This window comes from Telopea speciosissima, chromosome 11 (genome assembly GCF_018873765.1).
Source record: "Telopea speciosissima isolate NSW1024214 ecotype Mountain lineage chromosome 11, Tspe_v1, whole genome shotgun sequence".
NCBI classification, from domain to species: domain Eukaryota; kingdom Viridiplantae; phylum Streptophyta; class Magnoliopsida; order Proteales; family Proteaceae; genus Telopea; species Telopea speciosissima.
Window position 1 is genome coordinate 4,331,345 of NC_057926.1, and position 121,896 is coordinate 4,453,240.

A 121,896-nucleotide genomic window follows, 5' to 3' on the forward strand; every position below is an offset into this window, starting at 1 on the left:
CATGGTTGTTCGTTTCAGATTTATCGATTGAATTGGCCGTGATGCCCCGATGCGGGTAAAAACTTGCAAATCAACATAAAATGGAAGACAATCTTCTAACTCCTCGATCTCCTACATTTCAATTCTGATACCTTGATATTTGGTTCCCCCACCACTTATTATACGTGTATGCATGATTACATGCATATGCAGTGATGGGATGGATAATGTAAGTATGATGATGACCGAACTTGAATATCTTGGTCAGACTGCCCACATACCCTAGATATGGATCAGGTCAACCATAGTTCCCAGTAGATAACTGGGAGCGGATCCTTATCGAAAATTTGACAGCTTAACATCGTATTGTAGGAATATTTTGGAGAAATTCAGTATCATAACAGCGTAACGAGGTTTCAGGAGCACATATATATATAATATATAATATTATGCTAATATAACATGGCAATAGCATTAACAATAATCGATATGGCATGTTTCATTATACAAAAAAAGGACCTAGATTATGGCAAAAACCCTAACTTGGGTGCATAAATGGAAAAGTAACTATATATCTTCGAACTATATGCAAAACTTAGTAAATATACATAAATAAATAAAAAGGAGATATAAAAATACCTATTTGGGGCCCCAAAAGGGTTTACCAAGTGATTTCTAGAGAATTCTGGCTTTTTCACAATAATTTAAGTGAAATTTGGAGTTTTCGGGATACTTTGGGAATTTTTAGGTTTTTTGAGAAATTTTTGTTGTCACCGGATTTTTCGGGATTCCTTATGGATTTCAAACTACAAGGGTTCGGGCATCGAGAGACTATTGAGGGACTACCCGTGACAGGAGAGAATTCAAAGCTTGAAAAAATAGAGCTCTAAGGGTGTTTTGAGGTTGTAGAGACAATGCATAATGTCCTCAAGCTAGAGATGGATGGGCTACGATTGTACCGCATGGTCATACACGGTGTAAAAGGAATTTCCTATGAGATGGGCTATTCCAATGCCATAAGAGAGCCCATCGAGCCAAATATGAAGAAGTCTCCACCTAGGTTAGAGGGCTTAGGGCCCCAAAGAATGATAAGACACTTGGACTATTCCCAGAACTCTAGGTGGGTGTCAAGTTACAGGTTGGGATGGTATTAAGCACCCAACCTATCCGACCAGAAGGTCAGTCTCTCTGTCATTGCTAGACCCTAAACAATTCTCTAAAATTTATTTTTCCTAAGCTATGTATATTTTACGACATGTGCTGTCCTAAGCCAAGTTGCTATGTTTATTTCTATCATAACATTTGGGAATAATAAAACAATAAAGTAATGATACAAAAATATGTTATTGTAAAATTTTCAGGCAATTTTGAAGATGTTTGGGAGCCCAATTCATCATAGGGATAAAATAATCATCTTTTATAGGAAAACTTTGAGGGACAGTTTTAGACTCTTTTATTGCTGCCTAATTTCTACATTTGTCCGCGTTTGACATTATAAGCTAACAATATTTTTTTGACCAGTAGACAACCCAAGAGGGAGTTGATTGGGTAATACATAATTAAAAACTTTGCTAACAAAATATTTTACCAGACAATGAAATCAAAAGGATGTTGATAAGAACCACAATATCATAAGATAACGAGGAAGGAGAGATGGAAAGAGATGGCACCACAAGATTTAAAGTGGTTCGAAATACTTGCCTACATCCACTATTAAGAGATACTCATATTTTTGGGCTTTCTACTAGCTCAATCACTTCCCAATGGTAGTGATCAAATATTTTTAGGAGCCAATTGGTACCGATTAAACCTTCTTAATTACTTTTCATTGGTAGTAATCACACCTACAATTGTTCTTGTGACTCCTTTTGGAGATACCCTATCTCCTATAAACTCTTTTATTGAAGAGTTTACAACAAGGCTCAATAGTCAAAATGTGTAAGTTAAAGACTAATGGCAATTTGATTCTCAATAAGCTTTAAAACCCCAAGACTATTGATTGTGGAACTCCCCCTTAAGCAACCAAATATATGGTTGTTGGAGCTCATAATGCCTCTTGTCATAGCAAAGTTGGTCGATCACTTGAGAGGACTAATTGACCCAGTTGAAGGAACTTGTCATTAAAAAATGACATTTGGAGTAATTGGGAAGAAGTTAAATCAGCCTGGTTGATCGCTTGTTTGAGCTACTCGACTGACTATGTTAAGAGTATCAAAACCAACCTTACAGGAAACTTCATTCGGCTACCAGCTTGTTGACCGAGTGGTCACCGCCTTGACAATCAGGTCAATCGGTTGGTTGTTCGAAAGTCTGTTTTGGCTAAGCAATTTTTTTTGGCTGTTTGACCACCACAATGTGTTGGTTATAAATCCATGATTAATATACCAATTTAAATCTATGTTTTTTCTATGGTTATAAGTAAAATCCTTAATTTCTAAAGGTCAAACTTTTTCGTCATTGTTGAGTGACTTAAGACTAAGTCCTTACGATCTAAGAGCCAAAAAATAAATTACCTTTAGGAATAATAAAGAATTACAAGTTGAAATATGTTTTCAAGTCTTGCGCCAATGTATAACACATTTTGGCAATGTCCTTTACCATTCTTGCATATGAGGCACTAGGTCTTCATGAAGTAATCTCTAGAAGATTTAATCTTCAATTGATGGTGCTTCAGCCATAGTTCAAAATCTCGCGAAATCTCGATCGAGATTTCGACCCCCTCGAAACGAAATGGGCCCTCGAAATAAAAAAAATACAAAATTTCGAGATTTTTTCAAAATCTCGTGAGATTTCAAAAATCTTGAGAAATTACTTTATATAAAATACCATGTTTCGTGAGTCTCGATCGAAATTTCGACCGAGACTGAGAAACAGAGAGCATTTTTCCTCCTTTGGCACTTTTGCTTGGTTTTTGAAGGTTTTTTCTCATTTCTTCTTCAATCTTCCACTTCCCACTTAAATCCTTGCCGCATCTACGCCGGAATCACTTGGAGAACAAACTTCTTAGCACATCTGTGAAGCCTTTCCACTTTTCCAGGTAAAATCATATTCTCAAAATTGGTTTTTTTTAGGGAAATGCATGATCAACATGTTTTTTTGTGATGAAATAAATATTTGTTAGACACCGAAAGCCGATCTACGACTTCACGGTGTCGAATTTTTTTTTTGGTATATATATTATTTATTTATTTTTCTGCTTCAAAAATTAGATTTATTTACAACAAAAATAAAAAAATAATAGGGGTTATGTATATTGTATGGTGATGAATTAAATATATGTTAGACACCATTGGCCGATCTATGGCCTCATAGTGTCAAAAATATTTTTCTGCCAATAATTTTTTAAAATTATAAAAAATATTAAAATATTAAAAAAAAAAGAAAAAATATGAGGTTTTTGTTTTAAAATTACTGAAAAAATATAAAAGTAAATTGTACATACTTCTTATTTGCTGTCCATTTACATATCTTTTCGATTTTGTTGTGCTAGGCCAATATTTATTTGAAAAATATTTTTAAAATTTGTTTTTAAATATGAGAAAAATATGAGGGGTTAGGGGAAAAATACTAAATAGTTATATAATTATATACTTGTGTTAATGCTCTTAAATCTTAATTCTTAAACATTTAAACTAAAAGAATTGATGTGCTTCAGTGATTAATGAATTGTCTGTTATACATGCAACAGTAAACTAGTCCGATTATGGCGGACCGTGGTAAACGACAGAGCCAGAGGCAAGAGGGGCAGAGGCAGCTGGCCCAGACCCAGGAGGAGGGGAGCACACCCAGGCGTACTAGGGATGACATTGTGTGGTTGCATGGCACTCCAATTGATGGGGATAAAAGAAAATCCCAAAGCAACTATTGTCACATGCAGTTTTTGGGAGGTGGTGCCACTAGACTCAAACAACATCTAGCTGGGAATTCTCCTGAAGTGGTCGCATGTCATATGGTCCCTGTGGAGGTATCTAGGGCTGTCATTGATTACATGAAGAGAGGGAGTAAGAGGAAGGCTCAGAGGGAGAAGGCAAAAGTAGATCTTGAGGAAGCAGTGAGGTGTACAGCGGGAGGCCAATCAGGCCATCGTGATGATGATGATGATAACAGTGATGATGTCTATGTTCCTGATGATATAGAGATTGAGCGAGAGGCTGGGGATTGGAGACGAGCATAGATGATGAGTAGAGCCAGTTATCATGAGGATCAGGAGAGGCAGAGAGTAGGTGGTAGTGGAGGAGCTGGTACCTCTAGAGCTGGTGTTAGTGGTAGTGGAGGAGCAGGTACAAGTGGAGGAGGTGGGTTGCCTAATCCCTTTAGGAGATCACAGAGTACAAGGGCAGCTCCCCCTCCGCCTTCACCACCACAAGATGACCCAGCACTTCACCAAGCACCTGGTGTTTATAGAAAGAAAGGCAACAAACAATTAAAAATCAAGGGAGTATGGAAAAATTTGAAGGGGATGGTGAAGGAATCTATAGCTAAGCGGATGTTATACCATACCATCCCAGCAAACACAGCATAATGCCCCTTTTATCAGACTATGATAGATTCCATTGCTGAGGCTGGCCCAGGGTATAAGGGGCCCACCCCATATGAGATTATGAATGTGTATTTGCCCTAGCAGAAGAGAGAGCTTGAAGACTACATCAATGAAATGAGGGGACTGTGGGAGAACTATGGGGTGACCATAATGTATGATGGTTGGACTGGTCCTACAAGAAAGTCCATCATCAACTTTATGGTGTATTGTGATGGGAGGACAGTCTTTATGAAGTCTGTTGATGCATTCAAGGAGAAAAAGGATGCAAAGTATATCTACAAATTGCTGAAGGAAGTGGTAGAAGATGTAGGAGTGGGGAACGTTGTCCAAATTATAACGAACAACGGAAGCAACTACAAGAGTGCCGGTGAGAGGTTGATGCAAAATAGTAAGTACTGGTTGTTTTGGACTCCAAGTGCTGCCCATTGTATAGACCTCATGTTGAAGGACATGGACAAGATCAAATTGGTACAATATATTGTGGAAAAGGCAAGGCAAATGACCAACTTTGTCTACAACCATAGGTTTGAATTAAACCTCTTGAGGGAGAAGTGTGGGGGTGACTTAGTGAGGCCAGGCATAACTAGATTCGCCACCAACTACATTCCACTCAAGAGTATAGAGACCAAGAAGTCTGGACTGAGATCAATGTTTGCTTCTGAAGACTGGTTCAACTGGATGAATCCAATACCTATGGTGGTAGGGAAGCACAAGCTACTATTTCATCAGATGACTTTTGGTCTAAGTTGCATAAAGTGGTACAACTTCTGGACCCAGTGGTCAAGGTTTTGCATATAGTTGATTTTGCTCTCAAGGGATCAACCATGTCACATCTATATGCTGCCATAGACTTGATGAATGAAGGTGTTTACAATGCAAATCCACGAGGTAGCAAACACTTTCTCAAAATTCTCAAGGAGCGCTGGAAAAATCAACTTATGCATCCACTGCATAAGGCTGGCGAGTGTACACTCTTTATTTTTTATGCAATTACATCTTTTAAAGTTAATTTCAAGGATATATTATTAACTAGTCAATATATAATGTCAATTTTAGCATATTATTTGAACACCAAGTACCAATATAGTCATAGGTTTGGGTTGAATAATAGTCTTATTGACGCAGTCAAAGAAGTAGTTGCCAAGTTAAAGCCGAATAGTAAATTACAGGCGATATGCAACAATGAGGTGAGTCTTATAAGTTATAATTCATTTGGAATTACTCAATTCAATACTAAATAGTAATGAGTCATTACTAATTTTAAATATTTTTCAAATGATTATAGTTGAAGACTTTTAGGGATGCATTGGGAAGTTTTGGAACCGATGATGCCGGTACTCATTAGTCATTACTTCATTAGTCATTAACTTATTACTCAATTCAATATATTATTCTTTTGAAATGAAGGTGACATGTTTCTTTTGTTGTAATGCAGCTGAATGGTGGGTGTTGTATAGGAGTTCGACAAACAATTTAAGAAAAATAGCAATCAAGGTTCTCTCTCAGACATGTTCAGCATCTAGCTGTGAACGAAATTGGAGTACATTTTCTCTCATCCACTCCAAGAGGAGAAATAGATTGGGTTCTGAACGTCTCTCTGATTTAGTGTATGTGCATTATAATTTGAGGTTGAAGATGTAACATATACGCATGGGACAAGAGGGTATCAGGGAAAATATCGATCTCACCGACATTTTCCAGGTGGAGTCAGATGATGAAGATCCTATTGTTGATTGGGTGAGGGATAGAGGTAAGCCAGTGTTAGATCAGCCTGGAGGTAGACTTGATAGCTGAACACATAGAAGCTAATGTGGATGACTTCATGGCTACAGAGGGTGAGGTACACGCACGGGATGCGTTACCCAAATCGTTCCAGCCTACTGGTGGTGTTGATGAGGAGGATGAAGATTGGTCTATGTCAACTGGTGGAGATGGTGGTGGTGGTCCTGGGGGAGATGGTGATGATGGAGGTGATGATGAAGGTAATGATGGACGTGATGATGATGGTGATGGTGGTCAAGCATATGAGGGAACTCGAGTCCCGTTTGTAGTACAAGAGCAGCAAGAGGCAATCCGTGCCCCCCACCAGCCACACAGCCTACATCGTCCACCTCGACCTACTCGAGAAAGCAACGTGGCTAGTCCCGTCCTGGTGGTGGTGGTAGTGGTACTAGTAGGCAGGCTGAGCTTATGGACATTGATGCCCTATCTGGCTCTGTTGGTGGATTGAGTATTGGCGATAGAGACAGTAGATCGAGTGGGCATTTTCGTGCCCCATCTTTTCATGTAGACAGCAAGTCCATCTCCAACACAATCAGAGCATGGTTCATCTCATTCACATCCATATAGCGAAGGGCATTCTGGGCAGTACCCTTGGGGGCAACAACCTATATCTTATCCATCCATTCCCAGTTTTGAGTATGACTCCCACTCACAGGGATATAGTGGATCGTCTTTGTTGGATGACTTCTTTTCCTACCCTGGTTACCTAACCCACTAACCGCAGTTGTACAACCCATACATGCTCCCAGAGCCGTCATATGACTCATATCATAGTGGATCAGTGAGTAGTACTTCTTCATAGTTTGGTGACCTATATCCTAGGATAGGTTACCTTAGGCATGTTGATGACGCAGTTTATATGGTCACTGTGGATGACTACACTCGCTTCTTCTCCTAGATTATGACGTGGCATGCATTTGTCCTACAGTTGGAGAGCAATACACGTCGGCTCTAGCGGACCATGAGTGTGGTTGATCCTGGACGGCGGAGTAGTGATTATTAACAAATTTGTAAACATTTGAGATGAATGATGACTAGTTGACTACGTGACTTTTAGCCTTGTAGGGGACAATTGGGGATATTGACATATTGTGATTTGGAATGTTTAATATCATCTTCTTAAATCTTAACTCTTAAGTTGTTATTTGTTAACTTGTTATTGATTTGATGTCTTATGTACTTAATATTATGATTTATGACTTAATTTATGAGTCATTATGTTTCCAACTTAGTTCCAAGTCAATTTACTTGTTTAATGTACAATGTGTATATGTAAATGTGTAATTAAATAAGTTATACATTAGGATTCGACCGTACATTGTCAATCAATGGTGCACATCCAAAACACCATTTTCGATGACTATTTTTGTAATTTGAACATTTAAATGAGTCTATATAGCCTAAAATAGGATTTTCATGAAGTTCCAGGCCTTAACTTGGCCTAAAACCCACCGAAATGACCTATCGAAACATACCAAAAAAAATACAATATTTCGACCGAATTACCGAAATGAAACGAGTTCTCGAACTATGGCTTCAACGCATCACGACACTTGTCATTTGAGCTTATCCATAAGTTCTTCTATTTGAGGAGTTTGCTCGACGACTCTTTCCAATTGTTTGGGTTTGCCTTCTTGCAAATCATTGATGATTGGGAGGATATCGATTTGGCACAATAGTTTTTTCACTATACAAATATAAGTTAGTAATCACCAAAAACGTTCTACTAAATATAATGTCTTAATAGATTTCTTCCATGCCCGAGAAAGTATATCACATCACCATTCTTCAAAGATGCCAAAGGGTAAACAAAATCATATAAATGCACACACACACACACACATCTCTTACTGTGAAATGATGATATTGTCTTGTCCATTTGGGAGTCCTTCAAAATCAATACTTCAACCTGACCAGGGTATGAATTGTGAACAAGTGCGAGAGCTTCCATATTTGGAACGTTGGCAACCCTTATAGTAATATCAGGGAAAAGTATTAAATGAAACTTTACATAACTAACATATAAGGAACCAAAATATATCATTACTTCTTGTTGCGTTTTATGATATGCCACCTGCAAATCTGCAACTTTAATAGAGGGTTTACAAACCAAAGTGAACAATATTGATTGGGTGTGGATTGAGAAAAAGTAGCAGCTAGAGAGAAGCTAAAAGGTATTGGCGAAGCCTTCAATGCCAACAAATTGTATATTCATGTCTCTGTGAAAGCCCATATTACTTAACCAAGAGTGAAGGCAACAATGGATAGTCCCTTCGCTTTACTCATCTATTGATGTAAAAGAGTGAACTTCTTTATGTCCTTCTTTTGCTAGAGGAAGTCAGTATATATATATATACAGAGAGAGAGAGAGAGAGAGAGAGAGAGAGAGAGAGAGAGAGAGAGAGAGAGAGAGAGAGAGAGGGTTTTCAACCAGGGATTTGTGGAAGATGGAGAGAGCATGGGAATGTAATAAGGGATAGTATTCATCTAAGTGGGTATGAGAAAGGGAGCGACAAAAGAAAAAATAACAAGACTCGACAAGTCTCATGTGTTTCAGGAGAAAACTCTAAGTCAAGTGAGAATCGGGGTGAGAGTTGTATTGAGTCTTGTGTCCTAGGCAAGTTTATATGACTCTTGGTTAGGTTTTCAATATTTGTTGACTCGACTGCCGAATTAGAGGCTGGTTTTTGAATAATATCATTTAAGAGGAGAGGGTTCTCTAAGCAAGTGACATACACCAATGAGGTGCGATAGAATGGTTTCATACATAGGAAGGCAAACAAGGTCATTTTATATGAGGAGGTAAGAGATTAAGTCAGAGGGTAGAAGAGAACCCTCCACAAGAAGTTTGGAGAACCTTTTCCCATATAGAAGTAAGAGGAAAAGTCTCTCTAAGTAAGCTATATAGCCTGAAACCCTTATCCTCTCAAGTTCCCTGCCCGGTACAATTGTCCAGTTCCTCTCATAGGGGGCGGAAATGACGACCTAACTCCTTGCCTGGGTGTGGTTAAGTCGTCATTTCCGCCCCCTATGAGAGGAACCAGACAACCGTACCGGGTAGGGAGCCTGAGAGAAAAAAAATTCATGTAGCCTGTGTCTCTTCACATATGTTTTTTAGGAGAAGAGTTCCTTGTCTAGGAGTGTGGCCCCTATGCAATGGGAGCGCATGTGGAAGCATCAATAGGGGCATGGTTTTCGCCTTTTATGGGGAGCGGGGCGATTATTTCTTCTTATCTTGTGTCTGAGCCTTGGTTAATAAATACACGTATAATTCATGTATTATACACGTTTCCAAACATTTAAATAAAAAAACGTATTATATCATATATTTCAGTATTTTTATTTTGAAATGTGTTTTTTATGTATTAGAGTATTAAACGCGTTTAAACTTTAAATACGTATTAAACGACTTTAATACTTTTAAACCTAATGTTTAAAAAAAAAAAAAAACAAAAACAAAAACAAAAACAGAAGTAAATCAGAAGTGGAAAAACGCAAAAGTTCTGCGTTTCCATTCTCTTCGAACCCAATCCCCAATCATCTTCTCCATCTCCGTTCAACGGCCGCCGGCGAATCTTCCTACAAGGATCAAATCCTCAACGGCGACGGCTCTGCTTCTCTTCTCAATCTTCAAGGCCGACGGCTCTGTTCCTCCTCTTCTTCTCCGTCTTCGTTCGGTTGCAACGGCGATTGCAGGTCTCCCTCCATCTCTGTTGTAAGTTGTTTCTCAAATCTCAACCTATATGATATCTACATAGATTTTGTTCTACAAAATATCTTAGGACACACTTTGATTATAAATGGATGAAATGATTTCTAGAAATTTTCTGACAATGGCTTTTGTTCAAGGATTTCAATACTAATAAGTTAATCTATAATCTGAGTTGTACTCAGTGATGAGTAGTGAGAATTTATGGACCCATTATTAGGACAGGGGTATGTTCAAATCGATTGAAACTAATTACTTGATGGAATCAACCTATAGATTTTGAAGTCTCCTCATATTCCTACAAATCCTGATAGAGCTTCAGGGGGGGTAATGGATAAAGTATCTCTCTTCTCGGGTTACTCACAGAAAAGGCTGTGGAAGAATCCATGCTTGATTTTTTTAGACAATCAGAAATTAGAGACCGTTACAGGGTCATGATTTTGCAGATCTGGCGGAGGGAGGCCAGAAGTTGAAGAAGCTTCTTTAGGTTGGGAAAAAGTTCCTTCTGCATTGTGGGAAGAAAATGTTTTATCTGCATTTACTGGTTTTGCTTTCCTAGTTTCCTATTTGCACCCTCGTTCTCAACTCATTCAATAGCATATGCCTCTTGGTCAATAGCAGATGCTGCCTCAAACACAAGTCCCATGTACTCAATAATTGTACCCTGGTTATTGGTTTTGATTCCTAGTTTGTGATTTAAGACTTGCGACCTTTGAACCCAATTCAACAGGTAGAGCTTTACACTTGCAGAAATTGGTTCAAAGTCATTTTGGTTAACAATTTAGACTGAACTATAGGCTTCAGATTTGTGATGAATTCTTCCACCATTGCAATAATTCCTGGACTAACTATTGTTATAGTAAAAAGAATTACAGATCTAAGGGGAGTATGGCTTAGTCATTTGATATGATTTTCTAACCTAAACCAACTTGAAATTTCTGAAACATATACCCATATTTTAGCTTATAGAGTGGCCGTATTAAACGCGTATCGTATTAATACCGTATGCGTTTTATTACGCCGAATTTTTGAAAAGTATTATTGCCGTCTAGTCCGTTTAATTGCCATACTATCCATTTGCCGTACGTATCCGTTCCCGGACTTGGGTGTATTTATAGACTTAAACAGGACCTTCCTATTCCTATTTCCTACTTGAAATTGGAACCAAAAACTACAAAATGAAAACACAAAATAAAGTAGACAATAGGCCTTATCTGAGTTCCTAGTAGCCTAGGATTCTAAAATCGATAACATCTACTAACAAGAAAAGAAAACTGCTAACTGTTTACTCCTACTGATCCAAAGACTCGGCTTAAAACTCACATAAAAAAATGGAAAAATACAAAGACTAACTTCTAAGACCACAACTTGGACTAAATTGTACTAGAACTAGGGCTAGACTCATACGCCAACCCCTTCTCTTCCTTCTCTTTGCTGCAGCATCACCAAACCTAATTCTGAATATGCTGGCAGATTGTTAACCTAATGAAAGTACATTGGAAAGAGATCTGGAAACATCTGTTCACTCAAAACCAGTCTCTTACTGTGGAAATATTGAAACAACACCCTCCAACTAGATCTTAATTCGAGACATAATGACAATGTATCTTTCTCTATCTGTGGTTCCGATGAAGAAATTTTTTGGGAATCAAGAAAAAGGTAAGAATTGTCAACTGAAATTGTAATAAAGGCACAAGGAATCTGCTTGGCTAGAAATTTAGTTTCTCTGCAAGTTAATCCAAGACGAGTTACCAAATACCAATTCCATCTTGATAGGATAAAGTGCTAGTCCCATAAAATATAGATGATCTCAATTGTTTCAAGACTCTAGCTTTGAGGAAGCTACCAATCTTCACACCTCCCCTCCCCTCCCCTCTAATAAATTATTTCAAAATGAAATTTGGTGGTAGTTTCTTAAAGGACACCCAAGAATTGGAGGCATTCTTATCGCCCTAAGGGACTATAGTGGCACATTTCTTGCAGCTAGAGCAAAGCAATGTCTTGCCAGGGTCCAGAGAAGCTGAAGTTTGGGCAATCAAAGGAGGGCATGAGTCGTTAGATTAAAAAACAAAACCTTCGCCAATGCAAAATGAATACCTTGAAGCAAGGTCCCTGGAATCTCTCCTTTGCTATTGGACTTAAAATCAGTTTTATAGTCTTTAAGCAACATAACAATTTGGTATATTCCTACATTAGCACACTCACCTACTCATGAAGTGTATGGTGTAGTATAGTGCATTTCCAGATTGGTTAGATAATTGCTTAGCTATTCACAACCTTTGCCTTCTCCTCTTTGGGGGAGGGGATTTTTAATGTATTATTGCACGGCTTCTCTAGTTTGCAAATCTAAAATTGCAGCAATCAAAACTAAGCAGAGAGAAAAATCACAGAAAGAAACCATTATAGAATTGCAGGATAAAAGGAACAATTTAAGACAACCCCATGTTTCCAATCGCCATAAACATAATCAGCGGATATAGAGGAAAACTTACCCGATAATCCTGTTGTCCTACGTTATGGACTAGGGTTTTCTCGACATAGAGATCAAAGCCCGTGAACAACCTCCTTACTCTCCTCCTTCCTTGCCTTTCCGAATCATCTTCTTCGTTTTCCCTGATCGACACTATCGATTAGATGAAGTTCTCGTGGTAGCTTCAGAATCAGAGCGAGAAGTCAAATCTAACAGCGAAATCCCTAGAATCCCCTGCTTCTGCTGCTCCTTCTTCCTTCAATCATTCTTCGTTAGATTTCCTATTCTAAACAGCGGGGATGGTGGAACAATAGAAAGAGAGAATCCAAAAGGATGGCATAAGGTTTGGGTGTAACGATCGAATAGTTTAGGACTTGAGGAGAAGAAAAAATGGCCGTTTAATAACTAACTTGTTGGGGAGCGTTGTCTGCGCAAGCAGGGTAGCCTACGCCCCTTATAAATAATTTTTAATTTATTTTTTTTGGGATCCTATTCATGTCACTACAATTTGTGAATTTTTTAGATATCACAAATTGATCTGACCATCCATTTCCAAGATTCTTACTCTGTTTTACAAAGCTGCACCGGGCTTTGATGATAGCACCACTACTAAGGTTTTAAAACTAGGAATCGATCAGAGAGGATTCTGATCCAAATTGGCCAGAATCGGTTCGAAAATAAAAAATTCTAAACCGTAAAAATTGAATATGTTCAAGAATCGAGATTCAAACCATCAATTGATCCAATTCAAGATGGATTATAAAGAAAATGACTAGAAATTGCCCGATTTGGATCTGATTTGGCTGATCCAATTCCGATTCAGGAAACAACGATGAGGAACAGTGGAAATCGGGATTGGTGTCAACCAATTCCGATTCCAATCGGCTGATTCACCGATCCGATTCTCAATTTTTAAAACCATGACAACTAGGCCTCTTGTTCCCCTTCTTACCTCATCTACATCGACAATGGAGAGCAATCACCGGTGAAGATAGAGAATGTGAAACATTGTTTCATAGTGAGATTTATACCATAAAAAAGAGATCATTATTTTTGTTGATTCTTGCCGTTCCCGAACTTACGTATTGTACGCGTATCCGAACGTTTAAATAAGAAAAGGTTCTCTGGGCGCAAGAATCATACTCCCAAGCTGAGTTCTTTTGCACCATTTTTTAAGGGAAATGGTTCTCTGAGCCTCTTGGGTACGGTACGCTAGCACCTTTGTGTCTATCTATTGTCTCCTCACATGAAATGACCTTGTTGCCCTTTAGTGTAGGATACTGTTTTATCGCACCTCATTGGTGCACTTCTCTATGTCATTTTCTCAGAGAACCATCCCTTATTTTTTTAATGGGCAAGCGATCGCTGCTTGGTCGTGTAGCCCTTACACCAGGGCATAACATTGATGACATTTTTTGATTTCAGAAGGGGTTGAGCGGTAATATCACGCGCTTCTGTGTCTGGGTGCAAGAGCCATGCAGAGTACATGATGCAGGAGAATCTTCGACTGGGCCGATCCAACTAGTGCACTACTTTGGACCGACCCAAATCCAGTTGAACGGAGATGAACCGGATCCAAATATGGTTTATTCTGGGTTTTATTTTGGTAGATATTTAGGATTTTATTATTTATTTTATTTGGATAATTATGTAAGGAGATCTTTTAATTTGGGTAGGATTCATAGGATGAATTTTAGTATGTTTTAAATTGTCTTTTTTTGTTAAGGGTCCTAGAAATAGTTTTTCCTTGTTTAAGTCACGTATTGAGAAAATGAAGAATTGAATTTGAGTGGTGTGCGTGTGCACTCCTTCCCCCCCGCTTCTTCTTCTTCTTCTTCTTCTTCTCATGGTTTCTTCTCTTTCTCCCCTGCAATTCTGATTTCTTCCTAACTTCTCTTTTCTCCTTTCCGGTCCCCCATTAGTACAAAGGACAGAACTACCCCTGTACCCCAGGACACTGTTAATGTCACTGTTTGCGTGAACAGTGTCACAGCCCATAAGACCAATTTACCCCTGGAAACTCAAATAAAAAAGAAAAAAAGAAGGGAAACAGAATTGTAGAAGAAGAGAAAGTGTAGAGAAATCGTTGTGACAAAGAAACTGAGAAGTGAGAACCCTATCTGTGAAGAGAAACGTGAACCTGAACTGAACTACTGAAGGCTGAAATTCCTTTCTCCGGTGGCTTTTTCTTCCCCCCCTCTTTTTTTTTTCTCTCTTCCTCCTCCTCTTCTTTTACTCAGTTTTTCTCACCCTTTTTTTTCTTCTTCCTCCTCTCCTTTTACTCAGTTCTTCCCAACCCTCCCTTTTTTTTCTTCCCTCATCCTTTTCTTCTTTTTCTTCTCTGGTTTTCCCGCTGGTATACAAGAAGCTGTTCTTCTTCTTCTTCTTCCCTGGTTTTCTGATGCTTCCTTTTTTATGATCAATTTCCCCCCTTGCAGATTAGTTCATTAATGAATCTTTGAAATCCACCCTTGTATTCTGCTATAGTATACTTTTTCTGTACAGAAATCAAAATGTTTTGGCATCATAGAGGTAAGAAACTAAGAATAATATATTATATACTTAAATATTTATATGCTTTATAATTTTGCTTCTTAATTATATGTTATTATGCTTTTTTAGGTTATTGCTTTTTTTTTTTAAAAATTTTTATGATTATGCTTCTCTATATCTTATATTTTTTTCATTATTTGTTGATTTTCTCATTTTAGGTCATTACCAGCAATTTAGCATAATTATATCATTTTGCATTGATGTGGCTTTATGTTGATTCTTGACTCTTGATGTGGTTTAAAGTGTTGATTCTTTATGTAGCATATTAATAATTAATTGTAATTATATCATTAGAGGGCGGGCCTTGGTGCAACGGTAAGGTTGCTCCATTGTGACCAAGTGCTCACGGGTTCGAGTCTGGAAACAGCCTCTCCGTGAAAGCAGGTGTAAGGCTGCGTACATTATGACCCTCCCCAAACTCCACAGTGGAGGGAGCCTTGTGCACTAGGTACACCCTTTAATAATAATAATATCATTACTATACTAAATATAATAGATATATTAAAAAATATATATACTGGCGCCTTGTCGCCTAAGCGCTTATGCGGGCAGCCCTCCAGCGCCTTGGGTTGCCTTGGCGCTGTGACAACTATGTTTCTGATATATAGCTCAGATTGGGTTCATGAGTTTGATCCATTTCGAACATCTGTTTTTTTTTAAGTGGTGGAGCAGAGATGCTGGAGTTTTTCGTCTCCCACGGTTGATTTGATTCCACTCACGTTGTTGAGGCACTGTGATTTGAGGTTTCTTCTAGTCATGGATTTCTCTTTATTTTTATTTTTTATTCTTTCAAGATTTCATTTTCCTTCAATAGTCTTCTGATTAAAGCCTTTCCCCGTGGTTCATGCAGTATTGTTTCTTTCATCTGTCTGAATTTTTATTTTTGATTCTTTTGAACATCTGTCTTTTCAAAGAAATAAAAACTACCTAATTAACAATAATTAAGTATGGGACAACACATTAATCATCATAGTTAGTCGGAAAACATAATAACATTACTTTCCCAAATTTTCAACAAAAATGGAACATTTATCCCATTTTTTTTTTTTGTAATTTCTGGAAATTTTAATTTTAATTTTTTTTCTTTTATTAAATTATTTTTGGGCAGTTCATGACACCTACATGAAATATGTAAAAAAATTGAGTCCTAATTAATTTATTTGAACTGGTTTATTTGGAAAATTTGTTTAAAAAAATTCTTCAATTTCAACAAAATAGTAAATCCATTTGAAACACATGATTTCTTGCAAATGGAACATCATTATCATGATTATGGTGCGTTATTCCTCCAGTCCGAGCGACAAAGTGCAAGAAATTAGAAGGATTTCAGATATTTTCCTTCAAAATCTTAATTTGGCAAAAATTGGGCAAAAGATGCTTCAAGAAAACCCAATTTTTGATTTTGATGTTCCACAATTGCATGCAAGGCCTTGGATCATCAGATTCCAGCACTGTATTGAAGGATTTCGAGGGTTTGGGCTTTGGAGCCATTTTCAACAGTTATCGAGGGTCTTGGCTTGTTTCATAGGCGAAATGTTCGAAAGCCTGTTTGAATTGACATTGTATTGTATGGTCATTTCGGCTGAAATGCCCGAAATGATAAGACAGTTCAGTAACTTTGCCGAAACGTTTTGGGGAAATATGGTATATATGTTATTTCTCCTCCTGTTTTGTTTTAGGCCCTACCAAAGTATTTCCCCAAATTTTTACCATTTCGATCTAAATTTGGTACAATGCAAGTGACAACTTACCATAATTGATAATGGCTTGCACACAGTTTGAAAGCCTTCATTCCATCTGTGGAGGTTGTTGTTAACTCCCTCTTGATGAAAAGTTGAGGGTTCTACATCACTAAGTTGAACGTCAACCACGTGCATCATGGCATTCTTCTCAACACAAAAAGAAACCTAAAAAGAGTGGAGATTACCCAAGTGAAAAATTTAAAAGGGGGCAGGGGGGGGGAATTAACCAACTATACCTGAATGAATTGGTTCAGCAAGCATTCTCTCTGACATATTTAAGTTCTCACTCATCTTGTGTCCAACCTTAACCTGAGGAATATTGGAACTCAAACTTAAATCTGCATTAGATCTACTTTTAGATGTGATCAACCTACTCGGTCACATTCTTCACCATTAGTGTTAGGCCTCTCAGTGTGCCTTACATGTGAATCTTCAACAAGGTTTGAGATTTTGCTTGGGAGGTGATTTTGGCATCTAGTAAAAAAGAAATAGTTCACCATTTTTCCCAGAGTAGGCTTAAAAGTTCGCCAATTTTGTCAGGTTTTGCTTGGAATTTCAAAGATTGATTCTCATTTGTATCACAATCAGCGTATTTATCTTTCTGCTCTTGATCTACACCTACACCATCGCTTCCATCATCATCATCTTCAACCTCTTGAACTGAAGTATTCAAGATTCCACAGATTTTCAGAATGTCTAATCTAAGATTCAGGCCTAGATTGAAGCCTTTTCACCTTCCACTGACACCCACACATCATTCTTTTGACCATCAAATTTTTTTTTTTGGATGAATAGAAATTTAAATTACGAGGAAAGGAGAAGGAATATACAAGCCCAAGGGCCAAAAACAGCAGCTAAAAGCTAGCTAGGGCGCAAAATGGAGAGAGGAAGACCCCAGGAGACAACAATGAGCCTGTTTCTTGGGGGACTTAAATATCTCATCTTGTGTAACATTTCACATTCAAGTTTCTCATCTGCTTGACTTGTCTCGGGCTGCGTACCTGGACAAATATCTCAGCTTGTGTAACATTTCACATTCAAGTTTCTGTTACCAGTCTTCACGCATTTACCAAATGCTTTTCCAATGCAGAGAACATCTTTTCCAGATCTTTCTTCTACCCCCAAGTTTTGGCTGGTTGAACAGAGTGTTCTATGGTTGCTAATCGTCTTTTGCTGCTCCCACATCATAATGCCATCACAAAGTCATTTGTAATATGAAAGGCTTGATGATTTCCAGGGAGAACTTTAGCATGGATCCGCCATTCTTATTGTTGGATTCCAGGTACAGACCGACCCGGAGCACGATAGATCCGGATTGATCTGATCCCTTGACCTGTAGAAATGATTTTTACTTGAATCAATTTTATCGGGTTTGATCGAATTTCGTGTGTTTTTGCTTGATCAAGTTTTGAATCCCTGAAGGTCTGTTGCCTAATTTGTTGATGGTCGTGCATGGGCTGCAAGCTTTCACACTAATCCTTACTTAAAAGTTCTATTCTCTCAATGTATGTATTTTATTCCATGATTTTTATTTATTCCTATTTGTATGTATTTTCCAATCTTGACATGTTAAATTTATTAGCCAGTTCAAATGGCACTGTTAGTCGGTTTTGAACAAATTCATGTAGGCTTGTGGTGCACTTGACCACACAGACATACTTACTCTGTGTTTGTTGTGCAGATGATTTCAAGCTGTATGTGTCACATATGACATATTTTTAAAAGTAATTCAAGGACAGATGTGGTATATATCTTAACAATTAGCCTGATGGTTTAGTATTTCAAGGACTTCGATTCTGGAAAGAGTATCTCACTTTTGCAACGTGTTTGAATGAGAGAGGACGCATATTCAGAGGCGTTATGGCTCAACAGTCGTCTCGTCTTCATCGTTTGCTCACTCTATTGGACAGTATCCTTTGCTGCCCCAATATCATTGTATTCCAAACCTCATATAAACTGTTACTGGATTTTTAGACTCAAATGGTTTGACATTCATGAAAGCATGGTTGAATATGTGATTAGCATACATTTTTCCTGTTAATTATGTCTGCGCTGTGTTTCTTAACCAAAATTAAGCTGGTTCAACCCAAGCAACAAGATTTGCAGCTGCGCGTCAGATTGGGGATATTGCAAGGGCACATCCTCAAGACTTGAACTCTCTGCTAAGGAAGGTAACTAACTGATCCAGTTCTCAGTTTGTGCCTGTTTTCTTTTTTCTGTCTTTTTCTTTGTATCATGTTTAATCATGGTTAGCTCAATGATTTCAAATTGTTTGTTTTTTGAAACTTGCAATGTGATTTTTTTTGAACTTGTTGCTGTTATACATAGCCAGAGTAGCACCCATACTATTGATGCATGATTGTATGAATACATTTTGTGTATATTAGAATAGCAGAGAATGGTTTTATACTTCAGGCAACTCTGAACGTGATAAAATTTTAACGATTTAACAATTTAAGGTTTTACCTCTTCTGTTTTGTTGTTAGAGAGAATTTCATAGAAAAAAAGGAAATAGAGACAGGCATATTCATGTGTATAGAAGAGGATACCTGTGAACCCTGAGCTTTATAGCACGAGCATGTAACTGGTACTAGGAGTATTAAATAGTAGTACCTAGTTGTCATACCTGGATTGGTCATCAACCTTGATTTGGGGTCAAGGTTTAAGATCTTGCGATATATCGGTATCTTGGGCTGGTCGAGATATCCGAAATATACTGAAATTTCGCTGAAATATGGTATTTTTTCTGCCATATTTCGGCACTCCATCTCGGTGGGGGGTTTTTTGGCCATATTAAGGCCTGATACCTCATGTACGTCTTTATTTAAGCTAAATAAACACATTAAAACCTTCATATTGAAATAAAATGAACTCAAAGTGGTGTTTTGGGTTTGCACCCTGGATTGACAGTATACGGTCGGACCTTGATATATAAATAGTTAAATACACATTGTTTAAGTACTGAAAGACATAATAAGAAATTTAAACAAAGTAATGAAACAAAAATAAAGTCAAATGTAGCCTTTAGTTTAAACTCATAAAGTCATAAGTGCATAAGTTCATGTGGAATTCCGTGAATACTGGCTTGATCAATGTGATCATAGCCCAGCCTTTATTTATAATATTGAAATCATATGACAAAAGTACAACTAAGCAACGTGGGACTAAAACCCACATACAAGAATACCCCCATGGACAGATTAAACCTTGGACCCACATTACAACACTCCCCCTCAAGTTGGTGCATACATATCAAACATGCCCAATTTGCTAATAATAGGAAAAAACAATTTTGTACTGATTCCTTTGGTAAGGATATCAGCCAACTGTTCACTAGACTGAATAAATGGAATACAAATAATTCCTTGTTCCAGCTTCTCTTTGATGAATGCTGGTCAATCTCAACATGTTTGGTTCGATCATGTTGGACCGGGTTGTGAGCAATGCTGATTGCTGACTTGCTGTCACAGTAGAGTCGCATAGTAAGATCAGTACTCATCCCCAAATCTTGAAGAAGCCCTTTGAGCCAAAGAAGCTCACAAATACCCTGTGCCATAGCTCGAAATTCAGCTTCAGCACTAGATCAAGCCACAACAACTTGTTTTTTGCTTCTCCAAATAGTTAGGTTACCTATAACAAATATGCAATAACCAGATGTGGACTTCCTATCATCAGGACTGCCAGCACAATCTGCATCAGTGTATGCTTCTATTCTGAGATGGCTGTGTGGAGAGAACAATACTCCTTTCCCCGGAGCTGACTTGAGGTAACGGAGAATTCTGTATGCTGCTTCCAAGTGAGAAGAGTGAGGATCATGCATGTATTGGCTGACAAGGCTTACAGCAAATGTGATGTCTGGCCGGGTATGTGAGAGGTAAATCAATCGACACACTAATCTCTGATAGCTGCCTTTGTCCACTGGCTTACCTTCTTTACTCTCAAATGTGTGTTGGGCTCCAGAGGGGTATCTGCTGGTTTACACCGAAGCATCCCTGTTTCTTTCAATAAATCCAAGGTATATTTCCTTTGAGAGAGAGATATGCCCTTAGCTGAATAGGCAACCTCAATCCCTAGGAAGTACCTCAATTTGCCCAAATCTTTGACTTCAAACTCCGTGCCCAAATAAGCTTTCAACTTTTGAATCTCATGTGCATCATTCCTTGTAATTACTATGTCATCAACATAGACAATCAAAAGGGTAACTTGTTGTCCCACTCTCTTAACAAACAATTTGTGGTCTGCATTACTCTGCTTATACCCATATGCGATCATAGCTTTGTGGAATCGGCCAAACCAAGCCCTTGGGGACTGCTTTAGACCATACAGGGCCTTCTTTAACTTGCACACTTTCCCCCGAGTCTCTGAAGAGGTAAAACCCGGGGGTACCTCCATGTAGACATCTTCTTCCAAGTCTCTATGTAGGAAGGCATTCTTCACAGCGAGTTGTTGGAGTTCCCATCCTTGATTTACAGCATAAGAAATGATCACCCGTACAGTATTCATCTTCGCTACAGGAGCAAAAGTCTCTTGATAATCGATTCCTTGGGTTTAAGTGAACCCTTTGGCGACCAATCTTGCCTTGTATCTCTCCACAGAACCATCAGCCTTGTGTTTCACAACAAAGACCCATTTACAACCAACAGGCCTCTTCCCATGTGGAGAACTTACCAAATCCCAGGTCTGATTTTTCGCAAGGGCAAGCGTTTCTTCATTCATTGCCTCCTTCCATTTTGGTTCGGCTATTTCTTCCTGCCAAGTGTTAGGTATAGAGACAGAGAACAAAGAGGATATGAAAGCATGAAAGGCAGGAGTTAGAGAGTTGTAGGACACAAAATTTGAGATAGGATGCTGAGTGCAACTACTTTTTTGTTTGCGAACAACAATGGGTAAATCAAGACTAGGATCAAAAGGGGGCTTACCCGAAGTATGACTAGGAGCAAGATTTGGAGTAGGAACAGGTGCCGATTGCGTAGGTGGTGCAACAGTGGTGGTTTCTTTCTCTTTGTACCGAGGACCATTTGTAGGAAAATCAGTTCCCCGAGTGTATTTCTGCTTCACAAGTCTCTCCCCCTACAACTGTTGCTCAATCTGTCCCACTTCTTGTTCTTGACTTGTAACTCCATCCTCTAGTTCAATAGAAACATCTTCAATGGTTGGTATCTCAACATCTAAAGGAGCAATCAGCAGGACCTCTTCACTACTTTGAGTCTCCCCTTGCAGAGGTACCGACGGTGGAAAGTAAGCCTTCGACTCCCGAAAGACAACATCCATGGTGACCAACACCTTTCTGGTAGGCGGATTGTAGCATTTATAGCCCTTTTGAGTCGGTGAATAACCAAGAAAAATACACCGTAATCCTCTGGGATCAAGCTTACCATGGATGTGGTGATTTCGTGCAAACACAACATAGCCAAACACTCTTGGGGGCACCACAAAGGTGGATTTGCCAACCAACATATCCAAGGGACAGCGGCCACCTAAGACACGAGATGGAAGTCGATTGATGAGGTAAGTAGTTGTAAGCACGACATCACCCCAGAAACGAGGAGGGACAGACATGGTGAGCATAAGGGAACGAGCTACCTCCAGTAGATGTCTGTTCTTGCGTTTAGCCACTCCATTTTGAGCGGGAGTGTCAACACAAGAAGTCTGGTGTATGATCCCATGGCTGTCCAAATAGGAACGGAAAGCACCATCCATATATTCCTTGCCATTATCTGAGCGAAGAATCTTCACCTTGGCATTAAACTGCGTCTGGACCATTTTGTGGAATAACATAAAACAATTGAACACATCACTCTTGCTATGCATCAAATATACCCAAGTCGTCCGGCTAAAACAATCGATAAATGTGACAAACCATCGAAACCCAGAGGTAGAAACACAACGGGCAGGGCGCCAAACATCAGAATGAATTAAACCAAAAGGACTTAAACTTTTGTTATCTGAAATAGGAAAAATACTCCGAGTTTGCTTTGCCAAAGTGCAAGCATCACAAGAAAAATTGTGTTTATTACATTGTTTCACCAGACTTGGAAATAAAGCAGATAAAACCCCAATCGAGGGATGACCCAAACGACGATGCCAATTATTCAATTCAAGCAATGCAGAATCAAAAGTAGAAGATGTCGGCTGTGATGTCAATGCTGCCCGGGGAACTTTCAAGCACATACAGACCACTAACCACCTTACCACATGCAATCGTACTGTCCGTTTCCAAATCTTGAAATAAACAATGAGTTGGAAAAAATATTACTTTGCAGTTTAAATCCTTAGTTAGACTACTAATGGACAGCAAGTTAGTAGTAAACTTAGGAACATGTAAAACAGAGGAAAGAGTGAGAGAGGAGGTGCACTGAACGGATCCCTTCCCAGAAATAGAAGAAAGGGACCCATCAGCAACCCAAACCTTTGACTGGCCTGAAAGAGGATTATATGTGGTAAAAAAGAGGAAGAACTTGTCATATGGTCAGTTGTCCTTGAGTCAATAACCCAAGAGTCAAGCATGACCAAGGTGCAATTCCCACCAAAAGAAATACCTGTGGAAGAAGGTGCATTGGAAGGTGCAGGTAGAGACAAAGCTGAAGCCGCCATGGAAGGAGATACAGATGCCGAGGAAGATGTGTCCAAGCGATTCATCATATCCCACAGATTTTGCAACTCAGCCAGCACAGAGGGTTGAGACTGTTCAGATGGATCTTCAGTAGCAGCTTGATTAGCACGAGAGAAACTGGGCCGATTGGAACCCCCTTTCCACGCCCATGAGTATCCGCAGGACGACCATGAAGCTTCCAACATCGGTCCTTGGTGTGCCAGTCCTTCCCACAATGATCGCATTTAATAGGCGGGCGATCACTAGTTGGCCGATCAGTAGGAGGATGAGAGGAATTTCCACGGGAAGATTGAGAACCAGAAACAAGGGCTGATCGTTTCTGAGAGATAGGATGAACCATGGCAGTGCGCCTCGTGTCCTCAGCAGAAAGTATGGCGTAGCCCTGCTCCAAAGAGGGAAGAGGATCCCGATTCAAAATATTGGACCTGATATTATCAAATTCAATGTTTAGGCCGGCCAAAAAATTAAACAGCCGTAAACCATCCTCCCACTTCCTGAAGGCTGTAACGTCAACATCCATGGTAGCTTTAAATGTGCCCAAAAAATCCAATTCCTACCACAGTGTGCACATGGTATTGTAACTAGAGAGCCCACGAGAACCAATAGCAGATAAACAGGAACGAGACCACAGAAGATAATTGCTGCCATTCAACTTTATGGGATTCACCGGAAAGAGAACAAAGTCCCGCTGGTTGGAATCTTCAGAACCAGTTGAAGCAGTCATGATCTTGGACTCGTCAGGCATGGTGGCTGAAGAAATATTGGCAGAGACAAATCCCCCGAAAAAAAAAAACCAGAACATGTATAGGGGAAAAAACAAACCCTTGGTGGAAGTCAACTCACCACCAAGGGATGAAAAAAAATTCGAACAAGGTGGAAGGCCCCCGGAGGTGTGTAGAGGTGGCGGAAAAAGGAGGGAGAGACCTGCGGAGGTGGCGGGAGGAAGGGAGAGGGCCTGCGGTGGTCGGCGGTAGCTGGCGGAGGCGGTGGAGGGTTGGCGGTGGCTGTTGGTGGTTGACGGAAGTGGTGAAGGGGCTGGCGGAAGTGGTGGAGGGGTGGTTTGTGGCTGGCGGAAGTGGTGGAGGGGCTGGTGGTGGGTGGTTTTAGGGCAGAATGACGAAAAAGAACAAGAAAAAGAGAGAAAAAATCGAAAAAATTTTACTTCCCATATCCCCGGAATATTTTTGGCTCTGATACCATGTGGGAACCGCTTCCTCTAAAAGGCTGACCTTGTAGGAAAGGGAGGAAACAATATGTAGATCATACAGGAGCTCTAACACAGCGGACTATCCAAAGGGGGACACGGGTGGACCCACATTACAACAGTTCATAGGTCATAACTCATAAACTCCATAATAGGCAATAGCTCAATACTCAATATACAAAGTATTCACCGAAATTTACCGAAATATACTACTCAATACATAGTATTTCGATGAAATTTACCGAAATTGAACTTTTTTCATTTCGGAAGCTCATCTTGTCTCGGTAGTGTCGAAATTACCGAAATTTCGGCGATGTATCGCGAAATTTTGAACCATGTTTAGGGTTGACTTGTTCAACCTCAAGGCATAGGTCAAAATATCGTATTTTGGCCTCGTTTCGGTTAAGACCAAAATGACCAACACACCGAAATGGGCGAAAGTTAACCTAAACAGTGCATTTTTCACCACTGTTTCAGTTGACCGGGGGGGCAATGGCCATATTAGGCTACAATACTTTAGGGAAAACTTATTTTAGCCTATTTAAACTTATGTAAACTTTCGTATTGCAAGATAAGTCGCACAAAGTGGTGGTTTGAATTTGCACCCTTGGTTGGCAGTATTCACCAAACCCTATTGTATACCTTGTGTAACATTGGCTATTCTACACATTGTTTTATTACTAGAAGACAAGAAAGGCAAGAAAAACAAGTAAATTATGCACCATGAATGAAGAAACATAATATTGATTAATTATTTATGAAATAGTACAAAGTACATGTAACATAGGCACCTGAGTCCCAACAATACAATGCTGTCTGCAAATACATGAGCACAAACTACAAAGTGGACCCCTTCATGCCATTAGATGGCTAATACCATGAACTATGATGTGGATGATTGAGCCTACTCATGGACCGATGTAGCCGATGAGCATTTTTCGCCGACTGTATGAAAAATAGAGGCTGTGTCTTAGTGTGCTAGAAGAAACGCTCATAGTCCTCCACAACTGCCCTGTAAATGACATCATCGACATATCGAAGGTAACCTGTCCTAGGGTATAAGTGACCATACTGTGAGTATGAAGAACCATCCACTTAGTCATTATGAGTAGATGGTATTACCAGCATGTACGGCTGGTGGGCTGGGTAGGAGAAGCAGCTGTCCTCAAAGGACGATCTAATCTGTGCGTGTGAGTGGGCGTCATGCCGTCATAGTTAAAAGCATTGGGAACGGATGAAGATGTATGCTCCCCCACACTAGTGAAACGATCATAACTGCCACCATATGCTTTGAACTCGGACCAGCTGGTCTCTTCGGTGAAGGATGGGGCACATTAATGCCCACTCGATCTGCTGTCCTCTATACTGAATCCTACAACGGTGGTAGACAAGCTATTGATGTCCATACAATCAGCCTTCTCATTTGGTCAGAACCGGCGACGAGGCCCTCTTGTGCAGTCTGCATGTGAGGATGGACATGCTCCGTGGTTCATATCCTATGTGGTGTGATCAAACTGGGTCTCCCTAGTGAATCGAATCGGCTCTGGCTCCTACTCCTCCTTTTCCTGGTCATACTCCTATCAAAATCCTGCATATCTATCACCACTCCCATCACCACCATCGTCATCGTTGTCGCCATCATCTCCACGAGTAGATGGTGATGGTGTATAAGTTTGACCTCTAGAATGGCCCAGTCAGTCCTCATTGTCCTTGTCACTTGTCAAGTGCGGGCGTGAACGGTCGAGGTGTCTGTGAGTGTATGTGACCCTCTAAAGCCATATATATATATATATATATATATATATATATATCCACATCAGCATCCATCAGACTGGGCTATCTGGGGATTAGCCCTACCCAACCCAAAGCTTATTTTCAATAAAGAAGCCCTCTAAGTGACTTATTTACATCAATTCTCCTCCGCTTGAAACAAATTTGTCCTTGGATTTTGCAAAATGGAGGAATCAACTTTGTATGATGAACATCTATCTTTAACCCATAATAGTACTCAGGCAGCTCATGGATGTTAGGAATGTAATCTTCAAGGCATGGACTTTCTCTTCAAAGAACTCTGGTGGCATGACGAACTCTATGTGCTCAACTTCGAAATCAGCGGTCATGTCCATGGGGTCTTCTACAGTTGTGTTTTCAACCTTCTCTGCTTCTAACTCTTCAATGTACGCCTCGACATTCGAAACATCAAGGACGGGCTCTTCCATGACGATAGAAATTGTTGAAACTTCAACATTAATCTCATAGATGTCAATGTTTTCATGCTGGGTGCCTTCACACTCTTCTCCTTCAAGGGCAGTGTTAACACCCCAATCATCATTAATCTGTGGTTTTGATGCAGTTTTATCACCAAACTGAGATTCTTTTATTAAGAATTAGTCTAGGGTTTGGTTCTATACATGTTGGGCCTTTGATCCCATGGGTTTTCTATGTAAAAGACCACTTTTATGGGCCTAAAATATGGATAATTAGGTTGCATACGGGATTAGCTGTTTTAATTCCTTAGTTTTTATTTTTATGTAATTAATGGTCATGTGATGTAAGTTGGGTTGGATTAGGACTCTATAAGTCCAGCCATGTTTTGAGTCTATTTCCTTTAGTATTTCAGTTTCCTAGTCAGTTTAAGTTACCTAATAGGTCAAGGATTGGGTTAGGCCTTTCCTTTTTAGAGTAGGAGTCTATTTTTGACTCTTTTATATAAGGTTGTAAGGGGGGCAAACATTGGACACGAATTTGATTAATAAAATTAGCATTTGTTTGCTGCCTTGCTCTATTGAGTATTGCCTTGTGAGTAATATCAAGGTGAAGGGATTGGTGGATCTTCAGTTGACTCCTTGCATCTTGTAGACTGGGAGGATCTGTTATAAGGGACTGGTGGATCTCCAGTTGAAAAGCTGCTGCCATTGAAGATCTGCAACTACCAGTAAGCGGTTTACTGTTTTAGTAACCAACCTTCTTCTTCTAATCCTCTAACCTATGCTTCATCCATCCCCATTATTCTCCCCCCCATTAAACCCAATCGATCCTTCAAACCATAGATCCATTAGAACCCCAAAACCTGCAACTATTCTTCTTTGCTTATAGAAGGTCACATACAAGGTGATTTTGTGAGAATTCTGCCCAGCCAAATCTAACCGTTAGAATCATCTCAAGTTTTAACCTAATGTTCTTGAACCTAAATCATGAACTCGATTTCAGTTTGGTGCAATTCTGACATGCAGATCTGCTCCTGCTGTGAATTTCCAATTTTGACATGCAGATTTGCTCTTTCTGTGAATTTCCAATTTTGCCCTTATTGTTATATTGTTCTTCTGAGGTCACAATTAATATACCTATTCTGCTGATCTGTTATTGCTGATTCTTGTAGACTAAATTTATATTCGATTATTGAACATAACCCTAATTTCTGATCTCTGAATTTCCTAGTTAAATAACTGTTTTGCCCTTTTCCTAGTAGTACTAGGATTCCCCCATATTATCTGATATAACCATTGGATCAATTTCAGCTTTTCTGCAATTGTTCCAGTCCCTATTTAGTAAACTCATAGGAATTTGGGATCATTCTAACCATCTGATTTTCTATTATCAAGATTTTCCCTAATCTGAACTATCCTTTGATGAAAAGATCCTGGTTTGGTTCCTAGTTTGATTATTCGAATCTAGGACTACATTAGGTTCACACAGCAACATCTCTGGAATGGATTCAATGGCTGTGATCACTGAGTCTACCTTCCTTCTTTGCGGGCAGAATTTTGCATAGTGACCATCATCTAACTGTGGAGTAAATCTTTTTGCATTAACCTATTGAGATATCGTATTTATTTGTTGATGTAACAGAATATTAATCTATTGCTTTATTATCTTCATATCTTCAGATAACCCTTTCACTGTCTTCATATCTTCAGATAACCCTTTGAATATGTCAGCCAGTTGAAGAATGATTTGGTCACTTGTACTTGGTGTACCCATAGCTCTAATACCAAATAATGTAAGACTAGACCAGCATAGGTCTAATCCCAGGCAGGATCACAAAGAAAATCTCCAAAGAACAAGAAAGATAGAAATGGAAACAAAAATCATAAGAGGGAACCAAAAGAACAATGGGAAGTAAGAATAAAGGAAACAAGAGAACAATGGAAACTCAAATGAGGGATCAATTTCCTTGGTTGAAGTAACAAATAAAAAACCCACAAATTTGTAAAATGTTGAACCTACAATAATCTTAAAAAAATCAATGTGACAATCCGTTGAAAGAAATCTCAGCAGCTTGTAGCTCTCTTGAACTCAATTTGAACAAAATTAAGGTTTGGATTCAATTACTGATGGAAGGGGATGGGGAAGGGAATGGACATCTCACCCAACCTATCTCAGGATTTTAATAGAGGCTAAAGCCAATATTTTATTAATCAAATTCGTGTTCAATGCTGGCCTCCCTTACAAACTTATATAGAAGACTCAAAAATAGACTTAGACGTAACCATAGTTATCAAGACGGGAAGGCGACCATGGAGTTTTAGACTGTCAAAATTCAAGGCGACACCGCCATGGCGGTAAGGCGCCCTCCTAGGCGACTTAGGCGTCCAAGGAGCTTGGACTCCATAGCGAGCCTTGATAACTATGGGCCTAACCCTATCCTAAACTAATAAGGTAACCTAAATTGACTAAGAAAGTGAAATAATAAAGAAAACGGACTCAAAATAGGATTCTAACTAAACTAAGGAAGTAAATCCCGTTTTCCTACTTTCTACCCATATTTTAGGCCCATTAAACTGGCCAATTACAAAATAAACCCATGGGATCAAAAAGCCCAACACATATATAACCCAACCCAAAACTTATTTTCAATAAACTAAGCCCTCTAAGCGACTTATTTACATCACAGACTGTCGGAGGAAGTTTTTTCATGAGAAGAGAGGTCTGATGGAGAGTTTGGCTTCAAGTGCACTAGAAGTGGGTAAGAAGTTTGGCTTGATTGCCCTGGGAAGAGAGGGATAGTGGGATTATTATTTTAGGTTTGCTGAGATTTGTGGTAGATTTGCAGTGGAAGGGGAAATTGAGCTAAATGGTTGGAGGAGGGTTGAGCTAAAAATTTAAAACAATCTTGGCAAGGAGAGAAACTATCCTTTAGTGTTGGGGGGGGGGGTCTATGTGCCTGGCTATTTTCCCCCTTCCACTGCTGTCAGCATTTTTTCTTTTTCTTGGGTCGGCCTTATTTTTTTTGGTTCCAGGGGGTGGGGGGGAGGGGAAGGAGTTGGGGGGTTGATGTTTGAGATGTTTTTTTATTGTTGGCTGATTGTTGTCTTTTGTGTGGTCCCTTGTCTGTTGTTGTTTGCCAGTGATGAGGCATTGTTTTTAGGTTTTGGCATTTTTCGAACTGGTTCTTTTGTACTTATGTGTGGACATGGACTTTGCTTAGATGTGTCACAAAGTTCTTTTTTTTTGGGGGGGGGGATTCATCATCTCCTGAGTGCTTTCTCTTTCACTAAGGGGAAAAGATGGGTTCCCGTAGAGGTGGAGGTGGGAGGAAGAAGAGGGGATTATTCCGGAATGGAAGAGCAGGTGCACAGAGACAGAGGGAGAGAGGGGGTGGGCTGGAGAGGATGGTAGTAGACGAAGGAGCAGGAGAAGGTAAGCGCTGGAGAGGAGAGGAGGAGAAGGGGAAGGATGAGGGGGGTAGAGAGCGTACCTTTTGGTGACGACGATGGTGAGGGCTTTGATGGGTGGCGGTGAGACCATAGTTAGAAAACCACCCCGTTTTTGAGTCTTGTTTTTCTCCTCTCTCATATTCAAGCTGCTTCTATATTTTTGCAGGATAAATGGATAATGAATAGCCATTTTATCTAGCAATGATCAAGCCAATGGTTGGAATCTTGTTGACTATTAAACTTTGACCATGTTGAGTGTTGACTAAAGGCTTATTTAGAAGGGTCACCTAGGAGACTGGACTATGGAGTTGATTTAATTTGGTTTGAATTTTGATTTGATTTTCTTTTGGTTTTAAGCTTCACTTTCTTGATTTTATGTTATTCTATCCCCTCTCTCTCTCTCTCTGGTCATTTATATTTACTAAAGCATATCTTTTGTTTAAAAATATTCTTCAGACACCGAGGAAGTCAGCCATGAAAGAACTTTAGGGTTTTATATGTTTTTGGGTCTTCCTGTATATGGCTTGTTGAGAGGTGTTTTGAATACCACAAGTCTGTTCCCCTTCAGTTCTGTTTGTGCATGATGAGTCAGGCTTGATGACACCTTGTAATTCCAACTTTTTTTTTCCAGGGAGAAAAATTGAAGCAATATGTGTTGGAAGGTTCTTCGGGATCTCTTGAGTTGAGGGCTGTTTTTAAGACCATGGTCTCAAGAGGTCCCATAAAACCTTTCAGCACATAATTGCCTCTGATTTTTTGTTTTCCCTCATTAATATAAAAATAATATCCAAGTAAACAAAAGAAATGTCAAGATGTCATAAATCCCATGGTATGTTCTCCTTGTGTGATGTTTCACATCTAGTAATTCTATTGATTTTTCCTCTCTTGTTTGATTTTTATTGTGTCATTGATCAGGAGAAGAATTTGCTACAATAAGTTGGTTGAAAGGTTCCTGAGGATTTCTTGAGCTTTTACTTCAATAAAAAAAGCTGCTAAATTTTTGCTAACTAGCTTTAACTGAATCACCCTATAGCCTATATATTTTGTACACAAGTTATTCTCAATATTTGCTATTTTCGTCGTTTGTTACACATTCAATTGAAGTTTTGCCATATTGCAACTTGTTTTTAATCCACTTTGTTTGTTGGATGTTAGGTATCTCAGTGTCTTCGTAGCAAGAATTGGGATACCAGGGTTGCTGCTGCTCATGCTATTGGGGCTATTGCAGAGAATGTGAAACATGCAACTATGACAGATCTATTTGAATGTGTTGAAACGGAGATGTCGGACATGGGAATTTCCGCTGTTGTTGACGATCTAATTATGGCGTGGCCAAACTTTCACCCTAAATTTGTGGCAGGGGCCTCTTTCAGAAGGTAACTAACTGTATGCTAATTGGTTGTACTAATTCTGTGTGGTGTCTTTCCTACTTGTATGTATATTTTGCTTTTGTAAAGTTTTTTTGGTTGCTGACTTGTTCCTTTGCTCACTTTTGGATTTTAAGTGCCATCCGTTGTTTTTTAGTCATCTTTATTTTCTTTGTTTTTACAGTTTTGAAATCAGCAAGGTGTTGGAATTTGGTGCTTTGTTAGCATCTGGTGGTCAGGTACTGGGGCTCATGATACCTTCTGATTTTTTAAACTTACTTTTTCCTTTGCCATTTCACGTGTTTCCCCCCTTGGTCAATAAGAAAAACTGAATGCAAAATGAAATGAAAGCCACACAGGAAAAGATTTATTATTGGTCTTGTACTGCTACATCTGGATTAGCTCGTAGCTAGAATTCTATTGGATGTCTTGAGTTGATCTTGTATCTGTAATGATCTTTTCAACTTAATGTATAGTATCGCTAAAAGATTAGGTTCATAGTTTAACTTGTCATTGCACTAAAGCATTTTTCTCACTTAAGCTATACGTTTTTTGTATGTGGAAAATAGGACGTTACTTCAGTTTTATGTCAATGCACTGATTTTCGCATGGCTCACATCACTAATTTCTGGAATTCCTTTTCCTGAGAATTCTCTCTAGGGTTCTAAGTAATTATTATTTTCCTGCTACGATATTGAAGTGTTTGTGTTGAAAATTTTTCCAACATTTTGTTGTGAACAAAATTATTAATAATTCTTATGAGATCATAGTCTTATGCAACTGCATTAATTACTGTTATATTTGAGTACTTGAGTCATTTATTTATATATTTTATTCAGATAATCATTGAGTTCTTTGATTGTATTTACTTTTGAGAGCCCTTTTTGCATGTCATACTACTGTGTACCTTAACAACCCTTTGCGTAGGACTGCTGTTTCATACAAATACTGTAGTCCTTGTTTATTTTTGAGGCTGTTTGGGGTCTTGCTTTCCTATGAATGATTAGGTTATACTTATACCACTGTTTTTCCGACTGTTTGTCATCTTCAATTTGTGATTAGGACCCTCTAACAAATCCTGTTCTTGAACAATAGAATCAGATTTTCATGGAGGTTACTTCTCTCAAACCAAAAATTCATGTATGACCCTGTTACTGCATTTTATGCAGTCCTTAAGGTTTGTGAGGGAATTTTTTGCTTCAGTTTCCCTAGTGTCCAAAGTCAGTATCGTGGACATACTGAGGAAACTTCATGATCTTGCCTTTTTGGGTTCTTTGGGTCCGGAACAGTGCACTGGGCCAAAGGTGGTCTAGTGCTTTCCATTTTTTAATTCATACTCGATGTATGCTATGCAGAGAGCCTCTGTTAGAGCTACTCATTGGGCATTAGCAAATTCACTGTTTAAAGAGGCAACAACAACTTGCCTTTGTTTTTTAGTAGTTGAACAATGACTTTATTGGGAAAGCAAAGGAATACCAAGATAGAAGATTTCAAGAAGCAAGCATGCCAAGATAACTGGAGGCCTGGAAGGCAGAGTACAGGACATGAGAAAGCTTGGAGCAATCCACTATCTACATTGGAAGACTATTCCCAAAACAAAGTTTAGGCCTCTTTGCACTTGCTTGGCAAGATCATCTGCTGCTTCATCCATACATCTAGAATTCCATAAAAAAGTTAAATTGTATTCAATCATTCAAATTGTGCAAGAAGCAAACTGTACACTCGGGCTTTCTTTGGTAATACATTTTTTATTCACCAAAAAAAAAACTTTACACTCGGGATGCTGTACAAAAAGTCCAGGGAGTCTCCACCACCTAAAGCACCTGACATTGCATATGGGTGTCCATCCTCCTGCCAATACAAAATACAGAAAAGAGTCTGCCCTATACATCTTGCTGCAAGGGAATCACATAAATAGGATTATTTTAGTGGAAATAAATGTTGGATTGTGTTCTATACATGTTCGGCTTTTAGTCCAATGAGTTTTCATCGTAATGGATTGTGTTTATGGGCCTAAAATAAAGGTAGGAGTTAGGAATACGGGACTAACTTTATTAGTTAGTTCAAGTTGGAGTCCTAGTTACTATCGGAGTTGTTTTAAGTATGTTATTGGTCAATTAAGTTGCTAGTTAGATTACCATTTGGTTTAGGCTATTTTTAGTTGTATTGGGGTTCAGATTTTGATTATACACACACACACACACACACACACACACATATACTTTTTTGGGTTAGGGCTTTCCTATAAAGTGTCCTTAACTCTTATGAGAGGTGTGGATGAGATTTTGAGGATCTTGACCTTCGAATCGATATGTATTTCGACATATGAGGTCCCTTTTTGGTCATTTGAACTTCAGTTTTTTGCTATCGTAATATAATTTTCTCAAACTATCGTGGAAGATGACTTTTTGTGTGTCATGGCATGGACGAGGGATGGAGATATGCACATATTTTTATTAGATATATTAGACATTTGGCTTCTCTAGCGAACCTCTCATTCAGATGGAGGCCTGGATTGATTGATGCGTTGGTGAACACTTTGGCCATAAATTGGGTTGTGATTAGTTAGATCTAGGATTTTCCATGGGCATAGGTTCCTTTGTAAGACCCAGCTGTATTTTGATTTTGTTTTTTTTTTTTTTAAATTCATCTTGATCTTCTTGTTTTGGGATGGAGGAGGCGTGGGTATTCTCTTGTGAGGGTTTTAGTATAATACTTTTTTTTTTTCTTCATTAATATCATTATGGTTCTTGCCTCAGAGATAATTTTTTTCGAGAACTGGTTTGTGTTACCATCTGTTAGGTTTTATGCAAAGGAAGGAATCATGGGTGTTTGAAAGATAGATCTCCCAAGCTATGTTTGGGTGCTAGGAATCTCTTGGTGGATCGGACCTGTTCAATGGATAAGGTTCTCATTTTGTGAAGAGCTGCTCAATACCTGTACATTGTTTCCTCCTTGACTTAGTTTTGTACTTAAAACTCCCCCAAACTGGCTAGAGACCCCCTTCTGCAAGAAAAAACTCAAATACATATCTTGACAAATGGCCTAACTGATATATGAGAAAGGAAAAATTCAAGAGCCTTTCACGAGTCTAGTTTGCTACGAATTGCAGACAATGGGTTTTGTTGGGTGTTGGTATCAAATTACATTACAGTATCGACTCTCTGACCGACCTTGGCCTGGATGATATTCTCAAACCCTTTCTGTGGTTCTATTCTTTATCTTAAATGTCTATTTAGTTGTATGTTGATCCACTTTTTGTTTAAGAGTGCCAAATATCTTGGACTCAAACTCCTCCCTCCCCAATCTCACATTGGCCAACTTTTTTTGTTTTTTGGAGGGGTGGGGGTTAGGGTTTGGGCTTATATGTAGGAATGTTACCTCCCCCTACTAGGTGCATCTTTTGGGATGGTTGGGCCGGACCGTGACATGTCCCATCAGAGCCGGACCCAGAGGCATTGGGGATGTGGATTGAGGGCATTGTTGGGGTGGTTGGGCTTGACCGTGACACGTCCCATCAGAGCCGGACACAGAGGCATTGGGGATGTGGATTGGGGGCACTGTAGTGTGTGTATCACATGGGGTTTTGGGTCCTCCCTGGCGAGAGCCTTAGGGATTGAGTACAGCATTGTACCTAATAGGTGCATCTTATGGGGTGGTTGGGCCGGACTGTGACACATGGCTTAGTAATTTGAGTTTTAGGTTAATTATGCATATCGTCACTCTTGAACTTATGCTGATATTGTTCACAATTCTTTTATTTGCATGGAATCTTGCAATTGCTTCTATGCCTTTCTGTGTTATTCAAAGTAGATGGCATTGATCCCTTTCTTTTCATTGTTCTTTGTGTACTGCAATGTGTTTCAAATACTTACATCTATCTTGATTTAGGAATATGATATTGGGGGTGACAGTAACAAGAACCCTGGGGAGCGTATAGCCCGTCAAAAACACAATCTCCGACGCCGTTTGGGTGAGCCTATGCCATGCTTTGACACTCCCTAAGTCTGATGCCATGTGATGTTCTCTTTACAAATATTTAGCTTCAATTTTCCTAATTAGTTCATACTAGTGGAATCCCCATCTAACAAAGGGGGAACTTATTAAAAAAAATAAATTTAGAACTAGTTATAAATAAGAGTTATGTTATTTGGCAAATGAAAATAAATAAGAACTGTTATGATATTGAAATATAAAGTTAACATATAAATAAGAATTAGAAAAAAATTAATGTAATATTTCCTGCATGTTTGAGTTTGTGGGTGGCCTCTTTGTGCATAAAACTTGCGGAAGGTCCGGATCGTCTCCAGTTGATCCCTCCTGGGAATTTGTGAAAGCAGGACTTGTACCTGACCTGTTCCTTTCCTGTTTATGGACCTATTCTTTAACTATTGGTTTGATGATTATTATTACAATACCAAATCATGTAGTGGGCATATCTACATAGGGCTGTATATTCGAAGAAGTGGAGAAAAGATAGATATATTTTTCTAGTTTTGACTTATGAAAGAAATATAAATAGAAACCAATCAAACCATAAAGTACATGTGCTTAAGAAAAAGAAAGTCTGCCTACAATTTCTCTGTTAACAAATCCTGGCTCTAATATTACCTTTGCAATTCTTTTGCAAAATTGCATGTTAAAAGGTTAAAAAAGCTGTGGAATACTGGAATATCCATTGAAAAAGAAGTAGCTGTCAAGGTGTTGCCTAGGGTGACACTTTGGGGTCCAGGCGCCTTTGTTACCTTGGTTACCTAAGCACCTTGTTGGTGTCCCCTTGCGTCCAGGCCCCCTCGAACGCCTTTGGTGCAGACCTAAAAGGCTAGCACGCCAAGATCGAAAACTGGTAGAGAATAGGGTTTTGAACTGAGCTTGGTTTGATTAGGATAGGGTTGATTAGGGTGGTTGATTGCTGGTTCTAATGGAAGGTAAGAAAGGCCACGGTTAGAGGGTTATGGAGGGGATTTTATGGGCAGAAAAGGGTTGTAAATGAAAGAAGGGTGCAGGGACAGATTATAGGATAATTTGATGAACTTACTTGAAGATTGTCAGCAGTAATTGATAGTCTAAGACTGAAATAGTAGAAGGATAAATAATTCAGACAACTAGAGTCTCACTAGTGTCCCACCATAGGAGTCCTACCTAGGTCACTTGATAAACTCACAAGCATGTTCTCAAAGAGAAGGAGACTTAAGTCTTTTTTTTTTGAAGAATTCTGGAATGTCAAAGCAGCCTTCCACGATTTGAATTTATAGGGGAGGAAGGAGTTCCAAAAACCCCTTAGATACATGTAAGTAATTAATGGACTGTTGGTATTCCCAACTTAGTGGAGTACCCATTACATAGAAAACATCCCCCCCATGCATCTAGGAACAATAAACAAGAACCTAGGAACTAGAAACAAGAAAAATAATAAATCTGTCTTGGAATATGAAAAGACACTTAACTACCTAGATATATGAAAACAAGCTAGTACTAAGCCTAATCCCGTATGCCTTCCTTGTACCCACATTTTAGGCCCAGTAAAGTGGCCTATTACAAAGAAAACACATAGAATCAAAGGCCCAATGTATACATAACCCCACCCAAGGCTTATTTCCAATAAAATAAGCCCATTATGTGATTTCTCTGCATCAGCCTTGGGTCGCCTAGACGCTGTGACAACTATGGAAAGAACAAACCAAAAGTGTAATAAAAGATTTCAGTAAAATGAATGGATCAATTGAACTAAACTGCAATAAGTATCCTCCTAAAGAAAGTGTACAAGAGAATAAAATGATAGAATCATAGAAAGGAAAAAAAGTAGAAGCTGTAGTAATTAAAATATGGTGTTATCAAAATTATATTTATTTAACACTTGTGAACTGTGTGAATGCAAGATAATACTAAAAATCAAGGTACATGTATATGTATACGCTAAATTTGCATTAAAAATAAAAGTAAATTTAAAGTAGATATTGGCCACCCCATAAGAAAAGTGTGTTATAAAAAATTAAAATATAGAATGATTTATTGCTATATATATAAAAAAATGAGGTAGCCCTCTGTTCTTGGATCAGGATTGTCTCCAGGGAGCAGGGAACTGCCAGGGCGCTGCCAGCCGTTGGGCTGTGCCGCACTCATCTCTAGGCGTGTGCCGAGATGTGTGCGGCACAGCTCAACCGCTGGATGCCCCCTGGCAGCACGCCTCCCTGGAGACGAGCTAAATTCTCTGTTCTTCCATGATTTTCTTTTTGGGTGCACTAGTTTTTGTGAAGAGTATTGCTAATTCATTTATGTTTTGATTACATAATTCTCCTTTGTTTGAGTGGAAGTTGGTTAGCAGTGTCATGCTGGTTACATTATTGGATCAGTTAGCTGGCCCTGCTACTCTGATGACATTAACTTACATGAGGGAAGACAAATGCTCTGAAGTGGTGAAAAATCTTTTTTATCTGATGGTGTAGTGGTTGGTATGGTCTATTGGGTCTGGAGGTTCTGCCTGCTGGTTAGCAGACCACTTTGGTTGGCTATAATTGTCATAAATTTTTGATATCATGTATTCTTTTCTATCTTAATTTAGTAACATACTATGGCATTATATCTGCTGTTTTCTACTTATATTAGAAGATTTAACTGCTTTTAAAACAATGATTTTTCATGTCTGCAGGTTTGGACATGTGTGAGCAGTTCATGGATGTCAATGATATGATCAAAGATGAAGATCTTCTTGTGGAAAAGTATAACTTCCATGGAAATGGGATGGACAGGAGATACTATACATCACAATCTGGAAATCGTATTCAGCAACTAGTGGCAAATATGGTTCCAAGTGTCATTTCTAAAAGACCAAGTGCAAGGGAATTGAATCTCTTGAAACGAAAAGCAAAAATAAATGCAAAGGATCAAACAAAAGGATGGACGGAGGATGGGGATTTTGAGGTGTCATATTCTCAAAATCCAGGGACACCGAAGGGCTCATCTGCAGATCCACTGAGTTCTAGTAAGGTACTACAAACTTTTCACTCCAGCTATATGTTCTGAGAAACTCTCTAGCTTCAGTGATAAACATTGAAGAAGCATAATTTTTAATTCTAGACAGAAGGTATTGATGCTAGCCTGCTAGGTAGTCCTTCATGGTATGGAAGGAAACAATAATTGTAGAAGGGAAGGCTGCAAAACCTGATGATACTAACCCTGGGGTGGAAAATGTACGTATTGTAGGATGAAAATCATAAGGAATCCCGCTTCCACGATGCCAATTGTCGGGTAGGGAATTATGAGTGTCCTAATCCAGGTTTAAATCAATTATTTGGGATGGTTTATTCTTCACATGATACAAGCAACGTGTGCCGCACTTTTCGCTGTTATAAATCAAAATTCATATATGAATTTAACTTTGATTTGATTGGGGCTGAAAATTGGTGGAAATAAGGAAGGGATTTGTTTTAATTGGATCTTGAGCTTGGGCCAAGTTCGAATGTGCCAAATTGTGGTGACCCGACTTTTATTGTTTCTGGCCCTCGGACAAAACCAACAACTGTGAGACTATGGAAATTTGTAAAATACCATAGGGTAGTTGCAGTACTGGAGATGTATAGGGAATTTAAGACGGATCTCTAGGGGCGTAGGCGACTGCTGCCATAGTGCAGGGTGCCTTGCATTGGTTTAATTGGTATCAGACCAGGTTTTGGCACTTATTTATGCCAAATATCATTTAATGTTTCATTTACTTAAGATATTATTCATAAATAAGCAAATACCCCCTATTTGAATCCAATAAAAATATTAAAAAAATCAAATTCCAAAAGGATAAAAAGTCAACCCCCCAGTTCAAGAACAAAAACTGGATTTTTGGTGGTAGGTGAAATTTTCAACTTTCTAATGCTATGTTTTTTCTCAAATCTAGAAATTCCATAAATCTTAATATGATAAAACATTGCTAGAAACCAAAAGTGCAGTAAAATATTCATTTATTTTGATATTTAAAAAAATATTTTTATTCAGAGAGATTTTGACAACATTTGCACATACAAAATAAGGTTTGACCGGAACAGAACTCCTTCAATATCAATCAGATTTAAACAATCTTGGACTTGTTGGAAAGTTGGTTTTGTGTTCTACCTAATACAAAAGTCTCATGAAAAAATAAAATCATTTGATCAGGCAAACTTCTTAGAGAACAAGAACATTTCTCTAAATCGAGAGCAGTTTAATTACTTATTGATAAGATCATATTTTTAAGAACAGTATAAACCAAATGTATGTGTTGATTGTTTCAAACTTCCAATGACTAGCTTCTTCAGTTCTGCTGTGTTCTAGTTCTATGTTGATTTTTGATGACTTTATGTGGCTTAATATTGATTTTTGATTACTTAATGTGACTTAATGTTGATTTTTGATGACTTGATGTTGCTTAATATTGATTTTTATGACTTGATGTGGCTTAATGTTGATTTGTTATGATATAAAGTACATATTGTAGCATATTAAATAATGTTAGAAAAGATGTGAAATAAAAAATAACACTTGGGTGCCTAGGCACCGCCTAGGTGGGCGCCTTGTCCCGCCTTGTCGCCTAAGCGCTTAGACACCCCTCCACTGCCTTAGATCGCTTGCTGCCTTGACAACTATGGTACCGTCACTACTCCGTCAACAACATTTTGAGCTTGCAGTGATGCTTTGCTTGAGACATTTGGGGGACAGCCTATAGTGATTTATTGAGGGCGTGATGTGGGCAGGGATCAAAAGGTCCTAATTTAAGCCTGCAGGTAATTGGCCCAAGGGGAGTCAACAGAGAGAACCCGTAAGACAGAATTTAGATTGAGATTAAAAAAAGGGTTGAGTTCATAAAGATTGAAGAATGGCGAAAAGAAGACCCTGTGAAGATGTGATTAAAGGGGAAAAGAAGAGAAACAATAGTAGTAAAGGGGAATGACAAGAAATAAAATTAAAAAGAAAAAGAAAGCTAGAAACTAGATCCAAACTAGCCAGTAGGAAACTACTTGATGCCGGAACAATTTCTTGGACTGGGTTAAACTTGTTGGAGGACCCATTTGAAGACGAACCGGGTCCATGGGTTTTTAAATTCAGTAGGATATTTAGGAATTATTTTATTTGGGAAATATATGTAATCTTTTAATTTGGGTAGGAATTTTAGTTTTATGTAGTCTATTTTTATTAGTCTAGGTTTTAGGAAGTAATTAGGAAGTAGATTTTAATTCTGTTTTAGACTGCAATTAGGACACATAATTTCTTTTTATATAAATATGCTTGTAACCCAATTCGTTGGGCAGATTGAATAGAATGGAATAGTTGAGTTATGGTTTGAAGCCAGTGTGGCTGTGCGTGTGCACTCTTCTCCCCCCTCCCCCCTTCTTCTTATGCGATTTCTTCTCTCTCCCCCTTCAACTCTCATTTTTCCCAGCTTCCCCTCTTCTCCTTACCGGCCCTCCACCACTACTCTACTAGACCATGACCATAGTTATCAAGGCAGCAAGGCGACCACGGTGTTTGAGGGTCTTCCTAAGTGCCTTTAGAGCGACCGCAAGGCGTCGCCTTGGCGAACAGGGCGTTCTAGTGTTCTGTTTTATTATATAACCATTTTATTTGGCACAAATAGCATATTAAAAAATTATATAATTCTACTTCTTTGCCAAATAAATATTAAAGAGTCAAACAAATGCAAGATATTCATTAAAAAAAGGCAAATTAACAAACTAAGTTCATCATATTATCGTAGCAATAATGCAATATAGCATATGAAATATAAATATGAAAGTTTGAAACAACATTATAAATTATTAAATATAATGAATAAAGGGTTGGTAAATTATTATACTTACCTCTGTGATGCCAAAATGAGTGCCTAGGCAGCAGGCCCTAAGGTTATCCACTATATTTCTACTCATGAGACCCTGTCAATCAATACTCAATAAAAGAAAACATAAAATAACCTGAAATAGTAAAATTCCAAAATTAAGTAATCATTAAAGCTTAAACATTCAAATACTTAAAATGAAGAAAAGTCTAAAAAAAATAAAAATCCAAAATCCAATACAAATTGTTCAATAAGTACTTCATTACTTCAAATTTCAATCCCAATTAAGTATGTTTAAATCTTCTTCCTCATGTTGCTTGCCCGCAACATTACTTTCTATACCAAAATCATCCTCAACATTTTCATCATCACGCAAATCCTGTTCATCCAACTCCAATCCGAACTCCAGTTCTTCATCTGAAGACTCCTCAGCCCTCCCCCAACCACGCCGTGAATAAGAGACAACGGGTGGAACTGCTCCACTGGTTGATGGTCCAGACCTCCTTGCTCTATTGGTGCCATGAAACGATGAAGATGCCCAACTACTGTTGATACAGTTCTCCAAGTGAGATCATCCCCAAGATGAACTAATTCTTCATCTGATGCCCCAGTCATCCACTCACTACTCCAATCTAGCTCATCAAGCACTAATGGATCATAATTTCTGCATTGTTCCTTTCTTTCTTGGAACCTTACTTGAAGACGGCAGTTATACTGGATGTAGACAAGATCATTTAAACGTTGATGCTCTAATCTATTCCTCTTCTTGGTGTGAATCTGAAGAACAAATAACAATAGGAAATATCACTTTTTATTCTTTAATTCATTCTTTCATAAAACCACACAAAAAACAAAAAACAAAAATAAAATTAACTTAGTACTGAAATACTCAGTTACTTACAAACTCAAATATACTCCAATTGCGCTCACAACCAAAAGATGAGCAACAAAGACCAAGTAAGCGCCTTACAAGCTTTGTAAGCTCAGGTGTAGAGCTTCCATGTTTTTCCCACCAAACGACTATAAATATATATAAGAAAAAATGTAGCTTAAATTAAAATCAACATACAATACAAAGTACAAACAAGTGAAACAACTTAACAATATAAATTAAAAAGAAAAATACTTACTTGGATTCAACTGGTCCCTTTGTCTAATCGCCATCTCCTTTGCAAAAGATCCTCTACTTCCAGTATAAGCTGCAGAGTGTTCACTGATCTTGTCTTGCAAAGTTGTATCAGACACCATCCTTGTAAGAATATCATTAAAGGCATCATTTGCTTTATGCATCAAGGAGTTGGCTAAAGATTCATTTGATTCCATCTCAATTGCATTAAAGTACTTGCTTGGATTGAGGAGAAATGCAGCCAAATATATTGGTCGCTCCATCTGACTTGTTCAACGCCTATCAATAATCCTTACAATCTTCTTCCATTTTGTTTCTATGCCCTTAAAATTTGATTTTATGTTCTTCTTTGCCTCTTCCATTGCAATATATACTTCAGGCAGTGCAGGCCTCTCATCTCCATCTACTATCCTCAATACTTGAAGAAGAGGCAATGATGCTCTCAAGCAATCATGCACATCATTCCAGAAAGGTGTGGAAATAACTATTTCAACAATTTGCTTCCCTGCCTTTGTATGTGACAACTTAGAATGCTCCTATTGATCAAAAAGAAATAATCTCCTCAAAGAATCCTTATGCTTCAATAAGCTCTGAAGTGTTAAAAATGAAGATGCAAATCTAGTTACTCCAGCCCTTACTAAGTCTGCTCCTTTTGTTTGTACCCTCATAGCTTCAAGAAGGCGAGTATGCCTATTGCCTATAGATGAAGGTAGTAATTTTTCTCTCCTTCAATATTACAGACTTGTATGTTTTTATATTGCCTTTCTCCTCCATCATAAGGTCTAGGCAATGAGCTGCACATGGAATCCAATACGGCTTTCTTTTCTCCATTAATAAACCTTCTAGCAGCAACATAATTGGAAGCATTATCAGTGACCACTTGAACCATATTCTCCTCTCCAATCTCCTCAATCTTACTATCAAGGAGTTCAAATAACATTTTTGCATCTTGTATTTGACTTGATGCATCCGCAGACTCCAAAAAAAAGTCCCCTCCGTACAGTTGACAAGAAAATTAATTAAGTGCTTTCTTTTCCTATCTGTCCACCCATCAGACATGAGAGTGCCCCCTTTCTTCCAAGAGATTTTATGTTTCTTTTTTATTTCATCAACTTTCTCCTTCTCAGACTTCAATAGAGGAACCCTATAATATGAAATGAAGGGGGCTTGAAACCTCGCCCATATTGTCCAATCGCTTCAACCAACTCCTCAAAGCTCCTTAGCTTCAATGCATTGAATGGAACGGCGCTTTCAAAAGCCCACCTTGCAAAATAAGAACAAAGTTTATCTCTTTCCTCCTCTGATCTCATACGGTTCTCCATTGTAGTCTGTTGGGGACATTTTGTAGAAACAGATTTGAATTAGGTTAATGCTTGGATGATTAGTTCATCCTAAGCACATTGTATTTATAACTATAATGAAATAGTAAAAATAATTACGTAAGCAATGTGGAATTAAACCACATAAGAAATTAACAAATAATAAAGGAAAAAAGTCCAGAATACCCCCATGGTATTCTGGCCCAATATAACTAACACTCCCCCTCAAGTTGGAGCATATATATCATGCATGCCCAACTTGACTAAGATAGGATGAAACAGCTTGCTACTCAATCCCTTAGTGAACACATCTGCTAGTTGATCAGAAGACTTCACCAAGGGAACACAAACGAGGCCAGCTTCAAGCTTCTCCTTGATGAAATGTCGGTCAACCTCCACATGTTTCGTGTGATCATGCTGGACAGGGTTATGAGCAATACTAATGGCCGCTTTATTGTGATCATTGGAAGATAGACAGCAACACCAATATCCTGCAATAACCTTCTAAGCCACAGAAGTTCACAAATTCCTTGTGCCATTGCGCAGAATTCGGCTTCAGCACTAGACCTTGCCACAACATTTTGCTTTTTGCTCTGCCATGTGACAAGGTTTCCACCCACAAAGGAACAGTAGCCAGAGATAGATTTCCTGTCAGGAGAACCAGCCCAATCGGCATCAGTATAGGCTTCAACCTTCAAGTGACCATTGGCAGATAGAAGAATTTCCTTTCCTGGAGTAGACTTCAAGTACCTCAAAATACGACGGACCGCATCCATATGAGAGGAATATGGATCATGCATGAACTGACTCACCAAACTCACAACAACAACAATGTCAGGGTGTGTGTGGGAAAGGTAGATTAGTTTGCCTATTAACCGCTGATAGGCACCCTTGTCAACCGGCTCATCCTCTTTCTCCCTAAGTTTTGTAGTAGCTTCCATAGGAGTATCTGAAGGATGACAACCAAGTAGCCCTGTCTCAGTCAATAGATCAATGACATATTTTTTTTGAGAAAGAAAGATGCCCTTTGAAGATCGAGCAACTTCTATCCCTAGAAAATATTTTAGGGGACCAAGATCTTTGACCTCAAACTCACGGCCAAGAAGAATTTTCAAATCCCTGATTGCAGCATTATCATTACCAGTGATCACAATATCATCCACATAGACTATGAGAAGAGTAACCTTGTCACCAAGTCGTCTGATAAATAAAGTGTGATCAGCATTGCTCTGCTTGTAACCTGCTGAAATCATAGCCTTATGAAATCTGCCAAACCAGGCCCTGGGTGACTGCTTCAAGCCATAAAGGGCACGCTTCAATTTACAAACCTTGCCCTTAGTCCTGTCATCAGAGAAACTAGGTGGAATGTCCATATATACCTCCTCCTCAAGCTCCCCATGGAGAAAGGCATTTTTGACATCTAACTGCTGAAGATCCCACCCAAGATTTGTAGCGCAAGATAATAACACCCTGACAGTGTTGAGCTTTGCCACTGGTGCAAAGGTCTCCTGATAGTCAACTCCATAAGTCTGAGTGAACCCCTTTGCAACCAAACGTGCCTTGTACCTGTCCACCGAACCATCAACCTTCTGTTTAACTACGAAGACCCATCTACAACCCACTGGCTTTTTCCCTGGAGGAAGAGCCACAAGATCCCACGTATTATTTTTGTGTAGTGTTCTCATTTCTTCCAACATTGCTGTCTTCCACTTTCCATCTGTAGATGCTTCCTGCCAATTTCTAGGAACCGAAACAGAGGAAAGAGAAGATACAAATGCACGAAAAGAGGGAGAAAGAGAGTTATACGAAACAAAATGAGATATAGGATGTAAAGTGCAAGTCCTAGTACCTTTGCGAAGTGCAATAGGTAGGTCGGAAGGAGATGGATTACCAGGAGATGTAGGATCTGTGTCTGGAGCCGGCAATTGGATGGGTACTAGTGCTATAGTGGGATGCAACTGCCCTCTTGTAGACCTTCCCCTTGTATAGGTGATCATGTTGGAGTTGTCAATTCTCTTCTGAAATTCACCAATAGTTCTCTGGTCCGGAGTCTGCTCCCCCTGAGTAGGAATATTAACAACACTATTTTCTATGGTCTCCCCCTATAAAGGATTCCCATTAGGTGAGAGTAGGAACAGCCAAGGGTGGATGGGAAGCATCCAAAAGGGGCTGGACAGCAGCCGTGGGTGATAAAGAGGGCTGGGCAGCCAGAGGCTCCTCAGGTACAAGGATCTCGAAAGCCACATCTTCACCAGTACTCTCCCCCTGAAGAGGTGGCGAAGAATAATAAGAAAGGGACTCATGGAAAACAACATCCATGCTGCCCATGGTACGGCGGGAAGGGGGATGGTAACATTTATAGCCTTTCTGGGTTGGAGAATAACCCAAGAAAATACAACGGAGTCCTCGAGGTTCAAGTTTGCTGGGAGATTTAGTATTTCGAGCATAACACACACAACCAAACACCTTGGGAGGCACAGTAAAGGAGGAATTACCAATTAAAACATCAGAGGGGCTACGGGAGTGAAGTACCCGAGCTGGCAGCCTATTGATGAGATAGGCTGCCGTGATAACCGCATCCCCCCAATATTGAGATGGGACATTCCTCGCAAACATTAATGCTCTGGCCATTTCTAACAAGTGACGGTTTTTCCTTTCTACCACACCATTCTGGGCAGGGATATCAACACAACTAGTCTGATGAATGATTCCATGGTCAGCCAAATATTTTTGAATTGTGATTCTTTATACTCTGTTCCATTATCCGTTTATCACTTCTCAATATTTTGAGAGTAGCCTGGAACTAAGTTTGGACCATTTTATGAAAGTGTTGAAAGCATGAAAAAACTTGATTTTTGGTGTGCAAGAGATAGACCTATGTGTTCCTAGAATGACAATCAATGAAAGAGACAAACCACCGATGGCCAGAAATAGAGGGTTTACGATTAGGGCCCCAAACATCAGAATGCACTAACTCAAAACAAGAAGAACTTTTATTTGAAATAGGATAATTTGAACGTGTTTGTTTGGCCCGAACACACGCCTCACAAAAAAAGTCATCCTTAGTATGTAGGGTGACCAAACTAGGAAATAAATGTGCTAAAATTCCTAAAGGGGGTTGACCTAATCTAGAGTGCCACTGGTAGAGTTCAGAAGAGACCATGGAGTTCTGGTGTAGTGGAGAAGGTAATGGTGGTGGAGAGAAGCGACCATCATCAAGCAGGTACAGCCCACCGTGCACTTTTCCCAATCCAATCGTCTTCCCAGAGGCCAAATCCTGAAACACATAATGAGAAGGAAAGAAAGTAACTTTGCAGTTAAGATCACGAGTAATACTACTAATGGAAAGAAGGTTAGTAGTAAAATTAGGATTATGCAAAACAGAAGTTAATGGAAGGGAGGAAGTGCAGTTGATGATTCCCTCTCCAGAGATAGATGAAAGAGAACCATCAGTTACTTTGACCTTGTCCTTCCCAGAAGTAGGAGAGTATCGATGAAACAAACTAGAGGAACCGGTTATATGATCTGTAGCCCCAGAATCTATGATCAAAGGATGGGAGGCTACAGAAGCACAATGACCGCCAAAAGGAATACTTGGCCGGGCAAAGTGTGAACCTGAATGAGCGGAAGAATTGGCAGTAGCTGATGTAGTAGAGGCGGCAGCAGCGGAAGACCTCAGCATACGTCGAAATGCCTATAGCTCATCCTGGGATAGACCAGGGTCAGTAGTAACAGTCTCAGTTTGATGGGCCTTGGGCTTTGTCTTGGTCTTGGTCTTGGTAGCCCGTTTTGCTTCAAAGTCAGCTGGGTTCCCATGAAGTTTCCAGCACCTCTCCTTGGTGTGATATGGTTTGTGACAGTGCTCACAAACAACAGTCCCTGTAGTAGAATCACCAAGAGAAGCAGTGCCAATAGGTGTGGGAGTGATGGGGGCAGCAGCTTTGAGAGCAGATCTGTCAGTAATAGGAGGATGTAACATGGCAGCCCTACGGTTCTCCTCAGAAGAAACCAATGCATAAGATTGTTCAAGTGTGGGAAAAGGTGTATGGCCCAACACTTGAACACGAATGGGATCATACTCCATATTCAAACCAGCTAGAAAATCATAGACTCTGATCTTGTCCACATGTTTCTTATAAGAGGCAATATCAGCAACTGTAGAGGGGTGAAAATCAGAGTAATGATCCAGCTGTTGCCACAGGCTGCGGAGAGAAGCATAGTAGTCCGAAACAGAAAGGTCTCCCTGAGTAGTGTGAAGGACCTTCTTTCGAATTTCATAAACCTGGGCATCATTGCCAAGCTGTCCGTAGGTCTCCTTGCAAGCAGCCCAAATCTAGTCGGCAGTATCCAGAAGAAGAAAATTATGCTGTAAAGCTGAAGTCATAGAGCCTATGAAGTAGGACATGAGAACACCATTATTGGCCAGCCACTTAGTCTGATCAGGGCCTTTATTACTAGGCTTAACAATAGTGCCATCAATATGGTCAGTGAGGCCACGGCCAGCAATGGCAAAGGAGGCTGATCTGGACCACAGAAGGTAATTTGAGCCATCCAGTTTGATGGGGTTAGGTGGAAAGCTGTGATAATCTGTCTTGTGATTGCCATCATGAGCGAAGTAGCGATGAGAGTTGGTAGAGTCACCCATACCGGCAGCAGAGAAGACCAAACAACTTCAAGTAAAGGCCCAAACAAATAGAACCAGCAGCCAAAAAGGAACCTTGATCGATTATGGTTTTTAGGGTTTTGAACAAAACCCTAAAGTGATGGAATCGATGGATGAGCCTAGGCTGCAATAAATAATATCAAAGTGGCTGAAAAAATGAGGTAGAGAAGTCCTTAATAAGAGAAACACATCTGCAGAAAAATCAGATCCAAAATAAACAGGTGCAACAGCCCAATATCGATAGAATTAGGGTTTAAAAAACCATGTAATGATGAGATCGATCTCAAGGTCTTCACACACCAAAAAACAGATCTGTAGAAGCTGATATAGCTGTCGAAGGAGCCCTTATAAGTGAAGAAAACACCTGCAAAAAATCAGCAACAGTGGGCAGCAATAACCCTAAGATCGATAGATGTCAGGGTTTTGAGAAAAACCCAGATAATGGAGGAATCAATCTCAAGGAAGTCTTCAATCTTGAGGAATAATTTCTGAACCAATAAAACAACAATTCTGCAGCAGCTTCTGGTCTTCAAAGAGAGGAGAGGAGCCCTTGTATCTGATGTAGAATCAATCTCCAAGAAGGAACTGAAGAACCAATATCGCAGCAGTGTTGATTGGAGTCTATCGAACAGAATTATAAGTCATAAATGAGGTAATGGGGGCAGCAACTGGATCGCATGATTACCTCATCAGTGCTGCCCTATATGGGAATGAAGAACGTGGGAGAAGAAGGAGAGAACTAGAAGAGAAGAAGATCGAGAGAGAGAAGAAGAACAAAAACCGAGAAAAATTGGTGTCCCTAGTTCGAAATCTGCTTTGATACCATGTAGAAACAGATTTGAATTAGGTTAATGCTTGGATGATTAGTTCATCCCAAGCACATTGTATTTATAACTATAATGAAATAGTAAAAATAATTACATAAGCAATGTGGGATTAAACCACATAAGAAACTAACAAATAATAAAGGAAAAAAGTCCAGAATACCCCCACGGTATTCTGGCCCAATATAACTAACACCTTTACCCCGCCTCTCTGCAACAACCTCTTCAGGAGTCCGCCTTATGAGCATCCATGGGACCCCTTACTTGTTGTTTGACTATCGTCTGAATGACAACTTTTTTTTTTTTGAAGTTGTTCTAGAGTTTGGAATAAGGTTTGAGCGCGCCCCCCCAAATCGGACTCTATATGCCCTTCTTCGGACCCTTCAATAGGTGAATCTCCACCACCAACATCCAAATCATCTAAATTTTCCATCCTCCTCTTCTTGTTTTTCAAGATCGCTTCTCTCATCTCTTTAGCAATTTCTACAGTTGTCTTTGTGCACTTGGCTACATCTACATAGCCACCAATCAAGTGTTGCTTCAATCTTTTTATTCCTCCCTTGGTATCCACCCCACAAAAGGATACACTTGACACAATTCTTGTCTTCTAAATTAGGCCAGTATCCATACTTCCACCCAGGATCATTAGACTTAACCTTACTTTTTGGATCCTTGCTTGGATCAATCCTTGACCCCGCTGTACTTGTATTTTCAGCCCCACTACTACTACCACCAACATTGGCCATTGTACTCTCTTTGTCTGATGTCTAGTTTTCTACAATGACAAAAAATAGAAAAAAAATAAAAAATATAGAAGTAAAGACTAAAGGATTGTATAAGTAAAGAAAAAAACAACATAACAAAAGAAAATGTAATCAAACTATCACAGTAGAGTAAAATCAGCATTCAGCAATGAGCCAATGATAGAATCAATGAATCATAGAAGTTTAAAAAAAAATTGGAAAAAAGAACTGAAGAGGAAGAGGAGAAGAACTGAAGAAGAGAGAATATAAAATAGAGAATTGAAGTGTTTGGCTAGTCCAACCGAAGGCATATAAGAAGCAGTAAATCAGTAACACAGTAATACACTATTGAAATTTGAAGCAGTTTTAAAGGAAATGAAATTCTTATTGTTGAAATTTGAAACTCAAAAAAGTGAAAAAGTAACACTTAATGGTTAGAGTAAGAAGCAGTGAACCACAAAAATGAAAAGAAAATCAGGAAAAAAACTGAATTTGGAAGTGATCACTGATTAGAGTTGACTAATGAAGAAGTGAAGAACTGAGACCGGGAAAAAAAGGAGGACACTTACTGTTGGCTGGAAGATGCTGCCGGAATGCCGGAGTAAAGGAAGACAATTTGTGCCGGAACATGTAAGAGGTCACCGCTGCAAAAGGGAAGAAACACAGAGTCACGGAGAAGGTTAGAAGAAAAGGGTTTAGACTTTAGAAGAAGAAAAGCAAAAAAAATGAACTGGGTGTGGAGGCTGGGGATGGTTAGAGAAAGGGTTTAGACTTTAGAAGATAGAGGTTTAGACTTCAGAAGAAAAAAAGGAAAAAAAAAGCACAAAGAAAAAACACTATTTACTAACCTTGCTGCTTGCTAGGGATGGAGTAGCCAGAGGAAGATGATCGGAGTCAAAGTAGGCGGAGGAAGATGGAATAAATCACCGCTGCCAGTGAGAAGGGGGGGCATGGAGCAGCAGCAGCATAAGAAAAAAAAAAAACCAAAAATAGAGGAGAAGAAGAAGAAAAGTAGAAGATGACTTACCTTCAAGGCTGGAGATGTCGCCAGACGCCGGTGGAAGTTGGAGATGTCGCCGGTGGAGGTTGAGGCTGCTGAAGAGAAGAAGAAGAAGAACAGTAGAGGTTAGAAGGGGTTTAGATTTTAGAAGGAAAAAAGAACAAAAAAAAAGGACAATACTTACAAGGCTGGAGATGTCGCTGCCTCGCCGGACGCCCGTGAAGGATGGGCAGTGAGAGGGAGTGAGGAGTGAGGTTTGAGGGAGTTGGGAAGTCGCTGCTTGCATTTTTCTCCTTCTCTTTTGCAGATCCTCTTTTTTTTTTTTCTTTTTGGTCAAATGGGTTATGGGTGAGACGGTGAGTTGAATCGATCTAGGTTTTGTTTTTTTTAAACATATGATTCCATGCTTCTCAGAGCATGGAACTAAAACCATAACACCAATGAAATTATGTCAATCAGAATACCTTAAACTACATAAAAAAAATTTAAAAACAGAAATCTTAAAAAAAAGGCCCAGAAGCATAGGCGTCCTAAGGCGACCAAGGCGACGCCTTGGAGACCCTGTCGCTTGCTAAGGCGCCCTATCGCCTTGACCTTGTGAAACCGCCTAGATGCCATGGTGTCGCTTTGGCGATGCCTTTATAACTATGGCCATGACCCTGCCAACAACACTAGAAAGCCACTTGTGACCTTACCAATCTATCCATCTCAATCAATTATCAAAATCCATTTATGGTTATGTTTATAAGTGACTGCAAGAGCTCTCTGTCCCAAATTAATTTTCACTTTTGTTATTAAAATTGGCAAAAAGACTCGTTGACGGTTACATTGCAATTTGATATTTTGACTTTTACAAAATTTTAAAAATAAGTAAATCTCTTTTATAAATAAGAATTCTAATATGAATCTAGTTGCAATATTGGAACTTCTTAAAAAAATTCTGATATGAATCTAATTAAAATATTGGAACTTCCTAAAAGAATTCTGATATGAATTTAAGTTCAAGCCTCGTGATTAGGCCTGTTGGATTCTCCTGGATCAGGGTGTCTGGGACACCAGGGAACTTGCCATCATTTAGAGGAAGATCTGGGGACTATAATTTTTGTTCTGCAGGAAATTCTACCTTGCCAGAAATCTGTGGCTGAGAGAACCCTGAATGAGTCTCCCAAAAGTGGCCGTTGACCTATAGCATTGACTGTTTCAGGGGTTGGTACTAATCAAGTAATGAAACATTCAGAAATTGATAGGGCTAGGTTCACTAAATAGCAAACGGACACCCAACCCACAAGTAGGATTAATAGGTACTGAGATACAGCGGTATAAGATAGTTAATAACAGTAATAACAGTGGTTGGATGAGGCCTAAAATTAAGTCGACAGCAAGGCTATGACTGCAGTAAACAGTAATATACCCCAAAAGAATGAACTCAATCCAATGGTTGGATTGGCAACCACAGCAGGCCTACAGTGAAGGCAACTTGCTGTCAAATTTATAAACTATATGTAACTCCTAAGCCATAGGGTAGAGTACCTCAAACTGGCAGCAACAGTAGGTCTCAATTACAATATGATTAATGCAAAAGTCGACCTCGAACCAGGGAAACCAGCGGGAGATCGATTGCAGCCTGGAGCAACACAATAAGGATGAACAAATTGAATATCTGAAACTTTTATTGCTTTTTTTTTCTTCCTGTTCACATATGAAAGAATAATATAGAGAAGGATAAGAAGAAGAAGAGGATATAGAGAAGATAGAAGAAGGAAAGTTGAAAATTAGAAAGTAACGAAGAAGGAAACTACTATAAGCCTCTTACAAGAGAATATTGAGGCTTGTACACCAAGTAATCTAAGACTTGACTTGGTAAACTGAAATAAAATTAGAAAGTAAACAAAAAAATAGAAACTTACGTAAATAGCAACTAACTTAGTCAGCAATAAAACCTGCCTTGTCTTGCTATCTTCAGTGGGCCCACAGAATCTCATATATTTGCTTGCTTATGGACCCACAACACTGTTCACGTGAATAACCACGTGAACAGTAATTTTTTGAAAGTCTGTTTTGTCTTGTTCTTCATGATTCTCTCTGGGCTGGGGCTGCCTTAGGTGATGCTCCATTGAACCAAGAGAAACCTATGGCCTTGGTCAGTCTCTCACTAACCTAATTGCCTTCTCATCTCTCACTCCATCTCACAGCATTAATGGCTATCTAACCAAGCATTTCATTCATCAATAAATCGTGGGTTGGAGCTCCAAGGCTCTTACAATTATATAGAGTGCAGGTAGCAACAACAACAGCTCAGCCTTATCCCAAACTAATCGGGTCAAAATATGGAAAGTACTAAAGGAGTCTCACACATGGCCATGCTTGGTGGAACCTTGTACAATATCATTTTAATAAAAAAACTAAAGAAATAACTGAAATCTATGTTGTATCTAAATAAAACTCAAATTAGAAACTTCATATGGTACTCCCATGATTCTGGTTTTGGGTGAACCAGCTAACACCCAGACCATGGGCTTGGTCCATGGAACTAAATCTCATTGACTTTAAAAAGTCCCATGTTTCGACCCAACTCGACTAGTTTCAACCTGAATACCTATATAAGTGTCACTTATCCCCATCGAAACTTGAGGAAAGCTGGAAACCAGGACAGGCACTTATTTAATACATGATCTAGAAATTCTAGAGTAGTTCTGGGCATATTACCATAGAATATGGTTGAATCAACATCCATAACACTAAGAGGGAAGTTGAACTGGTGTGGGGATGGACCCTGTGCAATCATCAAATTGAACTTCTAAATCTGGTTCTTTTCATGCTTCTCATACCAGGTAGCATGTAACAGGCCTGTTTCTCTTGCTTACTTCGTGTTGATCCAGCAATACTAGAGATAGATGGTTTGATTACTGGCCTTGGCTTTGATTGGGTAAAGAGGCTGGATTTTGGAGGATGGTTCCATATGCCAGTGTATCATGTCCTTTAACCTATATTAGTTACTGTGCACATAATTGAAATATTGACGTCAAATAAGTTGTTCATTCTAATGTCCATGCATTTTTATGTACAAACAAACCCTAAAGTGATCAAGATGTAATTATATGGACGTAACGAAGCCAGTTTGGCCTTTTGTTTTTTTTGGTAAAATGGTTTTTAAGAAAGTTGGGGTTAAGATTGAAGTGAAAATGCTTCCATCTTGCAAAACTCTGACATACTTTTATAGTATAATACTATAATGTGAATCTCATGTAAAAGTACTAAAAAATTTCATTCAAATATTGCTCTAATCTAGATACAAAGTTGAACCAAAATGATCAGTTTTAGGGATCTACCTCTTTATTGAAGTTTCAACCCAAATGTGTGTAAAGATCCTTGAATCTCTTTTCAATTTTGTCATGGGAGTGAAGTTTGGTAGAGGTTTCAATCTCCAAAAAAAAAAAAAAATGTAAGTTCTTGAATAAATTCAAAGCGTCTAGCACTATTTCAAATCATTTCCCCAATTTCAACTTTTTATACTCAAAATTGGTTGTTTTATATGAAGGAATGAAACATTTTGATAATTTTGGCCGAAATTTTGACATTTCAATAATTTTGTTTCACTTGTTTCAACGAAATATTGTAGTCGTTGAATATCCTATGTTCTTCCTTTTGAAGTCTTGGGAAATTAAAATATTTCACAAAATTTTGACCATTTCGATGGTAATTTCAAACATTGAAATTTTGAATAGAGGTAATGTAATGTCAATTGGTATATTGTACTTATGATTACATGTCGTCATGTTGTATGAACTTCATTTCTATGTGGTGATAGATGTATTCCTCTCCTTTTTGTTTCCATGGAGTTTGTTTCTGCATATATGTGCAGTTTTTATTTCTTTTTTTTTTTTGGGGGGGGGGGGGTGTTGAGGGGTTTATCTTATGTACATGTCCGATTCAATGGCATTTGAATCAAAAGTATTTTGTCTAAAGCATCACCCTTTACAGGCATTTATGGATGCTCCTCTAGATGAAGATGGCTTTGAGAATGATGGAGATGGGCGGTGGCCTTTCCATAATTTTGTTGAACAACTTATCCTTGATATGTTTGATCCCAGTAAGTGTCTTCCACATTTATCTTGGTTTTGTAGTTCCTCTGCTTTGTTATCAAACAATGGTATTTTTCTGAAATCAAACTTGCTTTTATTCTTCTAATACTCAGGTTGGGAGGTGCGCCATGGAAGTATCATGGCTCTAAGAGAAATTTTAACACATCAAGGTTCTTCTGCTGGAGTATATTTGCCTGACTTGTGCTCAAAAAATGTGTGGCCAGTTGATTTTGAAGATAAAATAGATTTAAGCAATACAAAGAGAGAACGGGAAATTGATTTGAGTAAAACAAAGAGAGAGCAGGAAATTGATTTGAATATACAAGTGGGATTGGAGGAGTCTGAGCCAAGCCTAAAAAGACAAAAGACTGAACATGTATTATGTGAGACAATCAGCATAATGTCCTCTGTGAACAAGGATATTGACCTTGATGCTTGTGTAAAGGTTGAAGATGGTGTGTGGAGATCCATCCCTGGGCATATAAATGGTGGATTTGACATCGGTCTTGTTAAGATGGAGCAGGAGGCTTGTGTTGATGAGCTTCAATATCAGCACAATGAAAGTGGTGGTGTGGCAGAGAATAGTTCTGTTGAGGATAATAGTTCCATTAAAACATTGAACATACTTAAAGATCTCCCTGAAAATTGCAAATTGATGAAACTTGTCAAACTGACAAGACATTCGTGGATTAAAAATCTGGGATTCCTTCAAGATTGTGCCATTCGTTTCTTGTGTGTATTGTCATTAGACCGGTATGCTTTCTGCTTCTTTTCATACATAGATGATCATTGTTTATCAGTCCAGTGACTATAGATAGACAGGGAGCTAGACAATTCGTAAGAATTTAATATCATTCCACTTATTTGAATCAGTTATCTTTATTATTCTGCATTTTTGCTATTTGGGTGCTTCCATTGTTTTTAATAGAACTTTTGCTTTTGATTGACCCTGGTTCTGTTTTGTTTGTTTCAGTTTTGGTGATTATGTTTCTGACCAGGTTGTTGCACCAGTGCGTGAAACGTGTGCACAAGCACTTGGTGCTGCGCTCAAGTACATGCATCCTTCATTAGTCCATGAGACACTGAACATCTTGCTGCAAATGCAGGTAACTGTTTTGTCGATACGTTCATTCATTTTCCTGTGATACTACTGTTATTTAATTGCAGTGCCTTAATGTTTTAAAAGTTCTGCTGATTCTTTCAGTGTAGACCAGAATGGGAAATACGTCATGGAAGCCTTTTAGGTATCAAGTATCTGGTTGCCGTGCGACGGGTAAGATTTGTCTTATATTCAGTACTTTTTGTTAATTTCACAACTGTTTGTGTACTCAGTTTGACCTATCTTGCATCTTGGGAATGCATGTATTTGTTTGAGAAAAGCGTGGAATGAGATGGGATTGTGTTAATTATTATTTTCCTTTGGTCATTGGGGTATAATTACATTGTGGTCCTTGTGATCTAAGTTCCAAATTCTTGTTTGTTTTTCCTTGTTCAGTATTGAATACTGGACCTATTGGCTTTTGCTTCTTTCTTTTTTCAGTGTGTTATAGAAATGAGATTCTTCTAAGTATGGTTTCTCTTTGTCCTTGTGTATCAATCTAGTTTGTCCTGTAGAATATGGTTTGTTTTTTGGGTTGCAAAATCACTTGAAAGAAATAACATTTACCATGTGTGTTGGGGTTTCATTTCCCTATATTCTGCAAACTTGGGCACCAAACCCAAAAGGGAAAGGGAAAAGGGGAAAACAAATCCTTTGCTTTTATTGCATTTGCCACTCTCCAGGCATTTTCTGCATGATTGTCAATAGTTTGCAATTTATCAAGGCAATATTAACTGCTTGAAGCAATGCCCAGATTTTCCACTCTTGGTGCCTAGAATTTATATGCTAGTACCATTTTAGCTCTGAAAAATTGGTTTACCCTCATCTTATGCATATAGTGAAATCCAACAATGAAATCCAATAAACCCTAACTCTTGTTTAGGATTTGGGTATACCGAACTGCTGAATTTAGGGCAGAATAATGGTTCAAACTGATGTGCTAAATATGTTACAACAAAAAATGATGTTAATATATTAATAGGGTGATGGTATTAACTGGAAAAATCTGGAAAGTAAGGTGCCATTTGACAACACTTTTGTTTCGTGAGTGTTTCTGCGCTAGAAGTTTTGTGTCTTTATTATTTATTTCTTATTTTTTAAATTTCTGTTCTCGGGGAATACTTCTGCGGGGTAGGAATGCGTTTGGTAACATACCATAAGAAGTGTTTTTGAATAAAAAGAGTGGTGGAGGGCCGGTGAGAGAAACGGAAAGCTGTCTGAGATGGAGCTCAGAGTTGCAGGCACATAATCACACACTCCTGTTGAGCAACCCAAGCACTTTTCATATTTTCAAATCTGTCTCTTTCGTTGGTTACATGTAAATATATAAAGAGGAAAACTAAGACTCTTTATATAAACCATTAGCAAACTCTATCTCTATCCTCTATTCCTACGTAACTCATTCAAAACAAAAGACAGACTAAATAAACCACTAGCAAACCTTATTAGACCAAAAACCCGGGTTGGGCCGATTCCGTCTGGACTTGGGTTTCCTAACCCGGTCATACTGGTCCAACCAGTCGAGTCCAACTGCATCAAAGAGAAGCACAAATACTTTTGGAAGGCTCAATAACAGAAGCAGTTCTGGTATTAAATAACTAAAAAAAAAGAGATTCCAATTTGATGGTTCTGTTTACCTAAGATATTCTAATCCTATGATGTTGTGAGGGCAGGGAGTTAAATTGAAAGCCAAGACTTAAAAGATTGAAAAAGAAGCAGATGGAGTTGCAGATACTGAAATCATGGAGTGTTCCCATAACAAAGAGCACTTCCAATTTTGTGTGTGTGTTTTTTTTGGGTTTCTATTCTTTTTTTTTTTTGGTTCCAAATATCCAGTTCATTCCTTGGGAATACAAGAACGAACTGATACTCTATTTGTGTTCCTGCGGAACAAAAGAACAGCAGAAACTCCATGGGAGTTTTACCAAACGACCTAAGGCTATGTATGACAATGTTTCTATTCTAAATTTGTATTTCTGAGTCTGAAATACATTTTTTTTGTGTTTCTATTAATTTGGAATACTCCTGAGCAAAAAAAATGGTGTATGGGAAATTGGAAAAAAGTATTTCTGCCACTAAAAAAGAACAGAAACATGTATGAAATGCAAATTAACAGAAATGGTGGTGGAAGAGGCGGAAGAGGTAGTGGTGACCTGTTTGGTTTTTCTTCCTTTGTCCTGGTGCTTGTATCTCTCCCTTTCATTTTTTAATGAAATTTGTTGGCAATTAAAACAAAAAAGAAGGCAGGCAAAGGTGCATACATGCACAATTCAACACACACGAGAGAGGCTGTTTATTTGTATATTGCTCATCTACTATAGCTTGTCATTCTTATTTTTTTTGTTCTTTTTGTTATTTTCTTTGAATCTGATATATTCTGTAAATTTCTTCTCAAATATGATGTGGAGTGTAAACGACTTCCTTGAGCATCCCTTACTGTTATGTAATTCGGGCTCTATGCTTTCTGCTAAATTGTCCTCCCACCTTCTCCCTCCTGAACAGGAATTGCTTCACGATTTGCTTGGATGTGTTCTCCATGCCTGTAAAGCAGGGCTGGAGGATCCAGATGATGATGTTAGGGCAGTTGCTGCTGAAGCTCTGATACCTGCTGCAACTGCTATAGTTTCTCTAAATGGCGAAATATTGCATTCCATTGTTATGTTGCTTTGGGATATCTTGCTTGATCTGGATGACCTAAGTCCATCCACTAGCAGGTACATGTCTTCACTCATCGGGTTTTATAACCCTCAATTGCCTGGAACTCTCTCTCTCTCTCTCTATATATATATATCAATTTGTTTGAATTGCAAAAGGTCTGACGCATAGCCGACAAAGGAAGGCCTTTGTATATGGCCCACCTATTTTTTGCCACGTGGAAGGATGATGGAAATTCCAGCTGTTGGATAGGTAAGGCCTTGTCAGGATTAGCCATGTGTCACATTTAAGAGTCAAAATACAATCATATACCCTCCCATGTGTAGTCCTGGATTTTCAAAGCATTATTCTGCTATTTGGCCAAATTTTTTAGGTTGAAAAACTTGACTTGTGAATTGGGGACCTTGGGGATTACTGTCCACAAAAATTGGGCCCAATTTGACTTGCCATGTGGCTTAAAATTGGGCCATGCACAAAGGTCTTTTTCTTTGGGTTGTGCAGGAAGCAACTACTAGATTTTATTTAGCCATTTATATAAACTATAATGTATAGTCAGAAGCATAACATATTAGTCTTTCTTTTAGGTATTGCTTTTGATGTACTTTGTTGCAGAGTATGCAGCTGGTATTCATAAATTTACTTTTTTCTTAATTTCTGGTTAAAAAAAGAAACCCTTTGTAATCATGGATCTAGGAATCGTTGCTATCAGCCGTGGCCGATGCTGATACCTTGCCAATACCGGATCGGTAGTACAAAATAGTAAAAAAAAGGTATTGGAATCTTGGGGGGGCTAAATCGTCCGATCTGGCAGATCCGTATTGGTATCAGTTTGGGCGACGACCAATACTGATGCTGATAACTTGAACTAAATCCCTTTTTATGATCATACTGTTTTCTTAGAAATTTAAAAGATTTATTTATGCTTTGGGATAATTATCATAAGCTTGATGGATGATTAGTGTAACTACATGATATAATTAAGGGTAAAGTACACGTACCCCCTATAATGCACTCAATATTCCTCGTACCCCCCGAAGCTTCTGATAAGTCCACGTACCACCCCTCAATAATCCACGTACCACCCCTGCTTTACCCCCCTAATGCCATTTAAGTCCACACCAGGTATTAAATGCTAAAAGATGACCAAACAACCCTTTCTTCTATCTTTTCTAAAATTTGAAAAGACCTAATTGCCCTCACTTATTTGCTAAAATTTGAAAAGACTAAAATGCCCTCATCTTCCCCAAATCATCATCTTCTTTTACATACCCACCACCACCACCACCACCACCACCCACCATTAACACCATCACCATCCCACCGTGAAGCCCCCCACCTCACTGTCTCTCCTCCCCTCCTCTACTTCATCCACCTCTTGCAGCCGCTCATCACTCCAAGTTGCAGCATCTCTGTCCTCTCCTCGCCTCCAGAGTCTCGGCCCTCTTAGCTCCAAATTATCCAGTCCTCTTAGCTCCAAATTATGCTGCATCTCTGTACGCGTATTTAACCCATTAATTAATTAAGAATCCGATGGATAAGAAGAGAGTAAATGGAGAGGGATAGAAGAAGAATTTTTCCAAACCCTAGAATGCAACTTAAGCATCTCCTTGGCCTTCTCCTTGGTCTTGAGGCTACAATCCACCTGAAGCACCAAACACAACTTGGAAACAACACCAACTTGCAGCATCTCCTGAAGAACACTTGAAGTCCCTGAGAACCTGGACACCGAAGACAGTATCCTCACTCCTCTATCAGTAGCCACATGTGAAACCCTAACTATCTTCTTGGACACCACTGCAATTCCAGCCGGGTGCCTTAACAACTCGGCTCTCCCTTCTGCACATCCACATAGCTGATCCAACACCACCAGCACCATCTCAGAATCTCTCTTCTCTGTCGTCTCTAGCAGTATCTCAATCAACACATAAACGGCACCAGCTTTCACGGCTTTGATCCTGTTTCGACTCCATTGACAGAGCTCAACCAATATCATGAAACCGATCCAAAATCTGACGATTCCTCGATTAAAAATTTTACAATTTTAGAATAAAAAACTATCTATTCAAACATCGAAATAACAAAAATTTCAAGCTTGAATCTACAAAGAAATATTAAAAGTGAAATTTTAGACAGGATATATTAAATGTTCAAAGGGATGAAGAGAAAATAAACCAACAGAAATGAAAATGAAAAAATTAATAATAATATAAAACAAATTTTTTTTGAGAAAATATAGAACAGTGATTTGGAGGAAAAAGAGGCAAGGTTAACCTCTGTTTCCCAAGTCCAAGAGTCGAGCAGGAGAAGCAGAGGAAAAGATCACCGCTTGCTAAAATTTGTTTTGTTCAGATCGTCAACGTTTTGCGTGACCAGATCTCACAACAGGCATCCAAGGCTTCATTACAGATCTTGGTTGAGCTCTGTCAATGGAGTCGAAACTGGATCAAAGCCGTGAAAGCTGGGCAGATTTGTAAAAGAAGATGATGATTTGGGGAAGATGAGGGCATTTTGGTCTTTTCAAATTTTAGCAAATAGGTCTTTTCAAATTTTAGAAAAGATAGAAGAAAGGGTAGTTTGGTCATCTTTTAGCATTTAATACCTGGTGTGGACTTAAATGGCATTAGGGGGGTAAAGCAGGGGTGGTACGTGGAATATTGAGAGGTGGTAAGTGGACTTATTAGAAGCTTAGGGGGGTACGAGGAATATTGGGTGCATTACAGGGGGGTACGCGTACTTAACCCTATAGTTAAATGGGAGTGGGTTTTATGGATTAGCCTGTCCATAGGGTATCTATGGATGGTCCACCTAGTTGCGCCACATGGCAAATTAGATGGGGCTGAAATCTTGTGCATAGGTTGATCCATAGGTCCCCTGCTCATATGTCAATTATCTATTTAAACATAGTTGGCCAAGTAGCAAAATAAAGCTTTGAAAAATTGACTGCTACCAATTGAGGATTACAAAGAGGGTGCATGCTAATACGTGGATGGCTTAAAAAATACTATGGAAGATGCCAAGGGTGGGAGGGTATGTGATTGAATTTAGAGCCTGAAACTTGACATGTGGTCGGTTAATCAAGAATGTCAACTAGATATCCAATGGTTGAAACTTGAAAGTACCTCATCACCCTTCCTATGTGGCCAACTAGGAGGTCCATGTAATCATCTACAGATACCCTTAGGGACAAGCCTGTCTTTAAAACCTTAATAATCCGAAAGTATTAACAGTACAATAAGTTATTATTAGTTTAGTAGTAGTGAGAAATTATGGTTACTTCTCGCCCCATTGAGGTTTGATACCCTTCATCAGAATTATCTCAAATTTAACCACAGCTCCTCCAGTACACCTCCTCCACTTGATCCAGACCTCTGCCCCCATACAGCCCTAAAAACCCTAACTTTCCTCATCTCAATTAAATCCCCCAAACCCTAAAATTCTACCTAGACTATTCCAGCCTCTAAAACCCACCTATACTTTTGCTGAGTGACCTTCTCTACCCCTAGAGAACTCGACCTGAAGCCCTTGCCCTAATTCCACCTCTAACCCTAGATTCCATCACTTCCTTCTTTTCAAAAATCCGAAACCCTAACCTGCTGCCTATTAAGTTCTCACACTTCCGCTCATCAAACCATCACTGGACCAATACTGATAGACTTCCCTATACTTGCCTAGCATAACCATTCCCGCAAACCCTAACCCTAATTTTGACTTAAACTCTTATTCTACCCCAATCGGACTGCCTGTTCATAGCAGATCCTGAAGCATTGGTTCCTAGCTGGTCTCCTATCCTCCTAGGACAACATTAGTTTTGGAAATGTGTATCTAACAATATCCACCCACAAAAGTTCCTTAAATAAAGGAGGCATGATATCTAACACATATAACTTCAAGAAATATTAATTGCTTAATATCTTGTTGATATGTACACCTTGAAAATAATTTGGGTGGTTGCTTAACTCATTTGAAGTCTATGAAATCAAGAACCTCTCTCTCTCTCTGCTGCAGTACAAACCCTAGAAGCTAAGGTATCCTGCAATAGGATAGGACCATAGCTTATAACACCCTAATATGGACTTGAAACAAGGGCTGGAATTTGCACAACGCCACATTCGGCATTAGAAATAAATAACAGAATTTACTAATAGCAACTATTACCATAAATCAAATGAATAAACACCATAGGCTTTTGGAAACAATTCTAGCAACAAACATAGTTCAATATCTCGTGATATATCGGTATCTCGGGCCTACCGAGATATCCGAAATATACAGAAATTTTGCCGAAATATGGTATTTTTTCTGCCATATTTCGGCACTCCATCTCGATGGGCTTTTGGCCATATTAAGGCCTGATACTTCATATATACCCTTATTTAAGTTTAATAAACACATTTAAACCTTCATATTGCAAAAAAAATGAACTCAAAGTGGTGTTTTGGGTTTACACCCTTGATTGACTATATATGATGGGACCCTGATGTATAAAATAGTTAAATACATATTGTTTAAGTACTAAAAGACATAATAAGAAATTTAAACAAAGTAATGAAACAAAAATAAAGTCAAATGTAGCCTTTAGTTTAAACTTTAAACTTTAAAGTTTAAACTCATAAAGTCATAAGTGCATAAGTCATAACTCATAAACTTCATAATAGTCAATAGTTCAATACTCAATACACAAAGTATTTCTACGAAATTTACCGAAATATACCCAAATTTACCGAAATATACTGCTTAATGCACAGTATTTGTACGAAATATACCGAAATGTATCAAAATTTCTACGAAATTTGAACTTTTTTCATTTTGGAAGCCCATCTCGTCTCGGTAGTGTCGAAATTACCGAAATTTCGGCGATGTATCGCGAAATTTTGTACCATGGCAACAAGTATGGTTAGTTCCACAAGGCTAGGTAAGAAGATTCAGGGCATTGCATTCAAAGAATCATTAAGCATGCATGACAGTCCACATAGATTAATAAACTGCTAATTAGAAACATTTGGAATATAAACCAGTATCAAGACAATGCAATTAATTCAAAAATAGGTACTGTTTTGGGGCTGAAAGGGGTGGGAAAAATCATGCAAACACAATTATAAAATTCTGTTTTAAGGTTAAAGAAGGGATAGGTTGTGGAGGTTGGTTTAGGGTTAAGGTTTTCAAGATAAAAATCTGGGAATGGGGCTGGGATGGCTAGAGATAGGGTTAGGATGGGGGGACAAGGGGTTTTGTTTGATAGAGATGGAGGGGAATGTCGCTAATGGGGCTGGAGTGCTTCAGCCACAAGGGACAGAGGGAGGGAAAGGATTTCGACAGCAGGGGAATGGGGGAGGGGATTCACGATAGCAGGGGGGAAAGGGAGAAGAGAGAGAAGAATGAAGGAGAAGAAGAGAAATAAAGAGGGAGAGAGAAGAGAGAGGCACGTACCTTGAGAGAGGGAGAGAGAATCGTAGAAAGGGGGAGGGGCGACGCAGCTTTTGGCAGCAATTTTTTTTTCATTCATCAATGTCCAATAAAGTGGCTGATTACAACTTAAATAAAGACAATAAATGGATATCCCTAAATTACCCTTAACCTAATTAAAACAAAAGAAACTAACAAAATGCTTTCACTTAAGTTATAAGGGCTGAAACGATACTGCAGAATTAAACAAATAAAAATACTAAAATGCCCTTCATTTATTTGACATAAGTACTAAAATAAAAATGACAAAATTAACCCTAGGTGTCTAAACAGCCTCGTGCTAGCCTGTAGCCTCTTAAATCATCATCGAACCATTGTAACTGGCTCCGTGGAAGTAGTTTCCTGCGTCTCTGGCAATGGTGCGCAAAGGGCCTCTGGTAATGGTGCGGCATGATGTTCCCATCAATCCTCCCCACCCGCGAAGAATTCACTTCTTGTGAATGAAAACTCTGGTAGAGCTCAAGGAGGTCGGGATCAATGCTCTGGAAGTCATCAAATGGAATCCAAGAATTATCGCTCGCCGGTCTTCCGTGCTACTTTACAAGGAACTCTCGTAATGCAGGATAGAATAGGAGGGGCAATCTGAGAAGAAATCAGGGGGGGGGGGAAGAAGAAGCCGTGAGAAGAAGAAGAGGGGGGGGGGGAGGTGTGCCCACGCACAAAGAAGAAGAGGAGGGGGGGTATGGCACGCACAAACTCACTTTGTTTTCAATTCATTCTTGCATATCCTCCCCTTTACAATCGATGGAGGCTATCTAAATAGCCTTACACTGATTACAAAAGGAAATTCTAAAATAGGAAAATTCTAACTGAAATAAGACTTCTAATTTATCTCCATAACTTGCTAACCAAGAAAGAAGCAAACTAGGAACTAATTAACAAACTCAATCTTTTGTCTAACAAATAACAGAAACCAAAAAGGAAACTAGAATCTACTTAACAATAATCCAAACAAATGAAATAACTTGCTGCCTAAGAAAACAAGTAAATAGAAATTAATATCTAATATCCTAATAGATCCAAACACTCAAACTGGACCCGGTTCAACTGGGTTTGGGTTGGTCCAATGTAGTACACCAATTGGGTCGGCCCAGTCCAAGATTGTCCTACATCATCTCGTCTCCCCCCTTGAGTGGTGGATATAATTCTCTCATCAAGTACATTCTCAATCTCTTTAGGCCTGGTGGCAAAACGAGGTAACGGAGGGGGGAGGGTAGTGGTAGGTAGGGTAGGGCTATGTTGGTTAATGTCAAAAGGGGAGTCATCCAATGCATCTGGGTAAGGTGAAGGTGTGGTATCTGGGCCATGATAGGGAGCAATGTCTTCAACATTGAATAAATTACTAATCCCCATATCAGCTGGTAAATCAATCACATATGCTCTGGCACCAATCCTTTTTGAGTACCTTGAATGGGCCTGCCCCATGAGCATAAAGCTTGCTCGCTTTTCCTCTAACAAACCTAGCCGGATGGATCCAGACCGTTACCATGTCGCCTTCGTTGAACTCCTGCAGCCTACGGTGAACATCTGCATAAGATTTATACTAATCATTGCTAGAAGCAATTCACGTTCTTATCTCTGCATGCAAATCATGTAAGCGTTGTGCAAAAGACTCGGCTGACTCGTTAACTCTAAAACTGACCAGTGCAGGGGTAAGATCTATGGGTGCTTTAGGCTATGTACCTAAGCATATCTCAAAGGGAGTAATGTAGTCCTAGATAGGTAGGAGACCTACTAGGAGCCAGATGACAGGATCAATAGCAAAAGGGGTTGCTGGTTCGAATGGACAGCACTAGGTTTTAGGTTAATTCTAGGGTTTAGGATGGGAATTTGGGAATGGGTCTTATACGACTTTAATATGCAGGTCTAGGGTGCTTTTATGGCATATAAATAATAGGATTTGGGAAGGTTTTAAAATTCTGCAATTTTGGACAGAATTGAGTTGCAGGTTTTGGGCTTTAATGGAGTGGAGGAATGGAGGGGTTAGAGTGGAGACTAAGGGCTAGGGTTAAGGTCGAGTGTGGGGAGTGTAGGCTGGAAGTAGGGTTTGAAAATGAAGGCTAAATCTGGAGTTATGGGCGAATCCTAGTGGAGGTAGGAGTTGCAGGTTTAATGGAGAATTAGGGTTTGATGGAGGGAGGGGGATGTGGATTAGGTTAGAGGATGAAGAGGGGATGGATATATGCAGGAAATTAAAATTACTTACTGGTTTGATCTCCTTCAAAGGCAGCAGCAGCAGCTTGAAGAAGCTCGATTGAAAAAGAAGAAGAACCTCCCGGTACTGGACAGACGCAAGGAGTCGTGAGAGTCCACTCACCCTTCACCTTGATATTACTCACAAGGCAACCTTGATATTACTCACAAGGCACACTCACGATGGAGCAAAGGCAACAACAAAGGCAGCAAGCATAAAGCTGAGTTTTTATTAATCAAAATTCGTCTTCAATGCTGGCTTCCCTTACAAACTTATATAGAAGACTCAAAAATAGAATTAGACACTAAAAAGGAATGGCCTAACCCTATCCCTAACCTATTAGGTAACTTAAACTGACTAGGAAACTAGGATACTAAAGGAAATAGACTCAAAACATGGCTGGACTTATAGAGTCCTAATCCAGCCCAACTTACATCATATGACCAATTAAGTTGTCACATGATCACTTAACCAAGTCACATGATCACTTAAATTGAACCAATTGGATGCAACCAATTTGAACCGGTTCAATTAAAAAACATAAAAATAAACTAAGTATTGGGCTAATCCCGTATGTAACCTATATACCCATATTTTAGGCCCATAAAAGTGGCCTATTACGTTAGAAACCCATGGGATCAAAGGCCCAACATGTATGTAACCCAACCCTAGACTTATTCCCAATGAAACAAGCCCTATTTGGTGTTGAATCTGCATCAGGGAGACAAACCAGTCGACCGGTTCTTGGACATGTTATAGGCAAACTCAGCATGAGACAGGACATAATCCCAAGTACGTAGACTCTCACCCACGAGACATCGAAGAAGGTTACCAAGTCTCCTATTGACAACCTTAGTCTGACCATCAGTATGAGGGTGGATTGCAGACAAAAACCAGAGTTTATTACCTAACATGTGCCACAGAGTTCGCCAAAAGTGGCTAGTGAACTTGACATCTCTGTCAGACATTATAGTGAGAGGGAACCCATGATATTTGAAGACATTATGAAAGAATAATCTAGCCACCGCAGAAGCATCAGATGTCTTCGAGCATGGAATAAAATGGGCCATCTTTGAGAATCGGTCTACGACCACAAAGATCGAGTCATTGCCTCTCGCAGTCTTAGGTAGACCGAGCACGAATTCCATGCTAAGGTCTTGCCATGGGGCATGGGGCACAAGCAAAGGAATGTACAGACCAGTGTTCTGTTTCTGCTGCTTCACAGTCTAACAAGCTCGACACTGGCGAACAACTCTTACCACGTCTCTCTGTAGGCCAGGCCAATATAATTGGTCCTCAACAAGGGGAATGGTCTTGTCTAGACCAAAGTGGCCAACAGCTCCCCCGCTATGCAATTCCCAGGTCAGGTGATCCCTCAATGAGGTCCTGGGAATGCAAAGGCGGCTTACTTTGAACAAGAATCCGTCCCTCATAATATAATCAGGATGAGGCACCGGTGGGTCCCCGCCAAGGGAAGTAAACACTCCTCCAAAATCAGGACAAGTAGGATACTGGTCCTTGATCTGATCAAAACCAACAACTTGCATACTCAGACTGTGCTGGAGAGACTTCACTCTACTAGATGCACTATAAAACTTTAACAAAGCATTGACTCGACTCAGGGCATCGACGGCTTTGTTTTCCACCCCAGGCTTGTGCTTAAGCACAAAACTATACTCTTGCAGAAATTCAACCCACTTGGCATGTCTGGGGTTTAGTTTCTTTTAGGAGCTCAAATATCGTAGGGCATGATGATCAGAAAACAGGACGAATCCCTGCGATAGTGAATAGTATCGCCAATAGCGTAAAGCCTGGACTACCACATAGAATTCCTTATCGTACTTCGAATATCGTTGCTTGGCTTCATTCAGGTTCTCACTGAAGTAAGCAGCAGGGTGTGCTTCTTGAGTAAGGGCACCTCCTATCCCGACCCCTGATGCATCACAGATTACTTCAAAAACCTTGGAGAAATCAGGTAAGCGTAGAATTGGGGATTTTGTCATTGATTTCTTAATCTCCTGGAAGGCCAATGAAGCACTCTTAGTCCACTTGAACTTCCCTTTTCTGATGTAATCCGTAATAGGAGCCATGATGGAACTAAACCTGTAAATGAACCGCCTATAGGAAGTAGCTAAGCCATGGAAACTTCGCACCTCATGAATGTTTGTTGGTTCATGCCACTTTACTATTGCCTTAACTTTCTCGGGGTCGATTGATACTCCTTTTGCTGATACAACAAAACCCAAGAAAATCACCTGCTTGCCCAGAAAGGTACATTTCTTAGATTAGCATAAAGCTTTTCTTTCAGAAGTGTTTGGTAAACCTGACTCAGGTGATCAAGGTGAGCATCCTTGGTTTTGCTGTGGATGAGAATATCATCGAAGTAGACCACAAGGAATTTCCCCATGAATGGTCTCAACACCTCCGTCATGATCCTCATGAAGGTACTGGGGGCGTTTGATAGACCAAATGGCATGACTAGCCATTCATAAAGGCCGTCCTTTGTTGTAAAGGCAGTCTTCCACTCATCCCCCGGTCTAAGCCTTATCTGGTGGTACCCACTCTTCAAGTCAATCTTAGAAAAGATTGTAGCGTCAACCATCATGTCAAGCATGTCGTCAAGCCTAGGTATGGGAAACCTATACTTAACAGTAATTTTATTAATGACCCTACTATCCATACACATTCACCACGTACCATCTTTCTTTGGCGTGAGCAAGGCGGGTACCGTACAGGGGCTAAGACTCTCTCGAATGAAGCCCTTTTGGAGCAGCTCATCTACTTGCCTTTTCAGTTCGGCATGCTCCTTGTGATTTATACGGTAGTGAGGTAAATTTGGCAGGGAGGAGCCTCGCACTAGATCGATAGCGTGTTGAATGTCACACATAGGTGGTGACTCGTCTGGTAACTCCTCAGGAAACAACTGCTCAAATTTTCTCAGCAAATGTTGTACTTCTCTAGGTGCCTCAGTGAGTAGGCGTGATAAATCGGTATTACTCTATATGGCAACCAAAGCATAGACAATCTCGGATTCTCTACACTCATTTTCAAATTGTTTCTGACTTAAGATGTTGAGTGTTTTCTTGGGGGTTTGTTTGGAAGTACTACCTTTATTCTCTGGAGCTTTTACCTCCTTAGGGGTACTAGGGATCAATCGAATTTTCTTCTCGTTGAATTCAAACACACAGGTGTTAGACCTTCTATAATTAGTGACATCTCTATCGTATAGCCAAGGTCTCCCTAGGATGATATGGGCGACATCCATGCCTAGGACATCACACCTTACTTTGTCCTCGTAGCCCGCAAAGTGTAAGGGGACTAAGCACCTTAATGTAACGGGAATAGTGGACTAATCAACCCATGCAACCTTATAAGGCTTTGGGTGAGCCTCAGGTTTAAGCACCATTCTGGCCACAGCATTTTGGGCAACCACATTCATGCAGCTCACACTGTCGATGGCAACATGACAGTTTTTACCCTGGTGGCAAGTATAGGGAATGAAAATATTGGTTCGCCGCCAGTCATCGCTGCCCTTGGGTTGTGATACCATGCAACGCATAACACCCAGACGAGAGATGTCAACTACCTCAAGCTCATCGTCGGGTAGGGTCTGTGGGACCAAGTGTCGCACAACTCCTAACCTGGGGGTATTGATCTCCTCATCGACCTCCTCATCAGAAATGAACTCATTGGGATTATGATCGTCGTAGTCACCATCCTGATCATCGCACTGATAATAATCCTCAGGATTCCCCGCATAGAGATTTCGGTTGGGGCACTCTCTAACAACATGTCCAATACCTTGACACTTCAAACACCGCATTTGACCATCTGCTGATGGTTTTGCTCCCAAGATACCCTTGTCTTTGCTATCAAACTGTCTTGGTGGGTTATTGGGAGGCTTAGAGAGGTTTGTGGAAGACTGTGGAGGTCTTCTGAAGCTCGAGTCTTCAGTCGAGAATCTCTAAAGCTGTTCTAAAGGCTTGGGGAACATCACGCACCAGGTGGGGTGCCATGTGTAACTGGATCTTGGAATTGAGTCCAGTCAAGAACCTAGATAAAGTCTGCTCCCGATCTTCATGGGTACGGCTTCTAATCTTTAACTCATTGAATTTAGCCATGTACTCCATCACAAACAACTTACCTTGCCTCAAGGAATTCATGTCATTTAGGAGTTGCAGCCTATAGGCGATAGGTAAGAACTCCCCTTTGAGCCTTTCCTGCATCCCAACCCAGGTAGACACCGGCTTCTGACCTTGATCATGTTCTTGGTACTCAAGTTCAGTCCAAAAGTCCTGTGCAGCTCCAGTTAGCTTCATCTTAGCAAACCTGAAACAGACCTCTTCGGACATACCATAAAATCAAAGTACCAGTCCATTTTCCTGATCTAGTCAAGTAGGACTTTGGCATCGATCTGGCCATCGTAGGAGGGTGCATCTACCTTTACCAGTCTCCTGGCATCAAATCCCCCATCATATGGGTTAAAGTCTTCATCACCCCTATGTGGGGCATAGTTTCTCTGAGCATGATGCCCATGGGGAGCATGACCTCTACCCCTACCTCTTCCATTACCATTTCCTAGGACGGGAACCTCAATTCTGCCATCAACCTCAGAGTAGGCATCATCATGTTTATTGTGGTTTGGCTGCCTGACGGTGTGTGGGATTGATGTTTCCACAACAGTAAGCCTCTCGGTAAGGGTTTGGAGGTTCTGCTCGAGGGTACGAAGGTTATTGGCTTCTCGAGCCTCTCTGCTCGCACACAGTTCAGCTTGAATTTCCCTAATTAGTGCTTCAAAGTTGGGGGGTGGATCCATAGCTTGATATGACCTACCACTACGAGTGGTCATGCACGGGAATACAACTGGGAGATCCTAAGACACTTTGTCCCTAGCATGAAATAAAAGAAAGCTTGACTTCTAGACCACGTTCTGATACCAGGTTGATGTAGGATAAACCCTAGAAGCTAAGGTATCTCACAATAGGACAGGGCCACAGGTTATAACACCCTAATATGGACTTGAAACAAGGGTTGGAATTTCCACAACGCCACAGTCAGCATTAGAAATAAATAGCAGAATTTACTAATAGCAACCATCACCATAAATCAAATGAATAAACACCATAGTCTTTAGGAAACAATTCTAGCAACAAGTATGGTTAGTTCCACAAAGCTAGGTAAGAAGATTCAGGGCATTGCATTCAAAGAATTTGTTGGATTGTATGGGCCAGAATACCGTGGGGGGGGGGTATTTTGAACTTTTTACTATCTTTTATCTTATGTACAGCCATGTCGGCTCTATTAGGGACAATTCTGTCTGTGTAATTTTGATCTCTTTATTATAAATAAAGGCTTGGGGTCTGTCTAAGATCATTCAAGCATTATTCCCCAAATTGTTTTGTTAACATCGCATCAGAGCCAACTCTTTCTCTGATCTAGGTTTTCAAAAACCCCACCCTCCCATCGATTTTTTCTCCCAACTTTCGCTTTGGTTCTCATCCTTCGCCAAAGGCAGCACTAATGAGGTGATCGTATGATCTAGTTGCTGCCCTCCTCCCTACCTCTTTCTCCTTTTTTCATGTATTAAGCTTTGCTCGATAGCTATTGGACCTACCTTTGCCGTATTGAAGCATTCCAGAATTTTTAGGGATCGGCCCCTACCACTGTTGAAGGCTGTTTTCCCCTTATTGGAGCTTCATCTGCACCCTTCCCAGCATTTATCCAGCCTCTATCACTTGGTTGAAGACCCCTACTCCCAATCGATCTCCTTCTTCAGGGTTTTCCAAAACCCTGACAATTATCGATTTTGGGTTTAGGGCTGCTTATTGCTGCAATTTTTTTTTTGAAGTTTCTACCACCAAGGGAGTCCTCTATTGATTCCTGGCCAGTCCATATCCAGCTCTATATACAGGAATTTTTTTGGAACCACATCCCCAACATCGATCTCAACTTTCAAGGGTTTTTTCAAAACCTTGACACCATCGCTATTTGGGATAGGGTTCTTCATTGTTCCTGTTTTTTCTGGAGGTGTTTTCCCCTTCCAAGAGGGCCACTCGACCTTGCTTTCAGCCATTATATTGGAGTTTTAGTTAGGTTTCTCTTCACAGCAGCCCCTCTCTACAATCATGGGTGACTCTGTTACTTCCATTGCAACTTCTGATCGTGATGGCCTTGGCAAATCAGAATACCACAGTTTTCCTCCAAATCCCATTAAACTAGATGGCACAAACTACCTACTGTGGCCTTGGGCTGCCTCCTTTCCCATTGCTGGACGTGGCCTCACTGGCCATATTGATGGCACCAGTACCATGCCGGATGCACCTGGTGCTGCCCAAACTCGATGGCTTGCCAACACTGGACTATGGAGTTCTCATGTCATATTTCATTGGTTCTATGACTTCGGACCTTGCACATGGGTTTCTTCTCCTTGATACAGCTTCTCAGATTTGGTCGGCTTGTAAGGAAACATACGGGCAGCTTGGTAATGATGCTCAGGTTTATGGACTCAGAAAGAAGGTCCTTCATACTGCTCAGGGAGACTTGTCAGTCTCTAAATATTATGCTACTTTTTTTTTTGGGTGAATAAATAAATTCATTACCAGAAGGGAAAAAGAAAAATAAATACAAGAGACCCCAAAAGGGGAAAAAGAAAGAAGAGGACAGCCAACCCAAGCTTAGCTAGGGGAGTCCAAAGCAACAAAAGAAACATTATGAAGGCCCCAGGAATCAACAATGAGCCTGTTCCTTGGGGTATCTAAACACTGAGAAGGAGGAACAAAAGATAACTTTGCTGAAATTTCAAAGGAAATGGAATCCCAAATCTTCCAGTAAGATCGAGAATTGGAGGTCCATTTCTTGATATTGCGCTCCATCCAAATATGGTTGAGAGCTGCACAAAATGCCATCTTTCCAACGCAATCACATAAGGAGGAGCCAGCAAAGGACTTGTCAATCCACACCCATTCTCTCGAGAAAGGGAGAATTCTTCTTTGGGAAGGCCAACATGTGGAGAGGATACCCTTCCAGATAGCTTTGGTGGTAGGGCACTCAAAGAAGAGGTAATCCAAGTCTTCATCATTGTTCCAACAAAGGCAACATGTAGGGGACACAAGAATCTGCCGGCTGCGAAGAAAAGCTTGAGTTGGAAGGCAGTTGTTGAAGATTCTCCAGGCCGCGAAGCAATGCCGAGGTATGTGGTGCTTGAACCAAATAATCTTGTGCCAAGATACCACAGGGCCTTTTAACCAAATAGAGTTCGAAGCCACTTTGGAAGAGAATATGCAGGGATTGTCTGACGACCAAGTAACACAGTCACCTCTTGCCACTGGCCTTCTGGGAATGGACGTGAGATCATTCCAACTAGGAGCAAGAGCAGGGACATGGGCGGGAGGAGCCTAACCATCAAGATCAAGAATGTCAGTCACCAAGGAAAGCCTATGAAGACCTGAGGCATAAATAGTTCTCGGAGTGACCAAGTGAAGAAGTATTCCCCTTGGATGCCAATTATCCAACCAAAGGTAAGTAGAGAGGCCATCACCAATCTGAGAGCGGATGGCCTGATGGCCTTATACTACTTTGCGCAGCCTTTGGCAACAGTTGGACCACTTTTCTGATTACCACCCTGATACAGCTGCTAACATAGCTGCCTATAAGAAACATGTCGACAAAATCAGGGTCTATGACTTCTTGGCCTGGTTGAATGTTGAGTATGCCTTGATCTCCTCTGAAGAAAACCGCAGGGCTGCTATGTTACACCCTCTTGTTACTGAAAGGTCAGCCCTCCAGACTGCTGCCCCGGCTCATATTGCACCTGTTGGCACTCTCTCTGTTAGTAGTTCTACTCCTGGCACTGTTACTTGTGAGCATTGTCACAACCCTTGCCACACCAAGGACAAATGTTGGAAACTTTATGGGAAACCAGCTGACTTTGAAGCCAAACGGGTTGCCAAGAAGAAGCCAAAAAACAAAGCAAACCATTCTGAATCTGTTACTACAGCCTCGACTACAGACATTGGTCTATCCTAGGATGATCTATAGACCTTCCTACGTGTGCTATGGACTTCCGCTGCTGCTGCCTCTACTACATCTGCTGCTACTGCCAATTCTATTATTCCTTCAGGTTCAAACTTTGCCCGGTCAGGTATCCCATTTGGTGGTCATTGTGCTTCTGTAGCTTCCCATCCTCGGATAATTGATTCTGGAGCTACAGATCACATGACTGGTTCCTCTAGCCTATTCCATAGATATTCTCCAGCTTCTGGGAAAGACAAGGTCAAAGTAGCTGATGGTTCCCTTTCTTCCATATCTAGAAAAGGAATCAGCAACTGCACTTCCTCCCTTCCTTTGTTTTCTATTTTGCACATTCCTAATTTTACTACTAATCTTCTTTCAATTAGTAGTGTTACTCGTGATCTTAACTCTAAAGTAACTTTTTTTCCTTCCCATTGTGTTTTTCAGTATCTGGCATCTGGGAAGACGATTGGATTGGGGAAAGTACACGGTGGACTGTACCTGCTTGATGATGGTCGTCTCTCTCCACCATTACCTTCTCTACTACCCTAGAACTCCTTGGTCTCTTCTGAACTTTACCAATGACACTCTAGATTAGGTCACCCTCCATTAGGAGTTTTAGCACATTTATTTCTTACTTTGGTCACTAAATGTAATAAGGATGATTTTTTTTTGTGAGGCTTGTGTTCTGGCCAAACAGACACGTTCAACTCATTCTCTATCAAATAAAAGGAGTTCTTGTTTTCATTTGGTGCATTCTGATGTTTGGGGGCCTAGTCGTAAAACTTCTCTTTCTGGCCATTGTTGGTTTGTCTCCTTTATTGACTGTTATTCTAGAAACACATAGGTATATTTTATGCACACAAAAAAACAGGTTTTTGCATGTTTTCAGCATTTTCATAAGATGATCCAAACTCAGTTCAAGGCTACTCTCAACATTTTGAGGAGTGACAATGGGACTGAGTACAAGGAATCTCAATTTCAAATGTACTTTACTGATCATGGGATTATACACCAGACTAGTGGTGTCGATACCCCAGCCCAAAGTGGTGGCTGAAAGAAAGAACTGCCACTTGTTGGAAATGGCACGAGCATTAATATTTGCTCGGCATGTTCCATCCCAATATTGGGTTGATGTTGTCCTAACTGTAGCTTATCTCATTAATAGGTTACCTTTTTGGGTTCTTGATTCTCGTAGCCTAGCTGAAGTTTTACTTGGGGATTCCCCCTTTGTAGTTACTCTCAAAGTGTTTGATTGTGTCTGTTATGCTAGGGATACAAAATCTCCTGGCAAACTAGAACCTCGTGGGTTACGGTGCATAGTTTTGGGTTATTCTCCTACCCAGAAAGGTTATAAGTGTTACCATCCTCCTTCCCGTCGTACTATGGTCAGTATGGATATAATTTTTCATAAAAACCTTTCGTATTATTCTTCCCCACCTCTTCAAGGGGAGAGTTCTAGTGAAGATGTGGTTCCTTCTCTTGAAACAAGTGGTGGTGATGTTCCTATTCAGGGGGAGCTGACTCCAGTACAGAGAACCATTAGTAAATTTCGGAAGGCCATTGACAACTCCAACATTCTTACTTATAAAAAGAGATGTTCCAGCAAAGGGCAGCTTCAGTCCGCTATAGCACCAATACCTATCCAGTTGCCGATTTAGGATCCAGATCCTCCTCCTGGTAAGCCGCCTTCTTCCGACCTACCTATTGCTCATCGCAAAGGTACTAGGACTTGCACTTTGCATCCCATTTCTCGTTTTATTTCTTATAGTTCTCTTTCTCCTTCTTTTCGTGCATTTGTATCCTCTCTTTCTTCTGTTTCCATTCCTAAGAATTGGCAGGAAGCATCTACAGATGGAAAGTGGAAGGCAACAATGTTGGAAGAAATGAGAGCATTGAACAAAAATAATACGTGGGATCTTGTGGCTCTTCCTCCAGGAAAAAAACCAATGGGATGTAAATGGGTGTTTGTGGTCAAACAGAAGGCAGATAGAGCAGTGGATCGGTACAAGGCACGTCTGGTTGTAAAGGGCTTTACTCAGACATATGGAGTTGACTACCAGGAGACCTTCGTACCAGTAGCAAAACTCAACACTGTAAGGGTATTGCTATCTTGTGCTCTGAACCTTGGATGGGATCTTCAACAGTTGGATGTGAAGAATGCCTTCCTCCATGGAGAACTGGAGGAAGAGGTATATATGGACATTCCTCCAAATTTTTCAGGTAATGCTACCAAGGGCAAGGTGTGTAAACTGAGGCGTGCTCTCTATGGATTGAAGCAGTCACCTAGAGCTTGGTTTGGTAGATTTCACAAGGCTATGCTTTCAGTGGGATACAAGCAAAGCAATGCTGATCATACCTTGTTCATCAAACAAGTTGGTGATAAGGTAACTATCCTCACAGTCGATGTTGATGATATTGTAGTTACCGGCAATGATGGTGATGAGATCCACAAATTGAAGCTATTCCTTGGTCGTGAGTTTGAAATAAAGGATCTGGGAACTCTAAAATATTTTCTAGGGATAGAAGTTGCTCGATCTTCAAAGGGCATCTTTCTTTCTCAAAGAAAATATATGCTAGATCTATTGTTTGAGACTGGAATGTTAGGGTGTCATCCGTCAGATACTCCCATGGAAGCTACTACAAGACTTAGGGAGAAAGAAGGTGAACCTGTTGACAAAGGCCATTATCAGAGATTAGTGGGCAAGTTGATCTACCTCTCTCATACACGACTAGACATAGCCATTGTCATGAGCTTGGTAAGTCAGTTTATGCATGATCCTTATTCCTTTCGCATGGAAGCAGTTCTTCGCATTTTGCAATATTTGAAGTCTGCTCCAGGAAAATGGATTCTTTTTTCTCCCAGTGGTCATCTAAAAGTTGAAGCTTATACTGATGTCGATTGGGCTGGCTCTACTGATAGAAAATCCATTTCTGGATATTGTTCCTTTGTGGGTGGCAACCTTGTCACATGGCGTAGCAAGAAGCAAAATGTTGTGGCAAGGTTTAGTGCTGAAGCAGAGTTCCGTGCCATGGCACAAGGAATCTGGAAACTTATGTGGCTTAGAGGATTGTTGCAGGATATTGGCGTTGCTGTCCACCTTCCTATGATGGTATATTGTGATGATGAAACAGCCATTAGCATCGCTCATAATCCTGTCCAGCATGATTGTACTAAGCATGTGGAGGTTGACCGACATTTCATCAAGGAGAAGCTCGAAGCTGGACTCATCTGTGTCCCATTTGTGAAGTTTGCTGATCAGTTAGCCGATGTGTTCACTAAGGGACTGAGTGGAAAAGTGTTTCATCCTATTTTGGTCCAGTTGGGCATGCATGACATATATGCATCAACTTGAGGGGGAGTGTTGGATTGTATGGGCCAGAATACCGTGGGGGGGTATTCTGGACTTTTTACAATGTTTTATCTTATGTACAGCCATGTCGGCTCTATTAGGGACAATTCTGTCCATGTAATTTTGATCTCTTTATTATAAATAAAGGCTTGGGGTCTGTCTAAGATCATTCAAGCATTATTCCCCAAACTGTTTTGTTAACAGAATCATTAAGCATGCATGACAGTCCACATAGATTAATAAACCACTAATTAGAAACATTAGGAATATAAACCAATATCAAGACAATGCAATTAATTTAAAAATAGGTACTGTTTTGGGAGTGAAAGGGGTGGGAAAAATCATGCAAACACAATTATAAAATTCTGTTTTAAGGTTAAAGAAGGGATAGGTTGTGGAGGTTGGTTTAGGGTTAAGGCTTTCAAGATAAAAATCTGGGAATGGGGCTGGGATGGCTAGAGATAGGGTTAGGATGGGGGGACAAGGGGTTTTGTTTGATAGAAATGGAGGGGAATGGCGATAATGGGGCTGGAGTGCTTCAGCCACAAGGGATAGAGGGGGGGAAAGGTTTTCGACAGCAGGGGAATGGGGGGAGGGGATTCACGATAGCAGCGGGGAAAGGGAGAAGAGAGAGAAGAACGAAGGAAAAGAAGAAGAGAAATAAAGAGGGAGAGAGAAGAGAGAGGGACGTACCTTGAGAGAGGGAGAGAGAATCGTAGAAAGAGGGGGAGGGGAGATGCAGCTCTTGGCAGCAATTTTTCGTCCTTCATCAATGCCCAATAAAGTGGCTAATTACAACTTAAATAAAGACAATAAATGGATATCCCTAAAATACCCTTAACCTAATTAAAACAAAAGAAACTAACAAAATGCTATCACTTAAGTTATAAGGGCTGAAACGAAACTGTAGAATTAAACAAATAAATATACTAAAATGCCCTTCACTTATTTGACATAAGTACTAAAATAAAAATGACAAAAATAACCCTAGGTTCTAAACAGCCTCGCGCTAGCCTGTAGCCTTTGAATCATCATCAAACCATAGTAACTGGCTCCGTGGAAGTAGTCTCCTGCGTCTCTGGTAATGGTGCACAAAGGGCCTATAATGGTGCGGCATGATGTTCCCATCACTCTCTCTCTCTCATATGGCACAGTCTCCGTCCCTTCCCAATCCTACTGACAATTTCCTCCGTCCCTAAAATATTCTTTAAAGATATCCTCCTCTTCTCTGTGTTAGTATCTCCTTGGTCCTTGCATTTTCCACTCCTTTTAAAAATAAATAAATAAATAAACTCCATATCTCCCTCATTCCCTAAGTTTTTGTCTCCTATCTACTTCTCCATTATTTGAAGTCAGTCCGGGAAAAGGGGTTCTTTTGTCTCTCCATGATCATCTTCGTATTGAGGGATATACTGATGCAGATTGGTGTGGTTCTTCTGATCGGAAGTCTACTTCAGGGTATTACTCTTTTGTAGGAGGGAATCTTGTCACTTGGCGCAGCAAGAAACAAAATGTTGTGGCAAGGTCTAGTGCTGAAGCAGAGTTCCGAGCCATGGCACAGGAAATCTGTGAGTTATTATGGATACAGGGCTTACTCCAAGACCTTGATGTTACTGTTCGACTTCCAAAGATGTTGTATTATGATAATAAAGCCGCAATCAGCATTGCTTATAATCCAGTGCAACATGACTGCACAAAGCATGTGGAGATTGATACACTTCCCATCAAAGAAAAATTGGAGAGTGGGCAGATATGTATTCCTTTTGTGAAAACTGGTGATCAACTGGCTGATGTTTTCAGTAAAGGCTTGTGTGGGAAATTATTTCACCCTATTTTGTGCAAGTTGGGCATCTTCGATATTTATGCTCCAACTTGAGGGGGAGTGTTAAAATATGTAATTATACCCGGTAGGGGTATTTTTGGTTTCTTCTCCCTTTCCCCCTCCTAGCCGATGTATTTAGTATTCCTAATTAGAATTGGCTAGGGGATCTTTCCTAGTTCTAGTCTGAATCATTTTAATTCTCTTTGTTATAAATAAAAGGCTTGGTGATCTCTAAGAATCACTCAAGCATTCAGTTCTAAGTGCTTCTAACATTATAGAAATAAATAATGTATGTAAGAGAAAAACAGTTTTGACAACTAGTCTTGGCAGTTTACCCTTCTTCCAAAAAATGCATCTCTCTCTCTCTCTCTCTCTCTCTCTCTCTCTCTCTCTATTAAAATATAAGTTTATTTATTTGCATATGAATTTTTAATAAATTGTAAAAAATTAAAAATTGTTAATGTTATATTGAATGCTTAGTAGTGTAAATTAATGACAATAATGATGATAAAAAAATTTAACCTCCTAGATTATTGTTTAACTTTGAACTGTTAAATATTCTATTAAATATCAAAATATTAAACTAATCACTAGTATAAATAAGTGAAAATAACATTATAAATTATAAAGATAAAAAAGTTTAAATGAACTGTACCGGGCCTGCACTACAGTGCAGCACCAGCGGCGTTATCTGCCACTGGGCATGTCAGGTGGGGCCTAATTTTTTGTTGCTGGTGGCCCCACCCTCTATGTATGTGGCAAGTTTGAGTCCAATCCGACTCTTTCGTTTGTTAAAATAGAGAAAATTGCTGGAGAAAGACAACATAGAGCTGTTTTGGACCACTGAAAATTTTGAGGGAAGGGGTTCAATAATCAATACAATGGGGATCCTATGAATTAAGCCACCAAATTTACACATTTACTGTTAGAGGGTCCACTCTTCCCGTTCTGTATGTTGGTTTTGCCTAGCTGGTATGCCATATGGCAAAAAAGAGGTGCTAAATTAACTAATCTATTTTTTTTTTTTTTTTTGATAGGTACTTAATCAATGGGGGGAGGGAGGGAAGATGAGAACCAAGAGGCTTGAACCCAAGACCTCCTGGTAGGGTGGGCTTTTATGCTCCACACTTCTACCAACTGCGCTAAGCAGTTGTTCTACTTATCCCAATTTGCCATGCTAAGCACAGACTCATTAGCTTGCTCCAACTAACTTCTGTTACAGGAGTAAGATGCCCTTATTTGTTATGCATCCCAAAACAATCACTTACTCTGATTGGTTTCCTATTCCCTTTTTTTTTCTCCTGTCACTTCTTTTATTACCTTCCAGCTTGTTATGCTATCTATTCTAGTAACATACCAACAATGTGAGGTTCTTGTTATATGTTTTCGTCCTCTGAAAATTCCCAGGTGATCAACCTTGGGATTTTGACCTGTCAGGAATTGTAATAGTGTGTTTTTTAAATTGGTCTGTATATGTTTTAGTTTTAGCTAAATTCATATAAGATTATACAAGTTATATTTTGTTTAATCCTTGTTTCATCGTCACTAAATATATTACTAAGGTAGAAAATTTGTCTTGTAATGTTGGTCTTTCATATTGCAGTGTCATGAACTTATTGGCAGAAATCTATTCCCAGGAAGAAATGATTCCTAAGATGTTTGGTACAGTGAAAGAAAAAGAAGAGTTTGATCTTAATGAATTAGTTCAGATTGATGAGCATGGGGCAGGACTCAAGTCTGAGGAGAATCCTTATATTTTATCTACTCTGGCACCAAGATTGTGGCCATTTATGAGGCATAGTATTACATCAGTTCGTCATTCAGCCATACGTACTTTGGTAAATAAATTTCTTTTAATAATTGTCATTAGGTGCTTGTTTATATGCATGCATCCATTTTTGGTTTCTACTAAAACTACCTTGTAATCCTTCATTCTTTGGTGCTTTCCTTGTAATACATAATTACTATCTTCTTCTCTCTGTTTATGCTCATACTCATACTTATGCTTTTCTGTCATTTCTCTCTTTTGCCCTTTTGTCTGTCCATCTCTCTCTCTCTCTCTCTCTCTCTATATATATATATATATATATATATATATATATATATATATATATATATATATTCCTATCTACCTGTAAATTGCATTGCACAAGATTGTGCATTGCTTTATCGACTTAAACATATTTAATTGTTGAATCGCTGACAAAGTTCTTATGTAGGAGCGTCTGCTTGAAGCGGGATGGAGAAGGAGCTCTTCCGAGTCAAAACCTAGTTGTATTTGGCCTTCTTTTATTTTGGGTGATACTCTTAGGATTGTTTTTCAGAATCTTCTCCTTGAATCAAATGAACAAATTCTGCAATGTTCAGAGAGGGTTTGGAGTCTCCTACTACAGGTTTTTTTTTGTCAAACATGCATGCTTTTTCATAAGCCTCACAAAAATTTTCTATTATTTCTTATTCTTATGTTCTTGGTTCATTCCAGTGTCCAGAGCAGGATTTGGAAACTGCTGCAAGATCATATTTCTCTTCCTGGATAGAACTTGCTACAACTCCATATGGTTCACCCTTGGATGCTATAAAAATGTTTTGGCCAGTAACCCTTCCTCGTAAAAGTCATTTTAAAGCTGCCGCTAAGATGAGGGCGGCAAAGCTAGACAATGATTGCAGTATAAACTTTGGCTTTGATTCTGCAAAAGGGGCTTCTTCACTAGAAAAAAATGGAGATGTGTTTACAAACTTTGTTAAGATAATTGTCGGTGCAGATGGTCAGAAGTCTGTCACTCATACACGAGTAGTTACTGCTTCAGCTTTGGGTATTCTAGCTTCTAAGTTACCTGAAGAGTCTTTACAGTTTGTCATTGATCCATTATGGAGCAACCTTACCTCCTTGTCTGGGGTCCAGAGACAGGTAAAATCTTTTATTTTTGTTTAATAGTTCCTAGCTCCTAAGAAATAAAAATTTCCACTATTTTCTTTCTTGCTTACTGTTGGGTTAAATTTCTAATTTTGTAGGTGGCTTCCATGCTTCTCGTTGCTTGGTTCAAAGAGATTAGGACTAAGGGTTTAGTTGGAATCCATGGGGTTATGTCTGGGTTCATTGATCAAATTAGACAATGGATGTTGGATTTGTTGTCATGCACCGATCCTTCATTACCTACAAAAGATTCAACACTTCCTTATGCTGAGCTTTCAAGAACTTACACCAAGATGCGTAACGAGGCCAGCCTGTTGCTTCGTGTTATTGAATCATCTACACTGCTTAAGAATATGTTGATGGCGACTAAAATTAACCCTGATACATTAAGTGTTGATGATGCAATCAATTTTTCATCTAAACTTTTGGTGCCAAGTAACCAAGCAGCTGGGGAGGAAACTATAGAGAGACACTTCCTTGATGATTTGGAGTCATCAAAGCAACGGCTTTTGACAACTTCAGGCTATTTAAGATGTGTTCAGGTTGGTCTTTGAACCCAAATGATATTGCCTACATTCTCCTTTTAGTTCTGCTGCTTCTCCTTTAGTGTAGAAACCAATGCTTTTACTTTCATTCCTTCAGTCGGTAGGGTAATATTTGAACAGTTGAACGACTGGGAGGCTTAATAGTTAGTTGGCCAATTATTTGCTGTTGCTTGAGCAGGTGACTTGGGTATCTGGTCATTTGTGTGGGTTCAGTGCGGTATACTTGCATGAGAGGAGCTCTGTAATTAGTCAGCCAATTTTTAAATATAGTTTGAGGAGGTGATTTGGGTGTTGATTGTTGGCTCTATAACTCTATTTTGTCTCTTCTTTTTTTTTTCCCCCTCTCTTGAGTGTTTGGATTTTTTCAATTGGTATATTGATTATATTTTTTGGAGTTCTGAATATGATTTGTATTGATATAACTAAAGAAAATAACTAGTAGTTGTATTCTACATGCATATAGCAATGATGTGGAAATATTTTTACAAATGTTTCAACTGCCTTAGGGTTTGTGATTTGTAGTGTTTTTGTTAATCGAGAAGCTATCTTTATTCATTTTATACTTCTATTTGCTCTTTCTTATTTTGCTAATTGGAATTGTCCGCAGAATAACTTGCATGTCACTGTATCAGCCATAGTTGCTGCTGCGGTCGTCTGGATGTCTGAGCTGCCTGTCAGACTTAATCCAATTATTTTGCCTTTGATGGCTTCTATAAAAAAAGAGCAGGTAATAGTTTAGAAAATTGTGGTTCCAAATTTTATGAATATCTGCCTATATATATTGTGTGCTTGTGTGTGTGTGTGTTCTGGCATGCTGAGTTCATCATAAATTGTTTACTTTAGGAGGAAATACTGCAACAGAAGGCAGCTGAAGCACTTGCTGAGCTTATTTATCATTGTACCACACGCAAACCAGGTCCAAATGATAAGTTAATTAAGAACCTTTGCAGCTTGACGTGCATGGATCCTTGTGAGACACCCCAAGCTGCAATCATAAATTCCATGGATATTATTGATGATCAAGATCTGCTATCTTTTGGAAGAGGTACAGTTCAACAGAAGACGAAGGTACATTTGCTAGCTGGAGGGGAAGACCGATCAAAGGTTGAAGGCTTCATAAGCCGGCGTGGCTCAGAACTTGCATTGAAGTACTTGTGTGCAAGGTTTGGTGGTTCGCTATTTGATAAGCTTCCTAAATTATGGGATTGCCTTACTGAAGTCCTCAAGCCTTGGAATCTTCAAGGGCTAGTGCCTACAGATGATCAGCATATGATGCAAGCAGTCGATTCTGTCAAGGATCCTCAGATCTTGATAAACAATATCCAGGTTATAGTGTCTATTTTTTTTTGGGTTCAAATATCTCTTAAGCTGTTGATAATTCTGAATGTGAATCAGTGCGAGCATAATGTTATGTCATTCCTTCTTTGTCATCCTTGTTCAACAACCATTATGATGTATAATATTCTATTGCATTCAGTGTCAGTCTCCTTGGGATTTACTTTTTCCTTCCTTGAACTCACCTGCAATTTTGGGCTTCTAGAAGCCTAGTGCTGATTTAAGATTTAAGACCTTGATTCATATAGTTCCTGTATAGCAGCTTGGTTGTAGGGTTGGTATCCCAACTAGAAATATTTTTACCTTGCAATTACCTAGGACATACCCAGGGCCCTGGGATTTTCTTTTTAATCTTTTTATTTCCCCCTCCTTATATCTTCTTCCACTATTGTCATATCTTTTTTAATTGCAACATTTTTTCTTGTTACATGGACTCAAGTTTTATTACTCTATTGCTGGTGTTTTAGAACTCTTACGTTGCTCCAAGTTATCTCGAATGCTTGAAACGTGAATGGATAGCCCTCTCTTGTACTTCTTCCGATGGAAAACATGCAAATTTTGGTCGAATGCTGCAAAACAAACAATGAAATTCAATGGAAGTTGTTTAGATATGATCTGCAAGTTACAGCTAAAAAATCTGGGTTTTAAAACCGCTCATCATTGGAAATTTGAAAGATGAGAAAAGACCTATTCCAAAAAATAAAAATAAAAAGCTAAGTTTTTAGCTGGTGCACCCTAATTTGAGTTGTCAAACTTAATCATCAATCTATGGCTTACTGCCTCCTATCTGCAGCTTTATTTTGCTGTTCTATCTCTTGTTTCTGACATTCCATGTTGCCTTTTACTCCAGGTGGTACGTTCAATTGCATCTATGCTGGATGATTCATTAAAGCCAAAATTGCTCTCTCTTCTACAATGTATCTTTACATGTGTGCGTCATTACCATGTTGCTGTACGATTAGCTGCTGCAAGGTGTATTACCTCAATGGCAAAGTCGATGACAGTAAGTGTGATGGGGGTTGTGGTTGAGAAAACAATCCCTATGTTGGGGGATACAACATCTGTTCACGCCAGGCAAGGAGCTGGCGTGCTTGTTAGTTTGCTTGTTCAAGGGTTGGGAGTAGAACTAGTCCCATATGCTCCTTTGTTAGTAGTGCCTCTTCTGAGGTGTATGAGTGACTGTGACCATGCTGTCAGGCAGAGTGTAACACATAGTTTTGCTGCCCTTGTACCTCTTCTTCCATTAGCAAGGGGCGTTCCACCACCAGTTGGATTAAGTGAAGGTTTATCTAAAAATGCGGAAGATGCACAGTTCCTTGAGCAACTACTTGACAACTCCAATATTGATGATTACAATCTTTCCACTGAATTGAAAGTGACACTGCGAAGGTAATTGCAAGCTCCCCATGTGATAAATTTGTATCTTGACATTTTTGTCATTCATTCCTGTGCTGGTTTTAGTTGCCATCTTTTATTCATTGTTTGCGACAGCGAAGTTTTTGGTGTTGATGATTGAATTGCAATGGTATTGCCATTTATTCTTGTATTTGCATAATGTGCTTTTGGAATTCTAGATAATTGATAAGCAGATTCATGCATTATCTGGAACAATTTACAAGATATGATTAAAGTTAATTTTAAGGTTTAAAATATTATTGTTGAACTATGTTTTGGCCTTAGTTTGTAAATTTCATTTTGTTGGCTGTTTTGGTTAGGTTCCAAAATGGAATTTGTTGGCATTTCGGTAGCTTGATTGTAATATTTCAGTGGATTTTTTTTTTTGGTTAATTGAATAATTAAAAAAATTGACATATAAATTAAAAAGGGTTACCTTAAATTAAATAAAATATTATAACATGAATATGCAGGATTTATAATATAAATCTATTGGATTGGACATTGAGAAACCCTTGAAATGGTTTACAAAATGGTTATGGTGCAGCTTAAATATAAATGAGCTTTCATCTTGGCCCGATTAAAACCAACAGATTTAACCTAAAACAAACAACAGATCCAAATATGCGCTCGGCATGCATTTAGCTGAAATAGAAAAATGGGCAAAATGGACTGAAATGATTGAAACACAGGCACACAACACTGAGAAGTTTCACTCTATCATCTGTTTTGCGTTGGCCACCGAAACGAAATGTTTTGGGGTTCTTCAGCTGAAACGAAATGAAAGTGACAATTAAGGCTTTGGCACCTCAAGTATTTTGGTATGTTCAATTGAAAAGTTCGAAATATCCTATGCATTTTCCAAATTTTTTGGTTGGAAGATGACAAAAAATGTTGAAAAGCTAATTTCCACACTATATGTTTGTTCACACTGCAATGAAAAACAACATGAACTTATATGCACACCACAGTTAGTTAAAACATGTTTTAAATGCCGTTTAAATGCGCTTTCCTCGTTGATCCGAAAGATACGTCAAAAAATGCCAAACGAATAAGAATCCATTTTAAACGGGTCTCATGTTTTTTGAGCGGAAACTGGAATTTAAAAAAAACTAAAATCTCGAATCCCCCAAAAAGTAATTTAATATTATATAGGCTTATGGCCTAGAGAACGGGCCTTGGCTCAACAGTGAGGTTGCTCCATTGTGACCAAGTGGTCGCAGGTTCGAGTCTGGAAACAGCCTCTTTGCAAAAGCAGGGTAAGGCTGTGTACATTATGACCCTCCCCAGACCCCGCAGTGGCGGGAGCCTCGAGCAACAGGTATGCCCTTTTTTATAGGTTATGGCCGCACATAAAATATTCATTTTAAACTAATAATACATTATTTGTGTATATTGTCATTGTTTTGGTCCCATATTTTTCAAATCTAAATGTTTGTGTACGGTATACCAGTACTATCCGTTTTTACTTTTTTGCTGTTCTCGAAATGTTTGGCCTTATTTTATACCGTTGCGTTAAAAATTTTAGCTGTTATGAACACTCTGTACTGAACAAATTTTTTTTTTCCATTCCCGCTTTAACTACATATGATGCACACACAAACAGACTCACTGGTGAGTGTTAATGCAGCCGGAAATGAATCTAAAATCTGATCTTTAAATACTTGACCTGTGAATGCTGGTTCTTTGAATTCCAACATTAGCTGAAATCCTGATTAGTTTTTTAGATGTCCTTATTCTTGATTTATTGATCTTCTTGTTTCCAATGAAATTGTATTAATTATGTTTCTGGTGGTTTATCTTCTTTGATAAAAATAGATTTTGCTTGAGAAATCAATTCCAAACTAATGGACCCCTTTATATCTAGCCATGGAAAGAAGAACCCTTTTATGTCTGGACTCTTGAAAGAGAACACATTTCTGTTGACAGCCCCTGCTAGTTTGCTCCTACAGGCCATTATTGGTTAAGTTTAGGTTTCTTTTCATTATTGTTTTCTAATCTCTTACTTTGCTGTTATGTCCTTTTTATCTATAATATTGAATTAGCGAAGGTACCTTCGTATTTTCATGCTGTATATTTTGTATGCACGAAAAATGGCCCCCCTCTGCCCCCTGTCCCATGTAATTTCATTTGAATAAATGGTATTTTGTATTTCTTGGTCTTCATACCACTGGTGCTCTCTCTCTTTATTTCCCCCCACTCTTTAGGGCCCATTTGTTTGGTGGGGTGGGAGAGTTGTATCGACTTTCCCAAAAACATGGGAAAGTGAGGTATTTGGTTAGCTGGGGTGGGAAAGTTACCAGACAATCTCTGCAAGTCAGCTTTCCCTGTCTGTTGCCGTGTTCTCCATCTCACCCTCTTCCAATGTTCCACCACATTGGTAGGACTCTTGCACGGTTCACGGAACTTGCAACGTTTACTTTTTCTTAGTCGTCTTCTTCAATCTCTCTCTCTCTCTACAACCGAAAAGAGTTTTATAGTGGTGTCACGATGGGGAAGGGTGGTGGTTGAGGTCTCTCTCTCATGTTCTTGGATTGGCAGTGGGAAGGGGGTGGGGCTCATCGTTCTCTTCTCAGAGTCTCGACTGGTCCACCAGAAGAGCATCTTCTGTGTCGACTTCTTTTGGCACATAGCCACATACTCGATTGATCATGCTCTACAATGAGATTTCTCCTGAAAAAGAAATTAACCAAACGATATCCCAATGCATCAATGAAGATCAACCCAGTCAACACCAAAAAAATTTCCAAAGGAATTTAACACACCATTTCTCTCTCAATCAAATTGCAATCCAACAAATCAAGATTACTTTAGCCAAACTAGCCAAACTTGTACTTCAAGTCTTCAACACTGATTGTAGCTAAGACAAAGAAACCAAGTAAAGGGAAAAATATGCCCACCAATAAATACCCAAAAAGAATGACATAAAAACACCCCCCCTCCAAAAAAAAAAAAAAAAAGAGGAAGAAAGAAAAAAGGGTGGGGATTAAGGGAAAAGAAGCTAACCTGGAGTAGGAAAATTAGAATTAATGAAGGGAGAGCCATCTATGTGTCTGCCAAATCCTAAACATCCAGAGTGTAAATCTTTATTGCAATCCCAAGCATCCCAAGAATCGAATTGACGAGTTTCAGTAGCAATTGTAGGCAATGCCTCGCCATCCTCCCCATCATTATGCAGTACGAGTAATTTACCAGCCCACCCAAATGGCCAGAAACAATCAGAGCTTTGCGTTGTAGAGCGACCCCACCGTCTGAAGAATACATTAGGCAGAGATATCTTCCCACACACCTACCAAAATTTATGGGTGTTAACTGTGGAACCAAACTTGGATTGATGTGAAATTAAAATTACCATCGAACTTTTGTCCTGACTTTTTGAGATGGTTAATGTAGGCATGTAGCAACCAATAAAGTAGTCAAAGCTAACTCTTCACAAAGAGAGAGTGTTCTTAGAAGGTTCAGCAAACGAAAGTCCGATGACTGAGAAGACGAGGTTAGAGTAACCATCTCTCTTTCTATTTCCTCATTCTTCCTCTCTCCATATATTACCACCCAATCGATGTTGGAAGCGGTATCCCACCCCAGACCAAGCAGTGATGTCAGAAGGGATATCCCACCCACGATCTCCTCCGATGACTTGATGAACCTCTGCTGCCGCTGTTGCTGCTGAAACCCCTCTCGATCATCCTTCTCCTACTCCCAAGCTCATGTTCACCACCACAATAATCAAAACCAACAGAAATTCCACTCACCCAACCTCCCCTCCCCCCCCCCCCTCTCTCTCTCTCTCTCTCTCACCTTCCCACCCAACCAAACGAAGTGGGGTGGGATGCTACAAGAAATTTACTCTTATTTACCAGTTTTGTCTTTCACCCCACTAAATGTCCCACCCATTTCTCAGACTATCCCAGTTCCCACCCCATACTTAGCTTTTAAACAAACTGGGCTCTATGGTTACCTCTCTCCAACCCCCATCAAAACTCCCCCCCCCCCCCCACCACAGCACCTTTGTGTGTGCCTCAGTAGCCTGCCTGAGTGACAGGTTGCACCTGTCCACAAGTCAAGGTGCAAACCATGTGCATGTCTCATTGTACCTTAATTACAATGCTTGATGTTTATTTTTTTGGGAGATGGACAATGGAGCAAGAGTCCTTATGTCACAGCACCTTTGTGTGTGCCTCAGTAGCCTGCCTGAGTGACAGGTTGCACCTGTCCACAAGTCAAGGTGCAAACCATGTGCATGTCTCATTGTACCTCAATTACAATGCTTGATTTTCTTTTTATCTTTTGGAGATGGACAATAGTGCAAGAGTCCTTATGGGCAGCCCGGAGGGGGGGGGGGAGTTTTGATGGGGGTTGGAGAGGGGGACTGAAAATAGTTGTTTTTCTTGCAAATGCTTGCAGCCCTTGGAGCTGTCTCGGGAACTATCTTTGCTGTCTTCATATTTTTGGGTCTTAAAAAAATGTATTTTTCTGATTTTTTTTCTGTTTCTTCCTAGCTCTCCTACCAATCGAGGACTACATTAGAATTTGATGCCTCTTTATTGTCTGTTCTTTGGTTCTTAAAAAATGTGTTTGGTGTTCATAGGTATCAGCAAGAGGGTATAAACTGGTTGGCTTTCTTGAGACGGTTCAAGCTCCATGGGATTTTATGTGATGATATGGGACTCGGGAAAACACTGCAGGCATCAGCAATCATCGCATCTGATATAGCAGAGCACCGTGCATCCAAGAATGGGAAGGATCCTCTGTCTCTAATTATTTGCCCATCTACACTAGTTGGACATTGGGCCTATGAAATAGAGAAATTTATTGATCCTTCTGTAATGACTCCTCTACAGTATGTTGGTTCTGCTCAAGAGCGTATTTCACTTAGATGTCAGTTTGAAAAGCATAATGTCGTCATAACATCCTATGATGTAGTCCGCAAGGATATTGACTACCTTAGACAGCAACTCTGGAATTACTGTATTTTAGATGAGGGACATATTATTAAGAACGCAAAGTCTAAAATTACGACTGCGGTAAAGCAGCTTAAAGCTGAACACCGTCTTCTATTGAGTGGAACACCAATCCAGGTTGGTTATTAACCTTGGGATTTACACTTGACATTATTTGAGTAATGAAGATCTGAAATTTAAATTACTCTAATGACTGGTTTACCTTATATTCCAGAATAACATCTTGGAGTTATGGTCACTTTTTGACTTTCTAATGCCTGGGTTTCTTGGAACAGAGAGACAAGTGAGTTAACAACTTTGATATTTTATCAAGTTTTTTTTTTCAATTTGAATTGTATTTCATTTACTTTTGGATTCATCTGCTACATGTCATAGGCATCCTTCCAGGAAAGGTGAAGATAAGAAATAGTATTTAAATAAAACATGAGGAATATGAATAAGTTCATGATAGGTTAGAATATCAAACGGGTGATATACTGAACAATGCTAGCATGGATTCTTATGCACAGATCCCTGATGTTCGTCTGTCCTGGAGTATGTCACATGGTGGAAACTTTTCATTAGGATTAATAAACTATTTGTAATTGTAAATTCTGTATTTCTCCAGCAATTGATGGTTATCGAAGTCCGATATGTCTAGAGTTAGTTAGTAACTGGAGGAGACTTTTCACATCATATGCTAACTGTTGCTTTGATCCATTCTCCCACTCCCACACCCACTCCCTTCTGCCTCAGCATTGTTCGGGATCTCTTCATTGGGATTTCTCACATTAAGAAGCTAAAGTAAGTAGTGAACAAGGGTGGTGGTCTTACTGAGAAAATGGGCACTAGCTTTCTGTCTTTCCCAAGCACCCACAAAAGAAAGAGAAAATGTAAGAAAGAAACTGCCTACATGCACTGTGGGCAGAAAGGGTCAGACATGGTTACCACCGTAATGAGTGAAGAAAATTAAGCTTTTGGATGTCCATTGTTCATTTTCTGATTTTTTTTTTGTCTTCTTTAATCTACGATTTGTGATGGTAAATCCTAAGGATCTTTCTGCTTACTCTGGCTTTGACCTTTATCTTTGCTCTCATCATACTATCTCTGATGTTCATGTCTCTAATACTCTTACATCACTTTTCTTTTAACTCTTATCACTTTAAACCTCAATTGACTGTTCTGATCCTCAATCCTTTATCAAAAGAATTGCTCCGATACCATGTTGTAGGCCCCCCAAATCCAGGTTAAAGATATGGGTGCAGGCCCTCACAGGCCGCCATTAAGTAACGGTTGGTCTTCCATTTCTGTTACTTTATAATGTTTTTGAAACTATAAATAAATATCAGATATATCAGAAATCTAATTTATTTACCTAATCAGTCTTACCGGCACTGATTTTGGGATTTTGGATTTACTGTTCACTTTAATTTCTTTTTGCCTCTTTGCAATATGCTTAAGCCACTGCTGACTCAAATTGCCTTCAGTTCCAAGCCACTTATGGGAAGCCATTGGTAGCAGCTAGGGATCCCAAATGTTCTGCCAAGGATGCTGAAGCAGGGGCACTTGCAATGGAAGCATTACATAAGCAGGTTCCACCTTTACTGACATATTTGCTAGTTGGCACAGGAATATACTCTTGGTCCATTTTAAACCCAATTTAGATTTTATGCACTACGTCATGCTTTGGGTGCTATATAAAGGATCTCCTGGTTTATGAACTCACTTAAACTTCTATGTACTAGGTCATGCCCTTCCTCCTCCGTCGAACAAAGGATGAGGTTTTGTCTGATTTGCCTGAGAAAATTATTCAGGACAGATTCTGTGATCTCAGCCCTGTCCAGTTAAGACTTTATGAACAGTTTTCTGGTTCAGATGCAAGAAAAGAAATTTCCACCTTGGTTCACGTGAATGACTCAGAAGATACTAGAGGACATAGCCCTTCACCAAAAGCATCTTCACATGTCTTCCAGGTACTGTGTCAAATTAAACGTCAGTTCTGTAAATTATATACTACCCTATGCTCTTGTTCTTATTTGTGTTTTATGTCACAGGCACTTCAATACCTACTGAAGCTTTGTAGTCATCCATTGCTTGTCCTTAGTGAAAAGCTTCCAGATTATCTCTCGTGCATTTTATCCAATATCATGCCTGGCATTGATGACATCATTTCAAACCTTCATGAACTGCACCACTCTCCAAAATTGGTTGCTCTCCAAGAAATTCTGGAAGAATGTGGAATAGGCTCGGATGCTTCAAGTTCTGAAGGTGCCATTGGTGTGGTGCAGCACAGGGTTTTGATATTTGCTCAGCACAAGGTAATATTCTCTTATATGCTTGGTTGGTGTTATAATGTAATTAGGTTTGTGACTTAATTATTATCCTTGGTCAATGATTGTATGCTGTGCAGGCCTTACTGGACATAATTGAAAAAGATTTGTTTCAAGCACATATGAAGAGGTTAGTCTCAAAACAACTGATTTGTCCTTTCTGTTACTTGTATAGTACATTTCTTGCATGTGTTTATCTCATTGCTGTCAAAATATTATTTTTTACAAATTATTATTTAGATCCATCCATGTTTTTTTTTGGGTGAATAAAAGAATTCATTACCAACAAAAGAAAAAGAAAAAGGGCCCCCCAAGGGGGGAATTACAAGAGGTGGCCGCTATCCAAAGCTTCAGCTAAGGGGAGCTGGAGCAGCAAAAGATACATTAGAGAGACCCTAGGATACAACAATAAGTCTGTTCCTTGGGGTGTCAGAACAAAAAGAGGGAGGGGCTAACGAAACTTTGGAGGAGATTTCAAAGGAAATGGAATCCTAAATCTGTTGATAAGAACGAGAATTGGAGGTCCATTTCCTGATATTACTCTCCATCCAAATATGAGTGGGCAGCACAAAAAGCTATCTTCCCAACTGTGTCGCATATAAAGGATCCAGCAAAGGTCATATCAACCCAAATCCATTCTCTTGAGAAAGGAAGAATTCTTCTTTGAGCAGGCCAGCATTTGGTCAGAATACCTTTCCAGATGGCCTTAAAGGTAGGGCACTCGAAAAACAGGTGAGTCCAGTCTTCCACATTGTTCCAACTAAGGCAGCAGGCAGTGGAGACCTGTATCTGACGACTGCAAAGAAAGGCCTGGTTAGGAAGATAGTTGGTGAAGACTCTCTAGGCTGTGAAAGTGTGAAACAATGGCGAGGTATATGATGCTTGAACCAGAGAAGATTCCTCCAAACAGCCGTCGTGCCTTTCAACCGGATAAGATTCCAAGCTGCTTTAGAAGAGAACTGAAGCGAGTAGTTTGCTGTTCAAGAAACACAATCACCTCTAGCTGGCAATCTTCTGGAGATGGACTGAAGGTCATTCCAAATAAGAGAAAGAGGCAGGGAAGAGGTGGGGGGGGGGGGGGGCTATCAACATGATGTAGGATGTCCGCTACAAGATCCATCCATGTTTGTTTTGGTAAGAAATGGAAATTGGCTTTAAATTATAAAACTAGAGAAGAGAATGATTTTTAAGAATAATGCCGGTTGGTAAGAAATTCCAACAAATCCAAGATTGCTTAAATCTGATTTATATTGAAGGAATTATGTTTAGGTCAAATCTAATTTGGTGTGCGCGAATGCTGTCAAAATCGCTCTGAATAAAAATATTTTTTTAGACATAAAAAAAATGAATATTTTACCGCACTTTTCTTTTTTAGTAATGTTTTATCATATTAAGATTTATGGAATTTATAGATATGAGAAAAACCCCAACATTTAAAAGTTATAAATTGCATCTACCGCTGAAAATCCAATTTTTGTTCTTGAACTCAGGAAATCTCTAATGATATGGTTTTTTGTAACTGTAAAAATGATAACATTCTAGCTCTTCTTAGATCATGGGCAGAAAAGGCCCCGACATCTAACTCTTATTTCACCTATGACTTATCTGTAAATTTGCCCTCTAAGTAATTTTAAAATTTCCTTCTTCATAACAAAAAAAAAAAAAAAAAAACAAAACAAAACAATAAACATAAATCAATGTAAACTCGTTGCCGTGGCCCCAAGAAAGAGCCTGGATGCCTTGACAACTATGCGATGATATGTGTCCAAATTGGGTATGGGTACGTGGACTGATTTGGGGCTGAGGTGGTTTTAAATATGAATATATGATAACCTTGGTAGGATAGGATTGGAGTCAGGTTTTGCAAACATGGTGGCTTTGCATGATGCCTTTTGACTTGCATGATTTTTCTGGTCTTCATAGATGAACTAAGTAGGTTTCTTGAAGAATTTTGACATAACAAAACTGGAATCACTTGGTGGTTTTTTCTAGGCTTAACCATGCCTTCTGAAAATCCATAACCCCAATTGCTATGGGAATACCATTTAGTTGACCTATGCCCATTTGAACAGCCTCAGTTATCTCTGTCTTTCGTTGATAAGAATTGATACAACAGCATGGAGGTTCGGTTATGAGCCATGCATGTGCCAAAGGAGTTAATGCATCAAAGTTTCGCTTGTACAGGAATTATCCAAACCACGTTCGGATGTCAAGTTCTAACTGCTTGAGCATCTATGCAGTAATACCACATACACAATTGATTGTTGAGAAATGATTGGTAAGAACATCATTATGTTTGCATGTGATGGATCATGGGTGATGGAAATCTAAATCCTGTATCAGTACAAATCCTGATCTTGTATATATGTCTTCTCAAACTTTTTTTTTTGGATGAATAAAAATTATATTACGAAGAAAAGGGCGGAATATACAGGCGCGAGGGCAAACAAACCAAAAAGAGAGAGAGCAAGAGAGCCTAGAGCTAGCTAGACTGCAAAATAGAAAGAGGAAGACCCAGGATACAACAATGAGTTTGTTCCTTGGGAATCCTTTGAATTAGTAAGAGGAAGCGAACTAATCTTAGAGGAAACATCGAAGGAGATGGCATTCCAAATCTTGTCTGAAGAGCGAGAGTTGGAAGTCCATCTTCTAAGGTTGCGTTCCATCCAAATGTGGGAGATGGCAGCACAAAAGGCCAACTTGCCAACAGTCAAAAATAGATTTCCTTCCAAAGGTCATGTCTATCCAAATCCAATTCTGATGAAGAGGGACGGCCAGCAAGAGCAAAGGACTCGTTTCCAAATGGAAGAAGTCAGAGGGCAAGGGAAAAACATGTGGTCTGTATCTTCATGACCGTTCCAACAAAGGCAGCAGCGGGAGACCTGAATATGACGATGAATAAGGAAAGCCTGAGTCGGAAGGCAGTTGGAGAGAGCATGCCAAGAGATGAGACTGTGACGAGGGATATGCCCTTTGAACCAAACGACTTTATGCCAAGGACAGTGGGTCCCACTTTGTCTAACCATGTTCCAAGCTGAGTGGGAGCTAAATCTGCCGGAGGGGGAAGGGAGCCAAAGGATTGTATCTCCTTTGCCTAGGTGACCAAGGGGGATTGGGGGGGAGGGAGCTCCAAAGATCCACAAAGAGGGGGGGGGGGACCACGAGCCTCTAGAGATGATGGAAGCGACCAAAGAATTGCCTAGCCCAGAGGAGTATATATCACGGGAACTCACAATAGAGGAGAGAACACCGGAGGGATGCCATTTGTCAAGCCAGAGAGAGGTTGAGAGGCCATCATCAATCCTGCAAGAGATGGCATCTATGGCTATGTGTCTCACTTGGAGAATTTTGCGCTAGACCCAGGAAGAATCAGCCACGAGGCTAACTGACCAGATGGAGTCCCTTTGGAGAGGCCCGACATAAACCCAAGACGACCAAATGCTGCCTTTGTTGGTGTGGAGCTTCCAAATGAGCTTGAGAGAGCCTCTGCTTAGATTGACATCATTAATCCTTCTGAGACCAAGACCCCCTTCAGATTTAGGGGGGCAAAGGGAAGACTAACTCTTGGGATGGAGAAATTTGGCTGAATCTACTCCTTTCCAAAGGAAGGTGCACATAATAGACTCTGCTTCCTTGATGATGACCTTGGGGAGACTAAAAACTCCACTCCAATATATGTAGCAAGATTGGAGGACTGATCTGATGAGCTCCAAACGACCTACATAGGAGAGAAGCTGAGCTTTCCAGAGTTGCAACCTCTTGCGTAGGAGATCCAAAATGAGGGAGCAATGGTAAACGGTAAGTCTAGCAGGGATGAGGGGGAAGGCCAAGCTATCGAACAGGAAAGGTACCATTGGTGAAACATGTAAGGGAGGAGAGAAGGTTTTTGGTGGTGTCAGGGACCCCGGCAAGGAAGATGTGGGACTTGAGGAGATTGATGCGGAGGCCAGAAATGTTTTGGAACAGGAGAAGGGAGGACATGATGGACTCAATGGACAGCAAGTTGGGTCAGGTTTGTGGGCTTACATTTGGGGATGGGAGAGATGAGGTGGAGGTCAATTTTGGATTGGAGACTACGGATAACACCTCAAGGGAAAGTCAAAAGAGGAAGGGAGAGAGAGGGCAACCTTGGCGAATGCCAACAGAAGGAGAAAAGTAACCAGCCGGACTACCATTCACAAGAATCGAGAAGCGGGGGGAGGAGATACAGGAATGGATCCAATTGACAAAGATCGGGGGGAGAGACATTTTGAACAGGACATGGGAGATAAAATCCCAACGGATGGCGTCGAAAGCTTTATGAATGTCAATTTTCAAGAGAGCGAACGAAGAGTGGGATTTGCGATCAAAGCCTCGGACGATTTCCTGGCAAAGGATGATGTTATCAGAAATGCTATGCCCAGAGATGAAGACAGATTGGTTAGCACTAACAAGGGAATCAATGACAAGGTAGAGACGGTTAGCAAGGATTTTGGCAATGAATTTGTACAGGAGATTACAAAGGGAGATGGGTCTGAAATCGGCCATGGAGGAGGCGCCTGATTTCTTGTGAATGAGACGGAGAAAGGTATGGTTAATGATGCATTGGATCTACCTATGATTGAAGAAGAAGCTTCTAATGGCATTAGTGAGGTCAACATTGATGATGTCCCAGTCAGAGTAGAAGAATCCCATGCTAAATCCATCAGGGCCAGGATCTTTGTTTGCTTTGTGCGAATATGTTAAGTAAATGTTTTTATATTTGGTATTTCATTTACTTAAGATATTATTCATAAATAAACAAATACCCCCTAATTGAATCCAATGAAAATAGTTAAAATATCAAATTCCAAAAGGATAAAAAGTAAACCCCCCAATTCAAGAACAAAAATTGGATTTTTGGCGGTAGGTGAAATTTTCAACTTTCTAATTCTGGAGTTTTTCTCAAATCTAAAAATTCCATAAATCTTAGGGGAAATATCAACCCCCTCCCCTTTAAGTTTCCTTAATATCAACCCAATACCCAAGTTTTGAAAAATGATAATGCCCTCCCCTATTTTTTAAAGATTCTAGCAACTGTACCCTAAGTGACTAACTCTGTTAAAATAGAGTATGAAAAGACGATATTACCCTCGTCTCTAACCTTAATTCTTTCTTCTTCTAGTAGCCACGGTCACCACCACAGTTGTATCCACCACCACCGCCGCCATCTCTGAAAGCTTACTGTTTTTTAGAGGAAACTTGAAGGGGCTACTAGAAGGAGCAAAAGGGTAGTTGAAACCATGGTACTAAATCTCGTTTCGTTTCGGTGTTTCGGTCTGACCGAAATTTCCGAGATATCGAAATTTCGTCGAAATCTCGGTCGAAATATGGTATTTTTCTGTGGGTGTAAAATGCCAAAAATGTTCGAGATTTCTGAAATTTTCGAAACGAGATGACCGAAATTTCCGAAAATATTGCATTTTTTCATTTCGGACTTGCGTTTCGTTTCGGATAGGTCAAGATACTCGAAATATTCGATATCTCGACCGAAATTTCGCGAGTTTTAGTACTATGGTTGAAACCAAAGAAACCAGAGAAAACGAAAACGAAAGCTGCCTATTTTGTTCTCTCGCAACTGATTTCGAAAACGAAGTGAGAGAGCGAAGCAAAGAGACCCCATCTTTCTGCTTTTGCAAGAAATTTTTAATTTTTCTTGGGTTTCTGTTTGTTTGATTCTTCTTCTGATTAACTTTGGGGTTTCTTCTTCTTTTCTTTGTCGTGTTCTTTGAATTAAAAGGTGGTGGAGTTGCTATTCTTGAAGGAGCTCACAGATGCTTTTTCTCTCTCTCTCCTCCTTGATTGAAGGTTTGAACCCAACCTAACCGAACTGATAAATAGCATAGCTGGTGAAACAAACGATGAGCAACCAATGAATTAAAAAGCAACAAAGAAAGAATTCAATTCAGCCGGATCCATGATTACTCCTCTCGTGTTGCTTCCGTTCCTCTTCATCGTCCTGTTATGGCCAGTTGGCAAAGCCCAATTGCACTTCTGAATGTGGTGGTGTCCAAATTCCCTACCCCTTTGGCTTCGGAGCTGCTGATAATGAAGACTGTTACTGAAAAGAATTTAAGCTAATCTGAAACGACAGCTACAACCCTCCAAAACTGATGTTCAATGGAAGTGACTTGGAAGTTATCGATATTTCATTTAACGGCCAATTGACTGTAGTTTGTCCTGTAAATTACTATTGCTACAACGAGTCGGGTGAACGGAGGACAAGTGATTCGAACATAATTTCTGCGAAATTGGAGAACCACAACCTATTCACCATCTCCGAAACAAAGAACAAATTCACGGCTCTGGGTTGCTGACATGATCTCTAACATCACCGGTTCCAATAATGGCCAGGGATTCTACAGTGGGTGTTCCATGTATTGCTACAACAAACCTGATGTGATCAATGGTTCTTGCACGGGCATAGATATAAAAGAAGAAGAGGGCAGAAAAGGACTCATCCAACGAATTGAGGTAGTGGTGGTGGGTCAGAATCTGAGGAATGAAAGGAGTACAGAGCGGACGGAGTAGATGGAGGAGTCTGAGAGAACGGATGGGATGTTGTGGGGCCATGTGGAGCTTCAAGGGGTCGAATATGACAGTGAGATAGAGCGACGACGAGGAGGTGGAAGAAGAAGGGGAAGACCAAGACGGAGCGCAGGAGATGGAAATGGTGGAGTAACGATTCCTCGTTTATGTTGGAGAATCGTTGCTCTTTTCTTTTGGCTTTTGTTGTGGTTTTTGCTCCTTGGTGAAAAAAACCCTAAAAACGTAGAGGGGCAATGTTGCAGGGGTGGGGCGTGCGAGGAAGAAGAAGAAGAAAATGCAGAAACGAAAAATGGGTTTTTGGGGGAAAAAAAAGATGAAAAAGGGTTTTGGGATTGAAGAGGGTAAAATTGGAATGAAATTATACTAAGGGTAATTTGGGGTTTTAAAAAATTGGACATGCCCACGTCAACACTTAATGACGTTTTCTAACGGTTAGGGTACGGTTGATAGAATCTTTAAAAAGTAGCGGAGGGTATTATCATTTTTCAAAATTTGGGTATTGGATTGATATTAAGGAAACTTAGAGAGGGGGGGGGATGATATTTATTTGATAAAACATTGCTAAAAACCAAAAGTGCGGTAAAATATTCATTTGTTTTGATATCTAAAAAAATATTTTCATTTAAAGCGGTTTTGATAGCATTCGCGCACACCAAATAAGGTTTGACCGGAACACAACTCCTTCAATACAAATCAGATTTAAGCAATCTTGGATTTGTTGGAAAGCTAGTTTTGTGCTCTACCTAATACAAAAAGTCTCATGTAAAAATAAAATCATTTGATCAGTCAAATTTCTTAGAGAACAAGAACATTTCTCTAATTGAGAGCAGGTTAATTACTTATTGATAACATCATATTTTCTAAGAGTAGTATGAATTAAATGTGAGACTAGGTATACTTGAAAATGACCAATTTCAAGAAAATATAAACCGAATGTGTGTTTTGATTGTTTCATACATATAACTGATATATTAAATAAATAATATTGTAACGCGATTTAGGCCGCCTAGTCACCGCTTAGGCGCTGCCTAAGTGCCTAAGCGCTTAGGGAGGTCCTCAAACGCCTCGGATTGCCTAGCGCCTTGACAACTATGGTGAAGTTTTGATGGCATCAACAGAAGAGAGAATTGAGCCATCAGAGGAGGTGAGGGAAAGGATGGAGTTGGAGTTTGTGCAGGCTTGAGGGAACGGTGAAAGAAGGCAATGTTGGACTCACCAAGCTCTAGCCATTTGATACAGGATTTTCGCTTAAGGAAACTTTCTTCTTGGTAGAGCAGGGAGGAGAGCTTAGAGGCGGCTAACTTTTCATCATCTGCAAGAGAGGGGTTGAAAGGGTCTAATTGAGGACGGGATTGGATGGAAGAGAGGTTGTTAATACAGGAGGAGACACGAGAGGAAATGTTTCCGAAGGAAGAGAGATTCCAGGATTTGAGGGCAGCTTTGACATTTTTGAGTTTTTTAGAGAAGACAAGGAGGGAGGAGGAAAAGGAATGGACCGGAATGTCCCAGACAGCATTGACAACAGGGAGGAAGTCCTAATGAGAGGACCACATATCGAAGTATTTAAAAGGCTTGGGACCGAAGGATAAGTAGGGGAGGACAAAAGGGGAGATGGGAGGTGGTCAGATAGACCAGGGAGGTCACAGAAAGCATAGGAGGATGGAAGGGAGGAGAGCCAGGATTCATTAACAAGGACTTGATCAAGTTTATAAGCAACTCTATTGGGGTCGGAGCGCCTATTGTGCTTGGAAAGATCAGCACCCGGCCATCTAAGGTTGTTAAGCCTAGAGTCCTCAAGATAGGAGTTAACACTTCTACAGCTTGTTGGTTAAGAGGGGACCCACCTATTTTCTCATGGCTGAACCAGACAACATTAAAATCTCCTCCTAGACCCCATAAAGAGGAGTCCACAGAAGGGGAAGGGAGCAATTGTCATCCCAGAGGGGGATCCGATCCGTATGACGGTTTAAGGCATAAACCATTATGAAGAAAAAAAAGGTGATTATCAAGATGGTCAGAGATGCTGAGATGGATGAATTGGGAAGAGGAGGAAGCCGAAATATGATACATAGTGGGGTCCCAGAGGATCCAAATGCAACCATTTGAGGAGTGGGACTGTGGGAGTAGTTGGAGAGAAATGACCAGGAAGGAGAGATGGAGGAGACAATGCGGGACAAATTGGATTCCAGAACCTTGGTTTCCAAGAGGCAGTAGAGGGGGGACTTGGAAGACTTAAGTCGGGAATGAATGTCAGATTGTTTGGCTGTGGCGTTATGGCCACAAACATTCCAGATGGTCCAAGGAATCATGATAAGGAAGTGGAGGGGGGGGCAACCAACCCATGGAGGAGCTCAAGGGAGAAGTCGAGGGAGTGCTTTTGGGATGAAGGTATTATTCCTTTGGGGGGGGGGGGGGGGTAGCAGAACAAGGGAGAGGGGATGCGAAGATGGCTCAAAGAGGGGGGAGGAGTAACCAAGGGAAGAGATGGGAGAAGATAAACCTCGGGGTGGAACGTTGAGGGGGCGTTAGAGGGAAACTGATCCATTGCTGGGGTAGGAGAAACCAAGGAATGGGAGGGATGAAGAGATGCTTCGGGGTGGGTTGGGTGGGGAGTCGAGGGATTAGAAAGGGAACCTAGGTCTGGTTCAGCGCAGGTAGGATTAGGGTTTAACCGGGTCAAAGGAAAGTGGTTTAGAAGGTTAGAAGGAGAAATGGGGTGAGTCGGGTCGGGTGGTTGAGAAAAGGAAGACGGGGGGTATGGGCACGAAGGGTAAGGGTTAAAAGGGAAATGAAGGGTTAAAGGGGTCTTCGGTTTTGATAAAATCGCATGTTACGATTTCAAAGGGACATTGGAGCTAGAAAAGGGGTGACAAAGGGGGGTGGTAGAGGGTGAGTACGAGGATAGGGGTATGAGAATGGATGTGTTGGGTAGCAGGGGTATTCAGGGGCGGCAACCAGGCTTTTTACAGTTTACTAGGAGGAACTGGCGAATCAGGACGAATCACCTAGGGCTCAGAAGGAGTAGGCGAGACATCACAGTCAGCGTCAGGGTCAAGGTTTTGAAGCACTGCAAACCTGTTGTGACCAGGAAAAGGAGCTCTGTAGGTCGGGAGGGACAGGGGACAACTCCCTGGAGCTTTGAAGATCAGAGGGAAAGATGTCGGAAGTTGGGGGCCTTTTCCTAGGGCGGTGGTTTCTCTCTCTTCTCCGACCACGTGAGGTAGCAGGGAGGTTTTTAGCCCTCCAGGATACCAGAGACAGTAGCAGGAGAGCAATCAGCAACAACCGGATCAATTGCTACTCCCTCCTCAACACTCGATATACCCACAACAACATTTGAAGCAACCTTGGCAGTAAGCTCAACACCCATGGCATACTCGGTGATAACCATGGCAGCCTCAACAACACGATGGCAAGGGACATCCCCAGCAAAGCCAACAGTACCATCGGCAAACGACTTCAAAGAGGGGTCCGATGGCTTGACAGCAGCAGGAAGGCAAAGCTTTGAAGAATGGCCATAAACCTTGCAAGAGGTACAGTAGAGGGGAAGCCATTCGTAGAGGACTCTCTGCGAGAAAGAATGGCCATCCTCTTCCATAATGGTGACGAAGTCAGGCGGAGGAGACTCGGTGGAAATTTCAACACAAATCCTAGCAAATGAGAGATGATCCATGCGCTTTGTACGTTTGTCCGTAAAGAGGCTTCTTGATGATCGAACCCACAATGCTAAGGCCAGAGGGGCACCCGTAGTGGAGTGGAAGACCAGGGAGGGCTATCCAAACGGGAATGGTTTGAAGGTCAATTTTACAAAGAGAAGAGTGATGGTCCCATTGGCGCAAGAAGATGTGTTTCTTACCAATCTGCCAAGGACCACCCTCAGAGCTCATAGCTTATCGGCATCATTGGAGAAACGGAAGATGAAGATACCATTAGACATCAGGTAAGTGAAAATAGCTCCGACAGCTCTCCATTGCTTTAGAAGAGAAGACTTTACCACTTGGAAAGGAGGTCGGCTGCCAAGAAAGTGACCAAGCAGGCAGCACTGCCACTTGGAAATTTCATCGTCGAGGAGACCCTTGGGGCAGAAACCAACCTTGGATTCATCTATAACAGAGGGGGGGGGGGGACGAAGTGAAGAGAGTATCTATCAAGGGTGGAGGATGGGGGAGAATCGAAAAGGGATTTCCAAGGTTTGGAACCAGGGAAGGGTTGCAGCGAGCAAGAATGGAGAGGAGAGGGAGGTGGAGAAGGAGGAAGGAGAAGGGATGGCAGCGGCAGGGGCCGCCGGAAGGGGAAAGGTCATGGAGTTGAGGAAAAAGACACTATGGCTTTGCTCTTCTCCAACTTGGTTACATAGATTTGGTGCAATAGAAACCCATTCTCAGGCATGGGCTATTTTTAACTTCATTTAGTCTTTCTTCCGTTTAACTTGTCTTATAACAGCTGGATTTAGTTTAATGTTTTAATAGGACTTTCTTGAACTTATGATCAGACATTAATTTGTAAAGATTTCTCATCTCTCATATCGGATTCTGTTTCTTAACTAATTCTGCAATTATTGAATTAGCAATTTTAATATATATATACAACTGCTGTATTAATTAGTGCTAACTTCTTACGCCTATGATCCCCCCCCCCTTGCCCCAACAGTGTCACATACTTGAGGCTGGATGGCTCTGTTGAACCAGAAAAACGTTTTGAAATCGTGAAATCCTTCAATTCAGACCCTACCATTGATGTACTACTACTCACAACACATGGTAAGATATGAATGTTTACGGAAAGTACTTTCAACTTAAAAAAAAAAGTAACTTACACAACATTGCCTGCAGTTGGTGGACTTGGATTGAACTTGACATCAGCTGACACACTCGTTTTTATGGAGCATGATTGGAATCCGATGAGAGATCACCAGGTATTAAAATAATCCTTGTATTATTTGTAGTTTTTTCTTCTTTCTTTTTCTTTTTTCCTTTCTTTTTTTTGGGGGGGGTGGGGAGGCACCTACTTTCTTGTGCAAGTTCTCTTGTTTTTTTTATGGCAATACCTTATGTCCTGATTCTAGTACAAAATCTGTGAAAATAGTGTTTCTAATCTGGATCGGAAAGGCTTAGGCACTTGGCCCTTGTTATTTTCTTGCTTTGAGGTGTTAAATAAGGCCAACTAGGATGGAACTGTATTTTCATTGCTTCATCTTACTGAGGTTGTGGGAGACCTAAAATATTCTAAACCAAGAACAATCTTTGCCTAATGTTTGGCAAGTGGTTTTATTTTTGGATTGGGCAAGGTTGCTCTCCTTGCCTTATACTTGTTGGCTGAAAAGGTTCTTGGCAAGTTATTTCAGAGTAAGAAAGGAGGGCCTGACTCAGATTAAGAGTGTTTGGGAGTAGCTCCGATTCTTGACTAACTTAAAGAGAGTCGTTTGAGGTGGTATGGCCATGTCCAACAAAGGCCTCTGGATGCCCCAGTTCGGAGGAGTGACCTGATTCAGATTGAGGGAACCAAAAGAGCCAGGAGCCGACCTAAGATAACCATAGGAGAAGTGGTGAAGAGAGACATGCTCAGCTTAGGCCTTGTCCCTGGTATGAGTCGTATGACTTCAAATAGAGCTGATTAGAGAGCAAAAAATCCATGTGATGACCCCATTTAGTTGGACCATGATGCTGTGATGCTATTGTTGTATTATATTCCTCTTTCGAGGCCTTGAACAAAATGTTGCGCAGTTAAGAAGCGGTACGTAGCTAAAATGGGTCGATGTTGTTTGCCACTACCCTTTTTTTCCCCTTTTTGTCTCTACTTGGATCTATGTAGCCGATCTGATGTAGGACAAAACATGAAGAAGAGGTCAAAACACTGTTCACGTGAACAGTGTCACAACCCATATTTTCTTTGTGTGGGGATATTTTTTTAGAAGATTTTGTGGGCCCATCAAGTGGAGAAAGATTCTATCCTAATGCTGCCATAGTTTAGTCTCTATTTTTAGTTTTAGAAAGTATATTAGGTAGTTTCTAATTTCAGTTTGTTACTATTTTTGTTTTGTTCTCTAAAATAAGAGTTTCTATTTTGAAACAAAGCAGCTAGATTTTATAGGAAGTTTCTATTTTGGTTGCAAGCTACTTGGTAGCAAGTTACTTTCTATTTTCTATTTACTTGAGGAGCAAGGTATTGCTGCCTATATATGTGGCTCTTAGTAGCCTCCAGACAAATTAATGAAATTGCTTAGATTGCTTTGTGCAAGTTGTGATTATCCTATTGTGAGGATGAAGGGCTGGGAGGCCTGGCTGAGAGAGCCGAATCTCCCTATTCCCCCTTTCTCTATCTTCTTCTCTTATTCAATTTCCTACTGTTCCTGCTGTTGTGTGACTGCAATCAAGTGCTGCTACTACATCTGTGAAGACCTAGAGAGCATCCTAACCAACAACTGAATCTGCTGTTGCTGTCCAGAGGCAAAGAAGACCACTTTCCACACCTGCGGCTGCATCAGTTCCTTATTCACTGCTCCTGATTTGAAGGTCTTGATCTTAGCACTCTTCCTCTCAATCAAAGTGATACTTGGAGGACTGCTTCAGGCCCCTAAGGAGCCCACTCGGTCCCAGTCTTGAACCCTGCTGCTGGCTGGATTACCTAGCATTTGTTACCTTCTATTTTTGTGTTTACCTTCTAATTCTGATTTGCTTCCATTATTGATGATCTGCTGCAACTATTAATGATCCTACTGTAGAGTGGTTCTTAGCAGAACCTCTTCTACATTACGACCCCTTTAAGTTGGGTTAAGGCTGAATTGTTGTTGTTGTTGTAAAGGAGGACCAGACTGAAGGTTCTTTCTTTAGGTTTTTGATGATCTTGCACCTCCAATCTGAGAATAATAGTTCTTTTTGGGACAATTTTGCAAATCTATGTTACCCAAATGCATCCCTACCTGGTTGGGTTGCTTGGATTAACCACAGACTGACTTCTAGGATGTAGGCATGCTTTATATAGAATGTGTTGCTTAAGAAATTAGTTTGAACTGCAGAAGTAAGTGTTGAGTTATGTAACCCGATAAGGGTATTTTGGGTGTTTTTTCTTTCTTCGTTTATTCCCCTGATATAAGCATGTTGGCTATACAGGGGCAGTATTGTAATTCTGTTCATTAGTACAAGATATAAATGAAAGGGCTGTGAGTGAAGAAACAATACTCAAGCCATTCTCCCATTCTTTGTTAGCTAACAGTAAGATTTGAACATGACACCTGAAATATTGATTTATCTACACCCATACACCATACCTGCAGGCGTCCGTCCGCATCAGGGCCTGCTTGACATATTCTAAAACAATTCAATCCAATGTGTTGAGGCGAAAGTATTTGTAAAATTCACCATCACAGTTGGACTGGATGGGCTGACTGTTGGACGCAAACTTACCTGCCAAAACAGTCTGAAATCCATTCTGGTTTTAAAATCACGGATGCAATGCTTGTTATGGGAGAGTGGTTTTATTAAGGACAAATTGGCAGAACAGGTCCCTAACATTTGCCAAATTAGCACCTGCAATCCAACATTTCCCAAATTGCCGCTCAGGGTCCTTTGTTAACTTTTTATTAAAGAAAGTAATGGATTATGCAACACATGGTCTCCAATTTTTTGTCCATGTCAGTTTTTCTCTTCAATCACTCCATGAACCTTCTTCAGGCATCAATTATCTCCTCTGTAACAGCAATCACCTGCTAAACCAGACAGTTTCTGGCACTGATCTCAACCACGTCTACTGTCAAGAGTCGTTGCCAGGGCAATGGTATTGTGTTTTTTCCTCATCCTTTTCTCCCTTTACTAATCAATGGCAGCACTCAGCAGGGCTCCCAGCAACAAGGGCAACCATAACTGCATGATTGAAATTCTTGAATTCAAAATTGGTGATGGCATCTATATCTGGGAAGAGTTGAAGTTAAAGAGAGGAGAGGGAATGGTTTGATTTCCCTTTGACATTGCTTACTTGTTCTCATCCCTATTCCTGTGAAGATCTTGCCTCCTGCAATCTTAATTTCAGATTCCCAAAGAGAAGCAAAGCATTTTGCAGGGAAAACTGCAGCTGAAGGTATATATACATACATACATATATATATATATATATATATATATATATATATATATAGAGAGAGAGAGAGAGAGAGAGAGAGAGAGAGATGATACATAGTTGGGGAGGTTTGGTAAGTTGGAGATGGGCAAGGTTCTGATGGAGGGGCTGTGCCAGATGGAAATGGCCAAAGCACAGGTGATTGCTGACCTTAGCAGCTCAGCTTCTTTTTGTTCCCAAGGATGATCAACCCCCATGTTCATATCAGCAGATGGCCTGCTTCGGAGATGCTAGCCTAACCATCTCCTGTTCTGCAAATTGCGAACACTTGAGCCACTTAACACATCTTAAAATGTGGAATAGAGATTATTAGAAAATAAATGAAGCAGTGGACTTATTAGAAGGGTTTGCGGAAGCAGCAAAAAGAGGAAAATAGAAGCATTCAACCATCTCTTCTGGTTTTTGGCTGTCCATCGGGTTGGAGAAGCAGATCACATTTGCTGTCTCAACTGCAGTGAATGCTTGTTGGAAGAGGAGTCCATCATAAGACAAACCCAGTTCTTCTCTAGAGGAGCTCAACTCCCTAGCCCTGAAATTAGAAAGCTTGAAACAATAAGGGGTTGTTGAGTGAAGGGATGGTTCACAACCTTTTCGGGTCAGGCAAGGAACATGGAAATACACTTGACGGCATGTCTTTATATGAGGAGCAACTTAATAAAAATGCAATCCATGTAAAATGTTTCTAACACCATCTTGTTTGGATGATCCAGGGCTTTAATTTGGGAAAGTGTGCAATGGTGGGCAGTAGGACTAATGTTATGGAAAATGGTAGGTACCTGCCATGCACATCACCCTTTGTATAGAAAGATCTAGATCTCCCACTGTGAGGTAATGGATGGTGGGATCTAGATTTTAGATTGGATTAGGTCAAAGAATTTTACAATGCAGTTCATTCTCTCAACATTCTATTATTTCTGGAAATTCATTATGCATTGAAGTTCTCATTTACAATTCTGACTTCGCCTTCCAGACTATCCGTCATTTGTTCCCTATTACAATTTTATTGTAATTAAAGATGAATTAATTACTGAATAAGACAATTTACTAATTAAACCAAACTACTAGAAATAGAACCAATTACTTGAACCAAAAGTATCCAAAGTACATTAAATTTGAGTTATGCTCATTTGGCTGAAGAAACTGAGGTTGAGGCTCTCTATTGTGCTGCAAACTACTAAAGTTGGGATTCACCCTAGGCCACGTAAATGCACCATTAGACATTTATGGTTAAGTTGTAGGACAAGAAGACAATGACCTGTCATATATGATACATCGCTTTCTATTCTTATTGTTTGTTTCTATAATTCAGGCTATGGACAGAGCTCATAGGTTGGGTCAACGCAAGGTTGTGAATGTCCATCGTCTTATCATGCGTGGAACTCTGGAAGAGAAAGTTATGAGCCTCCAAAAGTTCAAAGTTTCAGTTGCTAATGCAGTTATTAATGCAGAGAACACCAGCCTGAAGACAATGAATACAGACCAGTTGCTTGATCTATTCACATCAGCCCAGACTAGCAGAAAGGTAATATTGACCACTCTCTACATTGTATATTACATTTTAATAAATGAAGAAAATTGTTACATATCTACACCAGAAAAATAAGATACTTCGGTTTTTTCGGATGAGAGGCATGATTAAAACCTGAATATATGATTCTTTTATGGTTGGGTAAGCACATTAATTTGTCTCCAAACTTGCTTATGGATTTAAAGCACAAATGCAAATCTCTCCCACTTGGTGGGGAAGACTAGATATTGAATTCTTTAGCCACAGTTGAGATTCTGCTAATTCTCACTCTCACCTTGCCAAAATTTTGGACATTATTGGATCAACCAGGGTGCTACTGTTTCAAAGAGCTCAGAAGGTAGCTTTGATGGAGACCCAAAATCAGTTGGTGGTGGGAAGGGGTTGAAAGCTATACTTGGTGGACTAGAGGAGCTTTGGGATCAATCACAGTATACAGAGGAATACAATCTCAACCAGTTTCTAGCAAAGCTTAATGGAGCTTAACAGCTGAATCTAATCACAGCCAATGTACAGTGTGTATTAGTTGTCTGTTGGCTCTCAATTTTGTCGTTGTTGCCCTAATTCTTTTTTTTTTTTTCTTTTTTGATTTAATGTTTGTAAATGTTCATTGTATTTGTGGGAAGCTGGCTGAAGAGGAAAATGCGGCTTTCTGACTGTTCAGTCAGGTGGATATATATCCGGTTCATTGAAAATGCAGGAGGGCAAAGGGGGGAGGGGGGAAGGAAATAGAAATTTGTATTCTTTGCATATTGTATATACCATCAGCTTCTCATAATGTAGTTGCACCCTCTTTACTCTTTTCCAGTAATTTTTCATTGATTCCCGTATGAATTATGTAATTCACTGAAGACACTACATTTAAGGCAAATGGTTTTAGTTGAGAATCCGAGGTTAAGATGTTGACAAATAAGCTATGACTCAGGATCCCTATCTACAACGACTAGGACAGTTATCTCAAAAGTTTTCTAGATCAGCATGCCCCTAGAAACCTCTCTTGCATTGGCTGTACCACTATAGTACTGCAATTCTGACAGTTCACACAGGTTTAGGGAATCTTCAAAACCCAGGGTCCTAGGACCAAATTTTCAATTACTGGATCTGTATGAGGGTGAGTTGGAAAATTATCTCCTCCAGTTTCCTGCCCAGCCCAATTCCCCCCAGTGCCTGTAATAAGGGGGGTGGATCCCAATCAGGCAGTGTTCGGGCAGGGGTAGGGTGGTCATTGCTTCCCCCCTTTTTTTTTTTTTTTTGTTACAGGCACTGGGGGAATTGGGCCGGGCAGGGAACTGGAGGGGACAGATCTGGGGTGAGCTTCAACTCTAAACATTTACAGCAGAAGGTATACATAGGGGAGGGTTTTCATGCACGATCGCAGAAGGCAGAACAGGTTATTATCAAAGAAATGAGGAATCGTGTGGAGAATATTCCTCTATCCTTAACTTCATGCAAACACAAAGACTTTCCGCCAACAATTGTAGCAGCCTACCGTGGTTGCTGGCCTCAAATCCGATGACTGTAGGGGTCGTTCCCATCACCGGTGAGCCCTGCTAAACTCTGGCAAGTGTCTTATGCCAAAAAAGGTTTTCCCCTTCTTATTTTTATGTCAGAAAGTGAAAACAAGAGTCTACCAGCCTGCTTTCATGTATGGATGTGTACTTCTCGGCTGGTTGTAGCCTGCTTGAAAACGTACGTGTGGGCTGGTCCTGTGCACAGGCTGTGCCGCTGTGGCCTTATGTGAGTGCTAACGTAATGATCTTGTTTCTGGTGTATTAACAGAAGGTGGTTGGAGTTGTAGAGTAACTTTCTTATATTTTCCTATAGTGGATAAGAAAGGTGAGAAGAACAGCTTAGAGGAAACGGAAAAAAAGAAGAAAATTTTAGGTTTGTTTTGAGGTAAACCAGATACTTCCAGTAACACAATTAAGTGCCAAATAACTTATCCCATACTTCTTGAATCAGCATTACAAACTTATATAGGAAACGAAACAACCAACTAACATCCCACCTTCCTAGGGAATACTCTTGTCCTCAAGGGAAATTTCAGGAAATTAATAGTGCAGTTCATGGTAGTCCTCCCAAGTTGCATCTGCTAGTGAAAGTCCGTGCCAATGGATTATGTGAATGCCAGATCGAACTGAGCGGGGGGGGGGGGAGTTTGAATCAGTTCCCTTAAATTCTCCAATGTCTTCTGCAAACCACACAGTCATTTACAGTCTCACCTTGCACCACCAGAATGTGGTCAAGTCTACCAAGACTATAAACCCACTCTACAAATAGGGATTAGTCTCCAACAAATAAAAGTAGACACAGAGACACGATTTACGTGGTTCACCTCACAGTATGTGAAGGTTACGTTCACGGAGCAATACCCCTTAGGGTTTTGTATATGCCCAATACTCAACAACAGTACAATTAGCTGCCCCTACGGCCAGGATACCCCTTACCCTGTTTCAACCTCTCACCTCAGTGAGGCCAAGGACTTCAATCCCCAATACAAAATGGCCTTAGTCTTACAATCAATCAACCCAATAATCAGATTTCAATCACAAACCCAACCCTTGGCAGATTACACAGAGACAATGGTTTGTGAACACGTTTACCTTCCCAAAGGAAAACTCCCAACTCCAAACGAATGATGTGAGATCTTCAACAGAACAAATCAAGCATTCGAATCCATCGCTAACGACCAAACTGATGTTTTCTGACAATTTCCTTCATGCCTATGCTTTCGAATCACGTCGGAATGGTAGAAGACGACTTCTCCTCGATTTCCTTCTTCACTAGGGCTCCAGAGATGCGTTTTCGGTCTTTTAACGAGAATATATATACAATTCCAAAAGATACCCTTCGGACCAATGAGAAAGAAGCAAGAAAATGCAAGCCCAAAAATTCGCCTCGGGGATATACCCTGCTGACCAACCGAATACTGCCGCCACAACCATTTACTGATGACCACTACCACCACTGTCAAATCCTTGTTGCCAACAATGGCAACACTTCTAAGAGCACTAACCGATTAAAACTTATTCCCAACCTTGCTTCTTGCAACGATCAAGGCTGTGTTTGGTATGCATTCTAGGTTGGTTTCGCATTCTCGGATGTTAAAAACAGTTGATTTTATCATTTGAGAATGCAAAATCAATCTGGAATGCATTCCAAGAAAGCATACCAAATGCAGCCTTAAACTTGTGTGATTCTTGGAATATATGATAGTAGTGTTGGTGGTAGTTTTCCATACATGACCCCAAAAGGAGTTTATTTCAATGACAATTAAATTATTAGTATATTTTTTAATGATAAAAAGGGGGGGGGGGGAGGAGGGGTCCTTCGAGGCGTCACTATGACTGGTGCAGTTTAATGCTTCACTATTTGCCACTTGACAGTGCATGAGTTAGTCCATGTGATAGAGGACCCCACATGCATCTCAATAGCCAAATTAGTCCGAAGTAAGGAAAATTGCTCAAACTTGGATTCTAAGTTTTAGTAAAATTACCAAAATGTCATGAAATAGAGATGAATATAAAATACAAAATGACATTATGTAATTTTAGTCATTTCCTCCACTCATTTAAGTTGAAATTGTACCAATGAGATGCTTGCATGGTCCTCTATCACACAGAATAACCCGTGTACTCCCATGTGACAAATAGTGAAGCGTTGGAGACGGAGCTCTTCTTTTTTTCCTTTTTTTTTTAATCCTTCGGCAATGTATTGCCCTTGTGACATCTTTCTTCAACACGGAGACTCCTTCCGGGTGGACTCTAGAAGCTAGTGGGACATTTGATAAGTGGGAGGATATATGGATAATGGGATGTAGTTGGGCCAAGATGAGTGTTTTTTTTTTTTATTTTAAGAAAAAGGCTAAAGCACAACTGGGGATTAGCAGATTTTGCTTTCTTAGGATTTATCTAGGATAACTGATGGCCAAAGGGGGCCTCCCTTAACAAGCTTTATATTTCAGTAGGCATAGTGATGGAAAAGAAATCCTTCAAAGTAAATGGGGAATCATAGGGCTACCTGGTGGCATGGCCCCTACACCTAGACACGGGAATGTGCCTTATACTTGTGAAGTAAAAAATCTCAATCCATGTTTGATGCCTCTACACACTCTCCAATTAGCTCCACGCTCATGCAGGGACAATGCGACCAGGTAGCAATCTCTTGCCCAACTAAATATTATTCAAGTAAAATACCAAACATGTAATGAAACATAACATAGTGCTTTCGGTGCTAATCCCTTCTCTGGTCCGAACCTGACTCAAACCAATCTCTCGATCGAACTAGTTTTAATTGGAGTTTCTACCCAAAAAAAATTTTGGAGTAAATTTTTGGTTTTTGGGGATCTTATACTAAAGGTGTCAATTGGGACGGTTCCCGGTATTTGGGATGGGACGATACCGGTACCGGTTCTTAAACGGTTCTAGGCACTGTAGAAAAAGGGAGAAGAAGTTTAATTATTTCTAACAAGACGGGTTTATTAGTGTTGTGGAATTTTTTCACTATCATGAAATCTAAGTTGTCTACTGCTTTTTAAGTTTTTATAAAGCAAACTTAAATTATGAAATCATAGTTTTACTTCTTCAAACTCCCTAAGATCACTATTACCAAAAAAACACTCCCTAAGATCACATGTAATAAGCTTCTCATTTTTTTAAATTTAGAGAAGTCCTACAAAATGGAAGAATCCCGTTGTGCAAAAAGGAAGAACCTAGTAAATGTAGTTGGTCGAGGGAGTAGCACTGTAGCAGGTTCTGTGAGGATAGACTTCAAGCTACGGTTGTTGGCCTGTTGTTCCTCTTCGTATTCAAAAGGCAATTAGTGAAACCCTAATGAGTCGTAATTCTTATACCCTTTAAAGATCTTATATACTCTTTTCTTTTTAAACAGTACTAGTAGTTTCGGTACCATCCGGTACCTAATTGGTATTTCGGTACTGGTCCCATTGGGAATCCCGTCCCAGAACCGTCCCATCCCATTTATCATTCGGTACCAAAATCAGATACCAGTACCGTCACATTTACTAATGGGACGGTCCGGTACCGGGTTTTAGCAGGACGGTATTGAGACGGTTCCCGGTTCCGGTCCCAAATTGACACCCTTATCTTATACCCTCTAATCATATAGGTGGCGTCTTTAAACCAATTTTTAAAAGCAATGTCAAGGCTTTTCCTCAAACCGCAAAAAGTCACTGTTCCGAGACGGGTGGGCAAAAATGTGGTTAGTATGTTGGGCTGATATTTTCTATGTCGCAGTGCAACAGACACATAGGCCTGCCATTCAGGGGTAGGGTGGTCATTTTGCTCATCTCCATATGTCTAAGCACAGTCTGCAACCCGGCACAAAGAACATTTGGCCTATTATGTCTATCCGTCCTTTTATATACGCTAGCACCATCTCTCTCATCCTCACATAAAATGACTTTGCTACCTCCATGTATGGATCATTCCATCACATCTAATCTTTGCCACTTGCTCAGAAGACCATCTCACATATATAATTTGGAGAAAAGTTCTCCGTGGGGGAGTGTACTGCACACACCCAGACATAGAGGGGGCAAAATGACCACCCGGCCTCCATTGAAAGGCGGAAATCCCACCCCCTTGAATCCAACATGCGTGCTCTCATTGGTCCACAGAGTACGCCAACCCATATAATATATAAGGGAAAATGATCACTCTCACACTCTTTTCTCCTTGCCTAAATCATGCTCCCTAGCTTAACCTACAAAGAGATATGCTCTCTTGTCTTGAATCCAACATGCGTGCTCTCATTGTTATTTGGTTTGCTCACTATTTTTTCAGTCTTAGTTGGGACTAAAAAACGTAGGAAACCAATTCAAACAAGAGACTGATGTGATCAAGAGTATCCATTCCATTCACAATCAGAAAAAAAGTTATAAACCCAAAACCAAAAAAAAAAAAAAAACCAATTCATCATAAATAAAAAAAATTAAAAAAAAAACCAGTTCAACCAAATCAAAATTGAAGAAGACCTGCAACTACATCAAAAATACAAAGTACTAACATTTTAAATCAAACAGGGAAATTGAATTTTCCCAAGTTCCTAAGTATTAATTGCATTGCTTTCTCTCAACATATGGTTACCTACATATACCACTCTCAAGTGATAGATTCATTAGCCTTTCAGATTCTTAAACTTGCTTAAACACACTTAAAATTACAAAGATCGATCCATGAAGCTATTAAATCTTTATTTCCTCTACCTTAAATCTGAAAACAAAAATTCATGAAACCACCAAACTAATTGAAAAAAAAAAAATTTAAATTTTGACTTTATTCAGATAATACCAAGCTGCAAAAGCCACAGCAATGATAAGGAGTGGAATAAGGTTCATGAAAGCAGAGGAAGATTGCTTCTTCTCTTCTGATACCTTGGCTGGAACAAATCTCTCTTGCTTCTCTTCTTTCACAGATTTCGAACTTCCGGCAACGTCACCGGAATCAGCTCCACTCTTCAGAACACCGATCAAGTAGCTACTCATCATGGCTGTTGCTGTGGAACTATGACCCACATCGTCAAAATCTTCTGTAGCATCTCCTTTGGCTATAATTTCAAGAACAAATGATCAGATCAAGCCCTAATTTGAAGTAACCTAGAAATTAAGTTTGATTTACCTGCTGCCTCTAACAGAGCCTCTTCACCACCTGGGTGTTCTTCCAAGAAAATAGTGACATCGTAGACCTGAATCAAGTAATTGAAGAAACAATTTGAAACAGATCCAAGGAAAAACAGTGATTTACTGAAGAGATTCAAAATCAGTAGTTTAATTTACCTTTCCATGAATGGCTACCCAGCAATCTTTTTTAGAAGTATGGAGTGAGACTTCTGACAGAGAGAAAGCTTTGGTTTTTTCCATTGCAGACTTCGGAGGAGAAATGGGAAAGTACCCAGAAGATCAAATCTTCAAAATATAGACTGGGATTGGGAGATAAGATCGAGGTTTGGATAGATAATTTAAAGCTATTCAGTCATTCATCTGAAATGGAAACTTCTCATTAATAAATGGATTTTTTTTTTTTTAGCTCTCTCTCTTGACTGAGAAAATATACAATAAATCATAGGTTTAAACACATGCATTACATGTGACTCACCTACCTAATCCTAAACGTTCATCAGAGATCATTTCTTTAATTAATTCACAGAATCGGCAACATCTAGACACCTGATATCATCTACCATCCATTCAGTATATTCTTGTAGATCAATGACCAGTTAAGACTAGATTACATCTAAAGGGCAATCAGCCCACCTTGTGTGTTGGGGATACAATGTCTTGTATTCCGTCGCATGGGTTTGTGGGCTGATTCCGGAAGGTCATTAAGAGGCCCAGAGCAATCAGCCCACCTATTGTGTTTTCTTGGCTATTGAGGCCTAGGTGAACTGGTGGGTCCATGACAGAGGTTTGGGGACGATAACCCCTGAGGTTAAGCCTATATGGGTCTTTTGGTAATATGTGTTTGTAGGGTTTCAGTATATATTTGTAGCGAGATGTTCGCTCTCTATAATCTGAGAGAGGTTATTCATCATTGATAGTGAAACAACAGATCTCATCTTGTCAAACCACGTAAATCTTCATATTTGCATTGTGTGTTTATTAGTTTGTGATTTCCATTCGTTTCCTGGATCATTTTAGATATTCATTTATTTCTACATTTGTATGGTGAAAAAAATTGGGAGCATCCTTCTAAAATGGATGTAAGCATTCTAGCTTCTCCTACCTACTACCAAAATATGATTTCTGATTTGATTTTCATTTTCTCATTTTTTGGGGTCAGAAGGCAGAACTCAAAATACACATACTTCTATGACAATAATTAAAATAAAATAAAAAAAAGAAAAAAAAGAAAGAATACCACCTGATCGTGCCAAACATGCTCTTCAGTGCCCTGACACAGGGGTGTGCGAAATGATCACCACACCCTTGGTCATTTCCAGGGTTCTAAGGGGCTACAATGGTCATTTATTTCGTGTACCCCTATGTCAAGGCACAGGGGCAGCGTTTGCTGCACAATCGGATAGTGTTCTCTTTCTTTTAAAATAATAATAATAATCTGAATCAAGAATCTTTTCACCTAACCATGGAGATGGTAGGTAAAGAGATTCTTGATTAAGAGTACCTTCTAAAGAATTTCATTAAAAGACTAGAATGTGTTGATTAAAAATATTTTTATTTAACAACTGTGGGTGAAGGAAACTGACTGAGTCCAAACCTATTATATAAGGAAAAAAGAAAAATATTGAAATAAGAGTAAAGATGGGTCGGTGTAGTGCCGTTCATGAATGGGAAGCCTGGAAGGTGGAAAGTCATTCATTTTCGTTGTCGGATAGGTGCATGGAACCTTGCAGCTAGCGGAATTAGGACCCAAAAAACTTTAAAAAATAAAATTAAAATTAAGTATAAAAGGTAGACCTCACAAACGGGACGGTTTTTTAACCATTACGTTATTACATTTATTTTCAAGGTGATTCATGCATGACTCATGACCTAATTAGTTTTTGATAATTTGTACCAAAAAATTTAGTTTTTGATAAAATAAATACACATTAAAGATTATAAAGAAAGTCCAGTCCATAGTTAGCAAAAACAGGAACAGCCAAAAATGATAGGTGGTATGAGTTTTAACAGTAAAAATTACAAATGGACGGTCAAATAAAACAGTAAAAAATAAAACAACAAATGATAAAAAAATAAAAAAATGGACGGTATGAGTTTTAAACGTTTATATTTGAAAAAAGGGCATTATTTTCTGAGGAATTTTTATTTAAAATACATACTTCTAATGTTCAAAATAAGTGTAACATCCAAATTTAATCTATATATATTCCACAACCCATTGTAAGTTCCAAGACATGTCATCTAATATCATCCAACATCAATTTTCAATTCATAGAACATAATAATCAAAGTTGAGTAATGTGGTTTGGCTATGGTGTTGCTCATTGTTGTCAGCACAGTCAACATACTCATGGAGTTGCAGTTGTGAGTCATTACTTTAGAAACCTTTTCAGTAGATGTATTTGTAGCTCAATTTCACGGTCCGTGCATTGATTTTGAGTTAAAGGTGATAAAATGAGAAATGTAGCACTTTGAGTCATCTTTACGTCGATGAAAGAATCAGGTCGCCCGGAATTAAGAAGAGGGAGATATGGTTAGTTAAGTAAGTCATTGTTCAACAAGTCCAAAGTCTTAAAAAACCACCAAACAAACGGAAACATGTTTTAAATGCGTTTAAAATGAGAATGCTCGTCGTTTGCTCTTTTTTCCTGTGTTTGAGAAACATACGACAAAACGTATTTAAAACAGTAAAAAATGGTCCATTTTAAATGTGTTTTTGCTAGCAGTGGTCCAGTGCATTCTCAAAAGTAGAGACCCTAATTCTATCAAATTTGGTTTTGTGTCAAAGAATTAACAAAATTAATATAGTCATCCCCATTTGTTACGATAAGCCAAAAAGAGTAAAGTAAATCACTTAAAACTATATCAATATCCAACAAAATATTAACAAAATACCTACTCCACAGCCATCTGCTACCATTCAACTCTGTCATAAACTGCATTACCTCAGAGGAAGTAGTTCGATTCTCTAAGGAATGAATCCCTAATGGGACCTTTATCCCCTGAGGTTCGTTGACCGGTACGGTTGTGTAGTTCCTCTCATAGAGAAGGCTGAAATGATCATTCCACCCCCTGACTGAACACACTGTCCAAGTGGGATCCACCCTCCTTTTATTAGAGGCACTAGGGAATCGTACCAGACAAGGGAACCGCAGGTGATAAAAATTCTCCCTAATGCCATTTCATCCCCCATAAAAACAACCTAATTATGGCACAAATAAAGGTGGCCCAACCAGTCAAGACGAACAAACTAATTAAAATACCAAGGGGTTAGGAGAGATGTCTTGGAAAACAACTTGATTCCTATGATGCCAAATAAAAAATATAGCTTGATGAAACTTGAAAGAAACACTAAAAAGACCAATTACATTCCAAAATATACGAGAAATTAACATTAAGAGAGAGAAAAAGAGTCAAAAGGGAGTCTCCCTTTGTCCAACATTTAATACTAATCCAGCATCCCAGCCAAGGTTTGAGGTATCGGATCGGATCGGCCGATTTTGGTTAGATCGGATCGATATCGACTGAGACCGATCCCGATACCAATCCGATCCAGCTGTACGGACAGGGATAAAAATGTAAAAATTCAACTTTTTATAAAAAAATAGGGACAAAAGTGTCATATTTGCCCGAGTTTAGCGATCCTGATCCATATCGGCTGATCTAATCCAATCGATACCGAGATCACGAAACATTATCCCAGCAGTCCAAATTCTCTTTGTAAAAGAACATGATAAAAAGAGATGCCATTCAGATTTAACCGTCTACTTACAAAATCGACATAATAACTAAACTGAAGACCATTTAACTATACGAACCTTAGTAGGTAACTCACTGTGAAATAACCTCCATCAAAAGATCTTAAATTTAGGATGAATGCCTAATTTTCAGAAAAAAGGATCACACCATCTACAAAGATCACAAGAAAATACTAACCTCCCATGATCCCTCATCCCAGCACTAATTTGCGAAGCTATAAATTTCATAGTTAGTACATCAGATTTTGTATATGGTAAAAAAAAAATACATCATCGGCATTAAGGTTGCTCCATTGCGGTCGTGGGTTCGAGTTGGGAAACAGTCTCTCCGCAAAGTGAAGGTAAGACTGCATACATTATGACCCTCCCTAGACTCCGCAGTAGCAGGTTTCTTGTGTACTGGGTACGACCATATGAAAGAAAGATATGTTAATAATATTAGAAGCAAAATCAGCAGGAAATAAGCTATAGATAAGATTCACCTAGTTAGTTAAAACATTTTTTTTTTCTTGGTTTAAATTTGTTTTTTAATTTTTACCTTATTTTGTCATTTTTCGAATTGATCTTAATTATACAGAAAAAATGCCCAAAAAGATTCGGATTATTTTTCAGATATCTCTAAACGAATACGGATGTCCCTAAACAGATACGGATGCGGATTCGGATTCGCATGTGACTGGCCCTGGAGGGCTTTGGACGGTACTTGTACAAGGACATGATCTGGTCTCGCCAGCACCACCACGTCCTGCCACCACCACCACCACTACTCTTTCACCACTGCCACTGCCGCTACCCCCCCCCCCCCACTACCACTACCGCCACTGCCATCACTTCCATGTCACCGCCACCACCACCACCACTACTCCGTCACCATTGCCACTGCCGCTACCACCACCCCCCCACTACCACTACCGCCACTGCCATCACTTCCATGTCACCACCACCACCACCGCCATCACCTCCCCGCCACCACCACTATTGCCACTACCCCGCTGCCGCCACCACCATCCTTCCCAAAGATATATAGAGAATCTATTCTCAGAAATTGAACTATCAAATGTATTTTTTTTATTCTTGAATATTTCATATTGATACAACCAAAACAATTTCAATTTTTTGACAAAAAATCTATTTATTGATTGTTTCATAAAATCAATCCGAAATTGAATTAGAAATCATACCAAATCTGACCAGTACTTACTTTTTAATCTAAAGGTTGAAAAACAACTTGTTATTCCAAGAATTAGTTATCTCTAATTTGACTGAAAGTTAATTAGAAAATATCACAATGACCACTTGGACTATGAAAACAACCTTAGGCCTCCTTTTACTAAAATGCTAGAATGGGTCTCACTTGAAAGGCCTATGTTTGTTTTACATTTTTCTTAATTAAAATCAATATAGTGATTTGTACTAACATGATGTTAGGTAATTGGACCTAATATAGCTCAATTAAGACTCAAATATAAAGGTAATATATGTTTAAAGATTCGTTATTTTGATACCTTGGTCAGGAAGGCTCTGTCTTTTGCATGTTTGACAATTTGGCCTGTTTTCACTCCCTAGCTTCTTCTCCTTTGTGAAGGTGAATCATCAGGTGGCTCATGCTTTTCTCATCAATATATCAATTTTCTACCAAAAAAGAGTTATTTTGAAAAACAAATGAATAGCTAAAAATATAAGGGGAAATTGCTTAGAAGTTTGTTTACTTTCTTCTATGGTTTTGTGATATACTAGTGACTTAAAACAGAGACTTGAAGCAAACACTCCTCCCACTTATTCATTTGTTTTTTACTTATTTTTGTTCATAATGGAACGGTCATAAGAAATAATAGAAAAATTAAATTAAAATCCTAAGAAATGCTTTTTTTTAGGAAAAAGTTGTGGGCCCCTACCCTTCTTTCCACTCTCCTACTTCTTTGCACTTCCGTACTCCAGCTCAGCAGTAAAATAGGAGATAAATTCATTTGTTTTTTACTGTTTTTGTTCATTCATAATGGAACAATTGGCAGAATTGATGTTGGGGGTATTTTTGGTAAATCTATTTTATTTTTTCTTGGGATTCAT

The 121,896-nt window shown here is 39.8% G+C and overlaps 2 protein-coding genes across 3 annotated transcripts; one reads left to right on the forward strand and one right to left on the reverse strand.

Moving 5' to 3' along the window:
- Window positions 1–18,458: 18,458 nt before the first annotated feature.
- On the forward strand, window positions 18,459–110,242 carry LOC122645775 (TATA-binding protein-associated factor BTAF1-like). 2 transcript variants are annotated; one of them, XM_043839138.1, is made up of 29 exons: window positions 18,459–18,684; window positions 18,852–18,946; window positions 31,405–31,625; window positions 31,801–31,855; window positions 35,508–35,589; window positions 38,266–38,603; window positions 55,072–55,180; window positions 55,286–55,413; window positions 55,447–55,925; window positions 56,146–56,278; window positions 56,377–56,445; window positions 58,774–58,985; window positions 81,372–81,606; window positions 81,988–82,161; window positions 82,251–82,676; window positions 82,781–83,224; window positions 83,835–83,954; window positions 84,071–84,553; window positions 85,413–85,951; window positions 90,546–91,035; window positions 91,133–91,201; window positions 92,385–92,489; window positions 92,643–92,870; window positions 92,952–93,215; window positions 93,308–93,357; window positions 104,445–104,554; window positions 104,627–104,709; window positions 109,216–109,428; window positions 109,744–110,242. In XM_043839138.1, exons 1-29 carry the CDS (start codon window positions 18,636–18,638, stop codon window positions 109,915–109,917), a joined length of 6,177 nt encoding a protein of 2,058 aa, XP_043695073.1. In that variant the 5' UTR covers window positions 18,459–18,635; the 3' UTR covers window positions 109,918–110,242. The 2 variants fall into 2 exon arrangements, with proteins under 2 accessions (XP_043695073.1, XP_043695072.1); XM_043839137.1 differs by having other exon boundaries at window positions 55,286–55,925.
- A 5,468-nt stretch (window positions 110,243–115,710) lies between these two features.
- On the reverse strand, window positions 115,711–116,415 carry LOC122646333 (cytochrome b5-like). Its single transcript, XM_043839869.1, has 3 exons — window positions 116,228–116,415; window positions 116,070–116,136; window positions 115,711–115,998 (listed from the first exon to the last, which is right to left on the reverse strand). Exons 1-3 carry the CDS (start codon window positions 116,309–116,311, stop codon window positions 115,715–115,717), a joined length of 435 nt encoding a protein of 144 aa, XP_043695804.1. The 5' UTR covers window positions 116,312–116,415; the 3' UTR covers window positions 115,711–115,714.
- Between the last annotated feature and the right edge of the window lie 5,481 nt (window positions 116,416–121,896).

Excerpts from the sequence above, each read along its gene's own strand:
- LOC122645775 (XM_043839137.1), top strand. The coding sequence starts at position 18,636 with ATGGCTCAACAGTCGTCTCGTCTTCATCGTTTGCTCACTCTATTGGAC. Across the intron at positions 31,626-31,800 it reads GCAGGGGCCTCTTTCAGAAG|TTTTGAAATCAGCAAGGTGT; the intron begins GTAACTAACTGT and ends TTGTTTTTACAG. Across the intron at positions 93,216-93,307 it reads TGATATTTGCTCAGCACAAG|GCCTTACTGGACATAATTGA; the intron begins GTAATATTCTCT and ends TATGCTGTGCAG.
- LOC122646333 (XM_043839869.1), bottom strand. The coding sequence starts at position 116,311 with ATGGAAAAAACCAAAGCTTTCTCTCTGTCAGAAGTCTCACTCCATACT. Across the intron at positions 116,137-116,227 it reads GGGTAGCCATTCATGGAAAG|GTCTACGATGTCACTATTTT; the intron begins GTAAATTAAACT and ends TACTTGATTCAG. Across the intron at positions 115,999-116,069 it reads GGCTCTGTTAGAGGCAGCAG|CCAAAGGAGATGCTACAGAA; the intron begins GTAAATCAAACT and ends TTGAAATTATAG.